Here is a 132,278-nt window from a genome sequence, read left to right as displayed (position 1 = left end):
AGAGGAGAGCTGCAGGGAAGACAGATGGATGGGGGAGGGAAGAGGAGAAGCTGGGGGGGGTGCAGTGGTTGGAGGCCGTAATGAGATTGGAGATGGGCTCTGAGCTGGGGAGAGGTGAGTGGTGAGGAAGAAAGGGGAGGCTGCCTTAGGAGACAAAGACGACCAGGCCTAGGGGGCCAGGGCAGAGAGAGGGCTCAGGGGCCGGGTGCTGAAAAGGGGGGCTTCCAGCCGGGCTGGCAGCAGAGAGAGTGACAGATTGTCTAGTTAGCTAGAGTGGAGACCCGCTGTCACCTTCGAGAGGCACAGAGAGGTGGAGACAGAGAAAGACAGACTGACAGAGACCATGTGGAAGCAGGCAAGGAGAGAACCTCAAAGATGGAAGAAGACCCAGGGACACAGCAGCTCCTGCCCAGGCTCCTCCTGCCTGCCTTGCTCTTGTGACCCGGCCAGTCTCTTACCAGATAACACCCCAGCCACAGGCCACTCCCGGGGAAGGGTCAGGCAGTGTGGCACAGTGAGGGTTAACACCGTCTGCTCTCCCTGCCAGCCGCTTGCCTGGTTGGGTCCCCAGGGCTCCCCACATATGTCACCCCCTCTCCTGCCAAACCCACCGCTTCCCGGCTCCTCCAGGCCCTCCCCCCACCTTCAAGGACTGGGCCCCGGCCCCTGTGTCTTCCTTACACACCAACCCCCTTCCTCTAACAAACTACCTCACTACCTCGAATGCTATGTGGAAATGAAAAGAGCCTGTAACAGTCTGAAAAAGAGAATGCCAATTAAATGCAAAATAGCAATAAACCATAGCGCCATACTCATCCCCACTATCCCCAGGCTCTGCTCGTCCTGTCCTCCTCACAGCAAAGACCCCCACAACTCGTGGCGTTCTCCTTCCCTCTTGGGGCCCGTGGCTGCTGACAGCCTAAGCTGACTCGAGAGCTCTCCCCAGCCTCCTTCCATCCTAATGCCTTATTTACATGCGTGTATGAAACTTCTTGCCACCTTTAAGTCACCATGCACAAATGTAAGGGGTTGGGGTGAACGCTTTTCAGTTTACCTAGCACTTTCCCATGCGTTATGTGACAAAAGCCCTATGAGGAAGGCAACATTATCCCCATTTCACAGATGACAGAACACACTCAGTCAAGGTTAAGTGACTTATCCGAGATCAGCAGGCCTTGCCCCAGGTCTCTGGCCCCAAGTTCAGTGGAATCAGTAGTCCTTTCCACCGCTCCATGCTTTTAGCTCCTCTTCATCACACGCTTATGATCTTTTTAGCTACTCCCCTGAGAAGCAAAAACTGAAGCCCTGAGTGAACACTGGAGCTGAGGGCCTCAGAGTCCAGGATCCCGGGATGACAGATGCAGAGGAGGAGGTGGTAGTCTCCAAAGCATTCTCTCACCTCCCTTTACCATCAAACCTCAGCCTGCACTGGGGACAGCTTGGGCTGGGCACTTTAAGGACGGAGGTTTGAAGCAGGGCTGAAGAGTCTGAACTCAACAGCCTACAAGGAGAGAGGCTGGGAACAGGAATTTGGTTCCTCCCTCCCGTCATGCACTGCCCCACACAGATCCCTCCTGCTTCCAGGGTCTCTCTAGGTCTGCTTGTTTTCCTCAGTGCCTCATCCTTGGAATCCGGGCCTCCCCGTTTCAGTAACAGTTCCTCATCTCTACAGTTCTGTATATCGGGTCTCCCCACCTTGTCTCCAGCCTCTGGGAATTTTTTGTATCCTCACAACTGTCTGTGCTCTGCCTCCCCCATGTCTATGCCTCCAGCCTGTCTAGGGGCCTCCCTCAGGACTCTCTCCCAGGATCAGTGTAGTCTATGCCTGAATAGCTGTGTTTCTCCATAGCTGGATTTTGCCCAGGTCTGTGTCTCCCCTAACAGTCTCCTCCTCTTTTCAAGTCTCTCCCCATGTCCCTACCCCTCACACTCCCATATCTTGCAGCTCTGAGCTTCCACAAAGCCTAGGTAACCTGGCAATTCTGCTCCCACCCTCTCTTTTTTCTCTCTCTGTCTCCCTATGTCTCCATCTCCCTGTGACTGTCTTCCTGTTTCTCTGTATCTTCCCCATGTCTGCTACCCAGTGACTGTGTTCTCATCCTTTTTCTCCCTCTCTGGGTCTCTATCTCCCCATGTCTCCCCCTTCATTTCCTCTCCATCTCCCACTCATTCTGTATCTCTTTCTTCCCCATGGTACTCTCTCCTGAGTCTCTCGGTCTCCCAATTTCTTGGATGGGGTGGAGGGCAGGAGGGTGGGGGAGGTAGAATTGTTGTTGCTGGGGGCTCATTAGGTGGAGATTGGTTTTTAATCAGCACCATGGCAATGATGATGCAAGAACTGAGATGCCACCTGATCCCCTGCCCCCCCAACCCCCCTTCCCAAGCCTCCTTTCCCCTCCAGCTCAGCCCATCTGCTGGCGCCTGGGCACCTGTCTGGGCCTGCCCAGGTGGGAGTTGGCACCTCCCAGACCTTGGGGTGGGGAGGGATGGGGGAGCTTGGGGAGGAATTATAGGACTCCCCTTAGGGAATGCCTCACTCTGGAGAAAGTCCAGAAAAGGTTCATCAGCAACAGGGAAATGGCAAATCCCTCCAACAGCCTGAAGGTGGGGTGTGCTCCTTCTAAGGTCCCAGCCCACTACATGCATTATCTTCATCTCCATGGCAACCTAAGAAGCAGCTGTAATCAACCCCATTTTGCGGAAAAGGATGGTAGAGGCTCAAGAGGTTAAGTTACTTGTCCAAGGTCAAACAGCCAACAGGGCTTTCTTCACTGTAGCACACAGGTCTGAGCCCTCCCAGCCATGATTCATTTTAGATACAAAGTATCAATGAAGACTTCAATGAAGACATTCAACAGCTGAGTCCGGGAGAGAACTTCAGATGCTGAAACCCAGCCGACTACCTCTCTGCAGTTCGCTTCCCTTGGTCCCTGCTCCTGCCACCCTGCAACACACACACACACACACACACTCAGACATGCATGCATGCACATGCACGCATGGGCTGGAGGCAGCTGAGCTATTGATGTGAACTTAATCAATGCCTATTTGCATATAATTTTGTATCTAGTTTTCTTATTGCTCCTTTGATGCCCCAGCATACTCCAAGCCTGCCTGGGCTGCCCTTCTCTCCTCCCCCAGTGTCCTAATCCTCCTTCTTCCTGTCTCTGCACTCCTCCACTCCGTTCATTTTAGCCCTCACCTCCTAAGAGCCCCTAATTCCCAGTGGGTCAGGTCAGGCTGGCCAGCCTAGAAAAACTCCTCGTGGGATCCGTGTCAGGAATCTGACCCTGCTTCGCCCCTGGTGATGGGGTAGGTGGAGGATGGAAGCTGGGATAAGAAGGTGTGAGGTGATTGAGTTCCAGGGTGAGAAGGGCTGGGACCTGAACAGTAGCCACAGGCTGCCTGCCAAGGGGGCTGGTGGGCACCAGCTTTGTGAAGAATGAGAGTACAGTGAGGGCGAGGGCTCTTGGGTCCTCTCCTGCGTTTTAGAGCTGTCCACTTGTGCTTTTCTAGATTTCCTTGTCAGTTTCTTGAAGACCCTTCTTACCAGGGAAATGGAGACATGGGAAGGGGCTGTCAAAGTCACACTGGGACTCCAGAATGGGACCATGGCACTGAAACCTGGCTTGCTGGGGGCCTCTGTCCCTGCCACCTCTGGTGTGGGAGACTGAAGGGGTTCATCTGTGATCCTGCCCTGGCTCTCGCCCCAGCCCCACCCCTTCCCAGCTCTCCATTTCTTGCTTATGAAATATGCATGGAGAACAGATGTCCCTGCTCCCCCACTCCCCGCCCCCCCCAGGGCCAGCCCCCGCCCCCAGCTCCCGAGGGGGTTCCCAGATCCCTCTGCCAATGGCTGCCTGGCTTGCCTGTTTAATATTGATGAGGGGGGGGAGCCTGGGCCAGCCAATAGAGAGCTGGGGGTGTGTGTGTGTATCTCCATATATATACATAGGGCTGGGCCAACTCAGGTGTGTATGTGTCCGTGAGAGTGTGTGTGTGTGTGTGTGTGTGAGTGAGTGTGGGTGGCTCCAGTACCTGGCCAAGCCCACACCCTCCACCTGGGCCCTATATCCCCACCATGTGTAGCCCTCTCATCTGCCCTGGAACCTGTACAGCCACACCACGCTGCCCCCGAGACCTCTAGAAAGCTGGTCACTAACTTTGCAGACGGATGAGCTCTGAGCAGCCAGAGGAGACGGGCTGTCAACGCTGCCCCCTGTCCTGCCAGCTTGGATCCCCTCACAGGGTCCTCCTAGGTAAAGGGGGAACCATGGCTGGGGAGGGGTGGGCGTGTCCCTCCCACTCTCTGGCTCATATCCCTTCCCAGAGCCTCCCTCTAGTTCTTCTCTCTCATGCGCTGTGTGTTTCTCCGTCCCTGCACCGCCCTCTTCCCCACTTCTCCCCTTTGACTCTTTATGCCTATTTATTCTCAGTCGGGTTGGGGATGGCAGAAGTGAGGCAGGAAGTCCTATCCTGGATGCTTGGAATTGCTGCTCTCCTTGATCCTCGGAGCCTGGAACCTTGAGACCAGAAGTGGATTTTGGGGTGAGGACTTGATGGGGAAATGGAAGCTACCGCCAGGACTAGAGCTGGGGAGGACAGTGGGCCCAAGGCGATGAGACTGGGGTCAGATGGGGAGCACATAGAGGGGAAGGGAGGGCATGGCAAAGTGATCAGGGATGAAGGAACATGGGGACCGGGCAGAGGCAGAATCGGGCTGTAATTGATGTGTTGAGAACCTCACAGCTGAACTCCTGAAGCATGGGGGTGGGGAGTTGGGGCACTGAACATGTATTGGAAGGTGCTGACTTTGGGGCCTCCCACACTATGGCCGTTCCCTGTTGTTCCTTTGGAATATGGGGTGTATTGTAAATATGAGGACTAACCACCTTCTGTTTTGTGTTATGGTTATGGGTGTACGTGTTGTCAGATGTTGATGACCTTGCACCCCCCCACCCCCACCCAAGAGCTTAGTAACTGTTTATTGACTATAATTAAGCCTGTCTTTTGTACAGTGGGGTGGGGCAAGGCTGGGGGTGGGGGTCCTAACCCCTGTGAGGGTGTCTGTCAGGCAGGAGAACCAGGGCTGGTGAGGAAGGGGAAACAGTGACTATGAAGGAGCCTCAGCGCTTCTGTTTCTGGCTGTTCAGTCCAGCTGAGCACGCAGTGAGTGGCCCACTGTTCCTGCTTAACACTCCCCCAGAGCAAAGCCCTTTCCTCAGCTTTCCCAGGCCATGTTCCTGCTGCCTCACTCTGACCTCCTCTGGTCCTGGGGACAAGTAAACTTTAGCCAAGCCCTATAATGGTGGCCCCAAGAAGCTGTTCACATCCTCTTCTGCAGGCCATGTCTGAACTGACCTTGGGCTTTGGGAGGGTGTGGAGTAGACAGTTGATTATGTTCCCTTTCCAAAAGCTTCCTTGCGGAGGAAGGGCCGGGAAATGGCAAGGGCTTAGGGGGCTGAGGACAGAGCTAGAGGAAGGGGCTGGTCCTGAGCCGGGGCGTCGTGGCCAGAGGAGACACCTTCCCGATTCTAGTGGACAGAGTGGTAGGATCTGGTGTCTTGGTGGTCGTGTTGGGGGGGTTGGTGGGCTGGGAGGGACTGAGCTGGGGCAGCTGTGCTGAGCTCCATATGTCCCAGTCCGGTCTACAATGGGCAATCTGTGTGTTTATCCCCTCTTACCCCCAACACAGAGAAGCAGCAAGGGTGGAGAGGGGCCCTAGGAGGGAGGGGATTGCAGGGCCAAGGCTTGTAGCTCTCCCCTCATGACTGGGAAGCTTGAGAGTCACCGCCAGCCTCTCTTGGAGCTGTGGCGCCAGTCTTCCTCAACTTTTTTTTTCCTTTTTCAAACTATTAAACAATTTTTTTATTGTGGTGAAAAACACAGCAATATTTACCATTTTAAGAGTACAGTTCAGTCTATTGAATATACTACTAATAATAGAATATCCTATTAAGTACGTTCACATTGTTGTGAAACAGATCTCCAGGACTTTTTCATCTTACAAATCTGAAACTCTACACCCATGGAACAACACCTCCCCACCTCCCCCCAGCCCCTGGTAACCACCATTCTACTTTCCGTTTCTATGAAGTCGACTACTTAGATATGTCATATAAGTGGAATCATACAATATGTCTTTTTGTGACTGGCTTATTTCACTTAGCACAATGTCCTCAAGGTTCATCTATGTGGTAGCATCTGACAGGATATCCTTCCTTTTTAAGGCTGAATAATATTCCATTGTATGTATATGCCACATTTTCTTTATCCATTCATCTGTCAATGGACGTTTGGGTTATTTCCATATCTTAGCTATTGTGAACAATGCTGCAATGAACATGGGATGGCAGATATCTCTTTGAGATTCTGATTTCAATTATTTTGGCTATATATCCAGAAGTGGGATTGCTAGATCATAGCATAGTTCTATTTTTACTAGATCATATGGTGGTTCTATTTTTATTTTTTTGAGGAACCTCCATACTGTTTTCCAAAGTGCTTGCACCAATTTACATTCTCACCAACAGGGCACAAGGGCCCAGTTTCTCCACATCCTTACCAACACTTGTTATGTTCACTTGTTACGTTGTTTTTTTGTTTGTTTTGATTTGCATTTCTCTAATGATTGGTGATGATGAGCTTCTTTTCATATATTTGGTGGCCATCTGTATATCATCTTTGGAGAAATGTCTATTCAAGTCCTTTGCCCATTTTTAAGTCCAATTATTTGGTTTTTCGTTGTTGAGTTGCAGAAGTTATGTACAATATTCTAGATATTAACCCCTTATCAGATATATGATTTGCAAATATTTTCTCCCATTCTGTAGGTTGCCTTTTCACTCTGTTGTTTGTGTCCTATGATGCACAAAATTTTTAAATTTGATGTAGTCCCGTTGGTTTATTTTTGCTTTTGTTGCCTGTGCTTTTGGTGTCATATCCAAGAAATCACGGCTAAGTCCAACGTCTCGAAGCTTTCCCCCTGTGTTTTCTTCCGGGAGCTGCATGGTCTTAGGTCTTCCATTTAGGTCCTTAATACTCTTGCTCAGTTTAATCCCGCCCCGTGTCCTTCTCATCACTTCTCCGTTTCTGTTGCTTACTTTCTGGATTCTCTTCCCTTCTTACCATCTTTCCTCCTGCTCCTTTACAATCTCCAGCTGCCCCACCTCTCCAGCCCTTCCCCATGTTTCCGCCGTTCTTCTGCTACACTTACAGTGCCTCCCCCTCCCGGCGAGGTCAAAGCTTCCTCCCTCCCTCCTCCCTCTGACTCTATCAATTTCCCCTTCTCTCTTCCAGGCTCCCGGACCGGACCGGAACCCTGACCATGGAACCCTGAAGTGGCTCCGACTTCCCGAGCTCAGTGGCAGACCCCACCACCCCAGGCCCTTCCTGCCCCTCCCACAACCAGCTTTCAGGCTCCCAGAGGGAGGGGTGGGGAGGGGATCCTGATCTCTCAGGGCAGGGGACTTCCATCATGATGCTCAACTCAGACAGCATGGAGCTGGAGCTGCCTCCCACCCACTCGGAGACCGAGTCAGGCTTCAGCGACTGTGGGGGCGGGGCGGGCCCTGACGGGGCTGGGTCTGGGGGGCCAGGCGGGGGCCCCGCCCGGGGCTTGGAGCCAGGAGAGCCTGGCCGGAAGGACCTGCAGCACCTGAGCCGGGAGGAGCGGCGGCGCCGGCGCCGGGCCACGGCCAAGTACCGCACGGCCCACGCCACGCGGGAGCGGATCCGCGTGGAAGCCTTCAACTTGGCCTTCGCCGAGCTGCGTAAGCTGCTGCCCACGCTGCCCCCGGACAAGAAGCTGTCCAAGATTGAGATCCTGCGCCTCGCCATCTGCTACATTTCCTACCTGAACCACGTGCTGGACGTCTGAACCAGGCGGTCTCCTGCCCTGGATTCGCCCCTCCTCCCCGGCCTCGCTGGGGTCCCTTCTCACGCTCACTGCTTAGAACGGCCATCTCCTCCCCGAGCCCCTGCACGCCGGCATGGAGTCCCACAGGCCCCAGGCCCAGGCAGAGGGCCCACCGGCGGTGGTGAAGGCGGCTTTCTTTTACAGACCCAGCCCCCCCCCCCCCCCCCGCCCCCAGGCTATTCTCATGGGTACCTTCTACAGTTTGTGGTTGGGGCCCAGCTGGGTAGAAATGTTTGCTAGTTGTGGTCGGTGTACAGTCCTTGCTGGATTTACTAAGAGGGCCCCACTTGGCGTCTCCCCCTAGCTCTCTCATGGGCTGCTGCCCCTTCTACCCCTATGTCCAAATTTTCAGAGACCCCAGACCCCACTCTGTCTCCCATCCTCCTTCCACTCTGTTCCAGCTTCGCCTGCCCACGGGGAGGGAGGGGGCATCAGAACAGGAAGGGAGGAAGGCGGAGCTTGGATGGGAGGGGGCTCCTTCAGACTTCTTGGTCTAGCCATGCTTGGGAGAGGGGCAGGCCCTTGGGAGGGAGGTGCATGGTGAAGTACCTCCTGTGAGGGGCATCTCAGTAGCCGAGAATTATGGAAAAATTTCCTGTTTTCTATCTTATTCCTGAGGCTTAGCACATACAGACCTCGGATCTTACTTAGTAGTGGGTGCCTTGCCCTCTCTGAGCTATTTGGCCTACTCCCTGGCCCCTCACCCTTACCCTCTCGATTTCTCCCTCCCTGTGTGCAGCTGGAGAAAGGGAAACGTAGATCCTGGGGGGGGGGGATGACGTCCTCAAACTCAGCCCAGAGAATCTGCAGAAGCCCCAGGCAACAAACCGGCCAGATCCCACCTCTGCTTCCTTTATCCCACCCCACCACGAAAAGGTGCAAAACCCATGCGGGTTCCTCCCTCAGCTGCAGGGAGAATGCCCTCTTACTGCCCTCTGGGAATACGCAGCTCTCCTGGCCCTAGGGCCTGTTTATTACATTTTTTCCTCCTTCCTTAAGCTGCTTTCAGCTGTGCCCCCCTGTGTTGCGGAGCCCCACCTGCTCACTGTAGCCCAGGGTCAGCAGTAGAATGAAGGGTCCTAGGACTTGTGTGGCAGCAGCAAGCCCACTGCACTTCCCACGCTCCCTCCTCCCTCACACCAAACTCCTAGCTCTACAAGGATATTATTTATGTATTTATTTATTTATCTATTTATTTACTTATTTATTTATAAATATTACTATTTATTGCCGAGTTGTGCACTTTGGGGTAGAGTGAGGGGGCTCCTGGCAACCCTAGCCGGCTCTCTTGCTTCCCCCTGGTTACTCCTTTCCCTTTCTTGCTCCTTCTGCAACAGCAGGTGTGTGGGGGGATCCCCTCTGCTCACCACACCCATATCCCTTCCTCAGATCCATCTGTCCTGATACCCTAGTCCTCTGGGATGGTGCCCCTACCCCAGCTCCAGGGCTCCTGGATCCTTCCTCAGTTCCCTCCATCCCCAGACAATCCCACCGCAGTCCCACCTGCCTCTTTTCTCTCTCCAGCCCTCCCCTGTGCCCCTTACTTCTTCCTAATACCCCCAAGAGCAGGCCCTAGGGGTCTGTGTCCTGTGTCCTGTGTGTGAGTCCCTCCTGTTGCATTTCTGATTTCATACAAAAAGACAAATTAAAGTGACCTCGTTCTAGCACCAGGTATGGCTGTGGATCATTCGACTGGGTTGAGGAGCTGGCCTGCAGGTTATGGGAGGGTGGGCACTGAGAGTCCTGGGCTCTTCTGATGGGGTCATGAGAGCTCAGTATGATGGTTAAATGAAGACAGAGAGAAGAAGGGGCCACAGAGTAAAGAGGTGCCGGAGAGGATAAAACACACAGGTCCTAGACCTTCCCACCTCAAGTCCCGTGTACCCCCATCTTGGCCCTCATGAGGTGACACATTCTGACCCTTCTGATGTTGTGCTTCTGCTCCTGCTCTCTATGGGCCTGAGAAGGTGCTGAGTGTCCCAGGAGTTCCCAAGTTAAACATGTGTCTGTGGGTCCATGCTGCTGAGAAAGGCCGTGGCATGAAGCTTTGCCTTCCCCATTATTGTCTCGGAGCTGGGTCAGAATTCCTTGCAATGTCAGTTCTTGGCCCATTTTGTGATCCTCAACCTTAGGATCCTGGGGAGAACATGATAGAAGACCTGGGACTAACAGAGGAATGGGGAAAGGGATAAAAAGGAGTGCTGAAAGGGACAGCAAAGGAGTCCTGGAAGGGACCTTACAATCACTTTATAGATGAGGAAACCAAAGCCCAGAGAGGAGGAGGGCCTTGTCCAAGGTCACATGGCTCGGTAGGGGCAGAGGTAAAATTCAAACCCAAGTTCTTTATAGCTATACTGCCAATGCCCCTCTGCCTCCCTGAAAGGACCCAGTATGACAGATGGCACTCTTATAAACCTCATATTTTAACAAGAACAATGATAAACTAGAGAGTATTCAGAGTTTGTGGCTAAGAAGGTAAAAGGTTAGGAGACTACGTCACAGAAGGAATAGTCTAAAAACTGAGGATATGTGTCTTTACAAGAGTAGATTTAGGGGCAATATGATATCCATCTTCAAATATTGAAAGAAGAAACAAAAACAGACATTCTGTGTGGCCCCAGGAGGCAGAACCAGGACTAGCAGGTAGAAGTTATAGGAAACAGATTTTAACTCCAAGAAAAACTGCAACCCCTGGGGCTGTCCAGCAATGGAAGCATCTGCTTCAAGGAGGAGGAGTCCAAATAGACAGGCTGGAGGCTCAGCCACATGTGGGGATACAGGGAGGACACTCCTGTCTAGGTAAACTCCAAGGTCATCTGAGAAGGCTGAAGGCACACAGTGGAAGGAAACGCTGAGATGGGCTTCAGCCTCTGAAGGGTGCCATTTTCATCTCTGATGAGCAAAGAATGACATCAGCAGCAAGAGAGGTTTGAGTTAGACTTAGGGAGGAACTCCCATACAGGAAGGATTTAACCTCTTTCCTTCTCAATCTGAATTAGATGAAATGCTCTGCCCAGAGCCTGGCAAGAGGGAGGGCTGAACTGAAGCCAGGGAGAATCTGAGGACTCCAAAGGGCAAGAGTTGGAAGGGAGCACAGAAATCGCTGAATCCAACATGTTTGTTTTAAAGGCAGGTAACTGCAGGTAACTGCTGTCCACAAAGGTGATGGGACAGGGATTAGAAACCATGTCTTGCCTCCCTGGCTCCCAGTGCTTTGTGCCTTCCCCTGTGCAGCAGCCACAGTCCTGCGAGCTCCCTGCCTCCCTCTCTTGTCGCTCTGCCCCCCTGGAAGCAGAAGGGGCTACAGGGCCCCTCCCCTCAGGGATCCCTCAGGGCCTAGGGGTGGGAGAGGGGGCAGGTGCAGCTGTTCTACCGCTAGCTCCGAATTTCTTCAGATAATCAATTGGCCTCGGCTGCCGCTTGCCTCTGCAGGATGGAGAAGAAGGAGGTGGGAGGGGGAAGGGAGCTGGGGACCAGGCTCTGGGAGAGGAGACTGTCGGGGAGATGGAAGTCCAGGGCTAAGGGCTGAGGGGAAAGTGAGAGCTCCGGGGCTAACAGACAGGGAGGAGGGAGGAAGGGAATGTTAGAAGAGGATGCATCTTGGGGTCCTCATTTCACATCCTCCAAAACCCAGCAAGTGGGCAGTGGCAGGGGGGCAGTTCCAGGGCACCAGGCAAGTGGGGCTCTGGCACCTCACCCCCTCTTTCATCTTCCTGCCCCTTCCCATCCATGGCCATGCCCCTTCAAGCTGTGCATGCCCTCTTCCATCCCTAGTTACTGCAGGCCCTGACCCTCCAGTCCTGTCTGTCGTAATTGCTCCCCTCTGCCCTCTTTCTCAGCAAACCCCACTCCCAGTGACAGAGCAGACAGCAGGGCCCCAGGGGTTTGGGGGGACACTTAGCCACTCCTCCCCCTCCTCCCCCTACACACACACACACACACACACACATTGTGTAGGCTGCCAGGCATATGGTCCCTTTGTGCCCACACAATGGAGGCCCTGCCTGTGCCCCTTTCTAGTCTGGGCACGGGGCTCCACTCCCTCATTTCACCCACGTTCCTTCCTTCTCCATCCCCAATGCAGTGCTTGCCTTCTTTGCCTTCTCTTCTTCCTCTGTCTGGAAGGCCCCTTGTACCATCTTCCTGCCTTTTTTTTGTGCCCTTTCTTGAGCTCTTGGAATCTGACTGGGTGAGGATTGTGAGCAGAAGAAGGAAGGAAGGTCACAGTCCTTGAATGTTAGTTCGGGGAGAAAAGAAAGAAGCAAGTAGAGAAGGAGTAGGGGAGAGGGGAGGCAGAGCAGCAGCAGCAGCAGTAGCAGCAGCAGTAGCAGCAGCAGTGTGGTGCTAAAGGGGAGTGAAAGCCCACACCTGGCAGCCAGAGGACTCATGTCCCAGCTCCATACTCACCTTTGCTCTTTGTGCCATAATGAGCAAACCACATGCCTCCCTGGGTCTCAACTTCCTCATCTGTAAAACGGGAAAGATAATAAGACCTGCCTCACAAGGATTGAATGAGATCATCCTGGCAGTACTCAGCATGATAAATGCTCTTTAAATGGTACCTCAGGGGTAGTAAGTAGCAGTTGTACAGTTTTACTGTAGTACAGTTTGTGCACTGCACAAGGTGCCAGGCCAGGAGAGTGAAGGGGCCTGACATCCAGCCCTTGCTCCACCAGAGCAGTCATGCACCAGTGAGGATGCTGGCACCTCCCAAGAGGTGGCCCTGGAATCAAGCACCTCATGTGGGTGCCTGAGCATCAGTCATGAGTTCAACCAAAAACTCAGGAGTTCTGACTATCTCGGAAGCCAAGATAGAAGGGGAGGATCAAGAGCCTACGGGAGCAGCGAGGGGGAGATCCCTTAGCTCAGTCTTCTCTGGAAAGTTGGGAAGAACTAAATATGAAATCTGCTAAACTGAGGTTGGAGATAGTGCGGCTGAGGAGAAGAAGGGGGCTGAAGAAGCAGAAAAGAAGGGAGACCTGGGTCTGGGGATGTGATCAGAAGCTGTGTTGGTCTAAGGACCTCTGGCTCTTGCTCCTCCTTCTCGTTTCCTCCCTTAAGCAAGTTTCTGTAAGCCGGTCTTATTATTGCTTGTTGAGCACTGCCCCCTGCTGGCCACAAGCAGAAACGCTCTCACTCTCCCACTGCTGTCTGGGAGCTGCTAAGAAACTCAAAAGGAGAAAACCAGACCAGACTGGGGACAAAGGGTGAAGGAGATGGGTGGGACCTACAATCCAGAATTCGGCTCTTGGCAGGTGTTTCTGGAAGGTGAATGAGGGTTGATTGTCTACCGGAGAGAAATAGAGACTGGAATTCACAGGTGTTTCATTTATGCATATTAATGGTCTATAATTTTCTGATTGTTCTTTTCTTGTCTGTGCCCATTTCATTTGTTTCGTGTCCTTGTGTGTGTGTGTTCTGTCTCTGGGGATGCTCACCTACTTCTGTGGTAGCTGTATGTGTGTACATCGGTACTTGTTTCTGAGTCATTTTTTATGTAGGAATCTGAGAGACAGCTCTCGGGTATGGGCAGAGGCTGGAAATGTTTAATTTCCTCTCCTTCCCTCTAGGTTTGACCTCTGCCTTCTGGCTCCATCAGCCACATGGCTATTTACAGGTGACCGTCTTTTGCTGGCTCCTGCCCTACTTTGGATATTCCAAGCTCAGAACCTTTCTCTGCTCTAACCTGGGACTGTGTTCTCTGAAGCAGGGCCTCCAGCTTGGTTCCCAGTTGGAGCGAGAGGAGGCGGAGAGCCCTGAGATCAGAGCCTTTCCACCAGCTACCTCCCTTTTATCCTTACTGGCGTTTAAACTCCAGCCTTCTCCTTTTATAACCTTGTCTCTTTCGTTCCCATTTTCTTCAACGCACCGTACATTTATTGAATAGCCAATGTGTGCCAGGCATTGTTCTAGGTTCTGAAATACAGACCCAGGCTCTCCCCACCATCTACTGGGGAGGGGGTGTGGGAACGCAGACAGGTAAACACATCGATTTCCTGACAGTGAAAGCATATGCAAGAAATAGCAGTAGTGCAAGGAAGGAAGGATTAACTCAGGGGGAGTGTTGGTGAGGGAGGGAGCAGGCAAAACCTGAGCTGGGCTTTGAAGACCAATAGGGGTTTGCCAGGTCTTTAAGGTGCTTGCAGAGAACTCTGCGATGTGCTGCCAAGACCTCCCTTCATAAATTTCTTTCATCAGTGGACAGGAGCACTCACTTCCCCAGCTGCAGGAGTGTTGACTCACAGCCAAATCCCTCTGTAGGTATTGCCTTTGGAGGAAGAAAGCTGTCTTGCCTAAGGTTGTGTTCCCTCCCTGGGGCAGTCTGCATGCAAGGACTGGTTGGTATAGGGTGACAAAGTTCCAGCCCAGGGATAGTCAAGAAGGGCTATCCCAGTTTGAGATTCCCCGTGGGATTGCCAGAGGCCTCTGCTGCAATTACATTGTATTTCAGCTTCTTTCTCTGCTTAATCCAGCTTCTCTCACGTCAAACAGATGTTCCCAAGAGCACTCTTGAGAGCTCTCTCTTGCATACAATCTCAGAGTGTAAAGATCTGTTTCCCAGGTAATTCTACCTAAGATTGCCATAGTCCAGGGAGAAGGCACTGTAGGTGAAGGCACGGAGGCCTGAGGAGGCTTTGTGAGCAAGGGTGCACTAAAAGCAGTTTGGTGCTGTTGGGACATAAGATGCAAGGACTAGTGGACCGGGAGAGTGATGCAGAATGGCCTGGAGGAGTAAGCAGGGGCCAGGTCAGGAGAGGCCTAGTATGTTATGCTAGGGAGCTTGTAGTTCCCCACCTAGTGATGGGAAACCAGTTGACCACGCTACACCAACAGATTTGCATTTTAAGAATATCACTTTAAGGACAGATCTGAAGATAGCTGAGTGGGGTAAAATCTGTGCAGGGCACAGTTTTAAGAGGCTATTACAAGGCCAGCTGAGAGAAGGGAAGAGTCTGTATTTAGGCAATGGCAGAGGGAATGGGGAAGAGAGGACAGATTTAGAAAAGGTATTTAAATGCTAGATTCAATAGGACTTGGTGATTTATTAAATGTGTTTGGCTGGAAGAGAACTCCCAGGCTTCTGACTTGGGAGGCTGGATGAACAGTGGTGCTACCTTCCAAAACAGACCAAATAGGAGGAGAAACTTCGTAGGGAATTGTGGTGGGGATAGTGGCACGAGTGTTAAAGTACTAAGGACAAGTTGAACAAGAGTTATTGAGGCGCTTTCCCATGGAGCTGTCCAGAAGGAAGGTGGCTCTCTGGATTTGTAGCTGAAGAGTTGGACTTCTTTACTAGGATGTCTCCCAGAAATCTCCACCTCCGCCTACCCTAAACTGGCCCCCTTATTCTCTCCTTCCCTCAACCCTACTACCCCTTTGCTGTTCCTCACGTGAATAAATGGCACCATCAGCATTCAATTGTTCCGGCTATCATGCTTCTTTCCCTCTACTCCCACCTCCAATCTATCTTCAACATCCATCAATTTTGCCTCCTAAATGTGACTTGAAACTGTTTCAGTACTTCTACCAGTACTACCCCTGCTTTCCCTGACCTCGACTATTGCAGTTGCCAGCTGGGCTCCCAGCTTCTTGGCTTCTATCTCTTAAATCTACCCTCCAGACTGCCAGTAGCCAGCCCTGGTGGTCTAGTGGTTGAGATTCAGTGCTCTCACCTCCAGTCAGGGAACCCCACCACCTGTCTGTTTGGTGGCTGTGTGTTGCTGTGATGCTGAAAGCTATGCCACTGGGCCACCCCTGGTGGACAGGTCTCAGTGAAGCTTCTAAACTAAGACAGACTAGGAAGAAGGATCTGGTCACCCACTTCTGAAAAAATTGGCCATGAAAACCCAATGAATAGCAGTGAAGCACTGTTCTGAACCTGAAGGGAGGGGATGGTGCAAAAAGACCCGGCAGGGTTCTGTTCTGTGGCACACAGGGTCACTAAGATGGCACCACCGCCAACAACCAAACTGCCGTCAGTGACCCACCCAAAATGCAAATCTAATCAAGACAGCTCTATACCCATAAAATCCAGATTCTCCAACATGGCATGAAAGTCCCTTCATGGTGCAGCTCCTGCCAGTCTGTCCAGCCACACCTGCCATGCCATCGTTCTCACTTTATCTTCTAACATTCTAGAAGCTCGGAACTCCCTGGTACACTCTGTATTCTTCCCTACTTCTGTGCCTTTGCTCCGTAATCCCTCCTCCTACTTCACCTGTGTAAGTCCTACTCATCCTTCAAGACAACACAGCTGTCCTCTCCTCCAGGACACCTTCCGATTTGGTGTGCTGTCCTATAGCTCAAGCTTGGCTCCTCCTGTGCCCCTTAGCTTTCCATGCATATCTCCATGATTGCCCTCCTCACAATGAATTATACTGAAACCATCTCTCTACCACGAATGGGTTTCAGTGTGACCTGGGGTGAGTTACTTGAAATCTCTGAGCATCTGTTTCCTTATCAGTGATAACGTAAAGCCCTTAGCCCAGTGCTAGCACATAACAAAACTCAATAAATGATGGTTATTTGGAGAATTATTACTTTTATTTTCTTCCATTTCAATTTGCTGGGTTATCCTGGCATCTACCTTCTACCACTCACCTGGAGAATATGTATTTGTTCATCTATTTCAGTCCATCTGATGTTTCAGATGGGGTTCTCATTAGTTATTTCTCTCTAGAAACTGTGTCTTAGCTTTCCACTTCACTGGAAGCCATAGGATTACTCATTTTTAAAAAGTGTTTTAAAAATTACCAAAATAATATATGCCTATTGTAACAAATTCAAATAAAACTAAATTATGTAGAGTTAAAAGTAAATGTATGAGCCCTACATACCGATTGTTTAGATATGAATCACACATCCGTCCCCAGAAGTAATCCATATTAACCATTTGATCTGTATCCTTCCAGAATTTACATTTTACAAATATATATAAATATATAGGTGCGTGCATTTAAAATTATAGTGTACGTTTACTGTTAAACTTTGTTCAACTTAATATGTACTGCTAGTTACTTTTCCTTTAACAGTACATTATAAACATCTTTTTATATCTGTACATATAGACTAACTTCACTTTTTAAACTTCTACATAGGCCATGGATTGTAATTCACATAAGCGTCCTCCTGTTGACGGGCGTTTCGGTTAATTCCAATCTTTTGTTATTAATGATTCTGAAGTGCACATTATTCTATGCATTTTTTTGTGCGCTTATGTGAGGATTTTTGGAGGATAGATTCATAGAAATGGAACTGCTGGATTAAAGAGAATGTATATTTTAAATTTTGATAGACACTTCCACATTGCCCTCTCAAAAGTCTTTATCAACATACACTATTTCCAACAGCACATGAGGGTCTACATTTCTTCACACCTTTCATTACAATGGCTAGTATCATTTAAAAAAATTTATTTCCTATTTGATGGGCAAAAGGAAATATCAAATTTTTATTTAGTATTTTCCTTGTTATTTGAGCTTGATGATAAAATTTCGTATGCTTATTAGATGTTTGTATTCTTCTGTGAATTGCCTGTTCATATGTGTGCCCTCTTGAAAAAAAATTATTTCATCCTTTTTGAAATTTTGCACAATATTTCTTCTTTTTAAAACATACAATTTATTTTAAGTAACACAATAACGTTTTTGCTCTTCACAAAATTGAACTGCTATAATCAATTTAAATTCCTCAGTTTGTGGTATACTAAATAATTGGTCCCTGCCAATCATCTCAATACCATTTATTGAACAACCCATCTTTTCATTATTGAAAGAATAATTTTATTTCTTCCTTTGCAGTATTTTTATATATTATTTCCTTTCCTTTTTTATTTTAGTTTTGAGAGTTCTTTATATGATCTGATACAAATTGTTTATCACATATGTGATTTGCAAAAATTTTTCCCCAGTATGACTTGTCTTTTCACCTCTTAAAAGTGTCTTTTGAAAGCAGAAGTTCTTAAGTTTGGGAAAGTCCAGTTTATCATTTTATATCTTTTACAGATCATGCTTTTAGTGTCATAGCTAAGAAATCTTTGCCTAACAAAAGCACACAAAGATTTTCTCCTATGTTTTCTTCTGGAAGTCTTATGCTTTACATTTAGTTTTATGATCAATTTTGAGTTCATTTTTGTGTATGATGCAAGGTATGGATTGATATTCATTTTTTTTGGCATGTGGATATCCAACTGTTCTATATGAAAAAGACTAGCTTTCTCTACTGCTTTGCCTTTGCATATTTGTCAAAGATCAACTGACCATATGTATGTAGATCTATTCACGCACTCCCTATTCTGTTCCATTGATCTATTTGTCTTTTTTATGCCTACACTATACTGTCTTGGTGACTGTTAATAATAAATCTTGAATTTGTACCTTATGGGTCTTTCAACTTTATTCTTCTTTTTCAAAGTTGTTTTGGCTGTTCTACGTCCTTTGCATTTCCATATGACGTTTAGAATCAGATTGTCAATTTCTATTAAAAAAAGATTGCTGTGATTTTGTTTGGGATTGTACTGAATCCTTAGCTCAGTTTTGGGGGAATTTAAATCTTAACAACGTTGAGTCCTCCAACCCACGAACAACGTATATCTTCCCATTTACTTAGGTCTTCTTTAGTTTATCTGAGCAAAGTTTTGTAGTTTTCATTGCACGTCTTTTGTCAGACTTATCCCTAAGTATTTTATATTTTTTTGATGTTATCATAAATGGCATTTTTTAAATTCAACATTTTGAGTGTTCATTGCTAGTGTTATGAGCTAAATTGTGTCCCACCAAGAGATATATTTTGTCCTAACCCTGCAGTACTTGTAAATGAGACTTTATTTGGAAATAGGATCTTAGCAGACGTAATTAACTAAGTCAATATGAGGCCATGCGGAGTAGGATGTGCCCTTAGACCAATAGGACTGGTGTCCTTATAAGAGGAGGGAAATTTGGACACAGTCATGCAGAGAGGGAAGATGATATAAAAACTCACAGGGAAAAGGTCGTCATGTTGACAGTGGAGGTGGAGATTGTAGTGAAGCATTTACAAGCCAAGGAATGCACGGATTGCCAGAAAACACCAGAAGCTAAAAGAGGCTAGGGAGTATTCTCCCCTAGATCCTTCAGAGAGGACGTGGCCCTGCCAACACCTTGATGTCAGACTTCCGGCCTCCAGAACTGTGAGTGAATAAGTTTCTGCTGTTTTAAGCCATCCTAGTTTTGGGTACTTTGTTATGGCAGCCCTAGGAAACAATTACAGCTAGTATGTAGAAGTAGAATTTATTTTTGCTTGTTGATCTTATATCCTGAAACCTTGCCAAACTCACTTATCAGTTCTAGTAACTTTTTTTGTAGATTTCATTGAATTTTCTGTATAGATAATTATGTCATCTCTGAACAAAAACAATTTTATTTCTTCCTTTCCAATCGGGATGTCATTATTTATTTTTCTCGCCTTATTGCACTGGCTAGAACCTCCTGTATAGAGTTGAATAAAAGGGGAGAGAGCAGATATCCTTGTTTTGTTCCTGAACTTAGGTGGAGAGTATTCAGCCTTTCACCATTAAATATGGTATTATCTTGTAGATGCCCTTTATCAGGTTGAGGAAGTTCCCTTCTATTTCAAATTTGTTGAGATTTTTTTTCAATCAGAAATCAGCGTTGGATTTCTGTCAAACGTTTTTTCAATAGATATTGAGATGATCATATATTCTCTTTTCTTTTTTTGTTTTGGAGGGGTCTTTCTTTCTTCAATCTTTTGAAATGTTTTCAATGTTTCAAATGTTAAATCCTCCTTGCATTTTTGGTCACTATGTATTATTTTTTTTATATAATATTGGATTTGCTTTACTAAAGTTTTGTTAAGAGTTTTTTTTTTTTTTTTTTGGAGGAAGATTAGCCCTCAGCTAACTACTGCCAGTCCTCCTCTTTTTGCTGAGGAAGCCTGGCTCTGAGCTAACATCCGTGCCCATCTTCCTCTAGTTTATACGTGGGACGCCTACCACAGCATGGCTGCCAAGCAGTGCCATGTCCGCACCTGGGATCCGAACCAGCGAACCCCGGGCCGCCGAGAAGCGGAACGTGCGAACTTAACCACTGCGCCACTGGGCCGGCCCCTTGTTAAGAGTTTTTACATCTATGTTCATATGAGACATTGGTCTGTAGTTTCCTTGTGATGTGTTTGTCTCATTCTGACGCCAGAGTAATGCTGGCTTCACATAATGAGTTGGGAAGTTTTCCATATGCTTCAATTTCCTGGAAGAGTTTGTGTAAAATTGGTATTATTTCTTTCTTAAACAAAGAAAGAAAATAAATAAAGCTATTTAGGTCACCAATCAAGCCATTTAGGTCTGGTGTTTCCTTTGTAGGAAGGTTTTTAACTACAACTCGATTTCTTTGATAGCAATAAGGTGATTCAGATGATCTACTTTTTTTAAGTGTTTGATATTTTGTTACTTTCAAGGGATTTTTATAGTCACCTAAGTTGTCTACTTTATTGGCATAAATATGTTTTTAATATTCTTTTATTATCCTTTTAATATCTTTAGAATCTGTAATGATGTCACCTCTCTCATTCTTGATATTAATCATTTGTGTCTTTTTTTTGTTTTTCTATCAGTCTGGCTAGATTTATCTATTTTATCTATCTTCTCAGGGAACTAGCTTTTGGTTTCATTTATTTTTATCTATTGATTTTCTGTTTTCTATTCCATTGATTTCTGCTTTATTTTTATTATTTCTTCTGCTTACTTTGGGTATAATTTGTATTTTTTCCCCTAATTTTGTAAGGTGGAAGCAGATATCATTGACTTGAAACCTTTTTTCCCTTCTAGAATAGACTGTTAGAGCTATAAGTTTCCCTTTACATACTGCTTTAGCTACATCCCACAAATTTTATGATGTGTTTTTATTTTCACTCAGTTCAAAAATTTTAACTTCCTTTTTGATTTCTTCTTTTATCTATTAATTATTTAGAATTGTCTTATTTAGTTTCCAAATATTTGGAGATTTTCCAGATATCTTTCCATTATTGATATATAATTTAATACCATTGGGATTGGAAGAATGTATTTTGCATGATCTGTTTCCTTCTAAAGTTATCAAGACTTCTTTTGTGGCCCAAGATATGGTCTATTTGGTTGGTAAATGTTCCATGTGCACTTAAAAAGAATGTATATTCTGCTGTTGTTGATTGGAATGTTCTATAAATGTCAATTAGATTGAGTAAGTTGACAGTGTTGCTCAAGTCCTTTCTATCTGCTGATTCTCTGTCTACTTGTTCTAGCAATTATTCAGAGATGGGTACTGACATTTCTGATTATAATTATGAATTTATCAATTTCTCCTTGCAGTTCTATCTGCTTTTGCTTCATGTATTTTGAATCTCTGTTTTTAGGTACAGAAAGTTTAGAATTATTGTCTTCTTTTTTTTTTTTAAAGATTTTATTTTTCCTTTTTCTCCCCAAAGCCCCCTGGTACATAGTTGTATATTTTTAGTTGTGAGTCCTTCTAGTTGTGGCATGTGGGATGCTGCCTCAGCACGGCTTGATGAGCGGTGCCACGTCCATGCCCAGGATCCAAACTGGTGAAACCCCGGGCCGCCCCCATGAATTGTTGTCTTCTTGATGAACTAACCTCTTTATCATTATGACATTACCCTCTTTATTCCTGATAATACTCTTTGCCCTGAAATCTACTTAATCTGGTGTTAATATAGTCATTCAAACTTTATCTTGATTAGTGTTAGCATGGTATATGTTTTCCCATCCTTTTACCTTTAACATATTCGTCTTTATATTTAGATGTGCTGTATAGTTAGATATTGCTTTTGTAATCCAATCTGACAAACTCTGCCTTCTAACTGGGGTGTTTAGACCACTTACATTAATGTGCTTTTTGATATAGTCGGGTTTAAATTTTCCACCTTGTTATTTGTTATCTATTTGTACTATCTGTCTGTTGTTTCTTTTTTTAAACTTTTTCTGCATTTTTCTCAATAACATAAATAACTGAAATTCAAAATATAAAATATGGGGGAGAGGTTCAGAGAAAGATTTGGGATTTTAGAGAAGAGAGAGATTGGGTCAAACTGGTGGTGTCAGGAATGGCTGGAAAGACAAAATATCAATTGAATTGGACCTTGAAATATTTTCAGTAAAGGTGACAGTGAATGGAAGGCACACCATGTAGAGGGAATGGGGTGAACAAAAGGGATGGAAGCAGGAGAGGATGTGTTTGGTTCCCGGAATAACAGATCATTCAGATGGTCTGAGGAAGAGTGGCAGGAGAAGATGTGGAAGGTACTTGTGCGATTGCCAGCTTCCTATGGACATCTGCCATCCAGACACCTGAGACACCTGTCAAAGCAAGTGCATTATCTACCCTTCAAACCTGCTCTCTCTCAGTACCCTCTAATTTGATGTGTGGTACCAGCATCTTCCTTAATATCTATACCAGAAGCCTCTGAGTCATCCTAAATGCCTCCTTGTTCCTCAACTCTGTCCGTCCCACCTGCAGGTCATCTCTCAAATTCAAGCTTTCTTTTCTATTCCCGTAGTCTTGGAGCCAGCTCGCCTGCTCTCATGTTCTCTCTCTCCTCAACTAGTGCATTAGCCATCTCACGGGTCTCTCCATTTTTAGATTCTTTTTCCTTCAAACCATTCCTCACACAGCCACTAGCTCCCTGTACCCCCTGAAAATGGATGGAAAATTCTATATGTGTTTTTCTGGAGAAAGCCTGTAGTTTTCATCACAGTCTTAAAGAGAGCAAAAGTCCACAGAAGCTAAAAGCCATTGCCCTGTATCTTTTTTTCAAATGAAACAATTAATGCTCAGTTAATGTGGTCTGTTGACTGACTACTGAACAAGAAGTCAGGAGACCTAGGTTCTAGTTCTCGTGCTGCCACTAATTGGCTGTGTGACTTTTAGGCAGTTGAGTTACCTGCTCTGCATCTGTTTCCTCATCTGTAAAATGGAGGAAGATCTCTTCTTACCTCAAAATGTTATTATTTACAAGCAGATTCCTTTAACATCAGAAATTCCGGTTCATCTCCTCTCAGGCTCTTCTCTGTTCTGTTTCACTAGACAAGCATTTATTGTGGTGTGCAATTCACTGAGCTAAGTTCTGGGGGTAGAAAGATAAATAAAGCACTATTTCTTCCACTTCAGAAGCTCACAGACCAGCTGGGCAGACAGATATGTAAATAAGAAATTACCATATAATGTCATAAAATGCAGAGCTCTGGGAGCACAAAGGAGCCTCTCTTGAGGAGAAGGCACCTAACTTTGTTTGGGAAGGCTGGGGAGGAGTCAAAGAGAAAAACACAGCTGAGTCTGGAAGGATTAGCAAAACTTTCTAGGCAGAGAAGGGGTGAGAGGGCAATTCAGGCAAAGGAAACACCACGTGAAGGCAGAGGCAGTAACGGAGCCCCAAGTTGGCAGAACAATGAGCAGAGGGGCACAGTTTGAATCTCCATGTGTTGAATGTTTGGGCTTTGAATGCACAGGGAGGAACAGGAGATAAGGCTGCAGGGCAGAGTCAGGCACTGAAGGTCCTCCCACAGAGCGCTGCCAAGAAGTTTTGCCTTCATCTGTAGACAGTGGGGAGCCACTGGATTGTTGTAGGCGAGGGAGTTACAGTCTGATTTCTCTTTCAGGAAAATCACATTGGCAACAAGGAGGAAGACAGATTGGGAGGGAATGATGCAAATTTGGAAGTGAAAAAGGTCTAAATAAGGGTGGGGGTGGAGAGAAGATAATGTCTTCCCTTTAAACCTATTACATTAGGAGTAGCCAAAGACTAGTCAGATTCAAGTGTCCAGTAGGAAGATGGAAATATGAGTCTGACGCTCAGAAGAAAGATCTGGATTTAGAAGCATTAGTCAGTAAGCAGCGACCGAAGCCATGGGAGAGAATGACATTCCTTTGGGAGAACATGTAGGGTGAGGAGGAAAGGGGCCAAAGGCTAAATTCCAGGAAATATCAATATTTGAAGTGAGGAGGAGGAAAGATAGTGAGAGGATGGCTGGGTTGCAAGGAGCTGAGGAGTTAAGGATGGTGGTGAGGAATCTGCTCTTCTAAGAAGGTTGGATGATAAAGAAAGAGAGAGAGGGCTGAAGCAAGAAGAGGCTGGAGGGTGTATTTTGTTTTATGTCTACTAGACGAAGATGAAGGATGGAGGTAGGAGAGGACAGGATCTAATGCACACCTGGAGAGATTAGTCCTAGGCAAGGGAGTGGTGGGCATTTACTCTGCCAACAAAGGGGAAAGGGACTCAGAAAGAGTTTGATTCAGTGGTTTTCACATTAGAATCACTGAGGTAACTTGGAAAAAAAAAAAGCCAATATCTGGGCCACACCTTGGAAGTTTCTGGTTTAATTAGTCTGGAATGGGTCATGGTCTGCAGACAATGTTGAGAACCACTGGTTTAATTGTAGGTAACTTTTTAGATGGTGGTAATGGGATGGGCTTTCAGGAAGCTCACTCTTGATAAAGGTTGGATGAATAGGGAATGGTAAAAGTTTGGGACAGGTGAGGAATGGGGAAAGAGGAGCAATTTATTATATTTTATTTTTTTTGGTGAGGAAGATTGGCCCCGAGCTAACATCTGTTGCCAACCTTCCTTTTTTTTTTGCTTGAGGAATATTGTTGCTGAGCTAACATCTGTGCCAATCTACCTCTATATTGTATGAAGGTCACCACCTCAGCACAGCTTGATGAGCAGTGTGAAGATCCGTGCCCAGGATCTGAACCTGCAAACCCTGGGCTGCCAAAGCAGAGCACACAAACCTAACCGCTATGCCACCAGGTGGCCCCAAGGGAAGGAATTTAGAATGGAAGGAAACTAATACCAACTTAGTGGCGTTTATGTGCCATTAATGTAGAAATAAATGAGGCTCATTCTTTGTTCTCAAAGAGCTCAGGAACTTATGGGAGAGAGAGACACACCTTAAAACAACCCTATGTCACTGCAGAGTTCTTAACCAGTTAAGGGTTTTTTTTTTTTTTTTTGCATTTATTTTCTTTTTCACTAAAAGTGACAAAGAATCCAGTTATTTTACAGTATAGCCTGGGTCTGGAAATACTTCTGTAAGCACTGAGTGTAGCCTTTCTAGGAAAATGGGTGCTGGGGAAAGAGCTCTAATATCCTGGGAGGTTGAACTTTCCCGTTTTATCAGCAGGGCTGCAAGACGATGGGGTTCTGGCCTGAGATGTGGGTACATCACTGGCGTCAGCTGTACCCGGGAGGTGGCTTTTATTGCTAACCACTCACACTGAAAAACTTTGATGGCCGTCCTGCTAGGGTGTGAAGCTTCTGTGTTTGAGCAAGATACTAAGGACTCCCCTCTCTCAGCAGCAGTGCTGTAAAAGGGCCCTACTTTTCATCAGAGTAGAAGACCTCATGTTTGCCACCGTGGTCTGGGCTTGACCTCTGGGAACAGCTTCAGCTGCATGGGAAGAAGGCACTTCTCTGTAGCTGAGACCTTCCTTTGGAGAGAGTTCACTGCCACTTCTAGAGACCTTTGTATCTTCCCCAGGAGACTCCGCCTCCTAGGGTTCCGAGAGGCCTTTGGTTTGCCTGTCCCATCCCTGCTGCCTCAGGCCCACGAGCTGGGGGAGTTGGAAGAGCTTTTACTGAGGGTCCTGGCTTTTGGCTGGGAGCCCCCTTCCTTGAGTAAGATTCCTAAAAGGAGAAGTTTGATTGGGAATGGACTGGGCACTGTGGGCACGTGGAGGGGATTCCTTCTCCTACCTTATTAGTTCCATTTTATACACAGGAATTGAGGCTTAAGGAAATTAAGAAACTTGCCCGTGTCCTCAAAGCTAGGAGCTGTGCATTCGCAGTTCAACCTTTTCTACTCTGTTGTCCTTCAGGCTCCTGACCCCCTCTATCACTGCAGTTGGACCCTTTGGGAAAATCCTGGTTGGATGTCACCTTCCTGCCCTCCTCTCTCCTAAATAGTCAGGCTGGGTCCCTTGGGCCCTAAGGCACATGGGTCTCCTCTTTGAGTCTCCATTTCTTCACCCTGTGAATTAAGGATGTGTGAAATCCAGATGGGTTTCCATCCTGGTGATGAGGGTGGAGGGCAGTCCAGGGATTTGCTGCGTGGGACACGTTAAGTCAGATTTTAATGTTGGACCTCTCCTCTGCAATCCAGTGCTTTTGTTACAGAGATAGGACTGAAAGCCCCCAACTTCACCTTCAGAGAGGAGAAAGGAGGGACAGAGCTTATTCCAATCTGATGCCTGGTGTCTTCATTTGTTGACATCCTGACTCAGGCTTTGAGCTTTAGGTGGAGCCAGTCTACAGAATTATCTGTAATTCTGGCGTCAGAAGCCATGCTTCCTATTCTTTGGGCCCTTTTGAGGTCTGTGAGACAGGCTAGCATCACGCGAACACAGTTTACAGTGAACTGCTCGATAGTCAGTCGGGGCCCAGGCAGCTAGGGCAGCCCTGATATTGTGTCAAATTACACACTTGCTGCCCAGCCCTGGGGATGTGCTCTGGGCAGGGCTGGGAACATCCTAACCTTGTCCTACCTCCCTTTACCCTTCCCCCACTCTCCTGCCACTTGTCCCTCATACCCCTGGTTGCCATGGTCACTGTGGGACCCCCCCCGCCCCCCCCTCCCCCCCCCCCCCCCAGTGCAGCCCAGTGCCTCACACATGACAGGCACCAAGCAAATGAGCCCCTGGATGCACCCAGGTACTCGGCTACCTGAAATGATGATGCTGCATATTTCACGCAGTCTGAGTCACTTGCTCACCCACAGTGTGGGAAGGGGGAACGAGGAGAGGCAAAGATTTGGGCGAAGGAGAAGGGAAGTGTTTCTAAAGATTCTCATTCTTTGAACCATCACAATGCAGATGAAGATGGCTCTGTCCCCATCTTTGGTCAAGTTAGAATGGACGACCAAAAGGGATGAGATTAAGTCTCAGAAAAAAAATTTCATCAGGGAGGAGCAAAAATCCCCAAACAAGTGAGGAATAGAGGCTGAGAGTCTGTTTTCTTGCGACTTAATCGCAGGGTTGGGTGGGAAGGTATCAGGATTGGAAGCTGGAGGATGTCGAGATGTTGAGAGGGCCTTGCCCGCTGGGGGAGAAGTGTGTGAAGGTGCTTTTGAAGTACGGATTACTATTCTAGGTAAGTGCCAGGTTGCACAGCAATAATACTAATGATAATATAACAATACTTTGCTTTCACTCATTCCAAGGGGAACATGGACTTCCCACAGCCCAGACTTCTATGGTGGGGGTCACTCTTGGTAGCTTCAGTCTATTGCCGTACTTCATGAAGCCCAGCTGGTTTTCTGGAATGCTCTAAGGCAGAAATGCTCCAATTATGGCGGATATTTTGTGATACCCCATAATCCTGGTGTAGTACGCTCAACTCCGAGGTATCTGAAACCCCTGGGCCGAGAGCCTTGACTGCTTGGGGTTAGGGACGCGACAGGCGAACGCATTTTTACTCTTGGAGGTTTCCTGGGAGAAGGGCCCCACTCCTCGGTCATTCAAACTCCCCGGCGCCCTCGGCGTCTCCCCCTCCCCCGCTCCCCCAGGGCAGGGTTCCCTTTGTAATTAATCTAAACGCTCAAACCAGAGGGGAGGAAAAAAGTGTTAATGAGGGAGCTTCTCAGACTGACTGGGCGGTCGCCGCTCGCAGCTAGAGCACCGAGTAATTAAATTATTTTTGGAAGCAGGGGGATATGGTGGTGTTGGTGTCAAGGAAATCCCCGTATGCATGGGAAGAGGGGAGCATCTCTCGCCACTAATTAAAATCAGGGACGACTCTCCCTTCTCGCAGCCCTAGGGGGAAAGAATCAATTTTTCCACGTCCCAGATTCCACTGGATTTCGTATAGCCGGGTATGTGGCCCTAAAGATTGAATACGGCCATCCCCAGGGGTCTGGGGCCTCGGTCTCCGACAGGGGGGCTCGAGAAAAACAGTCCCCGGAGGGGCTGCAGGCTGGGCCAAGGCCAGAAATCGAGGCATCCCTTAGCCACCTTTCGGGGCCGGGGTCGCAGCCCAGCCGGCGATTCCCAGGATCGGGGAGGGCCGCCGGGTGTCGGGAGTCCAAAGGCTGGGGGAGCGGCGACTCTGGGAAGAGCGGGGCCGCAGACAATGGACGCGGCGGCGGGAGGGGCAGCCAGTGCGGGAACAGCCGGGAGGCGGCACCCGGGAGCGCGCGCTCCCCCGCCCCCTGCACCCCCTCCGCTCTCGTCCCCTCCCCCTCCACCCCCTCCCCCCTCCGCCGCCGGCTCCCGATCTGATTCCTGATCCCTGATTCCTTGATCCTTGGTCCCGCCATGGGAGCCTAAGCGCCCCCCATTCCCCCCGGCCCCCTGCCCCCGGGGCCTTGAGGGGGAAGAGGCAGCGGTCTGGGACGGAGAGGGGGTGACCAGACTCAGGAGCCCCCCTCAACACCCCCCCATCGTCCGCGCTGCCCGTCCGGGAGCGCGGAGTTCGGAGCGACCCGGAGCGCTGCGGATACAAAGGCGCCGGGCCGAGTCGGGCGCCTGCCGAGCCCACCGGGCAGTTCGCAGCGGCGGGTGAGTGTCGGGCCGAGGGGGCGCGGGCAAAGTTTGCAAAAAAAAAAAAAGAAAGAAAAAAAGAAACAGAAAAGGAGGACAATCATGCAAGGGGCCAGGGGGTGCCCGGCCCCGGAGCGAGCGGAGTGGCTTATGGGGGAAGGGGCTCGGGGCCACCCCTTTCCGGTCCGTTCCCCCACTGCACAGCCGAGTGCCCCCTCCAACTTTGGGGAGGGGAAGGGGTGCGTGGGGAGGGGGCGGAGCCCGGGCCTGGAGAGCCGGGGACTTTCCTGGGCCCCGGGCCGGGCAGGGGCCTTAATGATCCCGGGGGAGCCGGTTGAATCCGGAGACTGGGAGTATGTGTTGGAGGTGGGGGGAGAGGCAGTGGTAGGATCAGAGTGTGGAGGTTTTGGAGGACGAGGGTGTTTAGGGGTGCATACACACCTCAGGAGTGTGGGGAGGGACGGTGCAGGTATGCGTTCAGGGTGTGATGTGGAGTCTGGGGAGCTGGCCGAGGAGAGTAGAGGGGGTGTGTGTGCAGCTCTCGAGGATGGAGCTGGCGGCCGGAGACTCAAGCGCTGTGTATGGGGCCCAGGGGACAGGCGCCGACATCCCTCTCCCCACTCATATTTACCCATTTGGGGGGCTGTGGGCTCCGCATTGGTGAGTTTTAAAGGATTGGTGGAGGATCAGTGTGTGCATGATTCTTTGTTTTTGTGTGTGTGTGTCTTGACGTGCTGCGTGTTTCTGCAGGTGGGCCCTGGGTTTGGAGGTGTAGGTGTTTTTCTGTGCCTGAGTGTATGTCCACCCAGGGAGCAGCTGACCATGTATCTGCTGTGTGTTTGGATATGTATTTATGCGTATACTCTAGGGAGGGGGGGTGTGTCTATGCGTGTGAACTGGGGAGGGTTTATGGGAAAGAGGTGTATAGGTACTGAGGAAGGTGAGTGTGTAAGAGCAGAATGGGGGCATACCTGGATAGGTGTGTGTGCACCTGTGTACTGGGAGGAGGTGTGAGTGAATCTGTGTTCTCTTGTGTGTAACCTGTGTTGATGGATAAGTACCAGTCTGTGTGCCTGCCTCAGGTGGAGTGTTGTTTTTGAGTGTGTGTTGAGGGTACTGCCTCTTGCCCCTGCAGGCAGATTTTCCTGGCAGAGATCCCAAAGGGAGGGCTGTCTGGAGGATTCTGAGGCTTCTTGGATGGCCCTGCCTGGGTTTGAGGGTAGTGCCTTAAGTATCTGAGACCTATGGGTGGGAGTGAGTGGGCCATCTCATGAGGTGTCTGTTTGGAGAGGTGGGTTTTTGTAGAAAAGGGTGTGTGTTGTGGGAAATAGGCAACAGGGGTTCTGGTTGTAGTCCTAGAGGAATCTGGGAGCTTGGAGGAGTCAGGGAGAAGCAGAAGAGGGACTTCTTCCTTCCCCAGCATAAGTTGGATTCTAGTAGGTGAAGAGGCTACATTCTTGGCCTCCTGACCCAAGTTCAGCCCCCTCAGGCCACAGTTCTCTTGGAAAGATGTCTTGGAGTTTGCTGCTTCAGAGCCCACTAACTCTCATCCTGGATGGATGAGACCCGGTGTGGAACAACTTGACTTCCCTGTCCGTGGGGTTGAGAAGGTGGCATGGGAGCTCTGTGGAGGGTGTTTCTCCAGGAGTTTCTGGAAGTATATCTGTGTGATTTATCACGGAGTTTCCCTTTTCCCTGGTGAGAAGCCTGTTTGGGATGGAGCTGTGGTCTCTGAGCCAGATCTGAGGGTGAGGATTAGGGGCTGAGCTTGCCAGAGGGCACAGGTCCATGTGCTGGGGAAGGGGCAGGCACCCATCGCAGCTATTCTCATGATCACGATAATGCGGAAGTGGATCTCTCTCCCCAGGGAAGCAGCAGCTACCTCCTTTCCCTCTCCTCTCTCTTGTTCTTTCCCTTTTGGGTGAAGAAAAGGTACTGGCCATCCCCTTCTTTAGGATGCACGCACTGTTTGCCCATTTCACTCTCTCAGCCATTTTCCTCTTGCTGGCAGGGTTTGGATGGAGACACCCCGTTTTTGGAGCTGAGGCTGTGATTGCACATGCCCATTAGGGTCTCTGAGTAATTGGAATTGGAATGTTAGAGTCTCTGATGGGCATGTGCAATTAGAATGTTCCCTCTTTAGACCTCAGGACTCCCCACCTTTCCTAAGGCCCTCGGGAAAACAGTAGTGGGAGTTAGGAAATGTTGGGACAAGGGATTGGGGCTGAGTAAAGAATGGGCTTAAAGAAAAAAGCATGATTCCCTACAACCTGACATCTGTCTGATGGGTCGGGTTGCTAGGGTGAGCGAGGCACTTGCCTCTAGGACATTGTGCTCTGGCTTCTGGGGTACCTTGCTTGCTCTGTGTACTCTCTCTACATGCATGACATGCTGGTGGGGGTGCTCTTCCAAGGAGGAGGAGCTGTGGTCAGACAATAGGAAGTGCCATCTCTGAAAGTACTTCCAGACTGGAACTAGTGGCCACATTGGCCCCTCCTCCCCCATTGTCCTGCTCCTGCCTTCTCTTTCCTCTGATTCCCCCAGGCACACCTCTCTGGTGTGCCCCCCTGCTCCTTCGAGGTCTGAGGAAGGGCCCTTTACCCTGGCCCTAGAGCAGGATAGATTTTTATCTGCTCATCTGGTTTCCAAGAGGTCCTTCCAGTTACAGGGGGTGTGAACTTGGCCAGCAGAAGCTTTGGGGGGAAGAGATCCAGGACTGCCCTCAGCCCCTCTGTTTTGGGGATCCAGTCTTCTTTGCTTATTCCTCCCTCAGCAGCTCCCCACACTGTGAGGCCCAAAGGGAAGAGTCCGTCAGAGTTGGTTGGAACTAGTACTTAATTGTGGTGTGATGTTGGGCAGGTTCTTAAACTCCATTCCTCAGCCTCTTAGATATCTTCAGACACCGTCCTCCAACCCCAGCCTGGGCCTTCCTCAAGGAGCCCCAAGTCCTCTCAGCAGCCTTGCTCCCTGGGTTTCAGTTTGCTCTTAAATTCTGGTTTTGCCCCTTCCTAGTTCTGTGACCTCAGAGAACATACATAACTTTTTGAAGCCTCACCTGTAAAATGGAGTTAATAATAGGCTCTCCCTCCTCAGTTTATGAGGATTAAATGAAATAATATCCAGAGAGCACTTCACACGGTTCTGGGCACATGAGAGCCGTCAGTAAATGGTAGCTGGTGTGCTTCTGGTTGTGATCGGTGATTGTTACGGGAGAGAGTTCTGGGTTGGGGAGAAGAGCTAGGCTTTGGTTCTGCTCCTCTTCTGGCACACTATGCTGGGCACTGCCTACTGTTTGCCAGGCCCTGTGTGAAGCACGGGGGATTGAGGGTGAATAAGATGGGCTTTCACAGGGGAGATGGGTATAGACACATCGATTCGCTGTAGCCCGGTGTGTGCCCTATGGAAGTGTGTTCAGGAGGCCACTGGAGCATGGAACGGGAGTGCTCGGCCCTGGGGTGGGTGTCAGGGAAGGTACCTGGAGAAGTGCCCTTGGCTGGATTTCTTTTTTTTAATTGAAATGAAATTCACATAGCATAAATTAACCATTTTAAAGCGAACAGTGGCATTTGGTACATTTGCAGTGCTGTGCAGCCACGACCTCTATCTAAAAACATTTTGACCACCCCGAAAGGAAACCTGTACCCATTAAGCAGTTGCTCCCCATTCGCCACCCCCCAGCCCCTGGCAATCACCCTTCTGTGTTCTGTCTCTATGGATTTACCTATTCTGGATATTTCATATAAATGGGATTATGCAATGTGTGACCTTTCGTGTCTGGCTTCCTTCACTTAGCATAACGTTTTCAAGGTTCATCCAAGTTGTAGTGTTTATCAGAACTTCATTGCTGTTCGCGGCTGAATCATATTCCGCTGTGTGGATCAACCTTAGCTGGATTTAAAGGATGAGTTAGGCAGACTGGAAAGGGATGGAGGCGGGCTCCGCAGGTAGAAGCTGAGCCTGAGAGAGAAGGATCAGGGGATATTGGTGAACCCCTGCAGCTTAGTATTATTGGATCTTGAAATAGAAAGTGGGGATTTGGCCTCAGTTTCTCTGTCCTGTGCGGCTGGTGAGGATGGAGGTATTAGGGAGAGGAGAGCCTGGGGTGTTATTGCCCCTTCACAGGCTCTGGGTCGGGGATAGGACTTCTTATAAACTTGCTCTTTCCTCCTCTTCCCTGGGCAGCTCCCTCCTGTATGCATTTTTCTCCTCCCTGTGGGTACCCATCTTCCTGTTTTACTGGGCGTCAACTTCCCCTGTCTCTGAATTGACCTGAAATTTCCCCTCTCACCCTCTCCTGGTGGGTAGCCTTGTTCCTGGGGAGATTTTGGTAGCAGAGGTGAAGGAAGGGCCCGAGAGTAAATCCTGCTCACGCTTGTCCCCCAGCAGTCCTCCCTTCCCTATCCTGCCTCTTGGTGGTCTGATGTGGGCAGCCCTCTGTCACCCTCTCTTGTGTTCTGGAGAGAAATGAGGTGGGTCAGGGAGACTCTTTCCATCCCTTTCCTCCGCCCTGCTTGGTACAGAGTAGGAGCCCTTGTATGGTGGAGCCCTTTGGAAATGAGGTGTTGCTATGCTTGTCTGATGCCCTTGGCGAGGCTGGTAATTACAGAGATGACAGCTGGGAACGGGTTTGGGAGAAGCGGGCTTGGAATCAGCAGAGCTGAGGATATCCTGGTAATCAGGGTGGGGCAGTGAGAGGGGAGAGTGGGAGGAAGCTGGGGGCTGGGGTGGGGTGGGAGGCTTGGGGCCCCCTTCCCCTGCCATTTCACACACAGCTGGGTCTAGCACCTAAGGGAGAGTGGGAGGTGAATGGAGCCCAGGCCTTGCCCCACTGTAATATGGAAGGAGGGAGGGGAAGAGAGAGGCAGGGGACCCAGGAGCCCCTGAGGAGAGAAGCAGAGAGTGGGAAGAGCCTGCTCTCTCAGCCAGTGCTGGGGTGTGGTTTAAGATAGAGAGGGGCATCATTTGGGGGCTGGCGCCAACACCATAGCCAAAGGTGATTCCATCTTACTCTGGGTGGAGTCTTCTCACAGTGAGGCTGTGGGAACAGGAAGTGGAGGGGATTGGCTGTGCACCCTCTAAAGGAGAGTGAGGTGGGAACTAACATTTATTGAGCATCTATTCTGTGCCTGACTGCGATAGTCTGTATACGTTATTTAGTTGAAAACTCTTAACCTTCTGAAGTGGGCACTATTATTCCCATTTTATAAATACGAAAACTGAGGTTTAGAGAAGGTGTGTGACTCATCTAAGATTACACTGCTCCCAGGAGGCTGTGCCGGGTCTGTCTCTTGGCTCTTCCATTTCCCAAAGTGCTCTTTTTGCCTTTCCCTACTCGCATTCCAGTTAGGTCTTATTTTGCTCATTATTGCCTTTAATCTTGAACCTGAATAATTCTCTCATCTCTTGAAAAGTGGACATGGGTCCAGATGTCAGCCTGAGGAGTAGAGAAGTCTACCCCTGAGCGAGGGGGCCAGGTGGAGTCTCCTGGAGGAACGAGGTCTCTCAAGAGGAGCACCTTGTCACCAGCCTGGGGCAGGGCCACCGTGTGGGCAGAGCCTCTCTGGGGTTGGGCTCTTCCTCTCTGCTGGGTCGCTTCACACATGGGAGCTCTTGTTTGTGATTGGGAGGGGCCTGGCCCTCATTGTCTGTAGAGTTTTCCAGCACATCCCCTAACAATATCCCCCAGAGAGTTCCTGGCTCCCCCACCCTGGCCAGAGGAGAGAGTGTGTTTGTGTGTATCTGGGGAGGAGGCTCTGGCTTTTTAGGGTAAGTAGAGGTTGGACAGGAATAGGTGCTGAGCCATACGTGTGAATGCAGTGACTTAAAAAACAACCAGGTGTGATCAGAAACACTTATTTTGTCACCTGCTTTACTCCAGGAATGGAAGTGGTGGATATAAGGGATGCGGGATGTTGAGACTTCTCAGAAAGGGTGAAAACCTCAGGTGGTGGGTTTGTCAAGATGGTGGATGTCGGTTGGTACTTGGACCTTTCAACTGGCTCAGTTTTCCCAGATAAGAACTGGCTGATGGGCCAGATCTGGGCCCTGGGCTGAGGCATGAAGAGAAGGTTTTCAGAATGGAGAAACCCAGGCCTGCCCCCTGCACCCCCAGTCACACTGTGTCTCACACCTTTAGGCCCACTACTGCTTTTCCCATACAAACCAGCCTTAGTTGCCAGTGTCCCTGCTCACACTTCTCCCCATCCATATGCAAACGTAAGGTTGGCTGCCTCGCCTTTCCCATGTAGCTGCTCTCCACCTCCTCTCCGAGGCAGGGGCTATGTGAGCAGGCTTTGATGGTCTCTTGGGGAAGGGACTTTTGGGGCCTACCTGGGATAGTAGACTATGCAGAGAAGGAGGCATTTTTGTTTTCCTTGAGAGTGGGAATGTGGAGGGCACAGGAAGTTGGCCTGTGGTCAACACTCCTTGTCCACCTTCTTCTGTCCCTGAGGACAACTCGACGTGCCTGTTTTCCTTCTTGGCTCTTGCACAGCTTACCTGGTGGGCAGGTAGGGGCCAGTCCTTTGCCCCAGCTGAGGGAGGAAGAAGCTTAGAGCCTGGTGGGTGGGAATTGTGGGCCTTCCCATTGGTGAAAATTAAACAGAGCATCCAGGCATCTAGAAGTCCTGGTTACCTTCTCACCAGCTTAGCATCCTGTCTCCCCTCTGGCCCCCACCTGGGACAGATGCCAAAGGGATTACTCACTCTTTCTATGCACACTCGTTCCCCCTGCCTGGCGTTCCCTTCCAGACTGACTGGGAATGGGTCTGGGGGAGGCTAGGGAAGGAGGTGCTATGGTGTATGTGCGGGTGCACGCACACGCGTGTGTGTGCTTGTGCATGATGTGTTGGGGAGCAGGGAATTTCTGAGAACTGGGGTGGGGGTGGGGGTGCCCGAGAGAAAGCAGAGCAGGTCTCTACAGAACCTGCCTGGCCAGGGTGGGTGGAGCTGGGTGGGGCAGGCAGGAGCCATTCCAGGTTTCAGCGGGGGAATACGAGTGTGGGTGTACGTGTGTGGGGGTCTGTGTTTAAGTGTGTCTGTGGATCATGAGGGTACCCAGCCTCACCTCTGCCTTAGATGGAGGGAAATTAAGGAAGGAGGTGGAGAGGGGCCTGGCCCTGGCTTCCCCAGCTCCTTTTCAGTTAGAATGCCAGCTCAGGTGTCCTGGCCAGGAGCCCAGGCTGTGGGGCCTCCCCTGTGGTGCTCCTTGCTCTGGGGTCTGGTGGTGAGCAGCTGCTCTGGAGGCAGAGGCGCCTGAGTGACCCAAGCATGCCCCTCCCCTGCCACGCAGCCCCGTGAGGAGAAGGATCCTGCCCCCTGCCCTGGGGCTTTAAGGATGGTGAGCTCATGTCTGGGGCTGTCCTGGGAGAGTGCTGGGTTAGCAGGGCGGGGGTGGGGCACTTGGTGCCAGCTCCTGGGCTCGCTGGTCCAGCTTTTCCTACCCACATACCCTGAGATCCAGCCATTCTCTCTGGCCTCCTGGACAGCCCTGTCACCCAAGGACACCGGGCGTTTTTCAGGGTACAGAAATGAGGGTGGGAACAAAATCTCCATCCCATTCTTGGTCCAGGCCTGGGGCTGGTCCTGGCCCATTCTGTGCCTTAGTTCTTTTTGTGGTAGGGAAAACCCAGCATGGGCCTCCTGGGATGGGTGGCTTGTCTGAGGTGCAAGGCTAGACGGGAATGAATGAAGGAGCATCAGGATCCTCAGTCAGGAGTGGTGGGTGGGCGGGGCCAAAAGCACCCTTTGAGGGGAAGGGGCTCTTTGGTCTCTACTGGCTTGGCTTAGCTCTGTTGGGTCTGTTCCTTTGTCACTGGTGAGAAGAGGGGGTAGGACAGGAGTCAGTACACGCTCTCCTGTCCTGACCTTGTAGTCTTGGCTATTCTAAGACCCAGAAGGACTCATGGAGGAGCCTGGTCTCCCTCTGGGAGGAGCACACCTCAAAGTCACAGTGTTAGTAAGGTCTTTCTCGCAATGCAGGCCAAGACAGAGCTGCCTCAGGTCTAGTGACCGTGGGCGAGCCACCTTCTTCCTCGGGGCCCCACCTTTTTATCTGTAAAACTTGGGGCTGCACCTTCAAGGCTTCTTTGAGCATAGTGCTGGAACCTGCTGAGACTTGGGTGGATCCATCCACTGTCTCCCCCTGGAGGGTGGGAGAAGGGGAGGTCGGGGAATGATGTGGGCACAGTGAGAAGTTCTAGCACTCCCCTCTCCCCTGTGGGAGCCACGTTAGGTTCTGTGTTTCCTCCCCACACTGGACACCTCCCGCCCCCACCCGTGTCTGACAGGGGGCCCTGGATTGAGCACATCGGTGTAACTTAGGGAGTAGCATGGCAAAGAGGAAAAACCAAGAGTCTGAAGAGGGACAGTTATGACTTTGAATGACTTGGCAAGGTGCTCTGTCTCTCTGCATAGACTTCTAGCTCCTTGCATACCGGGTGGGGAAGTGGGACTCCTGGGGCCACCCAGAAAGGTGGGCATCTAGCACTTTGGGTGGGACTCACATTGATATACTAGAGCATTGTGGTAGGTGAAACTTAGGGAGCCATGGGCCTGGGGGCGCCCACATGTCCGCATTCTCTCGTGGGTTGTAGTGGAAAAGGGGGTACAGGGCACGTGCAGTAAGACCCTGGCTCTTGTGTAGGAATCAGAGACCTTTAATGGGCAAAGGTCCGCAGACTCCTCTGCAAGAGGGCACTGAAGAGGCGATCATGCCCATTCCCCTGCGTCCAGGTGGGAGCACCCTCCCTCGTCCCAGACTGTGGAGGGGAAGGCCATTTGTTTAAAAAATGGTGCTATCAGAGCTCTGCCCATGAGAGGAGACCTTTTGGCTTCTTGTCCTCTTCCCGCTCTGGCTAGAAGTCCTTGCTAAAATCCAACCCAGTGCTTTCTGCTGCTCCGGTACTTTTAGCCCTGTTCTCAGTAGAGATGAGGGCGATAGATGTCCTTTCTAGGTGTATGTTTGTGTCTTGTCCCCTCCCCACCTTTTCTTCTCTGGCAGAGTCACCCTGGCTTCCCCAGCGCTTCCCTCCAGCTCTGTCCTCATCTCTGCCCTGCTTCATTTCCCCACCCCAGGCCTGAGGGAGCTGGACTGGGCGGAGGAGTGGCCCTGGGCTAGAGCAGTGGGAGAAGGAGGTGGTGACCACAGCCACCTGCCCTCCGGTCATCGGTCCCAGCACACGCCTCACATGGGGATGCCTGCATCTGTGTCCAAGGCCTTATTTACCTGAGCTGGTCCTCTGAGTGGGGCAGCGGGAAAGGGTCCAGGCTTGGTCTGCATTTTGGCCAACACCAATCTCCCTCCGCCCATACCTCCCATACCACCCCAGGGCTTTGCTCCTTCTGCCTGTTGCCAGGTTCTGAGTGTATTTTTTCCAGAGGCCTCCGATTGTTTCCTGAAGAAACCCGATCCCAGAGCTCAGACAAAAGCTGGGGCCGCCAGAGGAGAAACCCCATTCTCTCCCCCTCTGTCCCTAACCCCCCCACCTCTATAACCTCCCTCGCTTTGGATGTCGGGTATGGGTTCCAGGACCTGGCTGCCATCACCTAGGCAACAGGGGGCTTTGGTTGCCATGGTGATCAATGTGGTAGAAGCTGGGCAGCCGGGACAAAAGCCCCCACATTCCCCCCCCAACCCTCCCCCCAATCCCCTTGGGATGATACTGAGACACATTCCATTAATTTTATTTCTGAAAGGCCTTTGGAGGGGAGAAGGGTCTCCTTTTTGTGACGGGCTCTCTCTTCTCTCCCTCTCTCCTCTCTGGCCTCCTTTTAACCCCAGATAATCCATGCTTAGTTTGAGCAGGGGACTGAGTGAGTGTGTTTGTGTGTCTTAGACGGTGGGGGCAAGGTGAAAAGTAATGGGACGTGTTCCATTTACAGCGTCCCACCCCCCAAACCAGGGCACTCCCTGCCCTGCACCGAGTCCGGACTTCCCTCCCCGTCTCGTCATGCCTCTGACATTTCCACTTGTTGATCTCATCCACTGATTCCCCTCCCCCACTCTCTTCCCTGGGAACGCTGCCCACCTGGGAGACCCTCCAAACCCCTGATTGCCGAGACCGATTCAACAAGGGAACTTCTGCCCTTCTCCTTGCTTACCTCCCATCCCTCCCCCGAGCCTTGCCCATGCTTGGATTCGTTCCCTGGGGTACTTGAAGGGATAGCAGGCAAGGGTCTCAGAAATTGGATTCATATTTGGCCCCTCTGTTTGGTAGGGCATGGAGGGAGGAGCATGCTGTGGCGCTTTGCGGGCACTCTGAGTTGCGCTGGTCGTGGTGGGAGAAGCAGTCCAGGGGAACAGCGAAGGTCCGTGGGTCTTTGCTAAGCAGCAGGGAAGAAGGTAGGGGGCTCTAGGCTGAACAGCTCAGAACAAAGGGTTGGGAGGGGACTGGCACCCTTGTCTGGCTTAAAATTTATCTGTAGGAGAAACAATGGCATCAGCTTCCCTCCTGGGTGTGTTTGAAGTGGTGGTCTGGTCTGGAGTGCATGTGCGTGTGTGTGTGTGTGTGTGTGTGTATGTGAATGAGTGTGACTTCTTAATTTAGTCATAGGAACAGCAGGATTTATTTATACTAGCTCTTTCCCAAGTCTCAGAGGAAGTGTCTGGGGATTGGAGCATGAGTGATCCTGGAGCCAGAGCCTATTAATTGCTTAACTAATTACTAGCTGAGCCGTTTATGAAAGCACTTCTTTCACACCCATGATCCTCACAGCAACCCCATGAAGTATGTATCATTATTTTCCCTATTTTCCCGATGACCCTACCAGGCTACAAAGCGCAGAGAAGTTAAGTAACTTGCCTGTGGTTGCACAGTGAGTCAGTGGGAGAGTTAGGTTTTGAACCCTGATCCTTGGGTGCAAACCACAGGCTCTTTTTGCTGTTGGTTCTGGCAGATATAAGTATGCAGGCTGCGGAGAGTCTGAGTTCTGGTGTCTCTGTCTAGACCTCAACCCATGGCAGTCCTTTTCCTCTTTACTTCTCCACCCCCCTCACTCTTTAACCCACTTGCTGTCTTTGAACCTGCCTGTGAAATTCAGTTTTTAGAACTAGAAAGAATAGGCTGAACCACAGCAAGAGAGATTCAGGTGAGATGTGTAAACTGTACTGAGGACTAAACCAGTAGGATGAGTTCTCAGGAGACAGGGCGGAGGAGCCCACTGTGTGATTTGCAGACAGGGTGATGAACAAGGGCCCTGTGTATGGCAAAGGGTTTGAGGAAGGTTTAGTGTTGGGTTAAGGTATTATGTCTCCATCACACTAAGTGTGTCTCTGTCACACACTTATCTTGACATGGGGATATTGACAAACATCACTAGGCCATGGAGTGCCTCCAAATCACTGTTAGGTGGATAAATGAGTGGATTTAGCATCGATTTCATCTCCCAGCAGTCGTCGTGGTTTCCTGAGAGTCAGAGAGGTGTGCTCATTTACTAGGTGGGGCTCAGTTACTTGCTGTGCGCCCACGGGCGGGTGATAGATACAAATATGTATCAGTCGTATTTCTTATCCTCAAGTTGCTGATGGTTTAGTTTAGCTGGAGAAAAGATAACAACTACACAAAGCAAACCCATTTTAGTTCTGAACATAATTGACATCTTGGCAGCACTTGACCTGCTGATTTTCTTCCCACCTTGAAACACTCTTGAGTTTTTGGCTGCCCGAGAGCCCGCTCTTCTGGCCTTCCTACTCCTCCAGCCTCACCTCCTCGGCCCTTTTGCCTGCTCCTTTTACATGTTGGGGTTCTCCGGGACCCCTTATTTAATTCTCTCCCTAGGTGATCCCATCCATTCCCTTGACCTTGCACACTGTCCATTTCTCCAGCTCAGGCTCTCTTCTGAGCCCAGCTCCTCTGACCCCCAGCTGCCTGCTCAAGGGCCTGTCTCACGGCTGTGAACTCAGCACGCTGGACGCTGAACTCATTGGCTTCCTCCCCAAGCTGGCTTCCTCCCAGGCTTCCCTACCTTATAATGGCACTCCCATCCACTCTCTTGCTCAAGCCTGAGATCTTGACGGTCCCCTCCCCCTCAGCCGGTCCTCCTTAGATCCTGTTGCTCCTACCACCAACAGGTCTCAAACTGGGCTGCTTCTCGCCTCCTCTGCCCCATCCGAGCCTTCAGATTGCAGTCATCTCCTGACTCATCTCCCTGTTTCTGCTTTCCCCTCTTGCCAATCCATATCTGCATAGTTGAAATCCTCTGCAGCCTTCCCATTACCCTCAGAATAAAAGCTAGCCTCTTCGCTGGCCCCCGGGACCTTGCAATAACCTGGCCCCTGGCTGCCTCTTCAGCTTCACCTCCCACACCCCCTCCCCTCCTCTGCTCTGGCTCCACTGGCCTTTTTTGGTTCTTTAAATACACCGAGCTCTCTGCTGCCTTTGGCCTTCCCCTGTGTCATTCTCTGCTCCACAAGCTTTCCCCTCCACTCTCCCTAGTTATCTCCTGCTCTTCCTTCAGGCTTGGGTGTCATTTTCTCAGACTTTCCAGAACCATCTAGTTTCAAGTAGCCCCTGCCCCCCGTAGTGTCTCTCATAGCGTCGTGTTCTTCTCCTTCCTTCACTCCTGCAGTTCGCCATTAATACTCACCTGTTTACTTGTTCAGTGTGCATCTGCCCTGTTAGACTGTAAACTCAGGGTCTGTCTCACCGCTGTCTGCTCAGGGCCTAGCAGAGTACGTGGCTCATAGAAGGTGCCGAGGAAGGAGTTGATGACTCAGTGAGTGAAGATCGGAAATAAGTGCTCAGTGTGTGGTGATGATTACTGGTGGGGTCGGGGTCAGAGGGGAAGGTATAGCATTGGGTGCTAGAGTAGGTGGGGGGCTTCCGTGAGGCGGTGGGGCTGGGCTCTGCAGAATGTGCAGGATTTGGGTGAGAGTTAGGGAAGAGGGAAGAAGGAGAGGTCATTCTCCTCTGCAGAATTAGAAGGTGAAATTCTGGAAGAAAGATTCTGCCCCTCAGTCTGTGAATAGCCAGATAAACTTGTGACCTTGCCTATTTCAGGACATTAGGCTTTTGGAAAATGGTTTCTACTTGCCTTCTCCTCCCACCCCCACCACATTATCCATAGTTTCCATCCCTCACCCCCGCCTCTTATTGTGCATGCATACACACACACACACACACAGCCTCAAGGGGAGCAGCTAACCCAACCTGGCCAGTAACTATGGGTGTATTTGATGTAGATGCTGGGGAGATGGTCCCAAGAGAAACAGCCATAGGCAGCCCCCTGTGGGTACACTCAGAAGTTGTGAGTGGGGGGAAGATGTGTGGAGGGAGAAGGAGAGGCCCGGGGTAGCCTCTGGACAGAAGCTAGCTTCTTTCTGCTCTCTGAGGTCTCCCGTGGTCCAGCCTGTTTGCCTGGCCAGAACCTGCCTTCTCCAAGCCTTAGTTTTCCAGGTTGAGAATAAGAAAGCATTGCCCTGGTTCTCCCCTCCAGGGGGTCCAGGGTTGGGTCATTCTGCGTGGCCTTTGCTGGCCATCTTCCCTGCACCCTGAATCCTTGGCACAGTCTGGGGCTGCTCTTTCTACGAGACAGGGCAGGAGGAACTGGGCCTGTTGGCTAGAGCAGGAACCTGGGTGGAATATTCTTGGGCGGTGGCTAGCTTCCTGTGGCTAAGCTTCCTGTGGCTGCTGTTTGGGGATGGTCTTCCTCTGCCCTGACCCCACGGGGAGCCCCAGCCACCCCTAACCAGCTGCTTCCTCTCCTCAGGAGCGTCGCTTGATTTTCTCTGAGACAAGCCCACCCGTCCAGCAAAATAGAGTCCCTCAGGGTGACGGTTGATTTCCTGAAGGTGCCCCTTGGCCTGAAGAAGCCGGTGCTGAAGGAGGTGGCTGTGGGGCCCCCCAAAAGGCCCCAGCCTGTGGCCCTGGAGCGCTACAAGGCGCGGCGTTCAGACGCCATGGACACCGAGTCTCAGTACTCGGGCTATTCCTACAAGTCGGGCCACTCCCGCAGCTCCCGCAAGCACAGGTGGGCGAGCAGTGGAGGTGACACAGGTGGCGGAGGGGGGTTGGGGGCCCTTGAGAGGTGGGCAGAGCAGGGGTGGTGGGGTGAGCGTGGCTGCTGAGAAGACCCAGGTCTTCCCTTTGACCTTTTGTGCCTGTTCCCCGGCCTCCTGCTGCAGAGACCGCCGGGACCGACACCGCTCTAAGAGCCGAGATGGGAGCCGTGGGGACAAGTCGGTGACAATCCAGGCTCCTGGGGAGCCCCTGCTGGACAACGAGTCCACGCGAGGGGACGAGCGGGTGAGCATGAGAGAGATGAGATCCAGGCCAGGTGTTTCCAGCTTGAAGTTGGAGGTCCATCAGAGAGGGGAAGGGCCTGGAAACCTGGTGTTTTCGGAGAGAGGCCACATCAGGGAGGGCATTTCGTGTCATACTTCCTTCTGTTTAGTGTCCCAAGGGTGGACCCTGTTTCAGTAGATTTCAGGGAATTTCAGGAGAGATCCTTTTGGAAGCAGCAGCCACTTCCTCATCTCCAGAGAGGTGTGGGCGACCTGGGCTGTGTAATGGGAATTGCCTGCTTCCTCTGGGCAGATGCCAGCCAGTTAGCCTGCTGGGAATCTGGAGTAGGAGGGCTGTGGTGAGTGGGGCCTGGCGGTGTGGGAGCCCTGAGTTTCCCTTGAGCCTTAAGGGCACTCCAGCGCCCTCTGGTGTGGGCCTGTAGGATAGCATTGTCTAGATCTTAGGGAAAGGAGGTGAGGAAGGAATAGAAGGAAAAAGCAGAGGAAGGGGTGAGGCTGGGGGGTTAGGGGTGCCGGAAGAGCGTTTCCCAGGACATGAGTGAGCAGGTTGCTCTTGCTCTAACCTCTGTGGCCTGCTCTGTTCATCTGGCAGGGAGGTCGGTAGGAAGAACAGTCCTGGAATAGGGCAGAGGCAGGATTTGAGATGACTCTGAGGTTGCCCATGTCTCATTCCTCCTGTTCTTTCTTCTTGGGAGCATCTTAGGAGGCTGGTGACTCCCAGCACCTTTTTCCTCACAAGAAATCTCGGTGACTGACCTTGGGCATTTCTGGGTTTGGGGTGCAGGTTGATACCTGAGGGAAATGTTCTTTCTCCCTCTTTCCCAACCCCGTCTTCTCCCTGAGACCTGGCCTCCTGAGTTCTTGAAGTGACTCTGAGATCAGCTCACCTGTTGTAGGGGAGGAGTTCCCAAGCCATTGATCCTTAGAGAGGGTAGGCAGTATGTCTGGGGGTCACACTAGGGTGAGGAGCAGACCCAGTTTCTTGAGCTGAAGGCAGTCAGCGCATCCACTTTCTACAGATCAGACTCTTCTCTCGTCCTTGGGAGAGGAGATTCCTCAACTCTCACCCTGCCAGGCAGTCTCCTACACTCTCCATCCCATGTCTTCATCCTGTAGCCTAAATCCCTGGGTGTCAGAATGTGACTCCATATCCCCAGGCTGTTCAGGAATTAAGGGTGTGGGCACTGACAGCCACTGGTGGTTTGGGGACTCCTCTGTGGGATGGCCTCCAGCCTCTGCAGAGAAACAGCTTGAATGGACCACACTGTGAAGGCCACCTGGGGACCTCAGCCTGTCCACCCTCTTGCCTCTAGGAACAGGCAGCCCCTGAGCTGTGAGCATTTAGATGGCCAAGCAGAGCCAGCCTAGAGTGGCACTAAGCCTGCACCATATCTTGCACACCCTGCGCTAATCATTTACCCTGTCGCCCTCCCTTCCTCCTGGTGTCCTCCTCTCTTCCCCACCCTGCTTTTGTCAGGTCACTCCCTTAATCAGAAGCCTTGAGTGGCTCTCGGTGCCTGGAGGATAGACGCTTGCTGCTAGAGTGGCATTGCAGGTGGCCTGCTCAAGCTCCACCTGGCTGTTCTCGGCCTCACCTGCCTTGCTCAGCTCCTGCTCACGGATCCCCCTCTCTCATAGTCCTCTGGGGGCTTCAGCTCACATCATTCCTGCCCCAGGGTGCTCCCCTTCTAGCTTCTACTGAAATCATGGGATGTTCTGAAAGCTGGAAGGAGCTTAGGGCAGTACTTCTAGAATTCTAATGTTTGAGCAATTCTTGGGGATCTTGTTAAAATGCAGATTCTAGATTAGTAGATGTGGGGTGGGGTCTGCAATTCTGCATTTCTAACAAACTCCCAGGTGATGTCCACACTGCTGGTCCATAGATTACAGGTTACATAGCCAGGCCTTAGAGATCATTTAGTTCAGTGATTCTCAATTTTGGAGGAACATTGGAATCCTCTGGGGAGCTTTTTTTTAAAAGAAGGTTGACACTTTCTTGGGTGGGATCTGGGCATTGGTATTATTTTCCAAGTGCCCTAGGTGATTCTAATTCCTGGCTGTGGCCGGGAACCCCTGATTCAGTCTCTTCTTCATGTCCCCTGCCCGTAAGGGTCAGCTTGTGTTCCCTGGAAGCCTGCCTGCTTTGCCTGGCAAGTCCGACCTCAGATCCCAGTCACTGCCTGAGCAGCTCCCTTGGCATCTATCTTGTGCCCTCTGCCCTGAGGGTTCTCTGTGCACATGCATTTTTTTTCCTGTTTTGCTGACTGGTGTGAAACTCCCCATGGCCCAGGTCTCAGACGTCCCGTCCCTGCAGATGCCAGGCTTGGGGACACAGTGGAGCTCAGGGATATTTTGATGGCTGCATGTTTGTTGATTACCCCCTCTTCTCCTCCCCTCTCCCATGCTTTCCTTTCTGTCTTCCCTCGTCCTTTCTCTTGTTTCCCCTCCTCCTCGTCATATCCTTTCCCCTCACTGCTGTGGCCCCTCCTGCTGTAGGATGACAATTGGGGGGAGACGACAACGGTAGTCACGGGCACCTCAGAGCACAGCATCTCCCACGATGACCTCACGCGCATCGCCAAGGACATGGAGGACAGTGTCCCGCTGGACTGCTCCCGTCACCTGGGGGTGGCGGCGGGGGCCACGCTGGCGTTGCTGTCTTTCCTCACGCCGCTGGCTTTCCTGCTGCTGCCCCCACTGCTGTGGCGGGAGGAGCTGGAGCCATGCGGGACAGCCTGTGAGGGCCTCTTCATCTCTGTGGCCTTCAAGCTGCTCATCCTGCTGCTGGGCAGCTGGGCCCTGTTCTTCCGCCGGCCCAAGGCCTCCCTGCCCCGCGTCTTCGTGCTGCGCGCCCTGCTCATGGTGCTCGTCTTCCTGCTTGTCGTCTCCTACTGGCTCTTCTATGGCGTGCGCATCCTGGATGCCCGGGAGCGCAGCTACCAGGGCGTGGTGCAGTTTGCCGTGTCGCTGGTGGATGCCCTGCTCTTCGTGCACTACCTGGCCGTGGTCCTGCTGGAGCTGCGCCAGCTGCAGCCTCAGTTCACGCTCAAGGTCGTGCGCTCCACCGATGGGGCCAGCCGCTTCTACAACGTCGGTCATCTCAGGTATGAGTGCGTGTGAGCAGGCTGAACGGGCTTGGGGAGGAGGCTGGGGGCACTGCTGGGCAGGAGGGCTGGATGCTGAACCTGGAGGTAACGGGCTAGGAGGGCTGTGTAGGAAGGAGTCGAGTACTTTGCACAGAGCAGGTTTTCAGCAGCATTTGCTACTTGATGGGAGGGTGTGCGTAGGATCCTGGGGCAAGATGAGGTGGGAGTTATGAGTTAGGAGTGAACAGATGATGAGACAGTTAGAGAGCCGGATCTTAGAGAGCGACGGACCAAAGAGGAGAAGGATGTGAACAGGTGCTTTTTGGAATCACTTTTCCAGCTCTTTCTTTGAGGCACAGCCTCTGTGAGCACTCAGTGAGTGGTCACTGAGATGAAGTGGCCAGAGGAGGGACCCCTAGAGGAAGAGATAATGGGGAGAGTTCTTCAGTCCCTCTAAACTTGTGGGCAGGATGCCCCACCCCCCAGGCCACAGAGAGTATCAGTAACTCCTCCTGGTCCTCTGGGGAATCTTGGGGGGATGCTGGAGGGGATGCGGTGACCCTCGGCTGGGGACCCAGGCCCAGTGCCCTTTTCCCCTGGGCTTCAGCAAGGCAGGGAAGCATTAGCAGGCCCAGCCCTGGGGAAGGCTTGGGAGCCTGGTAAGTAGAGCTCAGGCCCTGAGCCAGGGTACTTGGAAGCAGCTTGTCCCCGTCCTGTGTCCTTTCCTGCCCTGCCAACCTGCCCTGATGTGTCCCTTCCCCTGCGCCCCTTGTCTGTCCCTTCTCCCTCCCCCTCCTGCCGTCTCCCCCACAGCATCCAGCGCGTGGCAGTGTGGATCCTGGAGAAGTATTACCATGACTTCCCTGTCTACAACCCTGCCCTCCTCAACCTGCCCAAGTCCGTCCTGGCCAAGAAAGTGTCTGGCTTCAAGGTGTATTCCCTCGGAGAGGGTGAGCGGCCCTGCTCCTCCACCCTCCTGGTGTCTTCCCAAGCAGGACTCCAAGTTACCCCCTCCCTGTTTCTCACCCTCCTTCCCTCGCTTTCTCCTTTCCCCAGCCCATGTCCCAGCCCCTTCTGTTCTGTCATTTTCCTTGACTCCAGGTGGCTGGTCTTAGCTGCTGATTCTACTTGCTCTCCCTTTATGCTATGTTGTGTCCCCCAATCTGGCTTCTCTGTGTCAGCATCCCTGGTCCTAAGCCCTTGGCTCTGTGAGCTCCAGAGCCTCCTGCACTGGGTGGACCATCTGCGGGACTCCTGCACTCTGGTGTCCTCCTTGTTGCTTTCCTTTGGGCCTCCCCCAGAAACGGCCAGGAGGGTTGGGAATGGGAGGTATTGTTGCGGGGTGGGCACAGCTTCCTCTGCTCATGTCAGGTTGCTGTCTCCAGACTTCCTGGAGTGGGAAGCGAGGCCATGCCCCGAAGTGACCATCCCGTCTCTCTCCTGCTCCTGTGCAGAAAACAGCACCAACAACTCCACGGGCCAGTCACGGGCTGTGATTGCAGCAGCGGCTCGGAGGCGGGACAACAGCCACAACGAGTACTACTACGAGGAGGCTGAGCACGAGCGGAGGGTGCGCAAGCGGAGGGCCAGGTGGGTCCCTGGGGGAGGAGGGGTGTGCCTGGCGGGGGTGCTGTTGGGTGTGGATAGGCTGGGGAGAGCAAGGCCCATGGGCTTCTGTAACTGCTGGCAGTAGACGAGCAGTGATGATATGGGTGGGGGTGTGCATTTGTTTTCTGTTGCTACTGTAAAGATGAGCATAAACTCAGTGCTATAGGACAACACATGTCTATTATCTCACAGTCCTGTGGGTTGGGCGCAGGTTGGAGCTAGACCCTCCAGGTCTAATGGGGAGAAATCAAGGTGACTTCCATCCAAGCTCACTGGTTGTTGGCAGAATCAGTTCCTTGTCACCTGGTCCCACTGGCAGTTCACACACGGCAGTTCGCTTTTTCCTTGAGGCCAGCAGGAGCAGGTCTCTCTGACTTCTGCCACCAGCCGGAGAAAACTGCTTTTAGAGGACTCATGTGATGAGATGAGGCCTGCCTGGATAATCTCCTTATTTTAAAGTCAACTGACTTGGCACTTTAATTGTATCTTCAAAAGGTACTGATTATTGAATGACCAGGGGATGGAAGTCTGGTGGAGGTGGACGTCCTACCAGTAGATCTGTGAGGCTTGCTCAGCAGATGGTACAATTTTACCTGCAGAAAATGAGGTTCTAGTGCCCATATTTTGGTAAATTCTTAAATGCTGTTCTCACGCCTTCCTTTTTCCCGTTCACATTATTATGCGAACTTCAGTCCTGCCCGAAGAATCTTTCTTGGTGACTACTGCTGCCACGTCCCACCTTGGTCTGTCGGGATTTCCACGGAGGGGGAGGAGAGGGCCTTGGGACTCGACCATCCACCCTGCCCTCTGCCCCTCCTCCCACACCATCTCTGGGCTTCCAGGGAGGAAGGCAGCCCTCTCTGTTCTTATACGAGGCTGGCGCCTCCTGCAGTAGATCAGAGATCACGACCCCATTTCTGTGACATTCTAGCATGTCTCCAGTGGTCTCAGAAATGATGAGCCAACTTCCTGATGGGAAGGAAACCAGAGATGTCCCCGACCCCCTTTACCTTCTGCCCTACCGAAGGGTCTTTGGATCTCCTGTGCTATCACCACCATTCTTGGCCCATAGGGGACCTTTTCCTTCCCCCATACCTTGATTGTAACTGGGAGTCCCTTGGTTCACCTGAGACAAAAGAATCTTTTCAAAAGGAACTTTGCCGAGACACTCGAGGGCCGGGGGGAGAGCAAAAGAATAAACAGAGAAACTGTAGACATACGCAGATCCACACATTTACTTAGCCCAGAATCCCATCCTAAGCTCCTCGAAGTTCCCAGGTTCCTGGGTTTCCAGATGTGGTGTTGGTTTGTGTGTCTCTGTGCTTTTAACATGAACTGGCTGCTTTTTCCTGCTTCTTCCTTAACTCTTATGTTTTTGAGGTTCGCCCATGTTGTCTGTCCCAATCCAGCGTGTTACATCTTACCACTGCATAGTAGTTCATAGAGTGCTCCTACCGTCCTAACCAGTATTTGGAGTATAGTCACCTTCCCAATTTTTCCCATTTTGATGGATAAGTAGTATCTTATTAACATTTTATTTCTCTCTCTAATTACTAGCAAGTGACGACTTCATATATTTTTCAGCCTTTCAGGCCTCTTGTGAATTGTGTGTTCACCTCCTTTGCCCATTTTTCTATAGTGTTCTTGCCTTTTTCTTCTTGATTTGTAGCAGATTCTTTGCATATTCCTCCCTTCCCCCAACAGATGTTAGTTAATGTTGCCCATGCTGTCAGGGTTGAGTAGAAATCTGTCATTTCATGTAGTTATATCTATTAACTGTCCACCTGGTGAAGTGTGATTTGGGGGTCTTATTTCAGAAGGCTTTTCCTAGGGTTTGACGTAGTGCTTGTCTTTCCCATAGCACAGTTCCTAGTTGTCTCTCTGGGTTTGACGCTGGATTGTTCTCTGTGAGTCCCTGGACTTGGCTCACCGAGCTCTACAGCTGTTTCCTGTCCCTAGTGGGGGAAAGGTGCCCCCCCTCCAACCACACACATGCACACTCACACATGCACGTGTGAGCAGACACATGCACACAGCCCCCAAAGCCCAGCCATTGGCTCCAGATGGGTTTGTATTGCTTTGGGGAGAGCACAAAGGCCTGACCTCACTCAGGCTGCTGGAGGGCCAGAGCCAGGGGGAGAGGAGAAGTGGGTGCCTAGTCCAGACCTCTCCTGTCCTGCAGGCTTGTGGTGGCGGTGGAGGAGGCCTTCACTCACATTAAGCGGCTGCAGGAGGAGGAGCAGAAGAACCCCAGGGAGGTAATGGACCCCCGGGAGGCAGCCCAGGCCATCTTCGCATCCATGGCCCGGGCCATGCAGAAGTACCTCCGGACCACCAAGCAGCAGCCTTACCACACCATGGAGAGCATCCTGCAGCACCTTGAATTCTGCATCACGCATGACATGACGCCCAAGGTAGGCTCGCTCTGCTCCTAGCATCCTTCCTCTTTCCCCAGGTCTGGCCCCTTCTTTTCACCTTCCTTCTCCCAAATTCTCTTACTTCTGTCCTTACCCTCCATCCATCCCTCTGTCTCCTCTCCAATTCCCTGTAGTCTCTTCTCTCATCCCTAACCCATCCACCCCATCTCTGCATGTTCTTAGGTGGTGTGGAGAACGGGGAGCTTCAGGACTATTTTGGGAATGGCTGAGACCTATTTCTCATCTCTAGAATTTCCAGATCCCAAGCCCCACCTTTTACCCCCTTCACCTCCACCAGGTGTTCTTTGCTCTGTGCTCTTTTCGAGCCATTACCCTCCCTCAACTCTATCACCAGCTTCCTAGAATTGCTTCCCCTGAGCCATCCTTGGTGACTGAAGGACTGAAGATGTTGCACTTGAACCATGACTCCTCTAGCTTTCTGCTGGTGCAGACCCGCTCTGCGCCAACCGTGTAAGCTGTATGGAGAGGAAGGAAGAAAGAGGGGGGCTTGCCCCGGTCACCGCATGGCGCAGGAGGAAGAGCAGAGGATGAGGGGTCAGGAGAGCTGTGCTCCAGTCCCAGCCCTGCTGAGCCACCTCACCTCTGGGGGCTCTCGCTTCCTCATTTATAAAACAAGTGTTGGAGGCAGATGATCTCAGGCCCCTTCCTGCTCTGACATTCTAAGATCGTATGCAGACATCTTGGTTGTCTTTGGAAGTGGTGCCCCTGGAGGATGAAGGATGGCACGTGGGTGGGAGAGATGCCTACACAGCCCCTTCTCCCCTCCCCAGGCCTTCCTGGAGCGATACCTGGCAGCCGGACCCACCATCCAGTACCACAAGGAACGCTGGCTGGCCAAACAGTGGACACTGGTGAGCGAGGAGCCGGTGACCAACGGGCTCAAGGATGGCATCGTTTTCCTCTTAAAACGCCAGGACTTCAGCCTGGTGGTCAGCACCAAGAAGGTCCCCTTCTTCAAACTCTCTGAGGAATTTGTGGATCCCAAGTCGCACAAGTTTGTCATGAGGCTGCAGTCCGAGACCTCGGTGTGACTGTGCAACAGCAGGGGCAGTGGGAGACGCGGGGGGCTCCTGAGGGTGGTGGGTGGGAGCTTGGCTCCCAGGCCACATTCCTGCCGCCCTTCTTCCTCTTGCTCTTGGTTTTTTTACTTGAATTAACTTATCCCCCTCCCTGACTCCTCCCCTCTTCCTTATTGACCCCACGGGAACCGGGAGAGACTGTCCTGCCATCAATAGTACCTGAGAAGTTCCCTCTCTTTTTCCTGGAACCCCCTCACTTTTGTAATCACTCCAGGTCCTGCAGGAATCAGTGCCTCTCTCCCTTTTTGCCCTGGTGACAGTCCTTCTGAAAGGGCACAGGGCCCTCCTGAGCCCCCACTCACGAACCCTAGTTCTTGTAGCAGTTCTCTCCAATGGCCCCCGACTGGCTGTCTCTGGGAGGCACAGATGTGACTCCAGAGAGCCACGGTGCCAAACTCCTCCAGCGCAGCAGCTTGCCGCGGCCTCCAGACAGCGGGTGAATCCGCCCCTTTTGCCCACTCACCCTACCTGTAACAAACCCTGAGTTCTGGGACAGCACTCCTGTGTCCTCCCACACAGTCCCAGAGTCATGGGTCTCTCTGCTAGGGTTATTTGTTTCCAGCTGTTAGAGCCTCCTTTCCCCATCCTCATAAATTCAGAGCAAGGGAAGATCCCATCCTTTAAGCCTGACATCTCTCTGTTTCTATTTGTATGGTCTCATGTGACTGCAGGCAAACTGAGGCGGAAACCCTCTCTGACCACTTTTCCTGGGCCTTCAGGGACAGTACCTTTCTGCCACTGGGTCTTCCTAGGCAGCCTCTGAGGGAAGGGCAGGAGAGACCCCTGTGAACATCACTGACCCCTACCCTCTGAACCTGCCCACACCTTCATTCCCGCCTTGGTGGGGGAGGTTTCCCTTCCCAGTGAAGGATGGCATGTAGACTCCTGTACAGATTTAGTGGCTTGCAGACCCTGACCTAACCTCTATTGTTGTCTTAGACAAACGTTTTTCTTTCTTTCAGCAGCCACCCCCAGTCCCGCTGTCTCTTCTCTCAGCTCCGGAGACCTGTTGCCTCATCTCTTTTTGGGGGGGAGCCAGCAGCTCCTCCTCATCCCCTGCCTTAAGTCCACTTCTTTGCCTCAGGGGTCTCTTTTCCTTGGCTGGCCAGGATCCCCTCGTCTTCATTCCCTGCCTGGCTCTCTGGGCTCTGGTCTCCCTCTGTACCAGGTGAGGGACCAGGATCGCTGCCTTTTGTGGGTACTTAGCCCCTCACCTATTTAGCTTCTGTAGTCTTTGCACCCGATATGAATTCTCAAGAGTTTAAGTCTCATTTTGAGCAAAATTTGCTGACCCTCTAATACATATTTTCATTGTAAATTTGAGCCTTTTAATCAGACACCTTTAAATTATGTAATTTTAACCAAGGGGAATAGAACTGGGAAACACCCATATACCTCCAGCCAGGATCCACGTGGAGGATGGTTCTGCTGGCTGGGCTGGAGCTTGCCTCTGGCCCAGTCCTCTAAACAATTCACAATGCCGCTTTGTAGGCCGATCTTTCTCCTGAAAAATTCACTGGCTCTTGCCTTGTGGCGTGCCCCCTGAGATATGATCTCCATTGATCTCTTACCAGGGAGGCGTCCTGTCTGTATAGTGGCAGCCTGGGCATGATGGAGCCTAGTGGTTGGGGTTTTTCCTTCTGTCCTTTCTGAAAAAGCACATCTGTCCACCCACCACTTACTAGAGAAGGGCTCTTCAGCCAGTGTTTACCTTGTCCCACAGGGGTGGGTTGTGGGGCTGACTTAGGCAGGACCTGGAGATCAGCCTTGGGCTGGGGCTGTGGGTTTTGGATAGGCCTGAGTGAAATACATCCTGTCCTGGGGTCCCGGGAAGGTATCTTTTCTTCTCTTCAAAGACCTGGTTTCAGAGGAGTCCCTTCAGGGTCACGTTTCTAAATACCTCACTATCCTGGAGAAGAGGGCCTGGATGGTGATTGGGGTGATTGCCTTTGTGGGCAGGAGTGGGGCGTGGTGTGGTTTGAGGAACGAATTGGGGCGGGGAGAGGGAAAGTATTTCGGATCTTAGTTGCTGCCCTAGGTTAGGGACGGGGGAGTGTTTATTTTAAGAACCTGCCATGTTTTTAATCACTGTGATTTTTTCATTCCTTTTTTTTAAGACAAAAAGAAATTCTTTCCCCCCAAACTCTCTCTCTAAGCACTAAGGGCTGTGACTGAGAATGGTAGTGTTTTGGTCCTTTGCGTCAGAACTGTGGTATCTTTGTCTTCTTTGATTATTATTATTATTATTTTTTAAAATGTCAGGATGGATCGTCAAGTGTATGGCTGTGTTTGTCTTTTGCTTCTCCTATATGGGAAGTTGTCTTCATGCTGTGAACTGCTGTGGGGTGTGCAGCTGACTCAGTCCCTCTGAGCTGTGTCCTCCACTAGGCCTGTCCCATCACGTGCGGGATTTCCTCATTCTTCCCTTGTGGGGGTGTGCCCACCTATTGTCCCCACTGATCCCCCATACCACCGTAGGGGATGCTGTGGGTGGGTCTCTCTAGGGTTCTTTTTTCTATAACTACATGGCATCCTAGTTCGTCCCTGCCATACCTCCTAGGCCTTTCTTTTCATCGCCTTGGACCGCTTGTCCTTCCCTCCACACCAGGACGCTGTGCCTCAGTCCTTCACCTACCTCGCCTCTCTGCCACCATCCCCATTGGTCCCTTTCTCTTAAACTACTCTTCATGCTCTCTGTTTATTCTCGTTTACAGTCATGTGTTGCTTAATGACAGGGATACGTTCTGAGAAATGCGCCATTAGGTATGTACTTACACAAACCTAGATGGTATAGCCTCCTATGCACCTAGGCTATATGGTACTAATCTTATGAGACTACCGTCATTTATGTGGTCCATTGTTGATCAAAACATCGTTATGTGCCTGTGACTGTATTTTCTTTCAGTCTCTCATTTTTTTTCCCCCATCCCCGTCCATTTCAGCCCTTAGTTTTTCCTTCCCCATCCCATCCCAGTATTCCTGTTGTAAACCCTGATACAGTACCTGTGTTGAGATGTTGGGATCCTGGAACCCTCTCATCTGAAATATCCATTTCCTAGAGTTTGTGCTTCTCTCTTTCTCTCTTGGGCCTGGACGAGCTCCCTCGCCCCTCCGTCATGTCTGTCCATCTGTCTGTCATCTGTTTCCTCTGCTCTCCCCACGGGGCAGCGTCTGCTGATGGATTCAGTCTGGTGTGTGATTGTTGTGATGTCTTCTATGTGCGAAAGGAAGGGGCTTTTTGAGTCCCTCCAAGTGAGATTGTAAGTGTAGAATTTTCCACTGTTGGATCTAGATTTTTTTTTTCTTTTTTTTTGGGTTACAGAGCTGAGACCTTGTGCATGCATGTAGAAAATTGTAAAATGTAAATTTTTTTTTAATATATAAAAAGCTTGTTTTTACAGTTTGCAGTGGATCTAAACATTATGGCAATTTTAGGGATTTTTTTTCTTAAACATAGGAACTAAAACTGTAAAAATTTTTTTTATATAAAATAAAGACATTTGACTTTTGTGGGGGCATTCTGTTGTTTTTCTTTTTTTACAGGAGGAGGAGCAGAAGAGAGTCAGGAAAGAGTGGATATGTGCTGCTTGTTAGGAGGTGGCTGGGCTGGTAGGGGGCAGTGTGAGCTCATCGTTACTCCACTGTTCCTTCCTCAGGGTGAATGAAAAAGGAAACTGCTTATTCTGAACCCTGATTCTGAGAAGAGAGAAGCAGGAATGTGAGGACTCACTTAGCCGTTCCCTAGGGTGATTTTCAGGGTAAAGAGGAAGGAAAAATTACTTTCTGGGTAGATCCATAGGAATTTCAGGGAATAGCTGATTTCAACAGTGACAGCTCATCACATTTCATTAAGAAAAATTCGTGAAGCATATCTTTTGTTTCTGAGTATCTTCTTATTTCTACCATTATCTCTCTTATCTTTCAGGCTCTGCACAAAAGAATACTCTAGCAATAGTCATTTATTTAAAATGAAAATGTTCCATTGGTATTGTGCTTGTAATCAAGCACCAGAATCATCACGAGATCAGGGCCTTTGGCTCAGCTCTACCCAAACCCAAGCTTCTCTGTGACTTTGGGCAAAATGCTTAGCACAAAAACAGGCTTCTAAGGTTAAAGACAAACAAATAAGCAAATGTCAGCTTTCCTGGATGGAGTTGACTCATTTGCTGGATTTAGCCTTGCTCTCCCCAGCCCCCTACTTTGCCAGGCTCTGAGGATGCGAAGACAAGAGACTAGGTTCCTGTGCTGGAGGAAGATCCAGTCTACAGGAGGTGACAGACCAAATAACCTGATGAAAGCTGCATGGTGTGTTCACAGGCAGAGCACAGATGAGCCCTGGCTGAATTCCAAGGAGCTCAGGGAGCCTTCCTTCAAGAAATTAAAGAATTTGTTTAAGAATCAAGAGGGATAACACAATCTTCTTGAAGGGAGGGGCTTTATCTGTTTTGTTCACCTAAACATTCCCAGTATCTATACGAGTTCCTCACCTGTAGTTGGCGCTCAATAAAAAAAAACTATTGAAAGAACAATGAATTAAAGGAAGCTAACAGTATAGCTGCCAGCCCTGGTGGTCTAGTGGTTAAACGTTTCTTGGTGAGGGAACCCTACAACCCATCTGTCGGTTGTCATACTGTGGCAGCTGCATGTTGCTGTGATGCTGAAAGCTATGCCACCAGTATTTCAGATACCAGCAAGGTCACCCATGGTGGTAGACAGGTTTCAGTGGAGCTTCCAGACTAAGACAGACTAGGAAGCAGGACCTGGCCACCCGCTTCTGAAGAAATTGGCCATGAAAGTCCTATGAATAGCAGCGGAGCATTGTCTGATACAGCGCCAGAAGGTGAGAGGATGGAGCAAAACACCAGGCAGGGTCCACTCTGCTGAACACAGGGTGGCTAGGAGTTGGAATCCACTCAACGGCATTGACAACAACAACAACAAAAAGCAATACAATAAGGGCATATCAAAGGGATCAGATACTTCACTCAAGTCTTTCTTGTGAAAATAAATTTAAAAAACTCCCTTTGAAACTGCATTCCCCATTCTCATGACTGTCCTTTTTGTGACTATGCTTACAGCTTCACTTGCTGTTTTCAGTTTACCTCACAGCCAACTTTCGCTTAGTGTGATCAAATTTCTACTCTAGCATGCTTCTAAAATTATTGTTGCTCTTAATGGCCAAATATAATAAATACCTTTCAGTATAATAAGCCTTTATTCAGTGCCTTTGATGTTCCCAGCCTGGTACTGAAGTGCTTTGGTTGGTAAAGACAGTGGATATGTTCCCGCCCTCACTGAGCCAACCTTTGTCCTTTTGGAGTCTGTATGTAACCTCATGGACCTCCTCTAACCTTGGCCCAGGAATTCATAGATTTAAGGCCAGGTCTCAGTACTGGATTTATGGGATCATATTTTCTCTTGGGCTTTGCTGAAAGCAAAAGTCATAATCCCAACCATTTGCCACGTAACTGAGGGTATTTAGTTGTTTAGTATTTAGGGGGGTTGGCTGAAAGGGTGTGTTTTCCATGGAAGCACTGCCCATACCACTGAAGACAGGGACTCAGCCTGGTGGATTGTCAGGATCATGCCTGGGACTTCTTGACATTGCTGCCCAGATGTGATGATTTTCCAGCCTTTACCTTTGATGTGTAGCCAAGGAAAAACCTGGGGCTGGGGCCCTTGGTGAGGAGACATCAGAATCTTTAGACCCAGTTCTTAGAGAATCTTTATTAATTCTTTTTTTGGGGTCGGTTCAGTGGCTTCTGCAGAACTGCAAACCAGCTGCTTAAAATATCCCCTGGGTTTTTATATGTTAGTTTAAGCATGTGATAGAAATTTTCTTCCAATTACTGGAAAGGCTGGGGGGGAGGAAGTCAGCCTTTGGAGAACTATGACAGCGTTAGTGCACAAACGATCATGGAACTTGCTAGAGATGTAGTAGATGACCATCCACAGAGTAGAAAGATCTTGGGGAGCATTCATTCCTGTCCAGCTCCCCGGTTTCTCTGTAAGCTGGGAATAGAGTCCATTTCCCTTATTACAAAGGACAGGGCAGACATGATATCCTAGGAACTCATAACAACAAATGCCAAACTTAAGTATGTATGGAACAATGGGAGAAGGTGCTGGTTTAGAGTTGGGAAATCTGGGCAAGGCCTTGACTTCTCTCATTTCATCTCAGCAAGCTTTTGGGGGACACTGTGCTATGCAGTGGGATACAAACATTGTCCCCTCCTCTAGGAGTTCATGGGACTTTGGCTAGTGAAACTGGGAAATTTCATTATTTTGTCACCTGTTGTAGGCCACCCAAAGAAGAAAGCTATTATCTAGAGCTGGTAAGTACCATCGGCAGAGAGAGACTGCAGATGGCACTTGGTGAGTGTGTTGAGCTTGATAGGCAAACTGATGTCACTGCTCAAAAAGAACCATCTATATTCTGATATCCTGTAAGGGGGACCACTTTGGTTGTAAAAAATTAGGAGTATGAGCTTTTCAGTTTTGTCCTGTCCCTGCTGCTTGCTTTTGGGCATCCTTAGCCCATGCAGCTGCTTTACCTAGGGCGAATATGTGGTTAAAAATGAAAGTGTGGATTTTTAGGATTTTTTAGGGTAGTGAAACTACTCTGTATGATACTGTAATTATAGATTCATGTCATCATAAATTTGTCCAGATCCATAGAACGTACAACACCAAGAGTAAAACCTAATGTAAACTATGGACTTTGGGTGACAATGATGTGTCAATGTAGGTTCATCCATTGTAAAAGATGTACCACTGTGGCGGGGGATGATGATACTTGGGGAGGCTATTCGTGTGTTAGGGGTGGGGTGCAAACGGGAACTCTGTACTTTCTGCTCAACCTTGCGTGAACCTAAAACTATTCTGAAAAGTTGTCTGGTGAAAAGGTACAAACTTTTAGTTATAAGATAAATAAGTACTAGGGATGCAAGGTACAACATGATGACTATAGTCAACACTGCTGTATGGTATATTTGAAAGTTGCTAAGAGAGTGGATCTTAAAAGTTCTTATCACAAGGAAAGCATTTTTTTCTTTTTTCTTTTCCTCTTGTACCTATATGAGACTGACACGCTGCTGATGGCACTGAGAGGGCAGCCTGCTTCTTGTACCTATATGAAATGATGGATGCTAACTAAAATTATTGTGGTAATCACTTCACAGTATATGTAGATCAAATCATTATGCTGTACACCTTAAACTTATACAGTGCTATGTGTCATACTTATGCTTAGTATGTCAAACTAAGCATGACCTTAGTTCTAGGCACAGATCTAGTAATAAAAGTAACAGTGTAGGCACTTGCAATTCAGCAAAAAAATTAAAAAAGTGAAAGTGTATGCTGTTTCTCCTGGATCCCTTAACGTGTGTCACTGTGAAGCCTGGAAATCTGATAAAGCCAACTGAAGGGGAAGAGGAGGTTCTGGTGGTCTGTCACCACTGCGACAGGAGAAAATTTGCATGATGGACTTAAATGTGTCAAGAGATACGTGGCTTGCCCCGGTTGTGGTTTTCACTCCTTTTAAGTTCCTGTTAATGTTTTCTTTTCTCATATATGAATGTGGGTGAGGTTGGCTGGGAGAGTTTTTACGGCAGTGAAGAGTGTTATTGAAGGGTGCAAGCTTTCCATTGTAAGATGAATAAGCTTTGGGGTCTGATGTACAGTGTGATGACTGTAGTTAGTAACATTTTGTTGTGTACTTAACGTTTGCGAAGAGAGTTGACCTTAAGCATTCTCCCCACACACACAGATACACATGCAAAATGTTAACTCTGTGAGATGATGAACGAGTGAATTAACTCGATCGTGGTGATCATTTCACAGAGTATACATCTGTTAAATCATCATGTTGTATGCTTTAAATATATAAAATTTTGTCTGTTGTATCATAATAAAGCTGAAAAGGAAAAAACCCCCTGTCGTTAAGGAATGCTTGTCTTCTGCCTGTACCTATGTGCTAACATGGTACCTCTGCACCATCTGTATCAAATTATCATTTATGTGACTCTTAAATAATATGTTGTGAGATGGCCTTTAGGTGAAGAGTTTATGCAAAACCAGTTCAATGGCCCTCTTAACTTATCCAATGAGACATTTTATAATGACATAAAAAAGCCAGGCTGGTGAGACTTTATCACTAAAGGTCACAGAAATTACAGAAGCAGCTTACAATATAAATGACCTTTGGCCATACATTTCTTGCTGACATGACCAACAGAACAGAGGAAATTCAGGAGTTTTACCAAGTTTTGAGAATTTCAGATAAGATGCCTTAAAGTACTTCAGTACTTACATTAATTGTTGTGGTATAGAATGTGGGTATAGAATGCTGTGGGTATGAAATGAAAGTAAACTATTATCATATGTCAATAATTTAGAAATACCTTCTCGGGTTTCCTTGCCAAAGTTGTTAAGATCATTATGCAATCTTCAAGATCATAATGATCATGTGGTTGATGTTATTGGAAGCTGCCTTGTCTGTGTCCAGTGTTTTCCACTCGTTTAGTCATTCAACAAACATTTGTTGAGCACCTTCTATGTACCTGGAACTATACTAGGTATTGGTGATATGGCAATGAATAATATAGATGTAGTCTTTGTTCACAAACAGTTATGGATCACATAATTTCAAATGTGATCAAAATAATGAGGGAATGTGGAGGCTATGGGACCTTATAGAAGGAACTTAACCAAGAGGGACTGTCAGGCAAGGTTTCCTTGAAAAAATGTCATTTCAGCTTCATGGGAAACTTCTGCTTGAAAGGGTGGGCACAAAACCTTTTTGACCAGAAAGAACCTCTTTCTCTTCAATGAGGATGCTGTATTCAAGTAATTGCTAAGAAGTGAGTATCAAAATCATTGGACCTTGGGAAGTTGGCAATAGGTTTCCTGAAGAACTGAGAGAGTGGTATTTTATTAAAGTCAGTGCTAGCAACTGAGATAAAACTTATAAACGAATCTTTCGTTCTAAAAATAAAATAGAAAGGGAGAGGGAGCAGAAAGGGAGCATCCTCTGTGCTCTGCTGTTATATACATGAGTTGTTCAAAACTCAGGCGAGGAAGGGCTTCGTGGAAATCCCTCGTGTCTAGACCACAGAGCCCATACCTGGTCCCTGCTATTCCCCAGCTGCCATGGGTCTTCCTGAGAGCAGCGTCTCTGCCATGCCAAAGCTTGTAAATAGCTCCTGAAACAGCGTGTAGTATTCGAGAGAGATTCTGAGTTAAACATGTTCAGTTCAGAATTTCATTTCCCCTGGAATTTTCAACAAGCCACATGGAAACCCTTCTTTCCAGAATTCCTGGTATGACACATACTGTGGCTAAAGAGATGCTCAGGGAAGCCTGCTGGGTGCTTCAGGTGGGACCCCACAGAGTGCTAGTGACTTGGAAGGTCACTCCGGGTCCGGACATTCTATTTTTATCAATTAATCAAAGGGAAATAATGTTCTGGGGATGCACTCAAACCAGCCATACATATAAGGGAGCAATTATAAATAAGAATGCTACTTTATTAATTTATAAGAGCTGGTTGATCTAGCTTGGACACTGGGGTTGGTCATTTGTACAGGCACATTCCTGATGAGACAGATCCAATTGATAAATTAGCATCTTGTCTGAAGTACAGATGCAGACAGAGGGGACTGTGAATGCTGAAGGGACATAACTAAATTCTGCAAGACTTCAGTGCCCTTTTCTCTTATCTGCACACCGTCCCTGGGTGACCTTATCCAGCCCCAGGGCTTTAAATACCATCATGTACTGGGTAGCATAGCGTAGCAGTAATGAGCTTGGGCTCTGCAGTCAGCCTGCCTGGGTTTTTCTTCTGGCTTTACCTTCACCAGCTGAGTGACCTTGGGGAAATTTTGTCTGTTTCCTCATCTTTAAAATGGAAGTAATAATACAGTGCCAACCCCATATGGATGTTAAGAGTATAACTAAGAAAATATTCATAAACTATTTAGATAGTGCCTGGCACATAGTAAGCACCCAATAAATGTTAGTTATATGCCAAGTACTCTCAAATCTCTGTTTCTTGGCCTGACTTCTCCCCAGAACTCGAGATTCATACATCTACGTGCCTATTTGATATCTTCACAAGGGTATCAAAGAGACATTTCAAACTTAACATTAGCCATCCAGAACTGATTTCCTACCCAAATCTGCTTCTTCCCTGGTGATCGTGTTTCATTAAACAGCATCACCATCCGTCTACTTGCTCAAGCTAAAAAACTTAGGACTTATCTTTGCTTCCTCTCTTTTTCTCTTTCCCCACATTCAGTCCTTTTATCTGTTTCTGGAACATGCCATGCTCTTTTTCAATGAAGCATCTTTGCATTAGGTGCTGTCTGGAATGTTTACCACTTGATCTTCACTTATTAGGCTCTTGTCATTCAAAGATGAGCTTAATATTACCTCATAGAGAGGCTTTCTATAAACAACTAATATAAAGTAGTTCAACCTGTAGTAGCCTTGGAAGATGAAGATGGTGTTTCTCTCTGGAGCAGAGGCAATGACTTAACCAGTCTCTTGAGTATGGCTCTGTGTCAGTAAGTACTGACTTTCAGTTTCACGTGACTGGTGGTGGTCCAGGCTCAAGGAAACAAATTTCCGGTTTTGGTTTACCAAAGCTCTATTTCCTCAATACTGATACCATCAGTCTTAGCTTTGGGAATATCTCAACTAAGTCACCACTGCTTTATTGCCTTGTGGCTGGTGCTGTCGGGCAGCTTGTTGCATTGTCACAATAACATCCTGTCCTCCTCCCACTCAGAGGAAAATGAACAGCAATCAAACACCATTTGGACAGCTTGTCTCAATCTTCACTCTCACTTCTCAGCCTCATTAATAGGTAGAATAGTGGGGATGCTTACCCCTCAGCTCTTCTGCATCACTGTGATGAGAACATTTGCTGATGGATCCCAGGGAGTCTTTCATATCTCCCAACCTGGCCACAAAGGGCCCTTGTACTTTCCTCTTACAGAAAGCCATGTCTCTGATAGCATTTCATGTGCATTGCCAAAACTGTCAACAACTGTAAAGGATCTGAGATTTTATCCCACTTGAAAGCTAACAAGTTTGCCTGCCACTGTTTCATGGATGCTGACAGAGACACAATACTCCTGGATCAGAGACAAAGGACTTTATTACTCATGGCCCAACAGACAGCAAAAGCTTCATGCTTGCATTGGTACCCCTTGCCTCCAAGTCCCATTGGATGATACAGAGAAGTCCAGGTGGATGCTTTGCATGCAGTAGGTTCCTGTCACCGCTGAGGAACTCTGAGCTTAGGAAATCCCCATATTTTAAAGGACATTTACATGGGACACAAATATCTTCACATTCTGACCATTTCATATAGTTCTTTCCCAGACTTCCTTTTCACCAATCTTCAAATTTCGTTTTTCTTTTAAGTGTCTGACCAGGTAGCCAGCCTGTTAGCTACTGTTCATGAGTCATGTAGATACATACCTCAGGCATCTCCTTCCAATCAAAGTGGATGACTAGATGTGCTTCTCAAAGTTCTGCCCACTGGAGAGGTTTTCTTTCACCCACTTTGAAGCCACCACTGAGTGGAGTTGTAGTGGGGAGGCCGTACGCTTCTGTTTGGAGCTGGTGTAGTGTGCAGCTCTAGGTCCACACCTTCTCTTCCTCCATTAATTGTTCACAGGGACTTGACCCTGAGGCTGCAGGTGTGGAAAGAGGGAAGAGATGGAAAAGCATTTGAACGGTTACTACGCCACCTGCTTATGCAGCTTACTGTGCATTCTGCACCTGTTCAGGCCCAGTCTGCTATATTCCACTTGTGTTTTATAAGGATTGATGTGAGTCACGTTTAATTTTATACTTGGTGGTTCAGTTAACACCCAGCTCACGATGGGCAGTTGCGCTGTGTTTGGTGTCCCATGGTAGACATTCAGTCTCAACCAGCTCCCAGAAGCAAGCCAGGAACTGCTTTTCAAATGGAGAAAGGACGTCAGCACAAGGAGCCACCAGCTTATGCCAAATCTCTAGGGATCTCCAAGGCTCCCAAGGAGGGGGCAATCAATCTAAATTTGATTACAAATGAATGCAGGAGTTTCAGGCCTAACTCTGTTTTGTAAAAGAGGTAAAAATGACAAAAAGATCTAATTATAATTTTAAAAGCCTGGGAGAAATTCTTTTGAACCAAGCTTTAGAAAGTTTTAACATTGCTTAATAGAATAAAAACAAGAAAATTAAATTTAAATTAGATTTTACTTACACTTCTAATCAAAATGAACCTTGCAATGAACAAAATTATTTTGTGAATTTGGGGTTAAGTTATGGCTACTTCTTTTTCCTTGCTTGCAACAGCATGAAACAAAAATGCAAACATGGCATGTTCATTAATTGAAAACTTTGCGTTTCTGTTTTAACAAAAAACTGATTATATGAAACTATCTAAATTCCTTATACTTGTCCTATAGGTCAAATACCTATCTATTATTTGAAAGTATGTAAATCTAAATATAGATAATTATAACTACATTGAGTTATAATTTAAATAAGTGGTATATGTGTAAATAGAAACAATAGTGTATCTCTCTCTCTCTCTCTATATGTCTCTCTCTATATCTATATATCCGCCCTGGGTTCCTGGCACAGAACACCTGAAACCTTGCAGTCTCCTAAGTGATAAGAGCACTAGGAGCATCTTTTGTTCTAATATTTGGTCTATGACCCAGACTCCTGACACAAAGTTCTTAAATCCTTTGGAATTTCCTGGGTGACAGCAGTGTCTTTTGTTCTAATGAGGTGACTCTGGGTGGGCCCCTGGATGGTTCCTGGATGGGGCCTGGTCACCAGAAAGACCAAGCCAAGATTAGAAGCTTGGAATTTTCAGCCCCCCGACCCCCATTCTCCAAAGAGGGAGAGGGGCTGGAAATGGAGTTAACGACTGATCATGCCTACATGATGAAGCCTCCTTAACAATCCCAAAAGTATGGGGGTTCGGACAGCTGATTGGTGAACATATCCATGTATCGGGAAGGTGATGCATGCCAGTTGCACAGGGACAGAAGCTCCTGTGCTTGGGAACCTCCTGGACCTTTCCCTATGGATCTCTTCATCTGTATCCTTTATGACATCTTTTATTATGTAATAAGCTGATAAATGTAAGTAAGTGTTTCCTTGAGTTCTATGAGCCATTCTAGGGAATTATTGAACCCAAGGAAAGGGTCATGGGAACCCGAATTTATAGCCAGGTATGGGTGACAACCTAGGACTTGTGATTGGCATCTGAAGTGGGGGCAGTCTCATGGGACTGAGCCTTTAACTGTGGGATCCAACGCTAACTCCAGGTAGATAGTGTCAGAGCTGAATCGAATTGTAGGTCACCGGCTGGAGTCATGGAGAATTGCTTGACGTGTGGAAAACCCACACGAGTGGTGTCGGAAGTGAAGTATCGTGAATGTGGTAGTAATGTGAGAGTAAAAGAGAAACATACAGGAGGAGAATATTTTTCCTTACAAAGGTGCGCTGAATTTAAAAAAATGTACAAAATTGAGGTGGGAGGACCTAGCAGCTGAGAGAAAGGAAAATTCGCCTCTGATTTTGTGGGCTATGCTCAGTGTGAGGTAGTTAAGAGCCTTTTTGTTTGTTTGTTTGTTCCGTGTATCCTGCCCAGGTGGCAAAACATTGCCTCACCAGAGTGAGTATTCTTCTCAAAATTAACATTTAGACTGACTCTGGCTATCTTTTGAGTACTTCATTAATTGTAAAAACAGGAGTTTCTCACTTCTGGATGAACGACTATTTCTGAAGTTCTTTTCTTGCTTTCTGTTTTGGTTGTCATAAAATGGTTAGTGTGGTTAATAACACAGCGGGGCTATGGGCCTTTTTCTATTCAGAGGTATCTTTGTTCTTATCTTTATCAACTGACCATATTCCCCTGGCAATTCTGTCAAATATGGCTCTTCTCTAAAATCAGATTACACATTCAGAATTCTTAGGAACTAATACGGTGTTTTGTTTTCTTTTTCTTGCACCCAGGGTGCAAGGTGAGGGCAGAGTGGGGACTGTTGGCACAGTCCATCCTGTTTCCGTGGCAAATACCTCCTGCTTCCTATTTATTTTTTAATGTTCTATAGAGAAATAGCACACTTGAAATTAAAAAGAAAAAAGAGTTTCAGAGTAGAAAAGCCAAGCTGTCTGCTGGCTCTGCTGAGGCAGAAATCCACGGGGGTCTGAGCAGCTTGCGGCTCTGTCTGAAAAGGGACTTTGCACACTCAGGGGCTGCTGCTCCTGGTAGCCTGGAAGTCTCTGCTGATCGAGATCACTGGCACAGCTGGGTTCCCTGGAAAGGTGACTTGGCATTTGTTTTAGACCCCTCTTTGGACTTTGGCACTTTCCCTGAATCAGGGGGTTCGATCGGTTGACCTCTAGATGGCTTTTTGAAAGGACTTATTCTCTTGAGTTCAAGAATTTCAGTCTTGCCCTGGCAGGTTGGAGTTAGGAAGAGTATGGTTTAACTCTCTGTTGAGAAACTCAGGTGTTGCGTTCACACCTGACCCTGCAAGGAAGGCAGTGGAGGGTCTATCCTAACTCCTGTAGCTGCTTTGCCTTCAGCGGCGTCAAGGTGATAGCATTGCCTTTGTGATATATGATAATGGACTAACGTGGACACGTAAGAGGATAAAAATGGTAACAGTCATAGTGCTTGCATGGAATCTTGTGCTTTTTCAAAAGATATTCACATAATTTTCCTTTTGCATCTTTCTGAAACCCTCTAAAAAATATGACAGAAGAGAATGAAACCCAATAACATGACTAACACTCATCAGTTATTTGCAAAGTGCCAGGCATTGCACTAAGCTATTTATACACACTGTTAGAACTGCTTCATTTAAATTCATGTGTACATATCATAACAACTCTACACGATAGGTAGGTACTACTGCTACGGCTGCTTTACAGATGAGGGAATCAGTGCCTGAATAAGTTATCAGGTCACAAGCATGCAGTTCATAAGTGGCAGGGCTGGGATTCAAAGCCAGATCTGCGTGTTTCCAGAACCCCAGCACTTAACCACTAGTCTACACTGCTACTTTGTAGAAACAGAGGTAAAGGATCCTGTGTGGTCTTAGAACCCAGGCTGGAACCAAATTACTCATCTCGGAACTAGGTTTCCTGACTCCTATCCAATGCATCTTTCTTTCTTTTTTCTTTTCTTTTTTTTTGCTAAGGAAGATTTGCCCTGAGCTAACTTCTGTGCCAATATTCCTCTATTTTTTTGCATGTGGGACACCTCCACAGTGTGGTTAGTGAGTGGAGTAGGTCCACACCTGGGATTCAAACCCATAAACCCAGGCAGCCGAAGCAGAGTGTGGGAAACTTTAACCATTGGCCATGGGGCCGGGCCCTCTTTTTTCATTTTTTATTGTGAAATATATCATACATGAATCATATTGCATAAACACACACACATATATTTTATATTGAGCCATGTGAAATTGTCAATATTTGCTCAGATTTGACACATAAAAATGACAATTTTGTGATTTAATATAGTATATACTATTTAATAAACTAGTTTAAAGTTAAAGCAAACCCAAGTATAACCACCATCCAATTTAAAGAACAGAACATAGCGCTCTGTGTGCCCCTCTCAGTCACATGTCCCCTCCCCCCGCCCAGGTAACACTATCTCGAATTTTGTGAGAATTGCTTCTTTTTATAGTTTAACAACTGTTAAACCTTAGAGATGTTGGCATCCCTAGAGAATATGGTTTACCTTTACTTGTTTACATCTTTTTATAAATGGATCATACCGCAGGTGCTCTTTTGTGACTTGCTTTTTTCATTCATTCTTGTTCGTGAGATTGAGTTAGATTGATGCATGCAGCTACAGTTTTGTTGGTTGTTGGTGTATAATATTCCATTATATGACTAAATCACAGTTTGTTTATCCATTCTACTGTTGAGGAGCATTCGAGCTGTTTCTGGGTTTGAGGTGATAAGCACAACGCTTCTAGAAACATTCTTACATGGTTCTCCTGGTGCAGGTGGCGGGAGTCCCTCCAAGTCTAGGACTGTACACTTTGGGTAGAATTAGTGAGTGGAAGATGAGACTAAACTATTGATAGCAAATTACTCCGGCCCTGCAGGTATAACTTATACTGAGTTTGCATTGCTCCATTGCCCTCTCTTACACTTGGTATTCTCAGACCTTAATATTTTTGTCATTTGAGATGTGTAACGGTACTTCCTTGTGGTTTTATTTTGCATTTCTTTCATTGGTAAAGCGGTTGAACTATTTCTCATATCTCCATTGACCATTTGGATTTCCCCTTTGCCTTTTGGGGAATGCCCGTTTACGCCTTTTGCCTCTATTTTATTTTATTGGTTCCCTCTCTCTCATATGTGTATTCATAGGAATTCACGATACGTTTCTGGATATTAGTCCTTTGTCACTTACACATGTCGTAATATCTGCTCCCAGTTTGTGGCTTGGCTTTTCACTTTCCTTATGATTTTTTGAGGTGAACAGATTAAAAAATTTTTAATGTATGATTATGATTAGTGCTTTTGTGTCTTTTTTAAAGAAATCCTTTCTGTGCCAAGATCACGAAGATATTCTCCTAGATTGTCTTTTAAAATCTTTATGTTTTGCCTCTTACTTTCAGGTCTTTCATACTCCTGGAATTGAGTTTTGTGTATGGTGTCAGAGAAGGAGAGGTTCAGTTGTTCCAGCGTGATTTATTTAAAAAATCCATCCTTTTCCCGCTGACATGTACCATCACCTCTGTTATATGTCACTTTTTCATCGCTTCTTCCAGTCTGGGTGACTAAAGCCCTCTGTTCAAATTTGAGAAGGATGGAATTACTAACTTTGTGTACCTGTTCTTTCCTCTTTCCATTTATTGTTTCCATGTGGTTATTTTACAGATGTAGTAGTATGAAAATACTAACGTACAATCAGTGTTGAGTATCTCTTAACTTCCTTGAGTCAGTTCCAGGCCGACTGCCCCATTCATGAGGGCTTGTAAGTTCTCCTGGATGGCATGTCCCCATCTGCTGCCCTGCCCAAGTCACGCTGATCAGAGCTACATGCGTGGTGACTCTTGTCAATAGCTGACTCTCAGGCTTTGGTACTTTGGGGAGAACAAAGGGATAATTCAAGTCATCAAGCAAAGAATTAAGGTAGTGAACCAGAGGAGCGCTGCCCGCAGAAGTTATGTAACAACTTCCAAGGCCCTGGAAGCAAGAAAACCTGGGTCCTTGCTGTAACTATTTACTGTGTGACCTTAGGGTGACCTCAGTTTTCTTATTTTGGGGACTACATGAACTCCAGTGACTCTTTCACTTAAATTCAAATGGAACTCTGTCATCATCTTTCTTTGCGACTATGTGTATCTACACATATGTAGATTTTAGTTTCTTTTTCTACGGCTCCAGTTTCTCTTGCAGCGCCTACTTGGAGGGAGTGCTTACTAAATACCTGATTTCTTATCCATTTGAGGAGAACAGCACTGACACACCCAGCGAGGAACTGGAAAGGAAGTCTCCTAGGTGGTGAGAGTTGGTGAGAAGTCTATGAGAAAGAGTGAAGGCCCATCCGGTCTGTTTCCTGGGTCACAATAAAGCTCTGTAACCGTACATGTGCCTCTTTGAAACTGTTTCCTTCACTTGCAAAGGAGGACACTAATACCTATCTCATTTGCTTTATAAACCTTTTGGGAAGATCAAATGAGATATTACAAATACAAATAATACAGTATTTTTTTAAATGGAAGCAGTTATATATGCATTCACTGGGTTCCCACTCTGATCCGGCATAAACAAATAACACATGATGCCAGCCCTCATGGAGTTCGCAGTCCAGAACTTCCACAGAGACAACATGCTATAGTGGAAAGAACACCAGAATGGAAACAAGAAGCCCTGCTTCCTGGTGTTGTACTTGTTGTGTGACCTTGAACAAGTCTTCTAACTTCCCTGAACCTGAGCTTTTTATTTGTAAAATGACTCAGGAAAAAATAAACCACACAGTTGCTAACATCTCTTCTAAATTTCCCTGATTCTACATCCTTGGACAAACCACTATTCCTCATCTTTTTTGCCTCCTTAAAAGATATTATGAGGGTCAAGCAAGATTTGAAAAAGGACTTTGAAATCTTAATGGGCCGTACAAATATAATGTGTGGTTATTGCTTTCCCCCCTGTCCCCGTACTTGGTGTGAGTGAGTTTCAGGATCAGCTATGTAATTTGCATGGCCTGTTGTGAAACTGGTGGACAGATAGCCATTCATGATTAGGTAGCTAATAACTAAGGTTATTTTTTCAGGCTGTTATTAATTGTGGCTTTTAGTTATTTGCCCACCCATTGTTAGCTATGCTGCTTATTCTTAAAAGTCACGTAGGTAAGCAATATATTACCAGACTCCCACTGGGTTCCATATAGATAACATCTCTGATGCTTGGGTCACCATGGTAATGGGCGTTTAAGTTGTTTTTCAGGAACTGAGAGTCAAGTCCTTGCCCAATACGAGTTGGTTGAGACCACTGACCCGTCAACTGGGCCTGTGCGAGTGTCTGATAGGTCACCCTTTGACATTAGGGGGGCTGAAAACTCCACCCTCAGATCATGCTAATGCCACCATTTTGTGAACATGCGTCCTATGAAGAGCCATGAAGCTTGACCATGTTTGCACAGATCATTGATCACCTCTCTTTTCCTTACCTCCAATCATCTATCCCCACACTTCAGACTAGCCTGCCCCTTTATCCCATAAATATCCCTAATTCTCATTTTTGGGGAGGCAGATTTGAGGCTTATTCTCCCATTTCCTCACTCAGCTGCCTTGCAAGTAAACCCTTTCTCTGCTGCAAAACTTGTTGTCTTGGTGATCGATATACTGCACAGTGGGCAAAACAGGCCTGGTTCAGTAACAGTTGCAAGAAGAAAACAGAGCCTCCTATTAAAAAAATTATTAAGAATTGCAGGAGGGCAACAGCAGAGTATTAAACCCAATGCAAGGACCTTCTAAGTGTGTGATCGGACAGGTGATAAGCCCATAAAACCAGCCCCGATGGTTTGGTAATTTCACAGCATCCAACACATCTGCTCTCCTTGCATCCTTTGGTGGTTTACGGGATTATGACCCCTCCACCAGTCTTTTTACTTGTCCAGTGCAACACACAAGAACCAGTCAGGCAAGTTATTACCTACCTAGAAGAAAGTGAGGAAATTCATGGGATGGGGTAACATACGCAAATGTAAGTAATCTTAATGTTAGTTTCATATTTAATTACACAGCTGCATTTTTGATCTACTTTACTGACAGGTTCTCTTGACTTGGTCGACTTTAGAATTCTGCCTTGAAATGGTTTTATACAGTCCCTTGCACTTTTCTGCTGGTGTCACCTAACCTTTTCCTCTGTTGTTTCTAGTCCTCTACCCCAGACATGCTCCATAGCCATCCTGCAGCTCCAGCCCATAGCCCAGTGCTGTGCTCAGTTCCCTCAGCCTGCTCTTCTACTTTAAGGCTTGCAGGCTTCTTTCACCTCAGCTTTCTTTTTGAATCTTAAGTACCTAAGGAGAATTCGTTTTAAACTTTTCTTGGGTAACTTCCTTAGATACTAATTTAATTCTCAGTCCCAGAGATTCTTAACTTTTTCCTATAACAGAGATACTTTTTGTTTTTACAATCTTAAGACTGCTGGAGTTGAGAATTACTGAAGTTATTGAGCTGAAGGTTAGGGCATATGGGAGCTGGCCTATGTAAGGGCTCAGTGCTTTAAAGGAACGAATAAGTGCGATAAATAGACCTGGCCAAGGATGAAATGGGTTGTTAAATAAGATAACCACTTAATTATCACTGAATGTTGTCTAAATATGTTGGATAACTACCCACCAGATGTGTCACAGAGGCATTTGAACATGGGTGGGAGTTTGAGCTCGATGCTCTTCAGAGCTTTGTAACTCTGAAAGTCTGGGATTCTGTGTCTCAAATTTCTTACCAGATTACTTCTCCTCTTCTACCTTTTTTCAGTCTCTTAAATTTCAAATGGGCATGAGGATCTTTTTGGGGTGATGGAATGTTCTAAAATTAGACTGTGGTAATGTTTGCACAACTTGTAAATTTACAAAAGATCATTGAACTGTACACTGTACACTTACAATGGATGAATTTATGGTATGTAAATTATACCTCAATAAATCTGTTTTTAAAAAGTCTTTTAAGGCTATACGTGTCATATTTTAAAACAAGGTGCTTATTTTACGTTATACGTTATGTATGTTTGAAGTATATGCTAAGAATTGGGATATTTTTAAGAGACTAGATAGTCAAATAAGAAGTTAAATTTAATGCTTGGAAAATTATCTACGATACATTAAAATGATGTAAACTTAAAAAAAGAATATGAATTACAACTAAAGCTATTGACTTATTCTTTTAAAAATTATTTAGTTAGTTTTAAATTTACATACTGCGAAATTCATTCCTTGTGGTATATCATTCTGTGGGTTTTCACAAATGCATACAGTCATATAACTAACACCACATTCAAGATACAGAAAAGTTCCATCACGCTAAAAATTCCCTTGTGGTACCCATTTGTAGTCAACCCCTCTTCCCACCCTCAAACTCTAGCAACCACTTTCTCTTCTCTTTCCCTTTGGCTTTGCCTTTTCAAGGACATTATATGATATATAAATTTTGAAAACATTTTGAAACAACAATTACCCATTTTAATTTTTTTAAAAATTGAGGTATAATTGACATGTAACATTGGTGTAATGCCACCATTTTGTGAACATGTGTTCCTATGAAGAGCCAGGAAGCTTACATGGCTCTTACATGGCTCTTACATGAGGCTTACATGTTATTATTACAACATAATAATTTGATATTTGCATATATTGCAAAATGATCACCACAGTAAGTCTAGTTAACATCAATCATCATACATAGTTACAAATTTTTTTCTTGTGATGAGAACTTTTAATATTTACTCCCTTAGCAACTTTCAAATATGTAATGCAGTATTATTAACTACAGTCACCATGCTATACGTTACATTACATCCCCGTGACTTATTTATTTTACAAGTGGAAACTGGTACCTTTTGACCACCTTAAACCATTTCACTCACTCTCCATTCCCCACCTCTGGCAACTGCTTATCTGTTCTCTGTATCTATGAGTTCAGTTTTCTTTTTGTTTTTCTTTTTTTTAGATTCCACATATAAGTGGGATTATGCAGCATTTGTCTTTCTCTGTCTGACTTATTTCACTTAGCATAATGCCCTCAAAGTTTATCCATGTTGTCAAATTTAAATTTTTAAATTATAAAAATAATGGCTATTTCGGGGTTGTGGGAATTTCCCTGCTGATAACTAGTCAGATTGAAAAGGGTGTGATAGTCACAGACAGGATGAGATTAGTCTGTTTTTAGTTACACTCATAGAATCACACACGGCTTGGACTGGGAGAGGTTTCAGAGTCATTTAAACAACACCCTAACTATAAATATGCAGAAACTGAGGTCCAGAAGAGAATTGTGAGTCTCAAGCTTATGTAACCAGTTGCAGAGCTGGCCTAAAACTCCATTTCTTAAGAGTCAGCTTCAGTGTGCTTTCAACTAGTATATACCATGATTTTTTACTATTGGTTTTGTCTGACTCTCAGTTCTAGCATAAATTCCACCTCTTTGTACTTCCTCTGCCACATACCTGATTGCTGATGATCAGAACAATACGTGGCAAATATCACTAACACTGGAAAAGGATGGTTTTGGAAAACCATCACATTAAATTAATTACAATTCCTAACTCTCTGCATCATGAAACTGTAAGTCACTCGCTAATATTTATTTGATGGCTATTCATTCCTCTATTAGGTCAAATGCCCAAGGGAAAACACACAATCCAGAATCAAGTCATTTTGAAAGGTGAGAACTGGAAGGACCTGTGGAGATCAATTAGATGGTTCTGAGGCATCCTTAAGCATCTCTAGAGTCCCCACCTGGAGCACCTCAGCAGAGGGGTAAGAAAAGGGATCGAACAGTAGGTGTGCTGCCTTTTCTAATTAAATCATCTGGTATCATTATCATTCTTCCTGAAGGACTTCCTTTAACATTTCTTGTAGTACTGATCTGCTGGTTATGAATTTTTTCAGCTTTTGTAAGTCTGAAAAAGTCTGTATTTCAGCTTTGTTTTTGAAGGCTGTTTTCAATGGGTATAGAATTCTAGGTTGACAATTTTTGTCCTTCATTCTCAAGATGTTGCTTCACTGTCTTCTGGCTTACATTGTTTCCAATGAGAAGTCTGCTGTCATTCTTATCTTTATTCCTCTGTACATAACGTCTTTTTTCTCTGGCTGCTTTTAAGCTTTTCTCTTTATCACTGGTTTTAAGCCACTTGATTATGATGTACCTTGGCAAAGTTTTCTGAAGTTTCTTGTGTTTGGGATTTATTGAGCTTCTCGGATCTATGGGTTTATAATTTCGTGAAACTTGGAAAGTTTGACCATTATTTCTCTGAATTTTTTGCCCCTCCCCTTTTCCTGAACTCTAATTACATGTATATTGGTCCATTTGAAATTACATGAAAGGTCAATGATTTTTGGTTATTTTGTTCTCAGTCTTTTCTCTTTCATTTTGAATAGTTTCTATTGCTATGACTTCAAGTTCACTAATCTTTTCTTGTGCAATGTCTCATGAGTTCTTAATTCCACATAGTGAATTTTTGGGTATCAGACATTGTATTTTTTATCTCTGGAAGTTCAATTTGGGTCTGTTTCATATCTTCCCTGTTTCTCCTTAATGCTCACATTTTCTTCTACCTTCTTGGACATTTAGAATACGTTTATAATAGTATTTAAATGTCATTTCCTACTCATTTTATCATCTGTGTCATGTTTTAGTTCTGTTTCCAAGTTTCACGAAATTATATATTTATTTGTTTTTGTCCTCATTATGGGTCATATTTTCCTGCCTCTTTGCATGTCTGATAATTTTTTATTGGGTATCGGATATTGTGAATTTTAGGTTATTGGAAATTTTTGTATTCTTTTAAATAATTTTGAGTTGTGTGTGCAGTTAATTTACTTCCATTCTTTTATTCTTCTTAAAAATATCTTTATTTTGCCTATCTTTTTTTTTGAAAGATATTTTCTCCAGATAGAATTTTAGATTTAGTGTTTTTTATTTCAATATTTTAAAGATGTTGTTTGTCTGCTGGCTTGCAAATTTTTTTTACTAGAAGGCTGCAATAATTCTTATCTTTCGTCTCCTGTATGTAGTGTTCCTTTTCCCCCTGGCTTCTTTTAAGATTTTCTTTTTATCACCAGTTTTCAATAATTGGGTTATGATATTACTTGGTGTGGTTTTTATGTGTATCTTGCTTGGGGTTCATTGAGCTTCTTGGATCTGTGAGTTTATAGTTTCATCAAATTTGGAATATTTTTGGCCATCATTCCTTGAAATATTTCTCTGCTCTTCTCTCATTGAGTCTCTGATTACATGTATTTTTATACTGGTTAATAGTGCCACAATCCACTGAGGTACTGTCCTTGTCTCTTTTTTAAGTGTTTTTTTTCTCTCTGTTGTTCACTTTGGATGGTTTCTATTACTGTCATCAAGTTTACTGAACATTTCTTTTGCAACTGTTAGGCCCAGCTAGTGAATTGTCACATCAGATATTGTATTTTTCAACTTTATAGTTTCCATTTGGTTATTTTCTGTTTCTTCCATTTCTTTCCACATGAACACAATAAGGAGAGAAGTGAAAGATATAGAAAAGAAGCAAATGCAACTTGTGCTTAAAAAATTTTTTTTTTAATTGAGCTAGCCACAATAGTTCACCACTCAGATCTTTTGTTGCAGGAAGCCTAATTGGTTGATGGCCCCAGCAGTATGCTCTGAACCCACCGTTATGTTCGTACTGAAACCACATTTTTCACAGGCTGCTCCTAGTCAAAACTGGATGTGATACGAATACTAATGCAAGCTTTTTTCTGCAAGATGCAGACTCCTCTAATGGGTGACTTTGGCTTGAGGACTCAGCCTAGCTGAAACTTTCTTAGAACTGCACAGCAGTCTGAGACTCTATTAATGCAATCCTTCTTTCTTTTTTCTCTTTTTCCTAAGGGTCAGATCTACATCATGGTCTGAGGGTCTCTCCACTTCCCCAGCACCTTCTTCTTTTGCTGTCATAGACATCTCCTCCAATAAATCTTTGGCATCTTATTTCTTGGAGGATCTCAACTACTATAGTTATTATTATCATTATTTTATTTTTATTTGCGGTCAGTATAGGATTTCATTTAAATAACAGTTTCCAGATCTAAAAGTGTTAGAGAACTGGTGATCTATTTTACATCATTTATGGTTGAGCCCTGGTAGGCTGGTGGTTAAGACTCAATACTGTCACTGCCATGGCCTGGGTTTTTTTCCTGGTCCAGGAACCACCCCACCCATCTGTTGGTTGTCACACTGTGGTGGCTGCATGTTACTGTGATGCTGAAAGCAATACCACTGCTATTTCAGATACCAGCAGGGTCACCCATGATGGACAGGATTCAGCAGAGCTTCCAGACTAAGACAGACTGGGAAGAAGGAGCTGACTACCCACTCTTGAAAAAATGGCCTTGAAAACCCTATGAATAGCAGTGGAGCCTTGTCTGATATAGTGCCAAAAGATGAAAGGATGGTGCAAAAAGACGTTGCAGGGTTCTATTCTGCTGTACACAGGATTGCTAGGAGTAGGAATTGACTCATTGGCACTAAAAACAATAGTTGGACTGAAGCTCAGTTGTTTCTTTTGAGCATTGAGTTGCAAACCTAAATCAACCTATATTTTGGCAATAGTCAGGTCATAGAGGCTTAGTTTTTCGTCTGGTGACCTGAGGCCCTAGACAAAGAATCAGGAGCCCTGACACTATACTAACTCCTTTTTGGTACTAGACAAGTGACTTAACTCCTCTAAGCTTATTAAAGGAGTTGGGCTGGCTCATCTATATAGATTCTGTAACTCTAAAATGTAATTTTATGGGTTAGTAAACTTAAGTAATTTACCTGACCAATTATCCAAAAATTTCTTAGGGAATGTCTGGATTGGATTCTTTTCCTAATAGCCAACTAATGGCCCAAGACTTTTCTTGCATTGAACTGTCCTTAACAAAATATCTTGATAAACCACTCACGGTATAGGATGTGATCTGAGGACGTGGATTTCAGGACCAATACAATGAAAAAAGTGGCAGAACTCTTTGGCATACAAAAGAGAAGGAATTTAGTTTTTTTAAAATAATTTTTAATTTGTAAATTTAATTATTTTATTGAGGTAGTATTCGTTTATAACACTGAGTGATTTCAGGTGTGCATTGTTATATTTCAGTTTCTGTATAGAGTGCATCCTGTTTACTACCAATAGTCTAGTTTTCATCCATCACTATGCATATGTGTTCCTTTACCCCTTGGAAGGAACTTAATTTTGATTCCAGGAGGAAACAGGAAAGAGAAGAAAGAAAGAAAAAAGCAAGGAAAAAGAGTGAAGCCATCAAAAGAGTCTAAAACTATGGGGCTGGGCTGATGGTGTAGTGGTTAAGTCTGTGTGTTTCATTTCAGCAGTGCGGGGTTCGCAGGCCTGGATCCTGGGCGCGGACCTACACGCTGCTTATCAAGCCATGCTGTGGCAGGCATCCCACATATAAAATAGAGGAAGACTGGCACAGATGTTAGCTCAGGGCCAATCTTCCTCAGCAAAAAGAGGAGGATTAGTGGCAGATGTTAGCTCAGGGCTGATCTTCCTCACCAAAAATAAAAAAAGTATAAAATTAGAGAGATACGTAGGGGGGACGTTCCTGGGGGTAGAATAGGAAAAGGGCTTTTAAGGCTAGATCTCTAACATTTAATTGGAAGTTTTTTTTGCTGTATTAATTAGCCTTATGCTTGAAAGTGACGTAAACCCAATGCAAAGAAGCTTAAATAAAAAAGCGATCTTAGTGACTTGCAAAGTTTGGAAAGATACCAGGAGAGTTTGTAGCATCTAAGGAGAGTTACAGAAACCAAAGCTGCAGGAACTGGAAGCAGAAACTTGAATTAACATTGCTGGATCTCTCTCCTCTCCCTTCTACCCTCCTTTCCTTCTTTTCCCATCTTGCTCATCTCTGTGACTCTGTTTCTCTTTCCATGTTGACTTTACTCTTTCCTACTGAACACAGGACTTTGCCTTGTGGCAGGAAACATGGTTATTGCAGGACTCAGCTCAGCAAGCACAGAAAGAGAGTTTTTTTTTTGTGCCCATATGCCTATAAAAATTCCAGGGACGTGTTCTAATTAGGCCTGCTTGGATTACATGTCCATTCCTGGGACAAATCATGAATGCCAGTGAAATAGGGCACTATAAATGCCTTATGCAGATCATGTGATGACATTTTTGCCTAGGGGGAAAGGGTCTATTACCAGAAGAATAGGATGGAAATGCTTGTAGGGAAGATAAAAATAATACTTGCCACTTCGTTTTGCTTCAGTGTAAACCAATCCCTTTTCCAAAAATTCTCCATACAATCAAAAGATTCTTCTAACCATGCAACAGCTTTGTGTAAATGAGGCTTTTCAGGTGGAAATTTTGGAAAGAATCCTGAGCCTCACGTAGGTTTAAGGTAGAAGGAAATACAAACAGGTGGCCAAATGATCAATAAACTGAACTAATTTAGCAGAAGCAGGAATTTGGAGCCAGAAGTGACCATGAGAGCAATGCCATGAAAAAGGGCATTGTATTGGCAAAGGATGTAGAATGGAGGTTTGAGTCCATCGTATGTACTCCTGTGATCTGGAATGGGGCAAATTAAAGATTGTTGACCATTTTTCCCATGGGGTATATTTGTAGGTTCTTCAAAAATTCCTCTGCTGGTAATCTTTAACTGCAATTCCTGTGATGTGGGTGATGCCTCTTATTTGATTGGCTGGTTTTAGCTTCAACTCTCAAGGCTGAATTTCCCAAAGTTTCTCATGGGAGACCTTTATGGAGTGACGAGCTTTCAAAGTGGCTCCAGGTTAACTCCATCTTGGAAAGCCTATGTCCGGTCTAGGGAAGCATTCCTACATTCCTGTGCCACTATCTTGGATGGTCTGTCTTCTTTCTTTCTCTGCTCCGTGGCCTCAGGCCCATGTATCCACAGCCTCTCTTTATAGTCCTTATATACCCCAAATTCCAGAGGACACATGTCCCTCTGAAGATCTGCCATTTATGGTTTTATTAAAGCCCATCTGACTGGTTTGAGGTGAGGGGGAAGTCCCCTTCTCCCCTGCTGTGTAGAACACAGCATTCCCACAGTTCTTTCCAAAGAAATTCTGTCCTTCCCCTTCTCTTCAACTTTAACTCCTGATATAGGTGACATGTTGAGGGCCACAAAGCCAACTTTTGGTCATTTCCTTTGTAAATTCCTGAAAAAGTGAGCAAGCTTGTTATCGCCCAAGGTAGGGTCATCTGCTCGTCTCAAGAAATGCCCATAGTCAGGAGGCAAGGTGGTAGGAGCAAAAGGGTTTCTTTATTACAGCTTGCTAGCAAGAGGGAAGATGGCCAACTAATATCCGAAAGAATCATCTTACAGAACAAAGACTATAGGCCAGTTATATAGGGGCTGGTTTCTAGGTTGGGGGAGGTGGTTGGTTTCTGGGTCAGGGCAGACATCGGTCTTAGTTCCTGATAGTTCTTTTGTTTTACTGGATATGCATCAGAGACCAGAGCAACACCCCATACCCTGATCTTTCAGTCATCATTGACAATGGCTATCAGTATAGGCTCTGCCCAAGAGTCATCACATTCCTAGAGAACTCAAGAGGACAAAGTTATCATCTTATCGCAGCTGAGAGGAGCCATAAAATCTACAGAGTGTGTCTGGGTTAGTAAATCAGAGGTTATTTAAAGTTAAAATGTGGTTTCTTTTCTACAATATGGCTTCCCTTATGTCAACCTTGTGTTGAGCTGGTATCACGCTTAGTAATGTGGGAAGAGCTTAGCATCTATTGTTTTATTTTTGGTTTTGGAGACTTAGCCCAAACTGAAAAAGAAAGAATTCCATTTTAAGCATCTTTTATACATGCATTATCCCACTTAAACATTTGGGTGTATTGGTCCCATTTTACGCAGTGAAAAAGCAGTGAGAAAGTTTATGTGACTTGTTTGAGATCATATAGATAGTAAGGGGCAGAGATAAAATCTGAACCGAGATCTTTCTGACACCACAGTTTATTCTCTTTCCACTTTAGAACTTTTAATTGATTACCAGGGAGGCCTAGAGTCTTGTGGTTAGTGCTCTGAATCAAGCCTGGGAAGCCTTGATCAAGGACTGGTGTGTCTGACTCACCATCATGTTCTTAGTCCCTTCACCTCCGTGTCTGAGTTTTCCTTTATGTAAGCTGTGGAACATAATAGTAACTTTTTTTTTTTTACTGCTTCCCAACAGACCTGTGTTGGTGGTGAGGTTTGAAGGTGGGTGGGTAGGAAAAGAACTGATAGAACTAACGTATATTGAACACACACTGCTATGTATGTCCGGGCAGACTCTGTGATAGACTTTTTACATCGACTATTTGATCTAATCAGAATTGATTAAAAATGTTTAGCAACTGGTGCAGCACGGTCAGTGACCAATCAGGATAACACTGGCCAGTAACAGTCATTTGGCTGTGCCTGCAAGGCCTGCCTGAGTACAGCCTTGAGGAAACAGGCTTAGGGAGGTTGAGCAGCTCATGGAGGTCAAAGAGCCAGTGAAGAGGGGACAGATGCTCTCAGGGTTGTCCCACAACAGAGCCCCTGCTCCTTCCAGCTGCTTGAACAAACACTGCAGAGGTCAGTGGCTGCCCAGGGTAGAGCTGATATTATTCTCAGATGTAGGGACTGTGATGTTGTTAGGAAAAAGGTAAACAAAGCTAAGAAGTTTTGTTTTATGGTTCTTCTTTCACAGGAAGACTGTTTTGTTCTTTTCTCTTATCTTCTCTTTCTCAGGCCTCTGGTGGACTGAGAGTAGTTCAGTTATGAGCCTCCAAATCGTAGGCTCTGACTTTTACTTCCTCTCCTTGTGACAGCACTTCCCAGTCAAGATACATTTAAAATACTGAGAGCGACACAAACGGAAAAAAGAAAGAAAGAAGGATGGGAGGAGGGCGAGCAGAGAGAGAGAGACGGTGAAGGAAGGAAGGAAAAAAGAAAGAGAGCAAGCAAGCAAGCATTTAGACTAGGGCTAGGTCCAGGGCTTATATCTACAGTTTAATCAGATAGGCTTACAGCCACCGACCGGAAAGTTTGCAAATTCAGAAGTCATTTCTGGCTCTCTAACGGCTTTCAACATCAAAGGGCTTCAGAGTCCCCAGCATATTCACCTGGCACTAGGGCTGTGGTGTGGCTTCATGACCTGAGAGGGGAGGTAAGCGTGGAAAGTAGACTCAACAATTTCTTTCTTTTTATTTTGAGGGAGATTAGCCCTGAGCTAACATCTGCCACCAATTCTCCTCTTTTTGCTGAGGAAGACTGGCCCGAGCTAACATCCGTGCCCATCTTCCTCTACTTTATATGTGGGACGCCTGCCACAGCATGGCTTGACATGACGCATAGGTCAGCACCCAGGATCTGAACCCTCCAGCCCAGGCCACTGAAGTGGAACATGTGAACTTAACTGCTGCACCATTGGCCCCTCAACAATTTCTTGTGGAAAAACCAAGGACAAACAGGAAGAATTAAAATAGGAAATGACTCATAAATGTAGAAGGGGGTGCTCCCTTCACCTTTATTATCCCCCGCACAGACAGGAGTGTTTCCATTAGCTTGGTTTTAGGATTTTTTCCCTCAACAGCTCAGACTCTCCTAACTCCCTCCTATGAGGGAAATTCAGGTTTTCTGAAGTCCCTGCCTTCTTCTTTCACTGACTTCTCTTAAGCATCTTTATACTGAATCCTTGTGTTCAGTATTTGCTGTGAAAGAAAACAGGGTCAGAGATTTGTAAATGCATTTTAAAAAAACACCAGCAGCAGTTGCAAATTTTGTGGGCGTGGTAAAACTCATCTGATAAACGGAAGTCTCTAGGGTTTAGAAAAGCTCCTCAATAGGCCTCTTTTGTTCAGATCTAGGCTCCAGACTGTGTGACTGTGACTGTGACTGTGATAAAGAGTTTAACTTGATCTGTATAATAGAATAACTGGTGTGTTTCAGTTTTCCCTGGGGAGAAGAGGAGTAGTGTGCTGGCAAATGTTTAACAACCACCTCTCCAATAAAAATAGCAATAAACAAAAACCCCCCACAAAACCCTGATTTATAGTGCTTGCCCATTTCTGTGGCAGAATTTGCATAAAGATGTGTACCATTATATAGTATTTCCACTATACAGATACAATAGATATAAATTATCTCAAGAGCATAGAATAGTAAAGGGTAGTGAAATAATTAGGAAGCAATGCATTTTGAACACACTACCTTTTAAAAATATAATTTATTTAAATGTAAGCTTATATAATTTAGTTTTTTGGAATGGCTGTGTTTACACAGGCTTGCAAAATTCCTGAAATTTTAACAATTGACTTATGTGAACCTGTATGAGCAGGTTTTAGGAGACCACTAGCTTTGGGGGCCCTGCCACTTGAAAGGAGGAGAGAGAGAATGAGCTCCCAGGAAGGGTACATGCCAGAACCTAAAGAAGATGATACCCGCACAGGGATGACCAAAGGTCTTTGAGGACAGTGCTTTAAAGAATTCAGTTTTAATTTGTTTCCTATTCTGTGCTGTGCTGTAGACTCTGGCCCTTTTCCTTACATCTTTAAGTGGAAGTGTGATAGACACACAGACTTGTGTTTGGCAGTACTTTGAGGGTCAGAGTCCATGCTAGTGATGAAATAATGTGAAAAGAACACAACTATAGAAGATGAAATGACAATAAATGTTGAAAACTCTGTAGGAGCAGTAATTTGGAGTGAGAGGTTACCAGACAAATATAAGTACTGCTCCCTTCCCACCCATCTAGCAATCCTCAGAAATAGGGATTTCCAACTGAGTGTGGGATGGGCCTTGAGGTGTTTTATGAGGTGTTAAATGTTAAAGGAAAGAGTGACACTAGAAAGCTAGAAGACTTAGAAACATTTGGTTTAAATATTTAAGAAATACTTTAAAAATGCTTTAAATCAATAAGATTGACACAAAGAGATAAGGCTTGATTATTTTCTTTGGGTAGTGGATAAAAGAAGAGTTGTTCCTACTTGAGGGGTGACTTTCCCATCCCTATTTTACTTTTGGCAATAGGGATGCAGGGCAACGTGTACTGCTAAAGTTAATTCACATGTTGGGACCCACAAAACGGAGGTTCCCCCAAATCTAAACCTAAATTGGCCTGCACTTATGGAAAACACCTGTCAAGGAAACATAGCAAACACCAATCCCAGTCCCCCAACTCAGCTTAGCTGGTTTATCCTTCCCTGGAAAATAGGACCTGCCAGCCTTATAAGGAAATCCCCAACCTCCTAGCCAGTCATGCCTGTGTCCCTGCTGCCTCTTCTAATGCGCTATAAAACTCCCTCTTGCCCACAATCCCTTGGGAAGAGTGCACCACTGCTTGTGAGGCACTGTACCCCCTAATCCATGGACTGTTTCCTCTTGAATAAAAGACATCAAACTCGTTACTATATTGTTTTAGTTTTGCCATTTGACAGTACTAAAACCAAGTTCCAAAAGTTATGCCAGCAAAATTAATACAAAATTGCTCCAGATATCCAGAAACTTTAGACATTCAGATGATCTGACCAGGAGAAACAATATGCAAAGAAAAGCTAAGCTGCCAAAGAGGCTGCCACCATGCCTTCGTCCCAAAGCCCTGTAAGGGAGTTCCTTGGGTCATCATTCAGAGCCCACCAACTCTTAATTCATATATATGGTAAATGTGTTAGAAGCTTGGAACTTTCAGCCCCATCACCCATGTTCCAGGAAGGGGAGGAGGACTGGAATGTGGAATTAATGATTGATTATTCTTATATGATGAAGTCTCCATAAAACTCCCAGCTTTGGTTTGCTGAACACATGGAGGTACTGGGAAGGTGGCGTTGTCACCCAGAGAAGTCTCTAAAAAACATTTTCCATGTCTAATGCTTTGTTTTTAAGTTGTGCTTGCTTATAGGAACCAAGGCAGAACATTGCCACCTGGCCAAATGGCAGAACTGGTCCAACGGAGAAAGGTCCAAGATGGCAGGCAACGGGCTGCCGAGTGCAAAAGGAAGTATGTACAAAAGGTGCAGTGTGCAGGAAGGGAAGATCTGAACATGCCTCAACTGCCCCCCATGCCCAGTGATGACGCAGAGACCCCTCTCCTTTCACATCCCATAAGAATCCTGTTCACCTTCCCTTCAGGGAGAAGGTGTTTTAGAGCATGAGCTCTGCCTCCTCCATTCATTGATCACTGAATAAAGTTTCTGCTCTGCTATTCCAAACCCTGTCTTGTTCTATTGGCGAGAGTGGCTCTGGGCAAAAGCACTCACTTTTGGGTTACCAATCCCTCAGGGCTCGGTAACTGTGTGCCTAGTGAGGACATGGTTGTAGCACATCACATGATGTCCTTACTTTTAAGGCCGAATATCTATTGGGTTTTCTTTTTTTTTGAGGAAGTTTAGCCCTGAGCTAACTGCTGCCAATCCTCCTCTTTTTGATGAAGAAGACTGGCCTTGAGCTAACATCCATGCCCATCTTCCTCTACTTTATATGTGGGATGCCTACCATAGCATGGCTTGCCAAGTGGTGCCATGTCCGCACCCGGGATCTGAACTGGTGAGCCCCGGCCCCGAAGCAGAATGTGCGCACTTAAGTGCTGCACCACCGGGCCGGCCCCTCTATTGCGTTTTCAATTTCAGTGATTATATGCTTCATTTCTAGAAATTAAATTTTATAAAATCTTACGTTTTGTTTCACTTTATGTTCTTAATAATTTTAAGCACAAATATTTTATATTTTAGTTCATGTTGTCAACCAATTCTTTTAAGTGCTTGAAGGTTCTAATTCTCTCTTTTTTTTAAAGATTGGTACCTGAGCTAACAATTGTTGCCAATCTTTATTTTTCTACTTTTTTCTCCGCAAATCCCGCCAGCACATAGTTGTGTTTTTTTTTTTTTTAAGTTGTGAGTCTTCCTAGTTGTGGCATGTGGGATGCCACCTCAACATGGCCTGACGAGTGGCACCATGTCCGCACCCAGGATCTGAACCTGCAAAACTCTGGGCCATTGAAGTGGAGCTCGCGAACTTAAACACTCGGCCACGGGACTGGCCCCTAGTTCTATTTTTTTTTTTTTTTAACAAGGTGACTTTTACTCATAATAAATTGTTTCCTTGTATGCTTTGAATTTTTTACTGTATGCTCATATTTCACAGATGTTTGTTATTATTATTTTTTCTATGAGAATCCTTTTCTGGTCTGGGTTTTGGGACTATCCCTTCAGAGCATGTGTGTGAGCTCCAGAGGGATATCATATGTCAGACCAACTACTGTCAGTTTCTTGATTTGAGGACTCCAAGGCCATATGGATAGTATAAATTTGAATCTTAAATCCAATATAAGGTGGAGACCTATGGCTTTGAATTCTCAGAGGAGACTTTGTTTCCTCCACTCAGCGCCTCGGCAGATAGACAAGCTTCTTTGTCATCTCCCAGTTCAGGTGGATGGATTTTTTCCCCCCTAACTCATCACATAGTACAACCATTGGATGGTCCTGACTTTATGTGGGGTTTTCATTTTCATCTCTCTACCTTGAAATGCCACAAGGCCTCATTCTCTATTTTTAAGTAGGATTAAGATCCAAGACCCTGGGTTGACTTTAGTATTGTTTTTATTTTGAATTATATATGGCTGAAGTACTGAGGTAGCTAGCCCCCAAGATGGCCTCCAATGATCCCTCCCTTCTTGTATTTATGCTTTTGTGTAGTCCCTCTCACATCGTACCAAAGTTGTTCTATGTGATCATTAGAATATGCAGAAAGGATGGTGTATCACTTCCAAAATTCAGTTTAAAGACATCAGGGCTTTGACTACCCTCTCCCTTGGATCATTTACTCTGAGGGAAGCCAGTTGCCATGTCATGAGGACACTCAGGCAGCTTATAGAGAGATCCATTAGATCCAGAAATACTGTGTCTGGCCTATAGCCAATGAAGATCTGAGACCTGCCAATGACCGTGTGAATGAACTTGAATGTGGATCCTCCAGCCTTCAGATGGCTGAAGTCCTGGCTGCCATCTTTAGATTGTGACCTCATGAGAAACCCTGAGCCAGAACAACCCAGCTAAGCCATTCTCGAATTCTTGAATCTTGGAAACTGTGTGAGGTAACAAATGTCTGTCGTTTCAAGACATGCTAAATTTTGAGGTAATTTGTTACATAGCAATAGCTAACTAATACAGGTACCATAAATGTTTTACTAGTTTAAGGCCTTAAAGATATAAATCTATCCTTGATAATCTTGATCTAATACCTTAATCTTCTCGACTCAGATCTTTGTTTTTACCACTCTGTTCTATATTTACAGACTAGACCCTGCCGGTTATCATCTAGAACTGCTCCACCTGTCTGAAACATTAAACTTCTATATACTACATTTTGATCACAACTTTTTATCCTTCTATCTCTTGTGTCATTTCTCCACACAAATTATAAGCCTCATAAATATTTCTAGTCCAATGACCCACTCATTTGTTCCCAGTTTACTTGTCCCCTTTCTGGCCTCACTTTGTTTTTCTACCATAGTCGATCTATTGCTTTTCTGTATGCTGAACACCTATATCTTTTGGGTCTGCTCTTCCTTCATTCCACATGGTATTGGTGGGGCTGTTGGTCATGTGGCCTAATCACTTCCATGATAGGTGTGGACCCAGGCTGTCCTACCAATCCTTGGACAGATTTCTGGAGATTGATATGCACACTGTGAGAGAAAGGGCCAGGGTCAGCCTATGGGGTCATGAGCTCTAAGAAATATGCAAAAATGGTGCTGCTGGAGATTGTCTTGCCATTCTTGGAGAGATTTGGGAGAGAATGAAGTCAAGCAGAGAGCAGCAGAGCTGAGAGATGAAGAGAGAGAATGTTTTTGTGACTTTATTTGAACCATGGGTCCTGCTGGGCCTACAGACAATTCTCTCTCTTGGACATTCCAGTGATATGCCATTACATCCTCTCCCACCTTTCCCCCCCCTTATTCTGCTTTATAATATTTTTGTTTTTTTTACAACCAAAAGCATCATGACTAACATACTTAGAAAGCCTGGACCTCCGTTTCAGTTATGAACACATTTGGTTGCAAATCACCAGAAAACACAAAAATCATGTCTTACATAAATAAGGGTTTATCTGCCCTACATAATAAGAATCCTGAGGCAAGGCAGAGCCGACACAGCAGCTCCACAACACCGTCAGGAGCCAAAGTCCCTTCTGCCTTCCTGCTCTGTCATTCTTAACATCCTGACTTTGTCCTCCTACATGTTGCCTCAAGGTTGCCAAGGGGTTGCTGGTTCTCTAGGCCTCATCACTATGCTCTAGGCAGAAGGAAGGAGGAAATAGGAGAAGCATAATTTACAGACTTATGCTTCTGTCTCATTGACCAGAAGTGTGTCACATGGCTTCCCCTAGCTGCCAGGGAGCTGGGAAATTAAGTGTTTAACTTTTACTGTCTGTGTATTAGAGGTAGGCAAAGGAAAGAAGAGTTGGAAATGGACAATCTCAAGTTGACAACTTGGATTATCTTCTGGATCCTAGCACTATAACTTACCCCTTTACCTGCACTATAAGCCACCAACCATCGGCTAGTTCTACAAACCATTCTGTATGTGAGTGCTGAGTGTTATTGGATAAAAATCACAAAATTGTAGAGAATGGAATCTCTACAAATTAATGGCGTTTAATATTATTGAGCCATTCAGATCTGTTTGATAGTTCTTTTTTATTTTAGTTTTAGTAACCTCCTCTCCCATTCTCTTTATTATTGCAAATCTTTAACCTGCACTAGCTTCCTTAAGCCCCCTTCTCAGAGTCCCTTCACTCTCAACAGATTGCAGTATCTTGCTTGCTGAGAAAATTGAGGCCATAGTTCTTCAATTTCCTATAACCAATACTTCGCTCTTTTCTTTATGTCCCTTCAGTTTTAAAACCAGAATCTACAGCTGTGGTCTTAACCTCACTTGTATCCATTATGCTACAGTCTACTGGGTGTATATTTCATCCGTTATTATATCCCAACACGTGGCATCATGTGGTAGATAAATATTTGTTGGATGATATTGAATACTCTTTGCAGGTCTTTGCTGTATCAATTGTCTGTTTTCTCTGCTGATCTTTCACTTCTCCCTCTTTTACCTCTTGTATTTTAGTCTATAAACAAACTCAAGATTTTCTTTTCACCCTAAAAGACAAACATTCCAAAAGAACAAAATCTTCCTTCTCATTTACCTGCATTCACCTCCTAGCCACTGACTAATTTTTCTCTTTCTCTACTGAACCAAGCTTCTGAAGATAGTAATCTCCAATTTCAGTCAATGAAACTGTCCTTACTAAGGTCCCTGATGATTTCCTACTCACCAAACTTACATATTACTTAAGTTTTCTGCAGAATTTATTTATACAAATCCAATTTCTTGGAACTCTCCTTTTCCTTGAATTTTGTGACACTATGATTTTCTGGTTTTTCTAGCTTTCTGTTGATTCCTTTTTCCTACTTTCGTTGGGATTATCTTCCTCAGTGACATTATTTAGGCCTGTGTAGGTAATCATCTTCTCTTTTCACTATACACACACTCCTTGGGTGACTTTACCAATGCCATCCCTTCAGCTGTCACCCAGATGCAAATGGTTCCCAAATCTGTCTCTCCAGCTCCAACCACATTCTTTTGTTCAGACCTAAGAAAATGACATTTGAGCAGAGACCAGAAGGAGATTAAGGAGTGAGCCATGCAAATATCTGGAAGAAGATCATTCCATGGAGTAGAAATAGCAAATATAAATGCCCTGAGGTGGGACTGTGTTTGGCATTTTCCAAGAACAGCAAGGAAGCCAGTGTGGCTGGAGCAGAGAGAGTGAGGGGAAAATTAGTAGGAAATGAGGTCAGAGAAGTGGTGGAAGGGGGAGGCTCAAATCATATAAGGCCTCATAGGCCATTTTAATGGCCTGAACTTCTACTGAGAGTGAGATGAAAAACCATTGGAGGGGTTTGAGTAGAGGAGTGATATGTTCTGACTGAAGTTTTAAAAGAATCTCTTTGTGTTGAGAATAGGTTGAAAAGGACAAGATAGGAAGCGGCACTACCTGATTAGGAGGCTAGTCCCATAATTTAGATGACAGATAATGGTGATCCGGACCAGGGTAGTAGCAGTGAAATAGCTGACTACGGATCTATTTTAAAGGAAGAACCAACCGCATATGATGGCAGATTGGATGTGGAGTCTGAAAAGTAAGGAGGACTCAAAGATTTTTGTCCTGAGTAACTGGAAGGGTGGAGTTGCAATTTAATGAGATGGGGAATATTGTGGGAAAAGCAGGTTGTGGGGAAGATTAGGAGATCAGTGTTGTATCAGTTAAATACGAGATGCCTATTAGACAGACATTCAAGTGTAGAAGTTTTAAGGCAGCTTGATAAAAGATGGAATTTAGTGGTTAAGTGGGACTAGAGATATAAACTTGGGAATCATCATCCTATAGGTGGTATTTAAATTTATGAGGCTAGATGAGATCATCAGTAGAATCAGACTAATTAGAAAAGAGAAATGTTCTAAGAACTGAGCCTTGAAGTAATCTAATATTAAAAGGCAGGGAAGATGAGAATGAACCAGTAAAGGAGACTAAGGACTGACCAGTAGGTGGGAAGAAAATCAGGGGAGTCTGGTGTCCTGGAAGACGCTTAAAGAAATGTTTCAAGAAGGAGAGAGGGATTAACGACGTCAAATACTGCTGATAGGTCAAGTAAGTCGAGAACTGAGTGTTTCAATGGGTCAAGTAAGTGGGAGAAGAAAAATAGGAATTTTGCTGTAAAAGGAAAGAGACAAATAAAGCAGTAGCTAAAGAGAAATCTGAGATCAAGAGAGTTTTGTTTTCCTTATTAGATGGGAGAAATAACAACACGTTTGTAATCTGGTGGGAAAGATCCAGTAGAGAGGGAATTTGTTAAAGCAGAGAGAGAAAGAGGAGAATTGCTGGAGCAATGTCCTTGAGTAGGTGACAAACGATGGGTTCTAGTGCATAAGGAGAGGAACTGTCCCTTGCCTGACACAGTTAAATTCATCCATAGTAACAGGAGGACAGAGAAGGATACAGAAAAGAAGAGACGATAGTGTAGGATACAAAGCTAGGCAGGTGGATGGTGTAAGCATCTGGAAATACTCTTCAGATGGCTTCTATTTTCTCTGTGAGGAATCTGAGAGTGAGGATGCGTGAAGAAGCGTTGGAAGATTGGTGCCCCTGCCTTCACCTCCTAGTTGTCTATGAGAGTGAGAAAACGAGCTAGGAAAATAAAATATAATTGCCTGGCAGTATTTCAGTTAGGAATCACAAATTTAAGTGAGACTAATCATAGCATAGGTGTGTGCTTTTCTCCAGCTACCTTTAGTTGTGCAAATTTAGACATGAAAGAGCCCAAGAGTTGGATTTAAGCAGTACTGACTTTTTTTCCCCCCAGACAAACACAACCCAAAATGGAACAAGCGAGTTGAGGGTGTATGGGAGGGAGTGACGATGATGACTCACCATGGAATTTAAACTGGGTAAGGAGGAAAGTTATGACATGAGGGGCATGTGGGATAGTGAAAGGTGGTTGAATCAATGGACTATAGATTGGGGATGGAGGTTAAAGTTTTGTTGGATTTGGGGTAAAAGGAGGAGTGAAATGGAAAGATAAAAGGTGGTGATTAGAGAGAGTGGGATGGTTGAAATTAAGATTATAGAAGGATTGTAGCTTTTGGCACAAGGGTATGACTATAGGAGTGTTTAGTTGGCAGAATCCAGGGAAACAAATACATTTATGAGTCAGGAATTATAAGAGAAGCCAAGTCAAGGAGAGGTAAGGAGGAGCCAGAAAGACAGAGGAGAAGACTAGAATGGTGCAACTGAAAGCTTAACGGAGTGAAAGGGGTAGAGGACGAGATCATTGGAGGAGAGGAGGTCAAGGATCTGAAAAACTAGGTTAATGGAAGGACCATCTACATGGAAACAATAATGAAAGGAGTAGTGTTAAGTGTGTAAGTGTGAAGAATGTGAGAGTCAGACAGGAGCTAAACTCTTCAAGGGACAGGGGACAGCAACTTGAGGATAGCAGATGACTGTAACAGGAAGAGTAATGATATTATAGTCTTATAGATGAGATTCAAAGCTAAAAATTGCTCATCTTATGGTCACACATGACCTCCAACTTACCAAAATTTTATTTAAGTTTTCTGCAGAATTTGTCATCACTTCCACTTTCTTGAAATTTTTACTTGAAATGTTGTGACCCTGGAGATCTGTTGGTTCTCTTACCTCTTGACCAACTCCCTTTGTGCTCATTTCTTGGATTCTCCTCAGTGGTAACTTAGTTACCCAGGGCACGCCATGTGTCCTTTTCTCTTCTTACGGTACATACACTTCCTGGATGATCTCACCAATCTCATGGCTTTGGCTGCCACTCAAGTGTATGAGGCTCCCAAATCTGTAGGTCCAGCCCCAGCTGTGCTCCCTTGCTCTACTCTTTCATTTCTGACTGCTTACTGAATAGCATTTGGATGTCATCAGATGGTTTAAATTCATTCAAAAATGAATTAATTATCTTTTCGTCTAAACTTCCTTCTTTTTATTTTTGAATTTCAATCACTAAGATATATTTGACTCATCATATTCACATTCCTCTTCCTCATCTCCCATATGCGGTCAAGTCACCAATTCCTGTGAATTCTATTTCTGTTCTACGAATTATATTTTTGAATTGTTAACATGGATTAAACCAAACTCTTTGCCTTTTTCAAACCTATGCCTTTACAACAAAAAGTTGGTGAAGAAAAACAAAAAGGCATTGCTCTAGCTTCATGGAAGTCTGGGAAACATAGCTTATTAGATCTTCTGTTTCTATAGCACAAGAAGGCACATAGAAGGAAGATGGAATGGATGTTGAATGTCAATCCATTCCCCAACACGTCACCCTGAGATTTGGTTACGTGGCTCCCCAAGGGAGAACATGTTCTAGGTTGAGAATTGTTTTCTTTTTGTGTGTGTGTGTATCCACACCAGATCAGAAGTTTTTGTTGCAGTTTATTATCTGCAAATTTTTAAAAGTAGAAAACTGCCAAAAAGTCACTACCTCAGAGAAGCCTTCCTATTTCGGTAAGCTTCTTTCTGTTATTTCCTAAGTGTTCCTTCACTGGTTTGCCAAATATTTAGAGTATCTATTTTGTATCAGGTACTATTCTGAGGTCTAGGAATACAGTGAAGAAAAGGGGAAAAATCCATACTTTCATTGAACTTAGAGTCTAGTTGGGGAGCCAGGCAAGAGACCTGTATAGAAATAGTATATTTTCTAATAGTGATCCGTGCTATGAAAAAATAAAGGGTAACAGGACAGAATGAATGGTGGTAGGGAGGCTGGGAGCAATTTTAGGTGGGAAAATCAGGGAAAGCCTCTTTGAGGAGACGAGATTTTAGTGTAGATATGAATGATTCAGAAAAGCTAGCCACACAAGGACCTGGGGGAAGAGGTCTCTGCAGAGAGAGAGCAAGTGTAAAGACCCTGGGGGTGGTACAGCTTGGCATACTCAAAGACACTGTCAACATCTCTGAAGGCCTCCTTCATAGCAGTTATCACAGGCTGGAATCATATATTTATTTATGTTTACCTATTTAGATCTATTATATATTTGTTTAATGTCTGTTATCCGCATGATTCCTGAGGACCAAGGCCATGTCTATCCTGTTTAAAGGTCCATACTTGGCACACAATGAGCAGTTAAGTGTTTACTGAATAATGAATAACTAAATAACAACTATTTAATAAATAAAATTATTTGGAGGATTAATTGTTGAAGAGGTAATTTTTGTTTTATAAATATAAAGTTGTAATATTGACTATGCCTTTTCAAACTACATATTCTGCTCTCTACCATAAGAAAGCTCCTTTCTTGTACCCTTTCTCCCTTGAGAATCTGTGTTCTAAGAAGTTAGATATTCAAGTTACTTTCCCTTTTGTCTTAAATTGCCATGAATTTACCCTGTGATTTGGATTGTTGTCAGATCATGAGAGGGGCTTTGATGGAGGTGTTTTCTTTTCCGTGGGTCACTAAGAGTATTATTCATAATCAGTCTACAGAAATGAACGAAGGGAGAGAGAAAAGCAGAATTTGAGGTGATTATGGGACATCCAGGAGGTGTCCAGTCAGCAGGAACTAGAGAAGCAAATCTATTTATGAGGCAGGAATCTTAAGAGAAGTCAAGCCAAGAAGAGATAAGCAGCAGCCAGAAAGACAGAAGACTAGGATGGTGCAACTTAGTGAAAGTTGAAAGGAGGGAAACTTTAAGGGTGGGAAGGATTCTGTAATGTCAAATGCTGCAGAGAGCACCAGAATGCAGAGAAAAGATCCCTGCCCCTGGATATTAGTGCCTTTTAAGAGTGCAGGTTCAGAAGAGTGATGGGGCTATATATAAGGAAGTGAGAGATTTGGGTGTAAGCCGTTCATCCTAAAGCTCTGGTAGTCATAGTTCAATGATAATGTCCTCTTCCTTCCTTCCCATAGGAAATGACAGTAGATAACCTCTGAGAAGAGGGAAGTCAAGAGGTCAGACTTCTTCTCTCTCTAGTTTGGAAGTCACTTCTCAGCCCATTCTCGTCATTTTGAAATTTAGAATGAAATGTCTGTCTAGTGACTCTGCTGAGGGTTACTTTCTCTCTGTTCTGCATCCATTTGCAGAGATCTTCGTCATATCAACATATACACTGGACTCTGAGGGAGGTTAAAGGGTTTCTTACTAAAAACTTCAGGTAAATGTCCTAAAGCCACACAGGGTCCTAGTGTTGGTTTGGGGGTGGGATGGGAGTGGGCAAGGGAGATCAAGCACTGCTATTTTGGGACTAGCTAATTTGCTCCTTTGACCAACATGAGGTAAGGCAAGGCTTCACAGCTTAAGCTAGAGATTAGAAACTTAAATATTTATAGGTATCAGGCAGATACAATAAATGAGTGAAGTAGGTAAGGCAGGCCAGGCATGAGACGTAAGGTACAAGCCCCACTTAGCGTAAGATGAATGCTATTCAGCACCAGATAATTGCTGCCCTGTAGAAATGGGGTCCCAGTGTGGTCAGACTTCTGGAAAACATTTTTAAAGGAAAGTAGGAAATCAGGATCTCTAGGTGAATTGTCCTAATTTTTCATGTTGCTGATAAAAGAAAGACATTATGGGGGCCAAACATCTGCAGATATGATCCTGGTCTCCAGCTGACTGTATGTAATTTTTGGTTTAGGGCTTAAGAAAGAATGCCAAGGGAATACTTTCCCCACTGCTCGATTCGTGACTGGCTTCTCCCCACCCCCACAACACTCCCATCATAGTGTCCTGGGCCCCCTTTCCTCAGGTACTCACTAGACTTGGATTTTTTTCTCTTCCATCCTTATCTGCTGGCTCCGAGAGAAGGAGAGGAAAGGGCAATGCCCTATAGATAGGAATGGGGAAAAGACTGGGGCTATTTCAACTCTAGTTCAGTTCCCCAAATCCACAAGGATTCTATCAGTTTTCTCTTAAAGTACCTGAAGATAAACACATAACCTCACTAAGAAGATTAATCTCCTCTTGAAGACTACCCCATGTAGTTTACTTGCAAAAGTGACTCTATCTTCTATTACGTAGACTGGAATCACCCAGGGAATTAAAAAATACTGCTGCCTGAGTCCCAGCCTAGACTAATTAAATCAGTATTTCTGGGTGTTGAGTCCTGCACTGGTAGTTTTAAAAGCTCCTCAGGTGGTTCTAATGAGCAACCAAGGGGTTAAGAACCAATGGATAGGTGAGATGAGAGATATTATTGAGAACACGTGAATGGTGAGAGAGTTCGGAATAGCTGAGGGAATAGAAGTGTCATTTGATGGAGCCCAAAGAGAAATCGAACATATTTGTAGTGTGCTGCATGGTTCATTGGTTTTCTCCTGGACTTTGCAGGTAAAGTGTAGTCACTGGGAAATCAAGATGGGGGATAGGGAATCCTTTGGATTCAACACTGGCCCAGCAAAGTAGAAAACTAATGAGGATGGCACGTACAGTGTTAATGACTTTATTGATCTGTGGACAGGGTATGAAAGATACTCAGATAGGGACTAAGGGCCAGGTGACTTAAAATGTATGAAGGAGGGAGGAAACACTGGTGAATATAGGGAGAGTGCAAGAAGAGGAGGAGGGATAATTTCAAATTTCAGATTTCAGAGGCAGATCAGGCCATTGTGATGGGGAAGTTTGGGGTTTGTCATCCTGGTGTGACTCCATTGAAGATCTGTCTCTCTGAATAGAAAGAACCCCCTCTGGTGTTCCCAGCATTCACCAACATCGAGTGTATTCTAACAATTGTAACACCTTTCATTCTGTATCCTGATTCTGTACCTAGTTTTTAAATTTCCACTTTCACCACTATCTACCAAATTTAGTTTCTATCTATTGTTTGTTCATTCATTCAATAAATATTTATTGAGTGTCTACTTTGATGAAGTAGGTACCATGTGGGGTTCTGTGGGCACAGTCACTATTCCCTTAGAACTTAGAGTCCAGTGGAGATATACCTAGATATATAGATACATCAAACATAAAATTACATAAATGCTTATAAAATTATAATTTTTATAAGTGATTGGGGAAATACAGGGAACTATGAGACCATATAATAGGGCTAGCTAATCTAACTAGGGATGACAGTAAATATATCAGAGAAGTCTTCTCTGAAGAAATGATGTAGAAGCTGAGTCCTGCAGGATGAATAGGAATTGACTAGCCTACTTGTATGTGTGTGTGTGTATGTATGTGTGTGTGTGTAGAAGGTATTGCAAGGGAAACTGAATGTGCAAGGCACAGAATCAGGAAGGAGAGTTTGGATTATTCTAGGAGCTGAATGAAGGCCAGTGTGGCTGGGATACTGTGAAAGGAGAGGAGTTGTAAGTAGGAGTCTTGTAGACCATGCCAAAGGTTTGAGACTGTTGGTGGGTGTAACTGGGGGCTTTTTAAAAGGGGAGAGGATTTTTCTCAAACATCTGACTATCTTACCACACCCTCTAGTAACTTTGTAAAAGTGATTCTCAATATAATTTTCCACCCAGTTAAGTCTGCTAAATAATTTATCAGCTTCATGTTCTTCTAGAAACATCCCTATTGGAACATATGATCTCATATTCCATCCTGAGCTGGTTGTTTTCTATGTCTGATGCACGGCAATTGTCTTTGGACTTCCCTTTGCCATCACTTTAGACTACCCTTTTACCTATCTCCTCTGTGAGATACTCCAACTTATGTCTCATGATCTTCCCTATAGATCTCTGAATTGTTTTTCTTCTTTTTCATTATCTAGCCATACAGCCACTCACAGCATTCTCACCTCAATCAAAGCAGTTTAATAGTGGTGCAGTTTCCTCTATTCTACAATGAAAACATTAAAGAACAATCTTACTTTCTGGATAAAATTTTTTTCAGTAGTTTCGTTTGTGAAATATTTGAATTATTTACAATGAGTTTTTATTGTTTTTGTGGTCAAAAAAAAACCACACTAAAAAGAGATACATTAGCTTGACATCAGCTAGATGGTGAAATAAGAGTCCTAGCTCTTGTTCTCCCACAGAAATACTGATTTAATAGCCATTCATGGACAAAAATATCTTTCTGAGAACTTCAGAGTCTAGTTGAGAGTTCCTAGTACCCCAGTGGAGCACAAAATCTGAGAACAGCCACACTGAAAAGAGCAAGAACAGTTTCACTTTGCTCATGTGATCCCTTCCCCAAGCTGGTACAGTTCAGTGCTGAGAGACTCCCTTAGTCCATGATTTCTCCCACAGGAGAAATAAAGAATGATATGAATGTCCTTCTTCCCCAGCCTTTCAGAATGATGCTCAAGAGACTTGTTTCCGTCTTGCCTCACCCAGAATGCTGAGGAAATTCACATTCCTGGATCATTGAGGGGCAGCTAAGAACAAAGAAAAGTGGCTGAGACTCACAGAAAATGATTTGTGGATCTCAACAACTGGCCTGTGGACCCAACCAGCCAGCGGGCCCACTGGTGGACCCTAGCAGCTGACCTGCATATGCCACTGTAGACAGTGCCTCATACATGTCCCCACAGACAGCACCTCATGCATGCCCCTGCAAACAGCACACAGATCTCAGTATCCAGTATGAGTCTCAGCAGCCATTTTGACTCTGCAGGATTGGGAGAAGATACATAATGCTGAGACTCCCTCTTCAGTAGGGAAGGAGAAAAATTGAGTTTGCACCCATTATCCTGGCATCTATGTGCACTGCTCTAGGGAAAATGGATTGGTGACTAAGCACTTGGCCTGGCTCTGCAGAGTAGAGAGAAGACACATAATCATAAGACGTCTTCTTTAAGAGGGAAGGAGAGAAGTGGAGCCTGTACTCAATGCCCTGGCATTTCAAAAGACTGCCCTAGAGAAAAAGAGTGGGTGGCTCTAGCACCCAGGAAAGCTCTGCAGAATTGAGAGAAGGCACTTAGTCCTTAAGATTTCACCCCTAGAAAAGAGTGAGAAGAATGGAGGGGACACATCCATAAAAAAGAGAGACCCCACAGAGTCTCTAGCCTAGCTGACTGAAGATCTTTCCCTCCTGACACCAGTCTGTAAAGAGTGGAAAAAGTGACTGTTGCCTCAAATGTGCAGACACCATTGCAAGGCTACAAGAAATATAAAGAGTCAGGGAAACATGACACCACCAAAGGAATAAAATAAATCTCCAGTTACCAACCTCAAAGAAATTGAGATATACAAATTGCTTTAAAAGGAATTAAAAATAATCATCTTTAAAGAAGCTTAGTGAGCTACAATATAACACAGACAACTAAACAAAAATCAGGAAAACAATACATAACCAAAATGAGAAGTTCAACAAAAAGATAGAAATCACAGAAAGAATTGAATAGAAATTCTGGAGCTAAAGAATACAATGATTGAACTGAAAAATTGGAGCTTCAACAACAGATTTGATCAAACAGACAAAAGAATCAGTGAACTTAAAGACAGATAACTCGAAATTATTTAGTTGGAGGAACAAAAAGAAAAAAGAATGAAAAAGAGTGAAGAAAGCCTATGGGAATTATGAGACACCATTAAGATAACCAATATATACATTATGGGAGTCCAAGAAGGAGTAGAGAAAGAGAAAGAGGGCAGAAAGCTTAATTAAAGAAATCATAGCTGAAAATTTCCCAAATCTGGGGACAGAAATAGATATCCAGATTCATGAAGACTAAAGGATGCTAAATAGGTTGAGCCTAAAGAGGTCTATACCAAGACACATTATAATTAAACTGGCAAAAGTCAAAGACAAAGAGAGAATTTTGAAAGCAGCAAGAGAAAAATGACTTGTCACATAAGGGAATCCCCATAAAACTATCACTAGGTTGCTCAACAGAAACTTTACAGGCCAGGAGGGAGTGGGATAATATATTCAAAGAGCTGAAAGAAGAATACTGTCAACAAGAATATTATACTTAGCAAAACTGTCCATTAAAAAGGAAACAGGGATAAAGACCTCCCCAGACAAACAAAAGCTGAAGGAGTTCACCACCACTAGACCTGCCTGCCTTACAAGAAGTGCTAAAGGGTGTTCTTCATGTTGAAACAAAAGGATGCTAAACAACAGTACAAAGCATATGAAAATATAAATTTCATTCACAAAGGTAAATATATAGGCAAATACAGAATAGTGTAATACTGTAATGGTGGTACATAAATCACTTTTAACCCTAGTACAAAAGTCAGAAGTATTAAAATAACTATAAATACAGAAATCTGTTAATGGATACACAATTTAAAAAATGTAACATCAACATGACATCAATAATGTAAAAATGTGTGTAAGGGGGAGAAGTAAAAGCAAAGTTTTTGTATGCAATTGAAGTTAAGCTTATTAGCTTAAAATAGACTGTTATAATTATAAAATGTTTTATAAAAGCCTCAGGATAACCACAAAGTAAATACCTAAAGATGATACATAAAAGAAAAAGAGAAAGGAATCAAATTATATAATTACCAATAAAACCCCCATAATAAAATCACAAAGGAAGAGAGGAAGAGAGCAAAAGAACTACAAAATAGACAGAAAAAAACCCCAAATGGCAGTAGTAAGTTCTTTCATATCAATAATTACTTTAGGGGCTGACCCTGTGGCCTAGTGGTTAACTTCGCGTGCTCTGCTTTGGTGGCCCAGGGTTTGCCAGTTTGAATCCTGGGCATGGACATGGCACCACTCATCAAGCCATGCTGAGGTGGCATCCCACATGTCACAACTAGAAGGACCCACAACTAAAAATATGCAACTATGTACTGGGGGGCTTTGGGGAGAAAAAGGAAAAATAAAATCTTAAAAAAATTACTTTAAATATAAATGGATTAAACTCACCTATCAAAAGACTTAGAGTCCCAGAATAAATAAAATAATAAGATCCAACTGTATGCCTTCTACAAGAGACTCATTTTAGATTTAAGGACATGCATAGGTTGAAAGAGAAGGGGTGGAAAAAGATATTCCATCCAAATGGTAAGCAAAAGAGAGCAGGGATTGTTTTACTTATATCAGACAAAACAGACTTCAAGTCAAAGGTTACAGGAGACAAAGAAAGTTATGTAAAATGATGAAAGTTATTATATAAATTGAAAGCACTCTTTCAATAATGGATAGAATATTCTGACTGAAAATCAGTAAGGAAAGAGTAGACATGAAAAACGCTATAACCAAATGGACCTAACAGACATAGAACATTTTACCCAACAGCAGCAGAATACACATTCTCCTCAAGTGCACATAGAACATTCTCCAGGATAGATCAAATGTTAGGTCACAAAACAAGTCTTAACAAATTTAAGAAGATTGCCTTCATTCCAGATATCTTTTTCTGACCACAATGGAATGAAACTAGAAATCAACAGCATAAGGAATATGGGAAAATTTACAAATATAAGTAAATTAAACCACACATACTTGAACACTTATTGGGTCAAAGGAGAAATCAAAAGGGACATTAAAAAATATCTCAAGATAAATGAAAATAAAAACATAACATACCAAAGCTTACAGGATGCAGCAAAAGCAGTACTAGGAAGGAATTTTATAGCCATAAATGCTGACATTAAAAAAAAGAAAAATCTCAAATAAAAATCCTAACTTTACAACTGAAGGAACGAGAAAAAGAAGAATAAACTAAGCACCAAATTAGCAGAAGGAAGGAAATAATAAAGATTAAAGCAGAAGTAAATGAAATAGAAAATAGAAAAACTCAAGAAAACCAAGAGTTTGTTTTTTTAAAAGATAAAATCAACAAATGCTGAGCTAGACTAAGAAAAAAAAGATGACTCAAATAAAATCAGAAGTTAAAGCAGAGACATCACAACTGATGCCACAACAATAAGATCATAAAAGACTATTATGAAAAATTATATGCCAACAAATTGGGCAACCTAGAAGAAATGGATAAATTCCTGGAAACATACAACATACCAAGATTGAATCAGAAGAAATAGGAAGCTTGAACAGACCAATAATGAATAAGGAGATTGAATCAGTAATAAAACACCTCTCAACAAAGAAAAGCCTAGGACCAGATGGCTTCATAGGTGAATTCTACCAAACATTTAAAGAAGAATTATAGAAATCTTTATTAAACTCTTCCCAAAAATGTAAGAGGAGGAGATATTTCAGAACTCATTTTTATGAGACCAGCATCACCCTGATACCAAAGCCAGGCAAAAACACCAAAAGGAAAGAAAACTATAGATGCAAAAATCCTCAACAAGATGTTAGCAGACCAAATCCAACAGTACATTACAAGGATCATACATTGTGACCGAGTGGAATTTATCCCTGAATGCAAGGATGGTTCAACACATAAAAATCAATCAACAGGATATACCGTATTAACCAAATGAAGGATAAAAATCACATGATCATTTCAATAGATGCAGAAAAAGCATTTGACAAAATTCAGCAGTCTTTCCTGATCAAAGCCCTCAACAAATTACGTATAGAAGGAACTTACTTCAACACAATAAAGGCCATGTATGAAAACCTCACAGTGAACATCATAGTCAATGGTGAAAACCTGAAAGCTTTTCCTCTACAGTCAAGAACAAGACAAAGATGCCTTCTTTTGACACTTTTTTCAACGTAATATTGGAAGTCATAGCCAGAGTAATTAGACAAGAAAAATAAATAAAAGGCATTGAAATTGGAATGGATGAAGTAAAATTATCTCTGTTTGCAGATGACATGATCTTATATGTAGAAATCCCTGAAGACCCACCAGAAAACTGTTATAACTAATAAACAAATTCAGTAAAGTTGCAGGATGCAAAATTAACATACAAAAATCAGTTGTATTTCTATGCATTAACAGCAAACTATCCAAAAAGGAAATCAAGATAACAATTCAATTTACAATAGTGTTAAAAAGAATATAATACTTAGGAATAAATTTAACCAAGGAGGTGAAAGACTTGTACACTGGAAACTGTAAAACATTGCAAAAAGAAATTAAAGAAGACACAAATTAATGAAAAGACATACCATTTACATGAATTGGAAGAATTGCCATTGTTAAAATGGCCATACTACCCAAAACGATCTACAGATTCAATGCAATCCTTATTAAATTCCAACAATGTTTTTGCAGACACAGAAAAAAATCTTCATAAAATTCATATGGAGCCTCAAGGGACCCTGAATGGTCAAAACAATCTTAAAAAGAACCAAGTTGGAGGACTCACACTTCCTGACTTCAAAACTTACAACAAAGCTTCAGTAATCAAAACAGTATGGTACTGGCATAAGATAGACATAGAGAGCAATAGAATAGACTAGAGAGCCCAGAAATAAACCCTAAACTGTATGGTAAAATGATCTTTGACAAGGTGCCAAGAATACACAATGGGGAAAGGATAGTCTCTTCAATGTATGGTATTGGGGAAACTATATATCCATATGCAAAAGAATGAAATAGGACCCTCATCATATACTGTACACAGAAAATCAACTCAAAATAGACTAAAGACTTAAACATAAAACTTAAAACTCTAAAACTTCTAGAAGAAAATATAAGAGAAAAACTTCTTGACATTGGTTTTGGTAATGATTTCTTGGATTTGATACCAAAAGCACAGGCAATGAAAGCAAAAATAGACAAAGGGTTTACATCAAACTAAAAAGTTTCTGCACAGCAAAGAAGACAATCAATGAAATGAAAAGATGACCTACAGAATGGGAGAAAACATTTGCAGACCATATATCTGATAAAGGATTAATATCCAAAATATATAAGAAACAAAATAATGGTTTCTTATTAATTTAGGATTTATCCTGGACTCTCTATTCTATTCTATTGGCCTCTATGTCTCATCTTATCTTTGTACCATACGGATTTGATTACTGCAGCTTTGTAGTAAGTTTTGAAGTCAGGAAGTGTGAGTCTTCCAACTTGGTTCTTTTTAAGATTTTTTTGGCCATTCAGGGCCATTCAATAGCTAAAAACCAAATAACCCAATTAAAAGTTGGGCTAAGGACCTGAAGAGATGTTTATTCAAAGAAGGTATATAAATGGCCAACAAGTATATGAAAAGGTACTCAACATCACTAATCGTCAGGGAAATGCAAATCAAAACTACAATAAGATATTATCTCACACTTGTTAGGATGGCTATTATAAAAAAATTAAAGGATAAGTGTTGGTGAGGATGTGGAGAAAAGGGAACCCTTGGTGTGAATGTACATTGGTGCAGCCACTGTGGAAATCGTTACGGAGCTTTCTCAAAAAGTTAAAAATAGAACTAACACGTGATCCAGCAATCCCACTTCTGAGTATATATCTAAAGGAAATAAAATTCTTGGATGAACCTGGAGGATATTATGCTAATTGAAATAAGTCAGACACAAAGGAACAAATCCTATACGATCCTGCTTATATGAGGAATCTAAAATGGTTAAACTTATAGAAGCAGAGAGTCAATGGTGGTTACCAGGGGATAGGGGGAGGGGAAGTAGGGAAGGCGTTGCTCAAAGGGTCTAAAATTCAGTTATGCAAGGGGATTAAGTCCCATAGATCTACTGTACTGCATAGTGCCTATAGTTAACTATATTGTATTGTGTGCTTAAAAATCTACTAAGGTGGTAGATCTTATGGTAAATGTTCTTATCACAAAAAAATTAAAAATTAAAAAAATAAAGAGGGTGAAGGAAACTTTTGGAGGTGATGGATATGTTTGTGGTGTTCATTGTGGTCATGGGTTCATGAATGTGCACTTATCTCCAAATTCATCAAGTTGCATGCATTAAATATGTACAGCTTTTTGTTTGTCAATCATACCTCAATAAACTGCTTTTTAAGAAAAATTTAAAAAAATATCTCAAACCTACAAAAAATCAGGGAATGCTTCCTAGGGGAAGAGGAACATTATTTCTCATATAGGGTAAAAGAATGAATTCAAAAATTTGAGCTGAGAAAAGGTAGGAAATGAAGTGGAGGTCGGGCACAGACAACGTATCATTTCTCCTTTCTTTTTGTGCTGAAGGTTTGTGAGAAGATTCTGTCAGTTCAAGAGAATGTAATTTTTTTTGTGTGTGAACAAGATTCATCCTGAGCTAACATCCATTGCCAATCCTCTTCTCTCTGTTTTTTTTGTTTGTTTGTTTGAGGAAGATTACCCTGAGCTAACTGCTGTGTCAGTTTTCCCCTGCTTTGTACGTGGGATGCCTCCACAGCATGGCTGATGAGTGGAGTATGTCTGCTCCTGGGATCTGAACTAGCGTTCCTGGGCTGTGGAAGCAGAACGTGTGGAACTTTAAGCACTTGGCCACGGAGCTGGCTCCCAGGAGAATGTAATTTAGTAATAATAATAATAACAACGAGAGTTGACGTTTATTGATTCCTTTTATGCGCTGAGCACTATGCTAAGGGCTTCACGTACATTGTCTTATTTGATTCTACAAAACTGCATTACATATTAATTTATTTATTAAAAAATATTTATTGAACTTTCATATATTGTGCCAGGTGCTAGGGATACAGTGATAAACAAAATTATCATGGTTCCTGCTCCTGGAGATCTTATGGTATAGTAGGATAAACAGAATTAAAAAAATAAAAATAAATATTTAATGACAAATGACATGGAGGTTGTGAAAGAATAATAAGGGGATCCATTTTAGATGGAATGGTCTGAGAAGGTCTGTCTTCGAAGGTGACATATGTAAGCTGAGACCTAAAGAAAAGGAGGAACCAGGCAGGCAGAGGAAAGGCCTTGAGGCAGATGTAAAAACTGTGACATAGAGAACTCTTTCCTCTAACAGAGGAGCTGAAAGAAGCTCAGGGAGGCTAAATAGAGATAGTGCGGGGAGAGTGATGATAGCTGAGGCTTGAGATGGGTCAGACCATCCAGGGCCAGGGAGACTCAGTTTCATTCTGAGTGCACTGGGAAGTCTTGCAGCGTTTTAAGCAGACAAGCGAAGGATCTGATTTATATTAAAAATATTACTGTTGTAATATTGTCTTGTCTTGTGGAGAATGGATTGGAAGGAAAAACGAGCAACAGTTGCAGAGAGTTGTTCAGAATTTGTTGTAGTACTCCAGGTCAGAGATGATCATGGCTGGATACAGGATGGTGGTTGAAGATCTGGAGAGAAGTGGATAGGTCAAAGATATTTATTTGGAGATTGAATCCAAAGGGCCTGGCGATAGGGAAGCTGATGTCAGGGGTCATATGAGTTCCTGATTCACATCACATGGCTGATGTATTATCGTCCTCCTTTTTCAGGCTAGGAGACCAAAGCTCCAAGAGGTTAGGTAGGTCCTAGGAGGTATGTCTAGTAAATGCTGTAAAAGAATTAGGCACGGGCCCATCCTACTCCAGAGACCATACACGTAACCAACACACTGTACTCTCTCCCGATGAGTCACAATCCTGCTGCTTTCTAAAAGGAGAAAAGTGGTTGTCTTCTGGATTATAAGCTTTCTGTCAATCATAACTCCATTTTCTTAGTTACCAAAGAGAAAGTCAATATCCAGGCATGTTATTTGAAGCATGTTTTAGCCTGGAGCAGATCAGAAAATGTTATTTGGACCACATGATGGAAATGATATTATTCCTTAGATGTTTGACCTGGGTAAGGAGTTTCAAATCTGAATGACTGGAAATGATAATCCTAGATATTCAGATTCTGCTGCCAGGCAGAAGTGAAGCTGTATTCTCTCCCATAGGATCAGGAGAAGACATGTCATCCCTGAATTCCTTTGAGACCTTTCCGCAACTTAGATGACATCGTCAAGGGCAGTTGATCTGGAAGAAATAGTTTTACGCTAATGGGAAAAAGAGGAAAATGAAGTAGGTTAATATGGACCAGAGCCTCAGGCCACCCCTCATGGCTACAGAGGAGGTCTGGAGAGTACTAACAGGCAGATAGGAATATTGATAGCATAAGGCAGGGTTAAATTAAAAAACAAGTAGGCTGAAAACTCAGTTATGCGTGGTGATCCTAACACAAGATAACTTCTTAGACATGTTTTGATGATGTCCTGAGACTTTCTGTATCTTGCTGGTATTCGTGCATCTGTAAAATCATGTCTTATGCATTTTATTTGCTAAGTCGTAGGTCTGAGGAGAGAGGTAAGAATGTAAGAACATGGGGTAATTGTGAGCTTACCTCGTTGTGCTGTTGAACTGTGGAGTAAACTGTGGTGGACTCACTGTTTTCCGCAGGCGTTGGGATGTTTCTTTCCTGTAAAAAATAATCATGTGCATTTGGCTCACACAGACAAAGAGATACTCATGCCTATTTATATTCTCAGGAAAGGTAGTGTGACAAAAGAGGGATGATGTCAAAGTTCTCCAGGAGGAAGGCTAGGGAGGGTTTAGCAAGAGGAGCTGGAGACAAAACACCACCAGCTCTCAAACCTGTGGAGGTTTAGTGGCATTTCCTGAGTCCCAAAGAGAAGCACAACATGCCCGCAAACCAGTGGGCTCAAGAACCAGAGAAAGACAGGATGACCTTGTTGGCAGGTGGTATGAAGGAAATGAAGCATTCTTTTTTTTTTTTTAAAGATTTTATTTTTTTCCTTTTTCCTCCCCAAAGCCCCCCAGTACATAGTTGTATGTTCTTCGTTGTGGGTCCTTCTAGTTGTGGCATGTGGAACGCTGCCTCAGCATGGTTTGATGAGCAGTGTCATGTCCGTGCCCAGGATTTGAACCCACGAAACACTGGGCCGCCTGCAGCGGAGCGCGCGAACTTAATCACTCGGCCACGGGGCCAGCCCCTGAAGCATTCTTGTTTTGCATCCAACTGTACTCTCCTCCTTTCATTTTTAAGAACTAACACATTCTAGATGGTTTTTGTATTATATCTTTTGTCTCAGATCTTTACTAGCTATAACTGGAGGTATTGCCTGCTCCATTTTGTCCCTGTGATTCTAACTGCCTGCTCATCATTTCACTGGGTTCTCCTCCAGTGTGGGGAACTGGTAGAGTAGGACGGACACCACGTCTTAAGAGTGGCTCTGCTTGAATACAAAGTAAGCAATAACAGAAGAAGTCACTCATCCATATGGGTTTTGACATTTAAAATTAATTAAGTAACATTTAGGATGTGATTAAGACCTCTGAAACTCTCCAAAGTATAACTTTTTGCTAAAGAAAGAGTTAACAAATTTGCTGGAGATTGGTTTGTTGGTTTGTTAAGAGTGATTCATGTTATCTTCAGGAGGCAATAGAAATATCTGAATAAGTGAGAGAACCCTCTCTTGTCCCCTCCCTTTGAGGAGCCTGCTTTGCAAATATCTGTGAGGGGCTGTGTGAAGGGAGCTTAACTTGGGGAAATTCAAGATTTCTAGCTAGACCATTGCTTTCCATCAGTTGGGGGAATGCCAAGTTCTCTTGGCTTGTTTTTCAGAAGACTGGCCTCCCAGGATGTATGGTGCTATTTAGAAATGTGCCGACCTGCAGGTGCTTTATTTTGGGGTGGTGGGGGATTGCTGATGCATGGCAGGGGAGTTTCTGGTGCCTGACCAAGGCCATCCTGTTATGTTGCTAGAGGGGAGGGGAAGACTGAGGGCTGTTCATGCCTTTAGCGTCCTCTACTGCAGAGGGGTTGCAAATTCTCGCCCCTCTTCCCCACTTTAAAGACTGCATCTGAGCTCCTCTATTTCCTCTACAACTAGGTTGAGAAGCCCCCTGCTACAGAATTGTCCCTTTTGGAAAATCTCAAGCTTAGTTGAACTCTGATCCATTCAGCAAGTAGCATCAGGTTAAGACATAGGGGAAGAGAGAGGAAGACGTAAATTTCACCTTCAGGCAGCTTGTAACTCAACTGAAGGGACAACACTTACTGCTGCCTTAAGCAGTTAGAGAACAGCGTAAAGCAGGGTCTGAGGAAACATTCCACTGGGCTGAGAGCAGGAGGGGCTAGAAAGTTTCTGCACAAAACTTTGCAGCTCTCGTCGCTGCTGTCACCTCTCCTCAATGGTGTATGTCGTTTAGATTAGTCAGAAGATTGTGGTGACAAGTTTCTGAATAATGACTGTAAAAATAATAACAACGATAAAGTATAAAGCTGAAAGGACTCACCCTGGTTGGATGAGTGGCGACCTGAGCATACACAGTGTGCCCCGGAGAGACTGAATCATAGTCTAAGTTCCTTCTGGTCTCAGCTGTCGATACAGGAAGGCACAGTCAGTGGCAGAAGGCCTCTGGGTCTGCTCCCCAGGACCTCGCCTACTTCAGGACACTTTCTGGTCCCAAAGAAGCAGTTGTTTGAGGCATTACCCTTCCTTAGGTTTCATTCATTTCTGGGTTGAACCAGAACCTTCTCAATCATGTGATCTATTTCTGACCTCATCTCTTGGGGGAACATGGTCTTGAGGTGCCCTAAAGCTTCAGAGGCTCCTTCCAGATACACATGTGGGCCAGCAAGCTCCTGGCCCAAATAGTACTGCCTACACAAGAGCCAAAGGACCACAATGGTGAGCATAAAGGAGCCTGTTATTGCACATATATCATTTAATTAAACTTTTCAGAGGTCCTTAAGGTGGATTTGATTATATTAGAGATGAGGAACTGGAGGCTCAGAAAGTTCAGTTGACTTGGCACAAAGTCAAACAGGAAATGACCAAACAAAAACTTGAATGCATGCCTTCTGACTCCAAACCTCACACCCTGTCCTCTACACATGATGTCATATATCTCCCACCCATGAAATGAGACTCAACGCCAATCTGAGTCTAGAGCCTGTGTTCCTGTCTCTATATTATCACATTTTTTCTTTTGACTCTGTCTACTCAGTGACCAAACCCTGGCTGGAGAGAGTCACGGGGTCAGGGCCTTTGGTGCTCTACTCCTGTCTCTGCCCTGGACTTGCTGGGTGACAGTGGGCAGGCCATGAGCCCTTTCACTGGCCCTTAGCTTCCCCTCAGTAGGGTGGAGAACGACCCTAATCCTACTCCAAGAAATTGTGTGAGTGACCGGTTCACATGCTTGTAAGGGACCCTGTAGTCCCACAGGCGACAAACTTGCATAGTTACCAGTCATCTCCTCTTGCACCATCTGGTCCATCTGAGTAATGACATTCTGACTCCCTCCTCTCTCTTTATCCAACCCTCTGACCTGCCCCCTTCCTCTTCCATTCAGCTTTGCCATCTGTTTTATGATTGGAAGTTAAGAGTCTGGAAGCTCACCAGGACTCTGGCCTTGCTGAGTACAGGAACAAAAGGAACCTGAAAAATAAAATCAGGGAAATTGAAACTTGTGACTGTAGTGAGAGAGGTCTTCTACACCCTACCCCCATAAGGTGTCTCTCTAGAAGATGTGGTGGGAGGGGACCCAAAAGGGAAGGACAGGCAGGCCATAAGGCTGGCTCATTCATTTCCCAGTAGGACACTTTCCCCAGGAGATTAGCAGGTGTGTGGTCACACCCCAGGGGTCCCAGTGGACTAGTTGAGCCAGAGTTTGCACCCTCCCTCTTCCACAACAGGTAAAGGGAGGCCCCAGACTCTAAGTTTCTGGAACCTTGGAGAAGAGACAAGTAGGAAGAAAGGAAACCTGCCTGTTTTTTTCCCCCAAACATAGATGAATATGCATGCCAGAAGAACTCCAATTATAATTATAGTTATAGTTATAATCCATTTGATATCCAGAGGTTGATTTTTCTGATTAAAAACACCTGAAAAAAGAAAAGTCGCACTTGAGACACATTGAACGAGGCCCAGAGTATTTTTCTCAGAGCCTCTACTGAGCCTCTCCTAGGCCACTTTCAGGGGTTGAGTGGGTTCATCCATACCCAGAGGCTCTGGGGCTCTGGGCAGGCTTTCTGTGAGTGGGAGCCCCATGTATCAGATAGGGCAGGGTGGAGCCTGGTATAGTCAGGGGGAGGAAGCAACCCTGCCTTCCCAAGGACTTTTACTCTTGGCCCCTGAGTGGGCTGGAAGAGGAGTTGGGGGTGGAGGAGGGAGGAAGAAGAGACCTCTGGGGGTAGTGAGAGGCACAGAGCTCCAGAAGTTGTCTGTTCTCTTCCAGTATCCTTTGGCTTCCTCCCACTGGGCTGCTGTTTTGGGAATCACGTAGGGCGTGAGGGACATGCCACAACCCACAGCTGCTCAAGGCTTTCAGAGAGACCTGAGACAGACTGTTACCTTTGCATAGACTCTGGGCAGAGACGGAGAAGGATAAATTGCTGATAGGATTCTGAGCTATGCAGGTGTAGGTCTCTTCATTGGAAGTCTTGGGGTCCCAGGAGATAGTGATGTTGGCTTCATTTAGAGATGTGTTTCCTGAGATCTGCCACTTGAGTAAGATGTTGTCATTTGGATTCTCCGCTGTACAGGTCAGGTGGATCTCACAAGTCCCATTCACAGACAGTTGAGAATGATTGGCAACTTGTAAGTTCCTCAGTCGTCCTGTGTGCAAACAAAAGTGCAGGATTGAGGACAAATGGCTTGGCCCAGCCCTCTGTGAAAAACATCCACCTCAGTGTTTCTGTATTCCACCTGACATTCTGCCGCATGTTATGGTTTGTATACTCTGTAAATAACTCTGCTTGTATTGCCTATTTGATGAGACCAGTATCTGGGGTGATCAATTGATGAGGGACATCAGTATGAGACAGAGTAGCTAGAGGAGAAGTAGTAGGGAAGTGAAGGACTGGGGTTGCCACCAACTAGTTGTGTATTTTTGGGCTGGCCACTTTACTTTTCTGGCCCCTGTTTTTTCCTGGGTTCTTTTCTAGCCCTTGGTCACTGTCCCTTGTGTAAAGACAATTTGGAGACTAAGCTGAGGGCCAGCCCTACCTTAGCCAGGTCAGAAACCAAAAGACTAGGTAGAAGAGCCCTGTTTCCTCCATCATCAGAATTCCCTAGCTGGGGTGGAAGATGGATGCTTAACTTCCTTGGGAAACCACACTTCCCAAAAATCTGTGAGAATCCTGGTCCTCAGTGTATCTGACACTGGCTCCAGTGATGACAAAGAAACCGTAATGCAGAATGTCAGCTACTCAGAAAGGGAAAATTTGAGAACCAAAGTATTAGTGAAAGAAGAAGTGAAGAAACTGAGAGCAAGCAATTCTGCGGAGCAAAGAAGTGCAATATATTCAGACATTTGAGAAGACATGTGATGCAGAAGTTTCTTAGAGCAGAGACCAGAAAATATTGCCTAGTAAGATGTCAGTAGCAGTGAATACATGGGACATGAAGCAGTACAGAGAAGGCTGCTGACCTAGACTTGGCCTCAGGGTTGAAGTAAAGATGACCCGATAAAGAACGGAATGACTCCAACTGTCTGATTAGAAGAGACTGAGTAATGCTTTAAGCTTAGTTAACTGAGTAGGAGTGGTGGAATATATCTTGCTAGAACAGAGCTTTCACCTAATGGCAAGAGTGTTGGATTTGGAGTTAGGAAGACTAGGTTAGCATCATAGCTGTGTCATTTACTGGCTCCATGATCATGGATAAATTTTTAATCTCTCCAAGCCTCAGTTTCCTCATCTGTAAAATTGGGCATTAAAACTCACTTCTTAGGTAATTATGAGGATCAAATGAGACAGTGCCTAACATAGCAGTGGCAAATATTTGGCAAGAATGTCACATCTCCCTCAACCTATGTCCATGACTGACCTGAAAAATCTATCTTGTTACCTTTTTCCACTTAATGAATATATAACTGGCTACTTGACATTCCCACTTGGATACAATGTGTCTCAAAAACTCAAAATGTTCAAAAAGACTCCTGTTTTCCTCTCCAAAACATGCTTAGTCTGCAGCCTTCTCCACCTTAATTGATAACAACTGCATCCTTCCAGTTGCTCAGGCCAAAAGCCCTGGAGTCATCGACTTATTTCTTCATCTCATATCACCACATCAGGAAATCCCTGTGGTTTTACTTTAAAAATATATCCAGAGGGGCTGGCCCCGTGGCCGAGTGGTCAAGTTCATGCGCTCTGCTGCAGGTGGCCCAGTGTTTCATGGGTTCGAATCCTGGGTGCGGACATGGCACTGCTCATCAAACCACGCTCAGGCAGCGTCCCACAGGCCACAACTAGAAGGACCCACAACGAAGAATACACAACTATGTACTGGGGGGCTTTGGGGAGAAAAAGGAAAAAAATAAAATCTTAAAAAAAACAAATATATCCAGAATCCAACCACTTCTCACTGCCTGCACTGCTACCACTTTGGTGCAAGCCAGCATCATCTCTTGCTCAGATTGTCGCAATGGCCTCTTAATTGGTACATTGGCTTACACCCTTGTCCCTTACAGTCTATTCTCAACAGAGCAGCCGATGGGATCCTTTAAACAAGTAAGTCAAATCATATTACTGGGGTCTGGCCCATCCAAGTGGTTAAGCTCCCATGCTCTGCTTCGGTGGCCCAGGGTTTTGCTGGTTAGGATCCTGGGCACAAACATGGCACAGCTCATCAGGTCATGCTGAGGTGGAGTCCCACAGAGCACAACAGAAGGACCGACAGCTAGAATATACAACTATGTGCTCGTCGTTGGGGAGCAGGAGGAGCAGGAGGAGAAGGAGAAGAAGAAAGGAGATTGGCAACAGATGTTAGCTCAGGTGCCAATCTTTGAAAAAAAAAAGCATATTATTCCTCTGCAAAACCCTCCAATGGTTCTCAATCTCGTTGAGAGTAGAAGCCAAAGTCTTTGATGGTTCTCAGAGCCTTGCATGAAGTGGTCCCCTATATCTTTACTGATCTCATTTCCTATCACTGTCCCCCTCACTCTGCTTCTTGATGTTTGAACTCCTTGATGTCCCTTGAGCATGCTAGTCACAGGGGACTGCCTGTGTTGGATGGCTCTTCACCCAGATATCTGCACGGCTCACTCCCTCACCTCCAACTGGTCTTGGCTCAAATGGCATCTTTTCAATGAGGCCTACTATGACCACTCTATTTAAAATTGACCACTGCTCCCTGTCACCCGTGATACTCCTTGTGCTGTTCTAATTGCTTTTTTTTCCATAGAGCTCATGGATTTCTTCCATACTGTGTCATTTGTCTATACATTGTGTGTATTGTTTATTACCTCTCCCTATTTCCCACCCAGAATGTCAGCTCCACGAGGGCAGGGATGTTTGTCTGTTTTGCTCACTGCTATATTCCAAGCACCTAGAACAGTGTCTTGTACATTGTCAATGGTTAACAAATATTGACCAATGAGTAAACTTAAGCCTCAACATCTTTCTTAACACTGAACTCTAGGCAGTTACTCCAAATTAATTGATGTTGTCTCATAAGATCAAATCTTTGCCATCTCTAGCCTGGTACATACAGAGTAACTGGTCAATGTTTTAAAAAACCTTCATACCTTGAAATTCCTTTACACTATGGTAAAACATGTTGGTGTTTTACAATCTCTTTGCACATCTCTTTGTGTATGTGCCTTTGAAGGAGAGGTGCTCCAAAAGATCCTGAGAAACGATTGGCACTGAGCCTTAAGTGTGTGGTTGTTGCAGAAGAAGTCATACCTTGTCTTCTGAATAGTGGCAGAAGAAAATTGTCTCAACAAGTGTGATGGAGCCTGGTGTGGGGTCTGTTCTCAGACTTTCCAATGGATGTGTCTCTCTTCTCCCCAGGGTCCTAGCACTGCCTTGATGATCATTGGTCACCCAGGGTGATTCTGCCTGTACTGGATTGAATGATGACCTCCAAAAAGATACTTCCATGTCTTAATTCCCAGAATCTTATTTGCAAAAAGGGTCTTTGCAGATGTAATTAAGTTAGTTGAGGAGATGATCTTGGATTATCTAATTGGGCCCTAAACCCAATGACAACTGTCCTTGTAAGAGAAAAGCAGAGAGATATTTGAGATAGACAGAAGAGGAAAAAACACAGAGAGGCGGAGGAGACAATGTGACCACAGAGGCAGCGATTGGAGTGATACAGCCCCAGGCCAAGGAACCCCAAGGAATGCCCGCAGCAACCAGAAACTGGAAGAGTCAAAGAAGAGACAGTTCTGTAGGGCCTCCAGAGGGAGGGCAGCCTTGCCCACACCTTAATTTTGGACATCTGGCCTCCAGAACTATGAGAGAAGAAAATTTTTGTTGTTTTAAGCTACCACCTTTGTGGTGTTTGTTTTGGCAGCCTCAGGAAACGAATACACTGCCCCAGGGTGATTTGGCCCCTTTGGTTGGAATCCCTGTTCAGAACTTTTCCAGACATCCTCTCTTTCCCATCACTTTTACCTGTTCTCTGTCCTATTCTTGCAGGGACACGAGTTTGACTCATCTAACATGTAAGTCTGCCAAATATTCAGGGGATACTAAAGGTTAGCGTGTAACCTATTTGTGATGACATTTTATTTTAATAGTGCTTTTTTGGATACTATGTTTTAACTCAAAGGATTCTGGGTGAATTTTAGACACTACAAGCTCTCTAGTAGAAAAGAACTGTAGAATCTCAGGGGCCTTTAAAGTTGCCAATTTAATGCTAGAATCTCTTGTACAACATTCCTGCTAAGTGATTCTCTTAAGGCCGTTCATGGTATCTCTGAACGTCACTGATTGCTAGAAGGATTGTTTTTTCTAATATTGGTTCATAAGCTGTCTCATTCTAGTTTCCATAATTTTATGTTGAGAACATGAGCCATCTGGGGATAATATTGTTAGAAATTAAATAACTTTGATAGAAAAGACATTTCTCTTGATTAGTTCGTCCTTATAGAGCACTTTCTAGGTTGACCATTGTTCTGTACACTGACCACTCCATCAGGTCCTCCTAGCCTTTGTGTAAAGGCAGATATCATGCCAAGTAGTTACGTGGGAAGCTCTGCCACTTACTATCGCTATGACTGGAGGCAGATTGCTGTGACTGATGCTATGTCTCAGGGGTAAGGATATTACCTACTTCATTGAGCTTTTTTGGGGATTACATGACAAATACGTGTAATGCACATGGTAACAGAATCATAGATGTTTCATTTCCATTACTTCTGCTAACTTTCTGGTTGAAAGGGACCAGTTTATTGTTTGAGGGGAACAGGGGTGATTCTGGGCTGGAAATCACAAGACTTAGATTTTATTCTCAGCTTTGTCACTAACTGGCTATTCAATGCCATCAAGGTGCTTTACCACGCTGGACCTTGGTTTGACTCCCAATACTGTACTCTTTTTTTTTTTTTTTTTGAGGAAGATTAGCCCTGAGCTAACTACTGCCATTCCTCCTCTTTTTTTGCTGAGGAAGCCTGGCCCTGAGCTAACATGCGTGCCTTACTTCCTCTACTTTATATGTTGGACGCCTACCACAGCATGAAGTGCCAAGCGGTGCCATGTCTGCACCCGGGATCCGGGCTGGCGAACCCCGGGGCCGCCAAGAAGCAGAACGTGTGCACTTAACCACTGTGCCACCAGGCCGGCCCCCAAATGCTGTACTCTTTACCACTAGGCTATAGTGCACACTTGCAGTCACATAGATTTGAACTATAAAATTTTTTAGTCCATCCGTGATTAAACCCCATGGTCTGACTCACTGAAGATCCTCAGAGTGTAACAGGAAAACACTGAAGAGTTCTCTGTGCCTATCTGGGCTTTGTAAAATCCTGTGTCTGCCATCGTCAGGTTGCTGAGCTGCAAGGAGTAGGACTGGGTGACGTTCAGTGCATCTTTCCGTTTGCGAGCAGTCACCAGGATTCGTGCGTCATTTGGGTCTATGAAGACGATAGATGTTCCGTTGTGAAGCCAGGTGATGGAATAGATCTTCTCTCCTGCAGGAAGCTTCAGGGGAAGAGTTACCGACTCCCCCAGAAACCCATCCACCATCAACGGGGCTGAGCTGGTCTGTGAAACTGTGTTCCCTGTAAACACAGAAGGGAAACTGCTATAAGTGCCCCTGCCCTCCCCCGGGGCTCCCCACGCCCTTTCCCTCGAACTCCGCCAGTCTGTTTGAGCTCGCTGATACTGAAGCCCAGAGATTTGATCAAGAGAATAGGGTTAGACAAAGGGTTAAGACGGGCAGTTACAAAGGCTCCATCCCCCCCAAATTGTCTGGCACTCTTGGTTAGTGGGCAGTTGGCTCAGTCCATCCTCCCAGACTGGCTGGTCACTCCTGGGTCATGGCCACACTATCAGACCCCAGACTCTGAGTTCTCTGGGCGTGAGGTGGAGGGGGACAGGGAAATATATCAACTCCCTGGCACGGACTCCAGAAACCACAAGTATAAGTAAAGCCCAACATTTACTATTTCCTACTGCATGTCCAACATAGTAGGCTTGTGATAGTTAGAGGACTAACAATAGGAATTTACAGTTCTTCTTACACATTACTTCATTTGATGCTGACAACAATTCTGTGAGGTAAGTAAGATGGAGATTATTTTTTCTATTTATAGATAAAGGAACTGAGGCACAGAGAGGTTAACTAATTTTCCCAGGGTTACACAGCTAAAGAACAAGAGTCAGGATTCAAACCTAACAACTTTTTATTTTTTAAATTTTTTGAGGAAGATTAGCCCTGAGCTAACTACTGCCAGTCCTCCTCTTTTTTGCTGAGGAAGCCTGGCCCTGAGCTAACATCTGTGGCCATTTTCCTCTACTTTCTATGTTGGATGCCTACCATAGCATGGCGTGCCAAGCGGTGCCATGTCTGCACCCGGGATCTGAACCAGTGAACCCCAGGCCGCCGAGAAGCGGAACCTGCACAATTAACCACTGTGCCACCAGGCTGGCCCCCAAACCCAACAACTTTGACTCTAACTACTTTGTGCTCTTTTCATAATACCAAAAGATATCTTTTCAGTTCTCAAAAAGATTATAGTCTAGTAGTTGAGATAAAACTGACAAATATAAATGTAACCAGTATAATTTCAAAGGAACATGTGACGGCCATAGTCTCGTGAGACTATCTCAGAGACATTAACGTTTGAGCAAAAAAGGTGAAAAGGTCACAAGGATTCTCAAAGAAGATGCTTCCTTTGCCAAATACTTAGTACTTATCACATCGTTTTGTAGTCCTATTTACTTGTTTGTCTAACTGACCATGCCTTAATTATCTTTGTACATCAGCACTGTGCCTGACAAAAAAGTAGGATCTGGAAATGTTTGAGTGAATCAATGAATAAATAACCACAAGCATGACCCCAACCTTCTAGAGCTCTCTTGATTCTTAGGAGAGGACCTGAGTACGGGAGGAAGGATCTCTTGGGTTCCTGACTCTCTGCTCCCAGGCGGAGCTCCTACTTCCTCTCTTTGCTGAATTGTCATGTGGATGCCAGGCACATGAACACTGCCATCATCAGTTCTCCCTCTGCACTGTATCTTTCCCATTAGCACTTTGACATGCCATTATTTGTCATCTTGGCACTTCTTCCTTCTTGGGATCACATGGGTGAATATCACAAGCAAAATCTTGAGCAAAAAATAATCCAGATACAAATCGGATACAATGGTATGATCCCATTTATTTAAAGTTAAAAAACAGGCAAAACAAATCTCTGTTGTGAGTAGTCAGGATAGCGGCTACCTTTGAGAGGAGGGAAGAGCAGTGAGGAGGAGGGAGCGGACGGGGGAATTGCGGGTGCTGGTAATGTTCTATGTCTTGATCCATGTCTGGATACACAGGTTTATTCATTTTGCTATAATTCATTAAGGTGACTCAGGATTTGTACAGCTTGCTCTTTGTATGGTATATTTCAGTAAAAAAGGTTAAAATAACAACAAAAACCACATCAAAACCAACTAATTATAATGGTCCTTATGGACCGAAATGACTTGATCATTTTTCTCTCTTTGACCTAATTTCCTATAAGTCTCCCCTTTATTCACTTTGCTCAAACTATGCTGGCCTGGCTATTCCTTGAAAAGGACAGGGCTTGCAATTCCCTCGGCCTGGAATGCGCTTCTCCCAGGTGTCCACGTGGCTCACTCTTTCATCTGCATAAAGTGTTTAATGCAAACATTCCCTCTCAGAGAGGCCCTCTGGGACCATTCTTTCCTTACCACCAACTCTCACCCCTGTACACTCAGCTGCCTTTGAATTTATTTTTCTCCATAATACTTACCACCTAGTGTACTTCGTAATTTGCATACTTTTTTTTTTAATTCTCTCTCTCGTCCACTAGAATGTAAGCTCCATGAAAAGGATTTTTGTCTGTCTTGTTCCTCATTGTGAATACCATTCAACAGTGCTTGGCACATAGTAGGCATCCAGTGAATTTTGTCGAGTGAGTGAACACGTCTCCATTCCTTTTCTTGGAGGTTATCTATCCAGGATATTAAGGACTAACTCCTCTGGGCATATTCTGTGGCCCAAGGACTCCCCGGGAACTGCTCCTCCCATACCTAGCATATTCCTTTAAAGTTGCTTTGCTTTTATAGATTGCAATTATTCATTTATTTAACAAGTCATTCATTCTATTTGCTCAGTTTTATACCTATTCAGTGAGTAACACCTTAGAAACCATGGCACTCAGACTATACTTATTAGATTCCTGTTATGTACCAGTTTCTGGGCTGTAGACTGGGAATACAAATATGAATAAGACATGTCAGTCCTCTGGACTCACATGTGGCAGAGGAGCCAGACAGGTAAACCAGTAGTTATGGTGTGATGAGGTAGGCGTTGACCTAGGATAGTGCTTGCCCCTGCATTACCCTCGTAGCACTAATTGTATCCTGTGCATTCAATATCAGGGACTTCTTTCTCTTTGTTATAATTACAAGATTGTTCTCCTCTCTTTTCCATAATGTTCTGGGTAGGGATTATGCTTATTATCTCTGTATTCCTAGCACTGTGCATGATTTTGAGCTCAATAAATGTTGAATTGATAGAGGTATGTGCTCAATAGGAGCACAAATAGTGAGAATGATGGGCTGGGGAGAGTTGGGGGTTGTCAAGGAAGGCTTCACAGAGGAGATAATATTGTAGCATGGTTTTGAATAAGAACAAGAAGTTCTCCATTGATGGATTGTTCGTGATTCTTCCAAGAATGTCCTGCTCTTTCTCTGCCTTGTTGTTCCCTTTGTCTGAAATGCCCTTCCCCACCTTTTCCACCTGGTGAGCTCCTATTTACCCTTATTCTGTTTGCCTCTGCTTGTATTTGTGGGGGATTTGCATTGGTACCGGGAGAGGAGAAAGGAGTTTGTGGTGGGAGAAGAGGAGAAGGTGGTAGAAGGAAGAGAAGGAGATGGTGGAAATAGTTTCTTGCAGGTGTAAGGAAAAAAAAGGATTTGAGCCATTTTGCTTAGGGAAGAGGTCAGAAATTACTGAAAATGTTCAAAAATCTCCTCTGTGAGACTTTGGACACAAGCTGAGCTGCTTGGGGCCCAAGTGATGAGATGTGTCCCACGGGGCACAAGAGGCCCTTTTCTCTACCCTGCCTGGAATCAGCACTGATGCTTTGGGAATGTCCTGGGCCAGCATCCTTGGCATGCATATTGATGTTCTTGGGTTAGGCAGGGCATTGAGGCCTTCTGTAAGTAGTTCTGCTGGCAGCAGATGTGGCAGACTAGAACCAGAAGAGGAGATTATGAATTAGGAGGATGCCTCATGACTGTGACTGGAGGCTGCTTTGGGGGCCTATGGGAAGCATCCCTTTGGGGGGCCTTTATAAGTCCCTGGGGGACCACTTGGAGCAAGGAGGTGGTGCTGAGGTCCTGTCCATCTTCTAGTGAGGATGTTGAGTCAGCAGACATTTGGGTACGATTGTTTACATATTTCATCCATTAGATGATGTGCTTCTGGGAGCATAAATGTCTTAGTCAGCTCTTGATGCCCCCAGAACCTGGCCCAGGGAGCTCAGTGAATGCTAAGTAGATTGAGATTAGAATGTGAAGTGTCTTGATTGATTACTGGAGGAATGTTTTTTTGAAAGTTATTAGGAAACACGTAATATTTTTGAGAAATGGGAAGATATAAAGAAAGCAGTATTTTAGGAAACAGAGGAAAAGGTAGGATTGAGTTGATCCTGCAAAAAAGAAATAAAAATCAGAGAAACTTTGGGATTTCTAACTTAGGGGACTGGCTTAAGCCTGTTGGTAGGAATGAGGGATATACAGTCATGTGTTGCTTAACAATGGGATATGTTCTAAGAAATGTGTCATTAGGCAATTTCATTGTTTTGGGAACATCATAGAGTGATGTTACACAAACCCAGATGGTATAGCCTAGTACACCTCTAGGCTATATGGTACTAATCTTATGGGACCACTGTCATATATGTGATCTGTCATTGACCGCAATGTGGTTATGCAGCACATGACTGCAGTAGGCTGTATCAGCTCAGTATGAAACATGTTCAGAAGCAGGGTAAGGGCTGATTTCTCCAGAGATTTCATAAAGAAGAGAAGAGAGACATAGGGCAGAATCTTGAGAAAGACAAGTGAAAATGAAAGTACAACATACCAACCTTACAGGATGCAACAGAAGCAATGCTCAGAGGGAAATTTATAGCCTACATTAAAAAAGAAAAATCTCAAGTCAATAAGCTAAATTTATACCGTAGAAAAAGAAGAGCAAAATAATCCCAAGCCCCAGAAGAAAGGAGATACTAAAGATTAGAGCAGAAATAACCAAAATAGAGAGTAAAAAACCAATAGAGAAAATCAACAAAACCAAACCTTCATTCTTTGAAAAGATCAACAAAATTGACACACATTTAGCTAAATAATTAAGAAAATAAGAGAGGACTCAAACCACTAAAATTGGAAGTGAAAGAGTGGATGTTACTGCAGAACTCATAGAAATAAACTGTGATTATAAAAGAATGCTATGAATAACTGTCTGGCAACAAAGTAAGTAACCTAGATGAAATAGACAAATTTCTAGTAACAAATTATCAAGACTTACTTAAGAAGAAATGGAAAAGCGGAGAGGACCTATAAGAAGTAAAGACATTGAATCAGTAATCAAAAACTTCCTGGCAGGGGCCAGCCTGGTGACATAGTGGTTAGGTTTGTGCAGTTTGCTTCAGTGGCCTGGGGTTTGTGGGTTCAGGTCCTGGATGTGGGCCTACACTGCTTGTCAAGCCATGATGTGACAGCATCCCACATGCAAAATAGAGGAAAAGAGGCACAGATGTTACCTCAGGGCCAATCTTCCTTACCAAAAAAAAAAAAAAAATCAACAATGAAACCAACAACAACAAAAAACCTCCTGGCAAAGAATTCTACCCATTATTAAAGAATAATTAACGCTAATTCTTCTCAAACATTTTACAAAAATAGAAGAGAAGAAAACATTTTAATTCATCTTTTGAGGCCAGAATTACCTTGAAACCAAATCCAAAGACATCACACAAAAAAGAAAATTACAAACCAATATCCCTGATGAATATTGATGCAAAAATCCTCAACAAAATACTAACAAACTGAATCCAGCAGTACATTAAAAGGATTATACACCATGACCAAGAGGTATGTATCCCAGGAATGCAAGAGGGGCTCAACATACGAAAATCAATCAATGCAATACACCAAATTAATAGAATGAAGGAAAAAAGACATATGATCATCTCAAGTGATACAGAAAAAGCATTTAACAAAATCCACTTCCCTTTCACACTTAAGAATCTAGTGATAGAAGGGAACTTCCTCACCTTCATAAAATGCAGTTTGAAAACCCCATAGTTAACATTCTATTCACGGATGAAAGACTGAAAGCCTTCCACCTAAGAAAAAGACAACAATGTTTGACTTCACCACTTCTATTCAACATTTTACTGGAAGTTCTAGCTAGAACAATTAGGCTAGAAAAAGAAATAAAATGGAAGAAATAAAAGAAATAAAGAAAATTAAAAAAAGAAAAGAAAGGAAAAGAAATAAAAAGGAAGAAGTGAAACTACTCCCATTCATAGATGACATGATCTTACAGACAGAAAATCCTAAAGAATCCACACACACACAAAATCATCAGAGCTAATAAATAAATCAGCAATGTTACAGGATACAGAATCAATATACAAAAATCAATTGTATTCCTACACACTAGAAATGAACAATTTGAAAAGGAAATTAAAAAAACAATTCCATTTACAATAACATCCAAAAGAATAAAATATCTAGGATCATTTAACCAAGGAAATTAAAGATTTATACACTGAAAACTATAAAACATTTCTAAAAGAAATTAAAGAATACCTAAGTAAGTGGAAAGACATCCTATGTTCATGGATTGGAAGGCTTAATATTAGGATGGCAATACTACCTAAAGGAATCTACAGATTTAATGAAATCTCTATCAAAATTCCAATGAACTTTCTGACTTTTTTTTCAGAAATGAAAAAGTCAATCCTCAAATTCATATGGAATTGTAAGGAGCCCCCAATAGCCAAAACAATACTAAAAAAGAAAAAGTTGGAGGACTCACACTTCCCAATTTCAAAACTTACATAGCTATAGTAATCAAAACACTGTGGTGCTGGCATAAGAATAGATACCTAGATGTCTATATAGAATTGAATAGAGAATCCATAAATAAATCCGCATGTTTATGGACAATTAATTTTTGACAAGCATGCCATGATCATTCAATGGGGAAAGAATAGTTGCTTCAACAAATGGTGCTGGGACAACTAGATATCTACATAGGAAAGAGTGAAGTTGGACCCCTACCTCACACCTATACAAAAAACATTAACTCAAAATGTTACAATGACCTAAATATGAGAGCAAAAATTATAAAACTCTTAGAAGAAAACATAAGAGTAAATCTTCATGACCTTGGGTTTAGCAATGGATGCTTAGATATGACACCAAAAGCATGAAGAGCCCACAAAAAAATAGATAAATTGGACTTCACCAAACTTAAAACCTTTTGTGCATCAAAGGACATTATCAAGAAAATGGAAAGACAACATACAGAATGGGAGAAAACATCTGTACATCAAATATTTGATAAGAGTCTAGTATTCAGAATATTTAAAGAACTCTTATAGCTCAACAACAAAAAGATAAATAATCCAATTAAAAGTGGGCAAAGGACTTGAACAGACATTTCTCCAAAGAAGACTTAGAAATGGCTAATACGCACAGGAAAAGATGCACAACATCATTAGTATTAGGGAAATGCAAATTCAAACCACAATGAGATACCTTTACATCTACTAGGATAGTGATAAGAACAATAATGATAAAAAATAATAATCATGAAGTAAGTCTTGGTAAGGATATGGAGAATTTAGAACACTTACACATTGCTGGTGAGAACATAAACTGGAACAGCCTTTGTGGAAAACTGTTTAGTGATTCATCAAAAAATTAAGCATAAAATTATATGATTCAGTAATTCCATTCCTAGGTATATACTCAGAAGAATTGAAAACAGGTATTGTAACAAATACTTGTACACAGATCTTCATAGCAGCACGATTTACAAGAGCCAAAAGGTAGAAACAACACAAATGTTCATCAATAGATGAATGGATAAATGAAATGTAGTACATACATAGAATGGAATATTATTGAGCCATAAAAAGGAATGAAATACTGTTAACTGATACAACATGAATGAACCTCAAAAACATTGAGCTGAGTGAAAGAAATCAGACACAGAAAGTCACATATTGTATGATTTCATTTATATGAAATATCCAGAATAGGTAAACCCATAGAGACAGAAAGCAGATTGGTGTTTGCTTGGGGCTGGGAGGGAGGGAGAAATGGTAAGTGATTGCTTAATGGGTGCAGAATTTTATTTTGGGGTGATGAAAATCTTGGTTAATAGAAGTGGTGGTTGCACAGCATCGTAAATGTACTAAATGTCACTGAATTGTACACTTTAAAATTATTTTATGTTTTGTGAATTTCACCTTAATAAAAAAGAAGAAAGTGTGGATGGAGTGTGGATGGAGACTGAGTGAGTGTGGATGGAGACATAACTGAGGCTAGACCTAGAGTGAGAGACTGAAAACTGAGAGGCGTGGAAGTCTGAGGGTCACAGTGGGGACAGACAGCAGATTCTGAGAGGTAGAAAGACACAGTTGTCCTTGAGGATAATGACAAAATGTAGAACAACTCTCTGCTTGTGGTGAGCAATAAGAAGCATCGAAGGTGTGGGTGGTTGATAAGAAGTAGATAATGCTGCTCAGGGGAAGAGGAGTCACTGGAGTACAATCTCTTAGCAGAAGAGCCTACAAGGTTTTGACTCAAAGCCTCTGAGTCATTTGGCTAGCCCACATGTACTGGCTCTGCCTATGTTTCCAACCACTGCTCTTTCCTGGACTCTGATACCTGTATCTGCTTCTTGAAAACACACTCAAAGAATTAGTTCCTATTTTTCCTCCTTCCAACCTCATTATGACTGGTCCCATGAAGTCTAGAGCCTTGCTACTCAAAGTGTGATCCATGGAGCAGCATTTGGGTTACCTGGGGGCTTGTTATAAATGCAGAATCTTAGTCTCCATTCCCAGAATCATCATTATGATAGGACTCCCTAGTAATTCATATGTACATTAACGTTGGACAAGTTCCCATCTAGAAAGAATAAAATGGAGAAACAAATGAGATTCACTTTCTCTGGGGCATGATGATGCCTGATTTCAGTTGTACCTATTGGGATTATTTCTCTACATGATTTATCTTTTCAGCTAAATTTTCTAAAAGGAGCAAGTTATGGTGTCTGACCCACTTGAAAGAACGTAGGTTGGCATGAGTAATCTTCCTTCATGCTTGTTTTCAAGATTCATTTCATTTGTGCCACAGTAGTTTTCTTTCCCATCCTCAATCACTCCAGACTCTTCCCTGGACCAGGGGTTTTGCACATGTGATTCCCTCTGCCTAGAAGGCTTCTTCATTAGACTTCTCTCCTGTGTGACTTCTCACACCCTTTAAATATCATATGAGATGCTACTTTTCCAGAGAATTATTTCCATGTCACCCCACGCACAGAAGATTATCTTGTTTTCTTCTCCCATGGTACCCTGCTTATTTTCATCCTATCATCACATTTTGTAATTATATATACATTCATGTGAATATGTACCTATGTGTAAACTAAGTAGCATAGTGAAGTGGTTATGACCACAGACTCTGGAGATAGGATCCCCGATTCCCAACCCTGGCAGTCACTGCTCTCCTTGGGGCCTCAGAATACCTGCAAACACATGCAAGCATGTTTCTTTTTCTGTGCTACCCACAGTCTCCTCATCCCCTCAAATGTGTGACATTAAGCAAGTTACATAAGTGTCTGTGGCTTACTTCCTCTTCCTTGAAGTGGGGATAAGAGTATTGTATATTTCACACGGTCAGGGTAATTTAACATTCAGAATATTTAATTCTAGAGATGGGTTCAATTTTGCAAGGAGGTAAAAGTGAGGCAAAGACATGGGTCTCTGCTCCCAGGCTAGATAGTGGCTCTTGAATGTAGAAATGAATTTGCTACTTCTCATACATATTTCCCAAGGTTAGACCCTTCTTCCACTCTTCTCCTTAGCTTCACTTATTTCTTGCTGTGACTTCCAAGCCTCCAGCCTCGTCCCTACCTCCAGTCCTAAATTTCCAGCTGCTTCCAGGAAATCTCCTCATGGATATCGTCACCCAGAAAAGTCCCTAAAATATTTTGCATGTCTAATACTTTGTTTTGAAGTTACGGTGCTTATAGGAACCAAGGCAGAACACTGCTAGGTGGCCAGACCACAGAACTGGTCCATTCCAGAGAAGTCCAAGATGGCGGGTGATGTGGTGCCTTGCGCAAAGGGAAATGTGTGCAAAAGGTGCTGTGCGCAAAAAGGGGAGATCTGCGCATGCTGAAAAGCCTCCCCCCATGAATGATGACTGGAAGGCCCCTCCCCTTTCACATCCCATAAGAACTCTGCTCACCTTCCCTTTGGGGAGAAGGTGTTTTAGCTCATGAGCTCTGCGTCCTCCTTTCATTGATCAATGAGTAAAGTTTCTGCTCTGCTATTACGAACCCAGTCTCATTCTATTGGCGAGAGTGGCTTTGAGCAAAAGGACTCACATGTGGGTCCCTGGTCCCTTTGGGCTTGGTAACAAATATGACAACCCTGCTGGGACTGGAATGGTCGCTGGCTCCTCTCCTTGATTTCAGCCTCTCAGCTCCCAATGAGTGAAGCAACAGACTGTGGTAATTCATCCCTCAATGAATCACCTATGTTGCCAGAGGCTTTTGAATGGGATGGGGACTAGGCCTGTCCTGCTGCGTGTGTGGCCACAGGACTCTTCCAACTGACTCTTACCAAACAGCACTTGAGGCCATACTTGGATTTTTGTCTTCTGCCAATTTGTTTGTGTCAAGGGGGATCTCCTGTGAGCCAACATAAAGTCTACCTTTGTTTTAGCATCAGAACAGGGTGTGTGCATGCATGCAGGACTGAGGAAGCAGAGGGGAATCTCCCCAGGAAAGAACTGAGGGAGCCTCCCTGGGAATGATTTCATCTGTCCCTTAATGGAGCCCCTCCCTGGAGGACCAGTACCAGTCCATGAGGGACAAACTGGGCCAGGGATCAAGAATGCCTCATCACCCAGGTCACAGTTGGGGGTGCCCAACCCTTGTGGCCAAGACACCTCAGCAGGAGGTTTCGAGGAGGAAATAGAATGAGGTAAGAACAGCTGTTCAGAGTTTTTATTTTGTTTTTGTCTTTGTACTAAGCTTCCAATATGACCAGCTGGGAATGATGGGCTTTATATAAAAGTCATTGCATTTCTTATGGTTGATTGTATTTTAAATTATGTTGTAGGGATAAATGTTGTGTCTCACTGGGAAACGTTTCCTTTGCCTGATATTGTGAGGGCATATAAATCCACCTTTCAGGCAATGTTAATTAAGCATGGTAAAGGAGCTCTCGCTTTAAAATAGTCAAACTGACTCGAAAAACAGCTATTAAAAGCATCCTTACTTCAAAAGGAAAACAATCTTTGGATTAATATAACCTGGGATAATTTAAAATTATAGTGGCCACTTTGGGGCACCTTTGAGCCTCCAAAACTTGTACATTGGCTATTAGAAGGAATGTTCCAATTAGGTAAGATCATTTAAGAAGTGCACTTATTAAATCATGGCTTTTACAGACACCTCCATAATCTACCTTCAAGGGAGGACCCAATATGAGCCCCTCTCAGGATTAACAAGACTCTGAGAGATTTTCTGGGAAACTGCTACCCTTAAACAGTCAAGGGGAAACTAAAAATAAAAAAATTAATAGAGTTTAATGCTGTCAGAAATAGTTACCGCTTGTCCCAGCTGAAACTTGACAAGATATTTTAAAGGATTTAGTAACTTATGATCAGAAATTTGGCCAAATTAGAAGCTGATATTTAATCCTGATAGTCCTTTGATAAGTAACTCACCCGCCCTATTAATCTCAAAAATGTGTGACCTTTCTGGGAGCTATTATCTAGACTATCCCAAATTCCTAAGATTGAAAGAAAAGGGGGTGGGAGGGAAGAAAACAGAGAAAGAAGCTTTTGGAGATGTAGATTGCTATGAAATCACCCTTGCCCAAAGATCTAAGGAAAAATTTTTAAACAGGCTATAAAATTTTTGTTGCATCTGTCTGTTGTTTATGTGTATGTCTATATATACATAACATATATATATATAATATAATATAATGTAAATATGAGATATTTTTCTACTTATGAATGGTATGGCCAAAATTAAGAGCTCTGTTTAATTGGCTTAAAGTAAATGCTTACATAAATTATTTCTAAATGTGATAGAAAGTAACCAAAATGTCTTTCGCATTAATGTGATATGAAATAATCTTTGGGAAATAAAATTTATGTAAGTTTTTCAGTTTGATTAAAATAGGCATGTCCTCAAAATTATCAGCATTGGATATGATGCAGATGTGCAGGCTTTATTAGTCAAATAAGCTCATGTTATCTCTGTTATAAAACTGGTTAGCAAAAATAATAACTTAAAATTGTAGCTAATTTTGTCTAATGTCTCATGAAATTTTATAGGCAATCTAAATAATTACTGGGAACAAGTAAACTAAATAGATGTGAAAAAGATAAAGATTTTTGGGCACACTTATTAGCAATAATTATACATTATAGCATATATGTTTAAAATAACTTCCAAAATCTCTTCGGTAACTTGAAACTTTGAAGTTTTGCTAGGTGAAATTAAATGATAAAAAATTCATTGAATATCTAGGACATTTTCAAATAAGATAAAATATTGAAACATTATTACCAAATGTGTCTAAGTTTATCTACTTTTGGCTTCTTTTTTTTTTTTTTTTGGTGAGGAAGTTGGACCCTGAGCTAACATCTGTTGCCCAATCTTCCTCTTTCTGCTTGAGGAAGATTGTCACTGAGCTAACATCTGTGCCGATCTTCATCTATTTAATATGTGGAACAGCATGGCTTGATGAGCAATGTGTAGGTCCATGCCTGGATCTGAACCCACAAACTCTGGGCTGCTGAAGCAGAGCTTGTGAACTTAACTACTACCCCACCAGGCCAGCCCCTACTTTTGGCTTCTTATTAGACAAACTAAAATGTATTTGGGTCTCTTAGTAAACATTTCTGATATTTTATTAAAAATTGTACTATGAAGTAACATGTTTCTAGAAATTATGAAAAGTGTTTATAAACTTGCCAACCCACAGAATGCCAACATAAGAGATAGTTTATAATTGCTTGTCAGTTTTCACCAAAAATTAAGGTCTATGAGAGTTAAAAATTCTAATATGTGATTAAAGTTACTGAAATTTACTAAGGAAAACATTGTTGTACTTAAGGAAAGTAAGATATATATTTTCAGTAAAGAACGTATAAAAAATGGAAATGTTTTTGTTTGTTTTGTTAAGAAAGATAAATTTGTCCTGATGTACTAGGAGGGAAGAAAGAAGGCATGGGACAAATTCTGAATGTAAAAAGAAAGTTGTAGAGGTTTGTTGAAGAGGAACCCTGAGAAAAGGGTTTTATGCACGGTTAAATTGGCTAAGATTGAAGTAAATCTAATTTAGTAAATGAGTTTTAATATCAAAAGTAAATTGGTGCAAAACTAGAATTTGGGTTTTTTCCCTCTCTTAATAGGATAATTTTCTTGAACTTTTAGTCTGCTCTTGATAAAGAGATTATGAAAGGTTTTTTTTTTCTTTGAGTAGTCTACCAGAAGGGTAGTAATTCTATGTTTCATCAAAATAAATTTCCCATATTATTTTTATCATGTCTTTAATCATAGGTGCTGAGGTTTTTCTTACAACTATTTAATTTTCTGCATTTGCCTGAAAATCTTTAATTGTTATCATGGTTAAATGGATCACTAAGCATTGTTTCATAGGAACCTATGATATTATGTTGGTAAATGTTATTGATATAAGTGTTTAAAAATTATATAACATTCTGATCTGTCTTGGTTGTCAGTCATAATTCTAGTTATTATCTTGAACTGTGATATGTCACAGAAATAGCCAAGTTTTTTTGTCATTTGCCATTTTTAAGTCTTTCATCATTTATAGACAGTTGTTTTACTCTGATGCTTTTGCAAATATGTTTCATCTTCAGAGAGATTCATGGGAAGGACTCTGGCACTTACCCCAGAATACAGGTTTCTCATAAACTTTCAGATCATAAGACTGCATTGGGTAAGAAATTACAGAACTCTAATGGGGAAATTGATGACTTCATGAAACTGCTAAGAAAAGTTCAAGTTGATCACACAGGACTAAATGAACTGATGAGGATGATTATAATTTTTATAACTTTTGTTTGAAATATTTCTGATTTTTTTTATGTGTTGCTTTTTCAGGTTTAAGGAAACCTTTTTCTCTTAAGCTAACTATGATTTATAGCAATTTGGTAAATTATACCTTTGTAGGTGGAATTGAAACATTTATATTTTTCTCCCTTCCTGATCCTTCCAGAATTTAGAAACTCTTAGTGATTGAATATTGTTATTTTCATGGCAATATAATTATTTGCCTAAGTTCAGTAAGAATCTGTCCTTCTTATAACAGGACACAATTGGAAACATTGTTTATATTACCAAAGCTTTGACTGGAATGACATATTTGAGAGAAAGACTCAGATATGACTAGGCAGCTAAGGAACAAAGATTGGATTTTATGAAATAAAGCCACTTGGAAATATTGGCCAGGTACCTTGTTTACAGGGTTCCCATAAACTTACCAGGGGAGTAAAGAAGGTCACTTCCCTGGCAGGTGAAAGGAACCTCAGGATATTTTTGGGAACCTCAATAGAAGAGAGGAATCTACCCAAATCTATAGATATTACAGGTGGAGTCTAATGACAAGTCTTTGGCTTTGCTTTCCTGCAAGAGGCCTTTAAAGTTCAATCTGAGATTCCTTAAAAATGTTTCAGCAAAGCAGATTTAAAGGAGCCTACATGATCAATTGCTATTCTTACGTAAATAATTGGTCCAAGTTTACTGCAACTAGACCTATTTTACAAACCAATTAGTCTTAAGTTGGCTATTTTTGGTAAAAAATGAGGGTGATCTTAGAGAAAAAGGTTATGTTTCAGTAGAAACTATAATACACAATTGTGGATATTAGATTCTAGTTCTATTAATTATCTTTGAGGTTTTTGTTTTCTCCCTGTAAACTGGACTGGATCTTAAATTCTTCTAGTTTCCTCAAATATCTGGCTACAAATCTCCAAACTTACTAACCAGAGATGTAATATAGTGGAGGTATCAGGGGCCCCAGAGAACAAGAGGTTTACCAACACTTTACGCTAAAAATTAGGTAGAAAACAGTTAACCCACTCCTCTCTTTACATGCCAGAATGCCCTTCCTTTGCTAGGAAGGTAGCTGCTACATAAATTAGCAGTCTCTATTTGTTTGAAAGGGGACCAATTGGAGGTAAATGTCCCCTTAGCCTTGGTCACCAGCTGATTCTGCTCCTGACAAAAGCAACTGAGTCAAAAGATTTAAAGGGAAACAATGGAATTAACAGAGGTAAATCCCTGATTTTGGGCCCAAGGAAGAGTGGGACATGCTCTCTGAGTGGACACCAAGACTGCCAAACTAAAACTTGGGCACAAGTTCCCAAATATTAAACAATATCCTGTCAGACAAGATGCCCTAAATGGCATGGCCCTGTCATAAAGAACTTGATTGGTCAAGGCCTCATCAGGCCATGCCAGTTGTCATGTGACACTCTAATTCTCCTGGTCAAAAAGCTAACTGGGGAATACCAGAGGCACATAGAACAACAAGAGTATGCCCTTCAGGTAGGGGAAACAGTGGAGGCACTCACAGCATATGGCAACCAGGTCCTGCCAAGCCCCATGGACCTGGCCCTCCATCCCTTCTAGCTTGGTGATTGGGTGTACCTAAAAAAATGAAACCTGGGAGCCCATAGGACCAGCTCACTCCTAAGTGGAACAGACTTTATCTGGTGATTCTAACCACTCACTCTGCCCTAAAATTACAGGGAGTCACCCCTGGGGTACACTATACCTAAGTCAAGAGATTGTCTGAGCTCAAAGACTTGGAAACTCCAAGGCATCCTGACTTCTCCTGTGAGCCTCTCTCAGACCCAAAGCTTTTATTCTGGAGACACAAAGATAAGTCTGGTGGGCTGACATCCCACCCCCATGGAGGTATTGGGACTCCTCCTTCTGTCATGTCTCATAACTATACTTATCCTCACCCTGACTTGTGCTCCCCCTGGAGTGCCTATATCAATAGTGCCACTAGGCTACAAAAAGAGGTTACTTGGTTAAATGAAAAAGGCCAACCAGACCCAAAAAGACAGATCTAGAATGGGGTTAAACAGGCTCTTCCTGGCCTGACTTGATTTCTGCCACTTTTTTTGGCATCTGGTGGCTGTTCTGCTTCTTCTACTCTTTGAGCCTTTCATCCTAAACTGTTTGGGTTCCTTTCTTAGGAAAAGACTAGAATCTATTAAAATCTGTATAGTATTAACCCAGGGATATGAGAGGTTGGGAGTCCAACTTGGTGACAACCAACTTATCTAAAAGTTGCTAGGGATAAGTTCTGCTCCTCTATGGGACGTTATAATGATGCTCCTAGACAGTTGGAAGCAGTTACGGAAGACGGAACTTCATCCATTGCCCCTCAACGATGAGGAGCAGGACAAAGTCAAAGGAGGGATTTTGTCACTCAGAGAAGTCCCTAAAACATTTTACATGTCTAATGCTTTGTTTTTAAGTTGTGCTTGCTTATAGGCACCAAGGCAGAGCATTGCTAGGTGGCCAAACCACCTGGTGGTCCAAACCAGAGAGGCTCAAGATGGCAAATGGGGCACCGTGTGCAAAGGGAAAAGAGTGTAAAAGGTGCCATTTGTCCCTGAATCTTCTACTTTGGCCCCAACGGACCACTTGTGGTTCTCCAAACATGACATGAACCTTCATATTTTCCATGTAATGGAGGGCAGGAAACAAGAAGCAGGGAGGATCAGCTAATTCCTTTCTCTCTATCATATAAAGTACTGCTGGACTAGCTAGCCCATGATTTGCGTGAGAGGAAGGGAGAGCTGGAGAACTCTTTTTTTTTTTTTTTTTTTTTTGCCTGAGGAATATTAGCCCTGAGCTAAGATCTGTACCAGTCCTCCTCTACTTTGTATGTGGGATGCCACCACAGCATGGCTGACAAGTGGAGTCTGTCTACATCCAGGATCTGAACCCATGAACCCAGGGCTGCCAAAGCAGAGAACTGTAACCACTCGCCCATGGGTGGGTCCTCTTTTTTTTTTTTTTTTTTACAGTCAGCGAAATCTAAGAGGACTATTTCCAGTGTTTTAGTTGGACCCGGAAATTTTGGCTAAACTGAACCAAACATTTTCAATATTTTAGATGAGAATAATGAGGCTCTAGAAGAATAAATAACCTATCTGAGTTTACACAGCAAGATAGTAGCTACTTTGGTAAGAGGACTTATTTTCCTAATCTTAGTACTCTTTATACCACAACATGCTCGTCATAAACCTGAAAAAGTCTTATCTTAGAAAACCTCATTTCACATGCCCCAGCAGTAATTCCTTTAATACAGACACAGTTGAAGTTGCTAACTCTGAAGCATCTCAGGCATTTAGCATTCTAAGTTGAGAGCAGGTGGCAGTTTATCAGGCGCCACTATGAGCTCCACCCGTCCCTTGGCAGAGTCAGACAGACACCTCTGTAGAGGTAATTGAGCAAGCTGCGCAAACCAGAGAGTCACTTGGTGACTACAGTGGTCCACTTCGGCATTTACCTGGGCCAAGGCAGAAGACAAGCGTGAGAAACTGGAACAGCTGGATCATGCTCTCTGGAGTAGGGACCGGTGCTGGAGATCTCAAAGCAGGCAACATTCTTGCCGTTTTTGCCATAAATTGAAACTGCTTCTTACTGAGACTTCCCCTTCCTCTCAGAGGCGTGGTAAGATCTTCCTCCTCCCTACTAACAGGCCTTATTTAATTTTATTCTTATTCTATGTACTTTTTTCTGAGCAAAGTGCAAAATCTTGTGTGCAATATGAATTGGAATTTTCACTTTTTATTTATACACTCTTTTCATTTTTTGGGTATTTTTTCACTGTGGTAAAACAACCACAATTACATATTGTGGTTTTGTAACCTAATATTTGCTGTTTTAACTGTGCAATTCAGTGGCATTAATTACATTCACAGTGTTTTGTACTCACCAACATTGTCCATTTCCAAAACATTTTCATTACCTGGGATATTGTGATATATAGGAAATATATATTTGGTCATTCAAATGACCAAAATGTATTTCTCATGTGTATTTTGTCTTTGTCCATGTTTCCTGGCTCACAGCTCCCAAAAC

The 132,278-nt window shown here is 44.6% G+C and overlaps 3 protein-coding genes across 11 annotated transcripts; 2 read left to right on the top strand and 1 right to left on the bottom strand.

The window, feature by feature from the left end:
• Window positions 1-3,992: 3,992 nt before the first annotated feature.
• Window positions 3,993-8,097, top strand: NHLH1 (nescient helix-loop-helix 1). The gene is made up of 2 exons (XM_070269013.1): window positions 3,993-4,548; window positions 7,300-8,097. Exon 2 carries the CDS (start codon window positions 7,478-7,480, stop codon window positions 7,877-7,879), a length of 402 nt encoding a protein of 133 aa, XP_070125114.1. The 5' UTR covers window positions 3,993-4,548; window positions 7,300-7,477; the 3' UTR covers window positions 7,880-8,097.
• Window positions 8,098-28,046: 19,949 nt separating this feature from the next.
• On the top strand, window positions 28,047-54,400 carry VANGL2 (VANGL planar cell polarity protein 2). The gene is made up of 8 exons (XM_023640884.2): window positions 28,047-28,455; window positions 42,145-42,405; window positions 42,560-42,680; window positions 45,176-45,783; window positions 46,579-46,715; window positions 47,220-47,355; window positions 49,556-49,787; window positions 50,582-54,400. The coding sequence occupies exons 2-8, from the start codon at window positions 42,335-42,337 to the stop codon at window positions 50,840-50,842; spliced, it is 1,566 nt and encodes a 521-aa protein (XP_023496652.1). The 5' UTR covers window positions 28,047-28,455; window positions 42,145-42,334; the 3' UTR covers window positions 50,843-54,400.
• A 7,633-nt stretch (window positions 54,401-62,033) lies between these two features.
• On the bottom strand, window positions 62,034-131,874 carry SLAMF6 (SLAM family member 6). Of its 9 annotated transcripts, none has more exons than XM_070266929.1 (10): window positions 120,151-120,222; window positions 119,403-119,431; window positions 118,963-119,007; window positions 114,091-114,414; window positions 108,756-109,019; window positions 108,170-108,286; window positions 107,802-107,840; window positions 106,696-106,778; window positions 104,780-104,854; window positions 62,034-62,592 (listed from the first exon to the last, which is right to left on the bottom strand). In XM_070266929.1, the coding sequence occupies exons 4-10, from the start codon at window positions 114,377-114,379 to the stop codon at window positions 62,563-62,565; spliced, it is 897 nt and encodes a 298-aa protein (XP_070123030.1). In that variant the 5' UTR covers window positions 114,380-114,414; window positions 118,963-119,007; window positions 119,403-119,431; window positions 120,151-120,222; the 3' UTR covers window positions 62,034-62,562. The 9 variants fall into 9 exon arrangements, with proteins under 9 accessions (XP_070123030.1, XP_070123029.1, XP_005610019.1 ...); XM_070266926.1 differs by lacking the exons at window positions 62,034-62,592; window positions 119,403-119,431; window positions 120,151-120,222 and adding exons at window positions 103,088-104,435; window positions 122,918-123,025; window positions 131,704-131,828; XM_070266927.1 differs by lacking the exon at window positions 62,034-62,592 and adding an exon at window positions 103,088-104,435.
• Window positions 131,875-132,278: the final 404 nt, after the last annotated feature.

Source organism: Equus caballus, chromosome 5, assembly GCF_041296265.1.
Source record: "Equus caballus isolate H_3958 breed thoroughbred chromosome 5, TB-T2T, whole genome shotgun sequence".
Lineage (NCBI taxonomy): Eukaryota > Metazoa > Chordata > Mammalia > Perissodactyla > Equidae > Equus > Equus caballus.
This window is presented reverse-complemented; position numbering and strand designations above follow the sequence as displayed.

What these genes read in the sequence shown, in the direction of transcription:
- NHLH1 (XM_070269013.1), top strand. Translation starts at nt 7,478, where the DNA reads ATGATGCTCAACTCAGACAGCATGGAGCTGGAGCTGCCTCCCACCCAC.
- VANGL2 (XM_023640884.2), top strand. Translation starts at nt 42,335, where the DNA reads ATGGACACCGAGTCTCAGTACTCGGGCTATTCCTACAAGTCGGGCCAC. An exon ending in CGCAGCTCCCGCAAGCACAG is followed by an intron (nt 42,406 to 42,559) that starts GTGGGCGAGCAG and finishes CTCCTGCTGCAG; the next exon opens with AGACCGCCGGGACCGACACC. An exon ending in CCACGCGAGGGGACGAGCGG is followed by an intron (nt 42,681 to 45,175) that starts GTGAGCATGAGA and finishes CTCCTGCTGTAG; the next exon opens with GATGACAATTGGGGGGAGAC.
- SLAMF6 (XM_001491559.6), bottom strand. Translation starts at nt 131,818, where the DNA reads ATGGCAAAAACGGCAAGAATGTTGCCTGCTTTGAGATCTCCAGCACCG. An exon ending in TGTCTTCTGCCTTGGCCCAG is followed by an intron (nt 114,415 to 131,703) that starts GTAAATGCCGAA and finishes CTGTGTTTACAG; the next exon opens with GGAACACAGTTTCACAGACC. An exon ending in TCGCCACTCATCCAACCAGG is followed by an intron (nt 104,855 to 106,695) that starts GTGAGTCCTTTC and finishes TATTTTTTACAG; the next exon opens with GAAAGAAACATCCCAACGCC.